Source organism: Nyctereutes procyonoides, unplaced genomic scaffold (assembly GCF_905146905.1).
Source record: "Nyctereutes procyonoides isolate TBG_1078 unplaced genomic scaffold, NYPRO_anot_genome, whole genome shotgun sequence".
Lineage (NCBI taxonomy): Eukaryota > Metazoa > Chordata > Mammalia > Carnivora > Canidae > Nyctereutes > Nyctereutes procyonoides.
The window spans coordinates 7,372,215-7,480,261 of NW_026575139.1; the positions used below are offsets into that span (position 1 = coordinate 7,372,215).

Sequence of the window (108,047 nt, forward strand, 5' to 3'; positions counted from 1 at the left end):
AGAGCACATGATGTGCTTTTTAGAGCCTTTCCAACTTTCCATTAGAGAAAATGAATATTCTTGTAGTGTATCTTCTGCTGAATCTTTTCTCCATGCTAGATTGCTAGGATATTACCAGTACAGAAGTTACAAGCTTTGTAAAGGCTCTATTACTAATATTTTCTGGAAATGTTTCATTGAATGCCCCTCACTAAATCCTTATTGATATCATTACATTTAAATAATGGAGATTATTAAGTTATTAGGTTAAATACAGAGCTAAACTCTTTTCCTTTCTTGAATTACTGGTCAGGTTGATATCTTTCAAGTGGTTACTGGACATCCATACATTTTTTTTTCAAGTTGTTTGATCATATTACATGCCCACTGTTCTTTTCTTCTCTTTTCTTTCTTTCTTTTTCTTCTTTCTTTCTTTTTTTTTAAGCTTTATCTATTTATTCATTCAGAGAGAGCGAGAGAGAGGCAGAGACACAGGCAGAGGGAGAAGCAGGCTCCATGCAGGGAGCCCGATGTGGGACTCGATCCCGGGTCTCCAGGATCACACCCTGGGCTGCAGGCGGCGCTAAACCGCTGCACCACCAGGGCTACCCCTGTTCTTGTTTTCTTATTGACTTGTAAGAGTTACTTATTTAGAGGCTTTTTCTTTTTTTCCCCTTTTGGAAGTGACATCAAGGATTAATTTATCTGATTAAATTCTTTAAACAAGCTAGATGAAATGGAAGTTTCAGTATCTGTATAGTTTTATTAATGTCTTTTCACTCTGTTCCTCTTTCATAACGATAAAAAGAGCAAACCACTTCACAGCAAAATGTAACCATACAGAATTCAAAAATGGACATGGAAGCTCCTGGAACCAGTCATTTATCACAAAATGAACAAAGTCAATTTTTGAATGTACAATCACTTTTCTTCATACTTAACTCGAAATGAGTAAACAGAATTTTATTCGAACTTTACAAATATCCTTTACATTTATTTAGCCTGAGATTAAGCGTGAGAAAATCTGACCTGCAGTTAGATATCACTGCCCAGTTAGCATCTGAAAATAAAGCTGCAAATGGACATGCATTTACCAAACACAAATAAATCATCCTGATGGACTCTGACAATGAATACTGACCCAAACCGAACTTTAATGTGGTTCTACATGATCTTCGGAGCCCAAAAGTGTTTATTACTAAATAATGATTAAAAAAAAAAAGTCTGCAAATGACAAATTATGAAGGTGTGTCCCAATGCAGAATTTTACTTCAACATTTCTACAGCTGCTGCTTTAGTAGTACTACTAAAAAATCGACTCCCCAATCCTTAGTATTCAATATGTACTTGAAAACATGTAGCAACATGGTACGATTCATTTTTATAAATATTAGTACCTGTAATAAAATATAAAAAGAGAGTCTACCTTTTTCAAATATCAAGTCTCTGAATGCTTCATTCATCCTTTGGTTTCAAACCCATACAATGCAGGCATATTACATTGTAGATTTAGCTTTGAGAAAGAATACTGTGCATCTGTTGGGGAGGGAGGGGTGCTAGGGAATACCAAAGCACTACAGTATAGAAAGGAAACATTGAAGCAAAAATACTTTCTGAATATATACTGTACATCATGTAAACAAACATTCATAATAAGAATCAACACAGGCCAAAATATTGTTTTCTGGGAATTCAGAATCTTCTTCCTTTTGAATCACACACACACTGAAGATGATTTTTGTTAAGAAAAATGGAGCCTGTTCCTATATTTGCTTATGTGCTTAAATATCTTGGAAACAATTATTACATTCATTTGCTAACGGTTTGTCCTCTTAGTTGGCTGGCTGTTGCAAACAAGGAATACAGAACTATTATTTCAGTACCTGTTTTCCATTTAATACTAGCTAAGTAATATATATAATTAATTCATCTTTATCAGTCCATATTAGTAATATAAATAGATTAAGTGAAGCAGTGAATTTCAAAATTTGTGCAGGGGAAACTAGTTGATAATTTGTTTCCAATAAGGCTAGTAGCAAAATAATTACTACAAAGTCAGTCCAAGCTAGTAGTAAACCCCTGATTTAGCAAGCTGAATCCATGTTTGAAGTTAGGTCATTTTAATTCCTGTATATTACTGTGCAAATCTAGAATTTCCTATGTAAAAGAGAGTGCTGGTAGCATCAAAATCCTGTAATAACAGAATGAAATACTGATTAGGTTTTGAAATGCAGAGCTACTATATGAAGAAATCTGAATGTCTTAATGACAGTATCACAGCAATGGCCTCAGGATTCCCTTAAGGAATCCAAAACTAAGAAAGACAATTCATTAGACAGTAATGTTCTGAGGCAGAAGCCTAAATTTGAAGCAAGGAATGGACATAAAACCAAAAATGCGTTTTCTACTATGACCATATGCAAGTATTTCAAGCTTTATGTCAACATTTTGTACCAGCAGCAGCCCCCTCTAGAAGGAAAAAGCTTGGTCACGACTATCCATCCCTCTTCAAAGCTTCCAGTCTTTGAAGGAGTGCGTTTCCAAATGCTTCCCGGTAGGCAGGGCTGAGTGTATCCAGCAACGAGTAGACAGTTTCATGATAGGGAGTGTGTAAGTGATCATCCACTTGGTCAAAAGCATAACCTACCACCTACAAGAGAAATGCAACAGTGGATCAAATAACTAGATTTAACTTGGTACAGAAAGCAAAAATGTGTTTACTGGGGCCATTCTTCAATGACTCAATTTCTCAATCAATAGAATATGCATATTTCTTTTTTTTTAAAGATTTATTTATTTATTTGATAGAGAGAAAGAGAGATATCACAAGCAGGGGGAGTGGCAGAGGGAGAGGCAGGTCCCCATCTGAGCAGGAAGCCTGATCATGACCTGAGCCAAAGGCAGATGCTCAACCCACTGAGCCACCCAGGCACCCTAAGTGTATTTCTAAGCAGTCTGAAACTTAAAGGAACATCACAAACAAAATGCCCTCTTTATCATCTTTTTCTCAAAATGTAAAAGGTTTAATTTACCTATTCCTGAACCTAAAAAGGGATGTCAGAAGAAATGTCAGAAGGAATGTAAAAGCCTACACAGAACAGGTATTTCATTTTCATAGACTGAAACGTGCTTCTATTTATTCCCACACCTACCGAGGATCAACCATACAAAGGCACCAGAACAGATGCTGTATTATCAGTCCATATTTTTATTATTTATTTAAACTCTTTTATAGAGTCCTAAAAACTGCTTATAGTTTCAATCCTGCTTTACAATTAGTTACATTACTAATTCAACATTACTAACACATAACTTATCTGACAGGGAAACAAATGCTCAACTCTGTGAGATCAAAGGGAATGCTATTCTGTGTGTGTGTTTTCTCTGAACACCGTGAAAGCTTTTGTCCCCAACAAGATCTATCTTGGTTCACCAGCAGTGTTGGGCAAAATCAACTTAGCTTTTGTTGACTAAAGCTGGTGAATTCCCTATATAAACTAATTTTTTAAGACATCTATCCAAGAAGACTCACCTTTAAGTTACAAGTGGCTTTGTTGTTGTTTTAAATGAAAGCAGAGGCAGATGTGTCAGGATGATGAATCACAGCTCTTTGGAACCATGCTGTGTTGTAGCACTTTCTACACCACATACCACTGTTTGCCCCTCCTTTCCCTGCTAGCCTACAGTCTATTTCTAATTTCCAACACAGGATAGTTGCTCAGTAAAAGCTAACTGAGTAAGACTGCAAAGACAAATATTCGAATATCTACGTGCCAGGTTTCTAAGGGCTCTAGACCTTTCTGCAAACTATTCATATAAGCATCCTTCAAATCCTTTTTAGTTTTTTTTCCTGATCTCTAGGCTACAGATAAAGAAGCAGGGTGCAGACAGGTTGAATGACTCACCCAAGATCCCTCAAATTCACATGTTCGGCTTCTGACTCTGATCAGAATCCTTCCTACCTTCCACAGTCACCTCAGAACTAATCAGTGTAAGACTGAATTAATATACACAGGATGATTGATCTCTACTTTGGATTTGCCTATTTCTATTTAAGATGCACCCACTTCTAAAACTACCTGCTTTTAGCACAAGGTCAGGGATTTAGGAGGGAGAGCACAAAGACTGGTTAATCTAGGTACTACTCCCAAAGCAAAGGAGCTACCGGTGCGGCAGTTATGAGGAACTGGAAGTAGTGAAGATGCCAGATTGGCAATTTATTTCAGTGGAGGTGACTGTCAGTCAATGGATACATAGAACATATAGTTTGAGCAAACTGAATCTAGTGAAATAAAAAGATATTTGTGTGCTTAACACTGTCTGACATTCTTACCTACTCAGGCCTTGCCCTGTACCTTAGGATACTCTGCAACTTTGCAGGACTACCCTTAGGTATACTAACAAAAGTCAGAGATCTTTTGGCTAAGGTTGACAATTATTAAAGTCAAACTAAATTTTGGAATTTCTAATATCTATTCCTTTGTTCAGGTCAGAAATTTTCCTAACAGCGAGTTTTGGGTTGTTTGTTTGTATTTATTTATTATTTTTGAAGGATTTTATTCTCAAGCAATCACTGTACCCAATGTGGGGCTCCAACCTACAACCAGGAGATCAAGGTGCCCCAGTGAGTTTTGTTGTTTTAAATGATAAGTTGCTCTTGGCCAGGGATTTCTACTCTTCTAAATTCAAGATTCTGTTTCAAAGGTTGCAGAGGTGTCACTCTGTCTAGAAAAGCTCACACACAGGAAAAGACACTCTTGCCAATCTGGAGGCAGATATTCTGCTGTGACTTAATTCTGACCTAACAGCTGGAGGACAGAGCAATCAGGTATGTTATTTTAGTAGAAGAGACATTTTATAAAAAGTGGGAAAATATCCTCTCAACATGATGATTGCAAAGCTCACCTAAGCACAGAATGCCTACTTTTGGTGGATATATTTAGCTATAGGCAAGAAATAAATTAAATTGGGGGGTTATGTTCAAAACAAAGTAACACTGTAAATCAAATGTTTTTCTTTTTCAAAAAACCCAAAGACTTTATAATTAATAAGAATAACTAGAGAAAAAGAGCTTTTCTTACAAAGATCTTGGACCTGAGGCACTTGGGTGGTGCAGTTGGTTGAGGGCCTCCTTCTTGGTTTTGGCTCAGGTTGTGATCTCAGAGTTGTGAGATGGAGCTCCCCTTCCGGGTTCCAGGCTCAGCAGGGAGCCTCCTTGAGATGCTCTCTCTCTCCCTCTCCCCCGCCCAAACCTCTGCTCTCTTTAAAAATAAATAAATAAATCTTAAAAGACTTTTTTGGATGTTGTGTTCTCAGTTAACAATCTTCTTGCCCCCCGGTCCCTGCCCCCTAAAGTGGTAAAAATAACAATAAGAAGGTTTTTTTTTTTTCTATAAAGAAAAGCAACTTACCCTTAGCCCTGCTTCAGTGAGCTCGAGGCAGTATCTGTTCCTCTCTCTTGTTTCCACATTGATATAGGCAACATCATCAGCACAGCGCAGGTTTTTGGAGACAAACATGTTATTAACAGCAAAGAGAACGTCATTTACAACTGCTTCAGCTTCTAGCTTCATGTCTTTCATATCAGCTTCTTCAAAACCATTAAGCTCCGCATCTTCTTCAAACCCGGACATGCTGCTCAGCTCCATGGGATTACAGTCTGTTTCCATTCTGCAAAGGAGTAGATATAAAACATGTTTATAGAGAGACATTCCAAATACTGTTGTTTGATTAAGAGGAGCTATGCCTTAATAGAAAACATTAACTAGCTAACAACTTTTAAGGAAAATACTGTCTAAAACCATTTCCAGGGGGATCCCTGGGTGGCTCAGCAGTTTGGCGCCTGCCTTTGGCCCAGGGCGCGATCCTGGAGTCCTGGGATCGGGTCCCACACCGGGCTCCTGGCATGGAGCCTGCTTATCCCTCTGCCTGTGTCTCTGCCTCTCTCTCTCTGTCTATCATAAATTAAAAAACAAAAAAAAACCAAAACCATTTCCAAGTTGTTTTTCACAGACATGTATAGATTTTCAAAAAAAGAGGTTTTCTACTCTTCCCCTAAAGGTTAATTCCCATAGTGATATAATTCAGAATATTAGCTTTCACTTTTTTCCAATAATGCGTCAGTAAAAATCCTGGTACATAACTCTTTTTAATGTGTAATTATTTTTCTAGGATATTTAAAATTGGAATTGCTGAGTCAAAATGTATGCTCATTTTAACTTTCAACAGATACTGCTGATTCACCTTCAAAAAAAGGGCTGTACTGATTTATCCTCCACAAATAGAATATGAGAGACTATATTCTTTTTCATTACCCTCTTTACAATCTTTGTTAATATTTGTCAATCTGAGAGGCAAAGAATGATGCCTCATTGTCTGAATATGTATTTCTTTGATTAAACATCTTTTTGATATTTATAGGATATTCTTAGTTCCAAGATCATACAGCTGTAAAAAGCAGAAATGGAAATGAACTCAGATTGTTAAATCAGAATTGAAATCTTCACCTACTATAGTGCATGACTTCTCAATGGCTCTTTTTAGGACTTCTGGATTTGAGGTTTTGCATACAAGGGTCTTTTCCACCCCATGATTACATTTTAAAAACCTCTTAGGTTGTCTTCTGAGTTCCCATTCTCTACATGGATGGTTAACTTTCTGATCCATCTAGAATTTATTTTGTATAGCTTTGTTTTTGAAATGGATGGCTTACTGTCCCAACGCCATTTATTAAATGACTCATGTTTTCACCACTTCTTTGAACTGATCCAAATACTATAATTGGAAAAATATCATTTCTCAGGCTAACTCAATCCAACGTTACTGCCAGGTTGCTATGGAGTTCTAGCTTCTCTTCTGTGATGTGGTAGCAGTGAGTATTGTTAAAATTCAAAATGTATGAATGAGAAAAGTTAATGAATGTCAAAATGCACTGGAATGCAGGAATTTTCAGAAGAAAACAAGCTTTCTTTTTAGCTGCAGGCTTTAAAAGTAAATTCAGATTTCATTTCTCTGAACTGGATTAAGCATTCATTGTCCTGAATGTAGTAGGACTCTTCAACTTGTTATGAGCATTTATATAATTTTTTTAGTACCTTAAAAATTCCATCTCTTTTTCTATAGTACTGACTTGTGCCCTATTTGTAATTTTCAAAATCCTCTAAGTTAGTGGTTTTTACCATGGCCACTGACCCCACCTCAGAGAAACTGAATAAAAATCTCTGGGAGATTTTTCTGCATATTTTTTAGAGTTTAGAGATTCTACTGTATGGCCACTGCTCTAAAATTATTCGCACAAATCTTAAGGAGTTAAAGAGTTTCTGTAGCTGTACATCGTTTGCCATCATAAAAGGCAAACTAGTTGCTAAAGGCAGTTTATGACAAACTATGTCTAACCACTTAAAAAACTGCATAGCAAATGTACTAGTAATATATTCTTCCAATCCTGTTCCAACTAATGATGTTTATGGTTCCTTTACCTTGAGTCCTATAGCACTCTACAGAATTAGTCCCTCATTCCTAGCAAGTTAATTTTATCAATTATTGCTGGGGCAATTTGTCAGATAACTGGAATCTAGTATTGACTTCTATCTATGAAAGTGAAAACATTTGTTTTTCTTTTTTTTTTTTAAAGATTTTATTTATTTATTCATTGACACAGAGAGAAAGAGGCAGAGACACAGGCAGAGGGAGAAGCAGGCTCCATGCAGGGAGCCTGATGTGGGACTCGATCCTGGGTCCCCAGGATCACACCCCAGGCTGCAGGGGGCGCCAAACCGCTGCGCCACCGGGGCTGCCCAACATTTGTTTTTCTAAAACTTTCTACCTTATCCTAAAAGTAATCATTCTACTCATTATAATAATTGGTTTCATGTGTAAGAAAATAATCCATTTTATTGTTTTACAGAGTCAGTGTTGAAGATTTTGAAATGGAACTGTCCATTATTGTCTCTTACTATCATGAATACCAAATATCTTTGTTTTGCTTAAGTGATCAAGTACCTCAATTATGGATGTCAGGAATAATAATCACTACATTAAAGAGATGATGAGAAAGCTTGACAAGCTTTTAAAGCAAGAGTCTAATTCACTGCAATTAGGACCTTAATGATGGAGAAAGATGAAGAATCCAACATCAAAATGGAAGAAACCCTTACAGGTCCATGAATTATGTCATCAAGTTGCTGCTGTGTAATAATTAGCACCAACGGGCATAAAAGAGAGACAACTTTCCTAACTGCAAAGTTTTAGAAGATTTTTTCTAAAATGTCTTGGGGCACCCTGGATGGCACAGTTAGTTGAGCGTCTGACTTTAGATTTTATGATCTCAGGGTCATAAAATTGAGCACTGTGTCAGGTTCTATGCTGGGCATGGGAGCTGCTTGGGATTCTCTCTCTCCTCCTCCCTCTTTACCCCCTCCTGCCCGCTGCCATGCTCACTCGCTTGCTCTCTCTCTCTCAAATAAATGACTTTACATGATGCATATAAAAGACACATTCAGAACTTCAGTTAATGATACATACACATGAAAATGATACATTTTAGTACTGAAGCATTATGTAAGCTAATATTTTACACTAGTATTACTTCAAGATACTATAATTTATCTTTTATGCATTGTAACAGGCTCCTGATTATTACCAATATCCTTTTCCATTCCTAATAGCATCCTGATTTTCTTAGGGGAATCATAACACCCTCTTGCCTTACTGAGTAAAGCAACCAAGCAACGTGAGGGAGATTGACTCCAATCCTGGCTAAAGACTACGTTGATAATCACCACATGAATTCCTCCCAGTTGCTCCAATCCAGAGCAGCTTCAGTACACAGCCCCAGTTATTCCTGGCAGCCATTCCAGATGGGGAAACTAGCCCAAGGATGCAGCTAACGGTGGGAAAGAAGAGAGCCAAGAGATTCACAGGGAAATGGAGCCACGGTCTTGAAATCTGACAGTCTTCACATTTTTCAGTTACTGAATCCAACAAATTCCCATTCTTTTACTGGCAACGAAAAGCATCCTAATTGATTCAGAAGTCTACTCAAAATGAAAAGCAGTGATTGATCTAGTTCTTCAACAGCTTTATAAAAGTAAAGAGATTTTAAAAAATGGAACTCTGATTATATTTTTGTGCCAGTCATTCAGAAAATGCTTAATAAAAGCTCTGTAGAATGTGAATAATTATCAGTATGTGTCTGTATTAGTTTCCTCTTGCTGCTGTAACAAATTACCACAAACCTGTGGCTTAAAACAACACAAGTTAATTTTCTTTTAATTCTAGAGGCGAGAAATCTAAAATCCAGGTAGCAGCAGGGATGTATTACTTCTGGAGCCTTCAGTGGAGAATGTTTCCTTGCCTTTTCTGCTTCTAGACACTGACTGCATTTCTTGGCTCATGGTCCCCTCCTCCACCTTCAAAACACATCACTACATCCTCTGGATCGGTGGTAACACCTCCTTCTTCTGACTCTTGACATGGGCACCCCTTTTACAAGGAGTCTCATGCTTACATTGGGATATGTCCCTGTCTGAGGTCCTAAAGTCAATCAATAGGCAAAGTTCCTTTTATCATATAAGGTAATGCATTCAGTTTCTGGAATTAAAATACAGACATCTTTGGGGGCCCTCTTCTGTCTACCACAGTGTCTGTAGCCTATTAGCAGATAAGGAATACAAAGGTAGTCAAAGAGACGTCATTTTCTGACCTTACTTTTAGGAAGCTGTAGTTTATTTTTAATAAACACATTGCACGGGTAAAGTACTAGACAGCTTACAGTGCTTTCTTAAAAGAAGGCCCAGAGTACTTGCCAAGTTTAGTGCCTTCTTTGCAAAGATTCCTTGACAATAGTTTCATGCTTTGTATTCTGTAACTCCAGTACCATGATCACCACAAAATGTACTCAGGGTAGCATTTCAATTAAAGGTAGCATCTCAAGGCTGACAAGGGGTTTATTAAGGATCCTGAATTAAGAGCTCTCTCCAGCTACTTGATTCTAGATGGTGACCGGCCTATCCAATTAGATCCTCTCTTGAGGAGACTGAACACAGAGCCATGAAGGTCCCACCAAACATGAAGGCAGTTGGTGGTGATGCTGCTAGAACTACGGCAGTCAGGGTGGCTTGATCAACGGGACACTAAAGAAGTGGCATCTACATTTCTGATTATGCATCTCATTAACTAAAAATACTTTAAACAGATACCTTGTTATATGTATGTGTATTTACATACACATTCTACTATAATTAAAATATTAAAAACACATAAATATGAATTTAAACAGAAGCTAAAATATGAACTATAAACTTATTTCCTCTTACTTCTCAATGGATTATCTCATGTACTTGAGTGTGGAGGCCAGCACCACAGAGGAGGAGATGGGTGCCCATTTCAGGGAAGAGAAATTACTAGAATTACTACTCACACATTAGAGCTGCTGTCTGGTTACTGGAATGACTTTCTCATCAGTAGGAATCTGGTAAAAATCCTTGATTTCTCTCTTTCTGCAGGCAAAACAATTTATCATTGTACAAGAAATTCTAGACCAACAGAACTTTGTGCAATGAAAGAAACATTCTTTATCAGCGCTTCAAAGACAGTAGCTACAGCTACTGGTTAAAGTGACTGAGGAACTCAATCTCAAATTTCAGTAAATTTTCATTCATCTAAGTTTAAATAGGTAATGGCTCTTGTATCAGAGTGGGTATAGACTTTTGGGAATACTTTTGGATACACGGTAACCAACTCCATTTACATTACAGTTGGAAAAAAATCAGTAGATATAAAGGAACTAAATTAAACTTATTTTATATATGAGTAGCAAGGTTTGGAAATACATGTTAAAAAAAATTCTGAATCTCAGTACTCTATGGAGAGGAATTAACCATCTTGTTTCAAATGGCAAAAGGTAATGAATTACTTGTTTTGTGATCTTGTCAATTTAGACTCTAAGTTTATTATCATATATTGTAATTATTAAATATAATCCACTGTATCTACATATCCAGCATTTCTCTAAGCATCAGAATACTAATTAAAGGGGTCTACTGGTGGGGCGCCTGGGTGGCTCAGTTGGTTGGACGTCCAACTCTTGATTTCAGCTCAAGTCATTATCTTGGGAGCCTGAGACTGAGTCCTGAGTTGGGTTCTGCACCCAGTGGGGAGTCTGCTTGAGATGCTCTCTTTCTCTCCCCCACTCTTGGTGGCACTCTAATATAAATGAATCTTAAAAAACAAAAAAAAGGTGTCTATTGGTATTATAGCTTAATTTGGGAAGTAAGACAAGCTCATGAAATATGTACATAAATATTAACACTACACACATGCACCATAATCATAACCTAAGAAGTGTACTTAATTGTGAGTGACAGGTAGTTAGAGAAAGCAATGGGTATGTTTGGTCTTATTACAAACTTACCACTAAAGTTGTATGAGCCTGGGCTGGCCAGGTAACCTCACTGGACTCATGATTTTCTCAGCTATGAAATAAGGGGAACAGACAAGAAACTCTTTACTGTTCTTGAGAGCTCTGATATTCTGTGATCTATGACATAATTGTTAGTTATGATGGGGCTTGACTTTGACTCATGGAAGAGGTCAGTCAAAACTGGTCTTGAATGAGCACAGGTGAAATTATGGATGAAGCAGAAAGGACTTGAGAGTTGTAAAGAATTCTTCACAGGGAACAAAGCATAAGCAATAACCTGCATGGGGTGTGGCAGGAATTCTAAGGAGACTAGCCTAACTAGTCTAATGCAAGGACAATGTTAGGAGAGTAATCGAGGGGTGCCTGGGTGGCTCAGTGGTTGAGTGCCTGCTTTCAACTCAGGTTGCGATTGGGATTGGGTCCCTTATCAGGCTCCCTGTGGGGAGCCTGCTTCTCCCTCTGCTTCTGTCTCTGTGTCTCTCATGAATTAATAATTTTTTTTTTTTTTTTTAAAGAGAGTAATAGCCCAATTTGAAGTGTGCTGATACCCAGAGAGGAGAATTTGATTTTGGTATAATAGCCTCTTTTAAACTCTTTGAGAATGGTAACAGCAACAGTCTATATTTCAAGTGGGTTTCTTTCAGGCAGCATATGGTTTGGTCCTGCTTTTATATGCAATCTGGCAATTTCTACCTTTTAATTGTAGTGTTTAGGCCTTTTATATTTAACATGACTGCTATAATTACTGATGTGGTTACTATCTATTTTGCTATTATCTATTTGTACCATCTGTATTCTCTTCGCTTTTCCTTATTTTTCTGCCTACTTTTTGACTGATCACTTTTTAGGATTCTATTTTACAACCTTTGGTGGCTTATGAACTCTGTTTTTAGTGGTTAGTTTACACGATACATCTGTAATTACACTATACATCTGTAATTATCACAGTCTACCTTTAACCTTGAAGTGATATGCTACTTCATGTAGAGCATAAGAACTTTACAAGAGTATACTATATTGCCTTTTTAATATTTTTGTCATATTTTACTTCTACGTGCTACAAACTTCATAATACATACATTACTTTTGTTTTAAACAGTATAATTTTTCAGCAATTTAGATAAGAAAGAAGTATTTTATATTCAACCACATAATTACTATTTCTGGTGCTCTGTGTTCCTTTGTGTTTACTTATACTCCCATCTACGATCTGTATCACATCCTCTGCCTGATGGATTTCCTATTAACATTTCCTGTAGTGCAAACCTGCTGTTAATGAATTCTTTCAGCTTTATTTATGAGAGAGAGAATGCACGTGCGCATGAGGAGGTGGAGGGAGAGGGAGAGGGAGAAGCAGGCTCCTTCCTGAGCAGGGAGCCTGATGCGGGACCTGTGTCAAAGGCAGATGCTTAACAACTGAGCCACTCAGGTGTCTCTTTTGGCTTCTGTATATCTAAACAAGTCTTCTTTTCACCTTCAGTTTGAAAGATATTTTTGCTGGGTATAGAATCCTGGGTTGACAGTCTCCCCACTCTAAGATTTTAAAGCTCTCTCTCTACTATTATTTTACTTACATTATTTCCCGTGAAAAATCTAATGTCATTGCTGTCTTTGTTCCTCGGGGTGTAGTTTTCCTGATTTCTTTTGCTTGGGGCTTTTCAAACATTAATTTGTCCCTCCTCTTTTTGGGGACTCCAATTTCATGAATATTAGGTTTAAGTGAAGTTGTCCTACTCTTCTTTTTTCATGTTCTTAGTTTCTTCTCTCTGTTTCACTTTGAATAGCTTCTATTGCTGTCTTTGAATTCACTAATCTTTTCTTCTGCAGTGTCTTATCTCTACTTGTCTTTTTAAAAAACATTTTCCACGTCTCTACTTAATTTGCTCAGTTTTTCCCTCTAGCTTTTTAAACATATGGGGTTTTAATGTCCTTGTCTACTAATTTCACTGTTATTTATGGGTAAATTTCAAATTACAGATTTTTCTTACTATGGGTTGTATACTGCTGCTTTGTATGCATGGTAATTTTTAATTGGATGCCAAACAATGTGTATTTTACCTTATACAGTCCTATTTTAATATGCCTATAAATATTATTGAGCATTCTTTTGGGATATAGTTATTGGAAATAGCTTGATCTTTTTGGTTTATTTATTTTTTAAAGATTTTATTTATTTACTTACTTACTTACTTACTTATTTATTTATTTATGAGAGACACACAGAGAGAGGCAGAGACATATGCAGGGGGAAAAACAGGCTCACTGTGGGAAGAAGCCTGATACAGGACTTGATCCCAGGACCCCAGGATCAGGACCCGAGCTGAAGGCAAATGGTCAACCACTGGGCCACCTAGGCACCCTACCTGATCCTTTTTGAGTTTTGCTTTTAGACTTTTTAAGGCAGTATCAAACCTACATTTTGTTTCTGGTTAATTCTGACCCACTATGGAGTCAATAACCTTTCTGAATATTCTGATATCCAATGGATTATGAGGATTTTCCACTTTTGGTGATAGGAACAGGAACATCCCTGGTCCTGTAATTTTTTTGGGTAGTTTCTTCACACCTATGTGTTGATCAGTATTTATTCAGCTGCAGGCTGGAGGGGGATCCTCTGTACATTTCCACAGCTCTTGCTTTCTGTGAAGCTCTCTAATTTCTAGTACTCTGTCCTAGTTGACTTGGCCTTTCTGAACTTGAAGCTCCATATCCTTAATTCAGGGAGACTACTGGGCTCTACCTGGGTTTCTTTTCCAGTGTCATGCCTAGAAATTCTCTCCAGGCAATAAACTGGGGCAATGGGCTCACCTCCTTTGTATATCACAGCATTAGACAATGAAGGATGCTGATCCTTCAATGTCCCAGTGATCAGCATCCTTCATTGTCTAATCCCCAACATCTTAAAAGCCTTTTCTCCCCAGATGTTTTTGCTCACTTTCTTATTGTTTCAGGTGGAAAGGTAATCTGGGCCCTGTCCCTCTGTCTTTGCCAGGAATGCACAACCGAATGCATTCCAGTTTTGAGCAAACCTTGTGATCTTATTTCATAAATTTTTCTTTCAGTAATTTTGGTCTCTCTCATATTACCTCTTTTTTTTAAGATTTTATTTTTAAGTAATCTCTACGCCCAACATGGGGCTCAAATTCACAATCCTGAGATCAAGAGTCACACATTCCACTGGCCAAGCCAGCCAGGGTGCCCCTCTCCCCTATTTGGAAAAACTTTACCACCTTGCCAATTCCTTCATTAATGGGTTAAATACGTTTCTTAAAAAGTTGAGTATAGTCAACACACAAAATTTAATTAGTTTCAGGTGTACAGATTAGTGATTTGACAAGTTCATACACTAGGTTGTTTTTACCACAAGTGTAGCTACCATCTATCCTGTTACATCACTAAAACAATACCATTAACTGCATTCCTTAGGCTCTGCCTTTTATTCTCATGACTTATTCATTCCATAGAGTTAAATACATTTTTTACACATGCTTACTATGTTTGTTTAAGACCTATGTTTCTAACTTAAAAAAAAAATTGTACTTTGACATTACAGGTGACCCTTGAACAACATGGGTTTGAACTGCATGGTTCCATTTATATGTAGATTTTTTGTTTTTAAGATTTTATTTATTCATGAGAGACACAGAGAAAGAGAGTCAGAGACACAAGCAGAGGGAGAAGCAGGCTCCTCATGGGGAGCCCAATGCGGGACTCGATCCTAGGACACGGGGATCACGACCTGAGCCGAAGGCAGATGTTCAACCACTGAGCCACCTAGCTATCCCTATATGTAGATTTTTTTCAATACATACAGTATTGTACTGTAAATGTATTTTCTCTTCTTTATGATTCTCTTAAAAAAAAAAAAGATTTATCTTAGAGACAGCATAGACAGGGGAAGGGAGGAGAGGCAGAGTCTTAAGTAGAGCCTGAGTGCAGAGCCCCACATAGCTCCCAATCCCATAAACCCAGAGATCACACCCTGAGCTGAAACCAAGAGCAGGAGGCTTAACTGACTGTGACACCCTGGCGCCCCTCCTCCTTGTAATTTTCTGAATAATATCTTCTTTTCTTTATTGTTAAGAATACAGTACATAATGCAATATAATATACACAATATCTGTTAATTAGCTGTTTATATAATTGGTAAGACAGTAGGCTATTAGTTAAGAGTTTGGGGAATCAAAAGTTATACTTGGATTTTCAACTACATGGGAGTTGGTGACTGGAATGTCCAAAGCTCAGCTGTATTTTAGACTTTCAGTTCTTCAAAATTCAGCTCGACAAATTTATTTCAGGATTTGGTATCTGATCTCAAGAAAGAGTTAATCACTACATCCTTCTTCTTTTGCATTAGTATTGCTGTAGATTTTCATACTTCTTTGGAAATCAGGACCTGTGATGTCTACATCACCAGCACAGGGTCCCACCTAAGGCAGGTCTTCACTGAATATATGTTTTAAAGTTTATTTGTTTATAATCTATACATCCAACGTGGAGCTAGAACTCCACTACGAGATCAAGAGTCGCATGAGCTCTACCGACTGAGCCAGCCAGGTGCTCCTTCACCAAATACTTTCTGAATGAATAAATCAAAGAAAAAATTCTAACTCACTGCTTCTCAAGCTGTGATACTTGGCCCTGTGACAATGGGCATACAACTGGATAAATAAGAATATACACTGTAGACATTCTCCCCCAAATACACATCACTGTTTTTTTTTTTGACATCACTGTTATAGTAACAATATTATGAAGTGTGATATAAAATTGCCTAGAACTTTTTAAAAACAAATAGAGGTCTTTAGCTATGCCTTCTTCAGGTTATGCCTCTACACTCCTAGGATTTCCTTTGCCTCCGATAAAAAATTTGAGTGAGAAGTAAAAAGAGTACTGCACTTACCTAAGAAATTAACTCAGAAAGCTTAAAATTCTAGGCATTGGGCCTGGGGGTATGAGGTTAATGAGCAGAGGTGGAAGCTAGTAGAAGTGCAGCAGATTCATACTGAGTTAGACTAAGTCTTTATACTTCTTCCCACTTCAGTTAGGGTATTGTTTTTTGTAAAAAGTTAAGGAAATTCAATAGCTCTTATTCCATCTGTTGGTATGATTTAGCAGCTGTGGTAAGTGTTTTTGGAAGATTCATGAAACTGGTTATCAAGATATTGATTACTAAGTCCTTTATTCCTTGTCTCTATTTTTTAATCTTCTAATTTTTCTATGGCAAAAAGAAAATGTATTGTTTGCAGTAAAACAAAAGTCTTTTGAAAATGTGATATATTAGAAAGTACGAGGGATAGAAGCAGAAACGTTCTTCTAAAAGAAGCCAAGTTATTGAGATAGTTAAAATAACTGGTAGCTTCAGTTCCAAGTGGAATGAGAGGTTTGAATTTATCTGCATTTCAAACAAGAGTTTTGAAAGTAAAGATGAATCAAGTTGATTAATTATAATTAGCAACATTTAGAAATTATCCAAAGCTAAAGCTAGTTTAATCTTTATTTGCTGTTAACACGTAACACTTAATGTTTTCAATAGCTCTACGAAGTATGAATTTTGAAATTAAAAAAAAATTTTAAAAAAGACTTTATTTATTTGAGAGAGAGAGAGAAGAGAGGGAGAGCATGAGCTGGGGTGGGGAGAGGCAGAGGCAGAGGGAGAAGCAGGCTCCCTGCCGAGCAGGGAGTCTGACTCTGGGTTCCATCCCAAGGCCTTGAGATTATTACCTGAGCCAAAGGCAGATGCTTAACCAACTGAGTCACCCAGCTGCCCCCCAAATTTTAAAATTTAAAATCAGAATCATCATATATTACAGTATTTGTAATTCAAATAAAATTGCATACTTTTCCCATTTATACACTGATGTATAAAATTATTCTGCACCCTACTTGCAATGACAGAGACACATATAGATGACTAACAACAAATCAATTATAGGGGGAGCTAACAGTGAGGAAATATACAGATAGTGTTAATTTGACAAGCCTTGTAAACTGTAAATAAGCAGCAACACCACATCCCTGTAAACACCCTTTCCTTCAAAACCAGAAACTGTAAATGAGATTTTAAGAAAAGACTCAAAATTTGAATGCTTAAAAAAAAACATCCAGGCATTAATTTTTTGTTTCCAAGTAATCCTCTAGGTTACACAGAGGATTGGGTACTATGTTTAATATAAAGTACATTACGAGCAAAATAAGACAAATCAATATCTGAAGAATACAAAATAGAAAACCTCTCTGCTTTCCATTTTGATTCTAAATTGGCTCCCTACCAGGTTCTGAGGAATATTCCGTTGCCAGTACATTCAAAAACTGGAATACCTTACGGGTGCTATTAGTTATTCTGGTCAGATGACTGTGTCATCTGGTAGAAAGTTTCCAAAATGATTCCTTATAACATCATACATCAATTATTTAGGAACCAGCTCTAACTTCATCTGTGGGTATAATTTTTGTGCTATGTTAGTGTTCTGGAGTCTTGATAAACTGGTTATCAAGGAATTTATCACTAAGTTCTTTATTCTCTACTTAATTTAATGGACTTTGTTGAGTTTCATCACAGATTTACAGCATCAAAGAGCTGAAAAAAGACTGTAGATTTGTCCTTAATGACAACAGTCATATACATATATAGCATGACAAAATAATAGAAGCAGAGTGGCTCAGTGGTTAAGTGTCTGCCTTTGGCTCAGGTCATGATCTCAGGGTTCTGGGTTGAGCCCCCATCCAGCTTCCTGCTCAGCGCGGAGTCTGCTTCTTCCTCTTTCTCTGCTTCCCCCTGCCCGTACTCTCTCTCAAATACATAAAATCTTAAAAAAAATAATAGAGGCAGAATGATTTCAAGAGCAGTATACAGATTTCCAATTTTCACTTTGAGAATCTGACAAGTGACATCCCAACAGTCAGCAGAGGGCTAGAATACGGTATCTTAATCAGGATGACTTCTTATTTGTATCATATCTCATAGCCTGAAAAATCCTCTCAATATGAACAAGTGGCCAGTAGGCTGCAGTGGTTAAAGGGTCTTGAACACAGCAAGAATCTCTGCTCTACCTATTCTGGGACTTGGGGCAGGATACTTGAATCTCTCTGGTCACACATTCCTCCTCTTTAAAATGAAGCTAACCATAGCATCACGTAAAGGGATACCACAAGTACATATGGAAAGTGCTCAGCACGGTGCTAAGCTCAAAAAATAGTATGTTTATTGTTATATACTGAAAAGATGGTTAAGGAAGAGCTGACCCTGAAACTCAAGCCATTTAACTTCGAGTTTGGTGCTTTTAACATCACGTGAAGTGCTGTGGCTGCTGCTGTCTTTTACAGCTCCCAGAATCATGAGATACGGGAGCCCTAAGGGAGCCCTAACATCATATTCCGGTTACGAGTGCAAGTCTTAAAAAGCCAAAAGTATGTCACGCACTTTTCTTTTGTTTCACACATTAACACGGATTTCTTTGAAGGATGTATACAGCTCTGCTATGTAGCTTCTAACCCGTCACTTCAAAGCCTTTTACGGAATTCTTAAAAAGTTGACAATGTTTCTTCACCTTCCTCATTTAATTAACACTAGGTGTTAACATTTTGTGATAGTACTCTGTCTTTGATAAAACATAAAAATAGCACTGTGAGTTAAAATGAGTATCATACTCTAATCGAGCTCCAGGTATAAAAATGCTAGGTCCCAAGCCTGAACATGCACGCTGACTTTCTCCTCGAAAGCATAACACATACGAGGCAACATGCGAAGGGAGCATGCCTGTTATCACAGTAAAATCTTTTTGATTTTTATTTTCCTTTCCCGATGGTTGAAATTTCAGGCATTTCGTGGACAGCCTGTATGCAATTCTCTATTCCAAAGGAAATCACTTAACATTTGGCCTTGAAAGAAGTCGACTGTATCCATTTGTCAAAAGTCCAGTTGGAACCTTCCAAGGCCTATGCTAATTCCCTGCCCAGATGAAATTCCACTTTTTCGTCGCTTTGTTTATATTCCTTTTATTGATAAATGTAATCACTATTCACAAACATGTCTTACTTATATCTTCAAAATATATCCAGAACCTAACCTAACTGCTTCGTACCTCCTCGACCACGACTACTCTAAGTTCAAGCTACTGCCTTCTGCCGCCTGGATTCCTACAATAATCTCTAACTGTTCTGGCTTTTTCTCCTTTGGTCCTCCCACCTCCACACCGCAGTTAGCATGATTCTGTAGAAACTCAGGCCAGATTATGTCACTCCTCTCCTCGAACCCATTCACCTACCCAAGTAAGAGCCCAAAGTCCTCGCAGGGCCCTACAGGGCCTGTGCCCCCAGGCCCCCAGCTTCTCCTCCTCCTTCCTTCACTCTCTGCTCGTGTTCCTTGAACTCATCAATCCTGCCCTTGCTGTTCCCCTGCCACGGAAGTCAACATGCCTTACTCCCTGGCTTTCTCCAAGACTCTGCTAAAACATCACCTTATTGAATAAGAGAGGCCTTCTCTTACCCCTCTGTATACAAGTGGCAAATAACTTCCCTCTCCATTCGCTTTATATCACTTTACTTTTTTTCAACAGCACGTACCAGCCCACGGCCTGTGATATATTTAATTACTGTTGGTTTCCCTTCCCTTCAACAAGATGTAAGCTCCATGGGGCCAGAAACTTAACTCTGCTCACTGCTGTATCCCCAGCACACCAGCAGGCAACAGCACAAACGCTTACTGAATAAAGGAACAGCCCTTTCACCATAGAACATAAACTCCCTGAGTTCTTTTCTACCTTTTCCACCTCCCCAACCGCGGAGACTTTCCTTTAACCGGCCCTTAACGACTATTTCTGAATGAGCGAAGAGCACGGGAACTGAGGTTACCGACGATGCTTCGGACAAGTCTACAAAGAACGGGGGCGGGCGGGGGGGGCGGGGGGGGCGGAGGACACAAAGTCCAAGCGACTACACACACACACACACACACACACACACACGCGAGAGAGAGAGCACACTGGCTCTCAAAAGAGTGTGGCTGTGGAAAGGGGACCCGGAGCCTTCCTGGGTCAACATTTCCGGGCGGTCTTGGTGCGAGTTACCAACCTGCCAATAACCCGCCGTCTTCACTGCGTATCCCTGGATGCAACCGTCTGTGCTCGGGGCTCGGTTTGGGTTCGTCCCCTGCTGCAGCTCGGCAAGTCTCGGGGCGCCCAAGCCCGGCTCGCAGGCCTCTCAGGGCCGGCGGAGCTAGCGGGCGGCTCGGCCTCCGCCGGAGATGCACCCCGCCCCCCCCCCCCCCCCTTAAAAGGCAGAACTAGGATCGCGCAGCTTCCCGGAGCGGCACGAGCGCTTGGCTCAGGTTTCCGCGGGGTCCGGAGCCTCTGGCGTTGAGTACAGAAAGCAGTTCTGCCCGCAGATGCCTCCAAGACTCAAGTTTCCCGGAGCCGGGGGGGTGGGGTGGGGTGGGGGGGGGAGGCAGCACGCCCGCCCCGCACCAAGAACGCGCTCTGCAAACTGCCAAGCCGCTGGGCAAACCCGAGCTTCGGAAACAATACCTCCGAGAGGCGGGGAGGGGGCCAGCAACTTGCCGACAATGGGCGCCGGCCGCTGCCGGGGACCGGGTGGAGGGTGGAGGGGGGCGCGGTGGCGGGAAGGGCCAGGCGCTGCTGCAGCCCCCCCCCCTCCCCCCCGCGGCAGGCGCGCTCCGAGAGCCCGTTTCCGGGGTCGGGGTCCCAGGTGACCGCACGGCCCAGGCCAGCCGCGCCCCCGACCCCTGTCGGCCCGGGCCCCGGGCCCCTCCCGCCGTCGCCCGCCGCGTCCGGGTCGCAGCCCCCCCTCCCTCCGCCCCCCGGGCAGCCCCCGCCGGCTCACCTGCGCGCGCCCGGCGTCCTCCGCTTCCCCCCTCGGGAGGCGTCTGGAGCCGACCCGCGGCGCCGTCCCGCCTCCCGCGCTCGCCCCGCCCCCTCGGAGCCGGAACCGCGCGCTTCCGGGCGCTTCTCCCCGCCCCCCTCGGCCCCTAGTGTGGCGTCACTTCCGCCAGCGCCCAGCCGCGCGCCGCGAGCGTGGGCGTCGCGCACGCGCCGTGAGCGCCCCAGAGCCGGGAGCGCGCCCCGCGGATGACAACAAATACGTCGCGCGGCGGCGGCTGCTGCGGCGGCGGCGGTGGAGGAGTCCGCCTCGGTAGCTGCCGCGGGCCGTGCCGCGTGCGCCCCTGCATCCTGCCTGCGTGACGACTGGGGCCCTCGCGGAGGCCTCCCCACGCCCTCACACCCCCCCCCCGGGCCTGGGGCGACGGGTCCCCGCCGGGCCTAGCGCGAGCCGCGCGGCGCGGGCCATGGGGTCGCCCTGAGGGACGCCCGGCGCCCAGCGGGCATGGAGGGGCCGTCCCGGGCTTAGGCCCCGCCGCCGGGACTCGAGCCGCCGCCTGCCGCCGGCCGCCGCCGCCGCGGCCTGGAGCCGGAGCCGGAGCCGGAGCCTGGGCCCCAGGGCCGGAGTCGCCGCCTGCAGCCCCCGCGGGCCCCGTGGCCGGCGCTCACCATGCCGTGGCCGTTCTCGGAGTCCATCAAGAAGAGGGCATGTCGGTACCTCCTGCAGAGATACCTGGGCCACTTCCTGCAGGAGAAGCTGAGCCTGGAGCAGCTCAGCCTGGACCTGTACCAGGGCACCGGCTCCCTCGCCCAAGTCCCCTTGGACAAATGGGTAAGAGCCGCCGGCGGCCGGCCGGGAGGGTCTCGCTCCCCCTCCTCGGGGATCGGCGAGCGGGTGTCCCGCGTCACCCGCGCTCCGTGACGTCCACCCCCTCCCCTCCCCTCCCCTCCCCCTCCCGCTCCCGCTCCCCGGGGATTGTTTGGATCCCAGCGTGGCAGGGCTCACGGAAACGTGTTCTAGTGTTTATAGTCTGTTCCTAGCAAGTTGCGCCCCCCCCCCCAATCACGTGCTTCGGAAACTTAACGGAGGGGATGGAGTCTACACTGCGGGGAGCGGTTGCGTCGGGGGTTGGGGGGGCCTGCGAGGAGGTGACCGGGCTGCCCCTTGGGTAGCGAGGGTCGCGGGGTTCCGCGGCCAACACCTCCTGTTTCATGACGTGACGGTCCGGGCAGATTAAGGGTGAGGGAGGACGCTTGGGGATGTCAGGCTTCCTCGTCATCCCTTCACTTGGTTTGGGAGGGCTGCCTGGGCAGCGCCTGCCATCTGGAAGGAAGGAGGCGAAGGCCGCCGGCCGCTCTGCCTGTTTTGGCTTCAGGATACGCCTACGAGGCCGACCTGCGAGGGCCTGTGTGTGGCCCTGGTAGGGCGCTTCGGCTTCGCTTGGGTTTTGCTGGGTCACGTGGCCGAGCGTGAACGCAGGTGTTGCAAAAGCCCTGAAGCTGCGGCCTTTGAGAACCTGCTTTCTACTTGTCAGCGGGAGGCTGGGCGCGGCCTCGGTGTGTCTTACAGGTACGGTTGTGCCTGCGTTTGTAGGTGCGACGCGGAGCGCTTCACTTGAACTGTATTCAGCCGGGAGTTGAACAAGAACAGACCGGCTTTTTTTTTTTTTTTTTTGGCATCTCCTTTTTTTTTTTTATTTTTTAAGATTTTATTTATTCATGAGAGACACAGAGAGAGGCAGAGGCACAGGCAGAGGGAGAAGCAGGCTCCATGCGGGGAGCCTGACGTGGGACTCGATCCCCGGGTCTCCAGGGCCACATCCTGGGCTGCAGGCGGCGCTAAACCGCTGGGCCACTCAGGGATCCCCCCGACCAGCTTTTCTCCTGCCCCCAACCCTTCATTTTTTGCGCTGGAGTTTGCTGCTGGCAGTTTGGATTGGTTTGTGGCATTTTAGAGTTTTACTATCCTAAATGCATTCGTACACAGGTTACATTTAGGACGTTATAAACATAGTGACTTTCCCGGTAGTGATAGTTGAGCAGAACAAAAGGAAACCTCCCCACGCACCATGGGGAGGTGCTGTGTGAAAAGCTAAACTATTTTTTTTTCTATATATATATATATATAAAAGTGTTTGTTAACAGAGTAATGACTTCTTAGCCACAGAAACCTGGAAAATTCAAATTATGGTAACATCTTATTATGACCCTTCAATTAATTGCACTTGTATGAATAAACATTTTTTTTTAAATATGTAGATGACTTAACTAGGGAGAGTACACATAGTGGAAAGAGCTGTAGTTTGAGTAGATCCAGTCCCACATGAGGCTAGATCACACTAGCCCAGGCTGCCAGTTAGCTAAGTGACAGTGGGCAGGCATAGTAATTCACCTGAGATTAATGAACCTTAATGGAGTATACATTCCACGCCAGGCACTGTGTCAGGACAGTGTCGCTTAATTCTTCGCTGAAGGTAAGGATTCTGATGGATATTTTTCAGTTCAGTGACCCATGAGTCTATACTTTTAGTATAGGTATGAAAAAGCGATCTTGGAGGAGGATTGGAGACCTATTCATTGTCTTTTGTGGGTTGAATGATCTTATGCATTATTTCTTTTTTTTTTAAAGTTTTTTTTTAAATTTTTATTTATTTATGATAGTCACACACACACACACAGAGAGAGAGAGAGAGAGAGAGAGAGAGAGGCAGAGACATAGGCAGAGGGAGAAGCAGGCTCCATGCACCGGGAGCCCGACGTGGGATTCGATCCCGGGTCTCCAGGATCACACCCTGGGCCAAAGGCAGGCACCAAACCGCTGCGCCACCCAGGGATCCCTTATGCATTATTTCTAAATGACTTTTCACATTAACCCTGTAACGCAGGTACTATTATTTCTATTTTAAAGTTGGAGTTAAATAATGTGCCCCAAGTCACACAGCTAGCAAATGGTACTGTGAGAAATCAGACCTAATTTTTAAGCCCCTTGTTTCTTCACTAATCACATGGCTGCAAGCCAGGGAAATGGTTGTTACTGTTTATTGGGCATCTATTTCAGGTACTGTGCACACTAGGCATTCTTATTTGTGTTTTTAATTTAATCTTCATGGGAAATCAGGCAGCGGGTTTTTTTTTTTAATGTTCTGTTTTGTTTTCCCATTTATTTATTTATTTTTTTTTTAGAGAGAGCGTGAGCGCGTGCGTATGCACACATGTGTGTGCAGGAGAGGGGAAGGGCAGAGGGAGACGGGGAAAGAGAAACTTAAGCGAACTCCACACAGCACAGAGCCTAATGTGGAGCCCGACCTCCATCTCAGGACCCTGAGATCATAACTTGAGCCGAAATCCAGAGTCAGGTGCCTGACTGAGCCATGTAGGTGCCTCAGGTGGTGGTGATTGAATTTACAACTTCAGGATTGTTAAGAAAACAATTTATGGTTAGACCTAATCTGAAGATTATGGTTCTGTTCCTCAAAGGCAAAGAATATGGCCAAATGTTAAAGCATTCAGTAAATATTTGCTGTTGCTGATTATCTATTATAGTGTGCTATGTTTGAACTAGTCTAAATTTTGATGTGACACTTAGCTATAACTCTTCAAAGCTCTGATTCCAAATTCAGTTGCTTTTGACTCTTGATTTTAATGATTTTCATGAGTGGGGGAAAAAAGATACCTCAAGAAGATTCATAGGTCCAAATGGAAGAATCACATCATTGGCGACGTTAGTAACGGTTCAATTCTCAGCAATTCTCTATGCACAAGACTGTGTTGAAATTCCATTCTTCCTTGATCTCATTCAGTTTTCTTGCTATTTAATTAGAAGTTGTTGCATTTTTATATATTAAAAATTAACTTAAAAACCTTTTTTAAAAAACTAAGACTTTTAGATTCACTTGGATAATCTTTTCATGTTTTCAGATCTTTTATAATGTATGTAGATGACTTTAAAAAATAGACAATATTTTTAACATATGTTTCAGTAACAAAATCATGTATGAATGGAAACATTTCCAAATATAATTTTCCAAAATGTCTACTCTATAATGCAAATATCCTTTAGAAAACAGTTTTTCCTTTTTTTTTTTTTAAGATTTTAAAGTATTTTCTACACCCAACATGGAGTTCAAACTCAGAACCCTGAGATCAAAAGTCAGATGCTCTGCCGATTGAGTCAGCCAGGTGCCCTGAAAAGCAGTTATTTTCTCATTATTAAAGTGATATCTTTAACTACCCCCCCCCTTTTTTTTTTTTAGGTCAGGGGAGGGCAAAGGGAAAAGGAGAGGGACCATCTCAGGGAGACTCCATGCTGAGCGTAGAGTCCAACAAAGGGCTCAATCTCATGACCCTGAGATCAGGACCTGATATCAAGAGTCAGATATTTAACCAGCTGAGCCACCCAGGCGCCCCTAAAGTGATATCTTTACTTTAGAAAAGTGAAATGTTTTGTTTTTTGGACTCTCCCTGCTAGGTAGCATATGCTACTGATAGCCATGGATCATCACATAAATCATTAGTATATTTGGAACTCTGTGTGTAGAAGAAAAATGTTTATCTTTAAATTCAACTCTTAAATATTTGGCCATAAGAAAACCAGGAAATCAGGAAGTTATTGTCACATTCTGTCTCTTTACAAAGGTTCTACTGTTTAAAGGTCTATTTTTATTATAATCTGTGCTCAAATAAGTTTCAGTATTCTGGGGATCCCTGGGTGGCGCAGCGGTTTAGCGCCTGCCTTTGGCCCAGGGCGCGATCCTGGAGACCCGGGATTGAATCCCACATCGGGCTCCCGGTGCATGGAGCCTGCTTCTCCCTCTGCCTATGTCTCTGCCTCTCTCTCTCTCTCTCTCTCTCTCTCTCTGTGACTATCATAAATAAATAAAAAAATTTAAAAAAATAAAATAAACATCACAGTACTTTAAAACAATACTTTAAAAAAAAAAGTTTCAGTATTCTGAAATGGAATATCCGAGTATATTTAACTCTTAACATTTCCCCAACGTGGAACTACTGTTCTTCCCTTTGTTCTAATCTGATGCATGGCCTGAGTGACCGTGCCAATGCCCATTTGTCTTCTAAATGTTAGTAGAACTTTTAAAGCTAAAAGTGTGAAAAATTGAATATAGAATGTCTAACTTCTCACATACCTATAGATCATCTGCTAACGCTCTCTGGGATGCATACACCTCACTTTGGCAATTACTACCTTGAAGGGCTTGAAGTGGGAGGGAGGAATAGAATCAAGGGGCCTGAAACTATTCCACAACTCTAGTGGGTTCATACATTCATGAATTCTTTTCCCAAGGAAATGTTTGAACATGCAAAATGTTGAAAGAAGGAAATTATACTGGGTATGAGGTTGCATTTGATGACTTACCTTTTCTAGCTTTCTAAGACTATGACTTTATTCTTATTTTTTTTAATTGAAGTTTTTTCATCAGTTGGGTTTGTTACATTTATTGAGTTCTTAGCATGTGCCACTATGAGGGGCTGGGGGGATATAGCAATAGGTGAAGACCCTTTCTTCACAGAGGTTCAGTATGTCCAGGAGGATAGACATTAAGACATTGAAGCCTTTTAATTTTTACTTAATAATCTTTCTACTGCTTTCTTGCTTACTGGTATATATAGTAAAAATCTTCAGTTTAAGGAATATTGATTACTAATTCTTTGCCAGATGGTGTATTAGACTAGAGTTACCTTTTTCTATGTATATGTGAAACTCATTGATAACTGAAAGCAAAATGGCCTTCAACAGGGTATCTGTTTAGCCAAGTAGGCTGAGATTTTGTCCTATTCATATACTGGCTGTAGTAGATCTTGGGATTTCTCAGAATGAGGGAATTTCTAAATACTTAATGATACTGGATTTAGGGAATTTTACCCAAGTGCATATAGGACTATATGTAAGTATGACCTGTTTAAACATCTTATATAGAGCCATTATTTTGTACCTTAGTGGCACAGTGTAAATTCTCGAACTGTTGATTCTCTCCAGAACTATTTCCTTAACATTACCATATTATTTCTTTTATTGTATTAGTTCTTTTAATACTGTTCTTCAATGCCATAATAAAACTTTCTGAACTGTTACAGGTTTAAGGTAGCCACAAAATTGAGACAAATGAAAAGTTGATATTTATTGAGAAGGGAATTTTATCAAATCCATTTTCCTAGATAGTTGTCTAATATTGACAATCCCCTTGGTACAGAAGCTGTCATTGCCTATATACAGTTTAAAACTTTGGTATGTTTTAGTTACTTTTATTATATGATTAACATACTCATTGCAAAAATTTCAAATGGTAAAGAGGAAACACAATACACACACACAAACACATAAAAAGAAATGTATTGAATATGAAGTAATAGCCCTTAATCCCTTCTCTTCCAAAGATATCAATATGGTACAAAAATTTAAGAAATAACCCATGAAATAAACTGTTCTGAACTTTTTTCCCCTCTTATATGATGCATCCTTTTTAAGAGTCAAACATTTTAAATTTTTCCTTTGAAATTGACTTGAAAATATGAAAAACAGGAGTAGAGGGATGAATCTTGAATGACTGTAGCTTACTGCACTTGTTCTAGTTAGTTGGTTTAGTATGAAATACTAGAAATGGAGAAGGTTGTATTTGTTGTTTCCCTCCCCATCCCTCTAGGAGAGGAAAGGAGGAGATTGAGAATGGGGGTGGAGTGGGGGGCTTAAGTTTCAACATGGATTTTTTTTTTTTTTTAAGGGGACTTTGGAACTTCCAGACAGAGACGCTCAGGAGGCAGTGAGAGCTGTATATTGTCAACCTTAAAAATAAAACTGTCGGTTGCTTTCCTAGCAAAAATTGGTTTATTTGGGAATAGCAGAGAATTGCAATCTGGGACAAGTAAGCTACAGCAAAACCTGTAGAACAAAGAAGTAAGCTCTTTTATAGAGGAAAGGGAGAAGTTGGAAGGGCTGTTAGAGACAAAAAGTCCATTGGAGTAAACTGGGAGTTTGCAGTAGTGTGGCTCTTCATTGGCTGAGCTGTTACTGTCTTTCCCCCTCTGGGTGGTTGTGGGGGCCAGGGTGGGGGGAGATGCGGAGGAAACTTTCCTCCCTCTTGCTGGGATAGGAAGATAGTAGCTGAAGTAGGATGGACTTGCAAGTTAGGTATCTCCTTGTTAGGTCTGCAATCGACCGCCAGTGGTAGGGTCTGAGGTCTCTCCCTGCTGTCTTCCTGACTCCATTTTGTTTTATTTTTTTTATTTTTTATTTTTAAATATTTATTCATGATAGAGGCAGAGACACAGGCAGAAGCAGAAGCAGGCTCCATGCAGGCAGCCTGACGCGGGACTCGATCTCGGGACTCCAGGTTCGCCCCCTGGGCCAAAGGCAGGTGCTAAACCACTGAGCCACCCAGGGATCCCCTGTTTTATTTTTTAACATTTATTTTTTATTTACTTAAGAGAGTGAGAGAGTGCCTGAGCCCACTAGTGAGAATGCCTGTGGGAGGAGGGGCAGAGGGCGATAGATGGAATCCCAGCTGACTCCCTGATGAGTGTGGAGTCCTATCTCATGACGTAAAGAGCACAACCTGAGCCTAAATCAGGATTCAGATGCTCAATCAGCTAAGCCACCATTACCCACCCCCACTCCCATTATAGGTGAGGTTTCCTTTTATTATTTCTCACAACATATGTAGTATGGGAGTTGAGGAAGAGCTGAAGATAAAATTTGGAAGTTATCAGTGTCAGTACTGACTGAAACCAGAACCGCACAAAGTTCATGGGTAGCATGTGCATGGGGCTGAGGTGAATACCACCATTTAAGTGGTAAAGGACCGGAAGGGAGAGTGAGAGCATGAAGAGTGTTATGGAAGCCGAAGGAAGTTAGAATTTCAGACAGGGAAGCTGCCATAGGAATTAGAGATGAAAATTCAAGGAAGGTGAGGACTGAACATTGTTCTTTGCGTTTGGTAGTTCTTTTTGGAAGTCAAGAGGAATGTCTTAGGAGCTGCAGTTAGAAGGCAGGTAGTAGTTGGTAGTTCCAGTGAATCTCTGCCTTGGCTATGAGAGAAGAGGTTGATGACTTGAGGGGACACAGAGTCAAGGTAAGGGATTTTAGTTTGCTTTTGAGCATAATAGCATCTTTTTTTTTTACTTTTTTATTTTTTAAAAATTATTTATTTGTTTATTTGTTTATTTATTTATTTATTTATTTATTTATTTATTTATTTATTTATTTATTTATTTATTTATTTATTTATGATAGTCACACAGAGAGAGAGAGAGAGAGGGGCAGAGACACAGGCAGAGGGAGAAGCAGGCTCCATGCACTGGGAGCCCGACGTGGGACTCGATCCCGGGTCTCCAGGATCGCGCCCTGGGCCAAAGGCAGGCGCCAAACCACTGCGCCACCCAGCGATCCCAGCATCTTTTTTTTAAGCATGTTCCATCTCTGTATACTGTACTGGGTGCTTTTATATACATTCTCTTGCTCCAAGTTGGGTGCTACATTTCCATTTTATGAGATTAAGTAACTTACTCAGGCTTAATATTAGCAGTACAGCAAGATTTTATACCTAAGTCTTTCTAACTCCTATGTTCTTTTTGTACCTCACACTGGCTCAAAAGAGTTAAGAAACCTGAGCTACTAAAACACTAGAAGTACTGGGTTCACCTAGGAAGTTTGCTAGCATGCAGACTTCTAGCCCCTTCCCTATAGATTTATGTTCTAAAGACTCAAGAATCTGAATTTTTAGGAAGTATTCTAGGAGAGTCATGCGTATTGTCCTTGGTTGCATTTTGGAAAACAGTAGTACGAAGGGACTGAGAATTTTTCTGTCCTAGAAAGCTTGTTCGATAAGCCAGCTCCTAAGCCGAAATCTTGCATTTTAGAGACTTACTGATGTTAGCACATGATTTTGATGAGCCTCTGCAAAATTTTCCATTGTGAAAATATATATTTCTCTTTCATATAGTTTTGTTTCTGCAGTGATGAACTGAGGAGCTTTTGAAAGTACTTAACTCTTCTGATCTCAGTTACCTTATCTGTAAAATGGGCACAAAAATACCTAGTTCAGAGGGCTATTGTGATGATTTAGTGTAGTAACATAGGTTTAAATAGTGTAGTGCAGTGTCCTGTATGTATTAAGTGCTAATGAAATGTTAATTGGTTTAAGTTTGGTCTTGCTAATTTTTATGCTGTGTTTTAGCTCTTTTTGAATTCTGATGCCTTGGTTTAAACTAATACGCTGTATTTTCCTAGTTACTCTTATGGTACATATTAAAGAGAAACATAACTTCATGTTTTTCTTCATAATGTCGGACACACCTTGAATTCCTAATAGTGCTCATCATTGCACTAGGTAGGCACTGTGCAAGATAAAGAACAATAGTCAGCATTTATAAAGTGCATCCTTTGTATCAGGATCTATGTTAGCATCTTTACATGTTTTTATCTCATTTACGCTCACAATAACCCTATGAAATAGATACTGTCCTATTTTATGGATGAGGAAATTGGGACTCAAGAACTTGGCCAAAGCCACTCAGCTAATAAAGTGACTGAGCTAGGACCTGACATGATATTTTAAAGGATTGTTCTTCAAACATGTTTGCCCAATCTTAAAATGTTTAAAAAATTACTGCATTCTTTGTGTATTTTAAAATTAAAAATTTTTCGTAATAAAATTTTGTTAAAAAAATTCACCCAAGAGCATTTGAAAATCTAATTGGCTGAATTGGGTAGCGTCCACCTAGCAGGTAGAGGGGAGCTCCAAAGTTGTGCAAAAGGGAAGGTTTTTATTGGAAGGAGGGAGAGTAGGGCAAAAAGTTATTAGTGAAAGAAAAGATTATTTCAGCCCTGGACTTCTTTCCTTAGGGGGAAGAACATGGAGTCATAGGTGGATTACCTCATCTTTTCTTTGGGGGAGAGACCCCAGGTTACCTTGTTGGTGCCAACCAGAAAATCCAGTTTGTTTGGCTTAAAATTTCACTCCTGGAGAGGTTGAGACTGCAATTAAATCTTGATTTGCTGTCCTGGGGGACAAGTGACTCTACCTTGGCCTTTAGTTTTCTTTTTAACAGTTTAAATAATTGTAAAGAATAATTCTTACTGTGTTGTAAATATTGATATAAAAAATATATGCTTTCACCCAGTAGGATCTAAATACCCACTATTATAATTTAAAAATGCTTGAACAAGCTCTTCATCAGTAGTTGGAGACAACATTGTATCTTTTCGCGTTGAACTCCTATGTCCATCTTTCTTTGCAGAACTTTATCTTAATTTATATATTTTATGCTTAAGACTTCTATTGATCATGCTATGATTTCTCTTCAATAAAAACATGTAACTAAGTTGAAATCGATCATATTTAAAAATTTACTGTTAGTGTCCAGCTTTATTTTGTATTTAAGTAAATATTTCCTTTTAATTCCCTTTTAAAATTTAATTCCTTTTAATTCTCATTTTAATTCCTTTAATGATTTCTTCACTTGATGTCTTTTAAGTTTTTTAAGTAATTTCCTTAATTCCTTTGAGGGCTTACCATATTGATCTTATCAGTGTTTCCTTCAGATAATCATTAGGCTTTAAGTGTTAACATTTTTTCTCTGGATTGTGTTGTAACAAGTGTGCCGTTGATCAAAACCATATAAATATATGTTTGAAAAATTGAACATAAAAACTTCTATTGGAAATACATTTTTTAAATGATGTAGGTAGGTGGTTTCTGCCTTTTCCTGATTAGTTCGTGTGCCCATAAGTGAATATACTTACTAGAATATGATAGGGCTTACCATAAATTTCATTCTAAATTTTTTAAATAACTATAAGCTTGAGGCATAAATAAGTAGATGAGAATTGAAGGGATTTTGTAGTAGCAACTTCAGTTAGTTCTTTGACTTGTAGTGTTCTGACCAAAATACATTCTATAGCAAACATATTGCTTGTGCTGCCTGGAGATTTTCATACTTAGGCAGTGCACAAAGGAGGATTTGGGAAGGGAAATGATAGGTCTTGTTGGATAAGTAGAAGATGGGAAATTGTACAAGGGAATATGGGAATGGAGATCCAACATAGTGCCATTGTTAAATACTCTTCTCAGGAAGGTCAGTTGTAGAACAGAATATATTTTTGGATTGAGGATCTGGATGTGTTTACCTTAAAACCACCCATGCCCGTGTGCTTTGCAGAAAGTGTAGGATTACACAAACACCAGCATGAAGAGAGCCTTTTAAAGTAGTAACTTCCAGTGATAAAATGTGAGTTGGTTTAATGTCAACATTCAACATTAAGTTGTAGGCCAAGAATTATGACACTGCTATTCATCATAGTATGCAGGAGGTACCTTACATATAAACTGTCATTTAATAAACATTTGTTATTTAATTTTAAAAAGTACCTTGTCTGGGACACCTGGGTGGCTCGGCGGTTGAGCGTCTGCCTTTGGCTCAGGGTGTGATCCTGGAGTCCCAGGATTAAGTCCCACATCGGGCTCCTTGCATGGAGCCTGCATCTCCTCCCTCTGCCTGTGTCTCTGCCTCTTTTTCTGTGTCTCTCATGAATAAATAAAATTAAAAAAAAATACATTGTCAAGAAATATATTTATTCTATTAACTATATTTACATCCATTCTGTCTTCTGCTGTAGTCTGGTTTGCCTTACCATGCCATGGAAACTGCTCTCAGTGGGATCACCCATACCCTAAATATCACAAAATCCAGTGGACATTTAAAATCTTTGGCCTCTTGTTACCTTTTATTGCACTGAACTCTTTTTATAATTGTCTTTCCATGATTTTCTGGGATGTAAGACTTTCTTGATTTTCCTTCTTGCTCTCCATTTGCTTTTTTCTAGTTTATTTCGCAGGTTCCTCAAGCAGGCTCTACCCCCAACCTGATCATGACCCGAGCTGAAATAGAGAGTCAGATGACCAACCGACTCTTAATTCTAAAAACGTTGTCTCTCCTCATCCTAGGGCTTCATTGACCCCCTGGATTCATAATGCCCTTCCATATCATCAACCCAGATGACTCTCCTGACATCTAGATCAGAATATCTGGCTGCCTTATGGACATCTCCGCCCAAATGTCTCCTCACATGTACTCTTTGGAACTGAGCTCTTGAGCTTCCCCTAACCTGCTTCTCCAGGTTTTTTCCTCAGTAAATGGCACTACTAGTTAACCTGTTGTCTAAGCCTCCAACCCAGAAGTCGTTCTTCATTCCTCCTTTATTTCTCATGACGCCAATTAATTCTACTTCCTAATATTCTACAAAAATCTGTGCACTTCTGACTATCCTCAGTGTCACTGTCCTCACCCAACCAATTTTCCTGGCTTCCCTGGCTCAGAACGGTTTTGTGCCTGAGTTTTGCTTTCTTCCCATGCATGCAACTCAGTGTGTTCGCAGAAGTGGTTCACCAAAAGTTCTAATCTCATCATGGTGCCCTTGCTTAAAATCTTTCAGTGGCTTCACTTTGCTCTTGAGGTAAATGTCAGACTTCTTAACATGAATTATAAGGCCATTTGGATTTCATTGTCCCTTATCTATGTAGTCTTACCTCTGGCTCATCACCATGACACTAGCACACTGCTAGAGCCTAATTTCCCTCTCAAAAAGTTTTGTGTTTCAAATATGTGGGCTTGCACTCTCTGACCTCTGCTTTCTTTGAATCCTCCACATGTTATTATCTCTGTGTGGACTCCTTTGCTTGGTTAACTCCTCAGCCTTCTCTGGTCTCACCTTTAAATAGCACTTCCTCAATGTGGCCTATCTTGGATCTCTAGATTAGGTTCTTTTACATGCTCAAATAGTACTGTATTTCCTTTTTCATGTAGCTTCATCACACCTTGATGCATGTGTCTGTCACAGTAAAACTATTTTCTAAACTTCATAAGGATGGGGAGTCTTTACTATGGACTCTGCTTTCCTTATCCCTAGTGTCTGACTTACATATGAGCATATTCAGCATCTTTGAATAAGTTAACAATTTTGAGTTCTTGTTTCTGTGATTTCAAAATGCACTTGGTTTTTCTCTTTAGTGTCTCAATGAGATCCTGGAGTCGGCAGATGCACCTTTAGAAGTCACTGAAGGATTCATACAGTCAATTTCTCTGTCAGTTCCATGGGGCTCCTTGCTGCAGGATAATTGTGCACTGGAAGTGAAAGGGCTAGAAATGGTCTTCCGGCCTAGACCCCGCCTAGGTAGGTGTGTTATGTGTTTCTGTTCTGTTTGTTTCTATTTGTATTCTTCACAGATTGGGAAAGTAACCTAATTGCATTAAACCCGGTATTACTTAACATTATATTGGTGAGATTTTCAGCAGATAAAATATTAGGACTTGGGGGTGTGTGATTTTATATTTAGAGTTACTTCTTGCCTTACTTACCCATGGTAACTTTAGTATACTGATGATTTGGTTTAATTATTTGTTACCGATCATATAAAGTGACTGTGTTGTAAAATTTTAAAGTATTATGCCAGAAACAAGGGAAATGCTTAAAGATTAATGGAGAAATGTTAAAAGGACTGAGGATTGGGCTTATAGGTGCTCTTGTTGGCCAAATCTGGAATAATGACAATAAGTGGATTATAAATTAAAAAAACAACCCTAAGTCCATATTGTTACAAATAAGTAATCCGTATGTAAGGGAGGCAGGAAGAAGGGAAAGCTCTGTATGCAGTAGAATATCTACTTACTAGAGTAGACAAATTGATAGATCATTACCATGTTTTGGCCACCATGGTAAAAAAAAATTGGTACAGGTGGTAATCATCAATGAATGGTAATCTCATTTGGTGAAAAGTTGTTGAGGAACTTGATATTGAGATATATCAACATACTTCATTGATTATGTGTTATTTACAGAGAGAAAAATGTTTCTTTGATGGTGGAGGAAATTGATAGTCCCCACAACAACCTAGTGATCAAACTTAATCTCATCAGTAGTGGGCCAAACTGCCATGATGTATGTCCTGATGTGATGGCTGAAAAGGACACATCATATTATATACTGTTCTTGCTAAAAGTGCTTAAGCTGAATCAAATCATAAGACTTCAAGCAAATCCAAAATAAGGGAAATTCTCTAGATTAACTGGATGATACTCTTTAGAAGTTTCAGTTCATGAAAGACAAGAAAATAGAGTAATTGTGCCAGATTAAAGAAGAGTAAGACATGAGAAAGTGCAGTAGATAATCCTGTGTTTTTGTTATGAAGGATGTTATTGGGGCAGCTGGAAATTCGGATGTGGAATGTATAGAAAATAGTATTTTGTCAGTGCTAGGTTTGTTGGGTGTGTTCATGTAATTGAGCATTTGTAGGGGAATGTTCATATTCCTAGGAGTTACCTGCTGAAGTATTTAGGAGTGAGTGAGTGGGTGTTAGGATGCCTGCAGTTTGCCTTCAGATAGTTCAGCAAAAGAATGAGAATGGATGTGTGTACAGTTTTGACGAATCTAAGTGAAAGCTATGCAGGTGTTCATTATACTGTTTTTTCACCTCTTCCTTAGGATTGAAAACATTTAAAAGGACAGTTTAGGAGGGAAAAGCTTTAAAGTAGTAGCAAGTCATTATTTATAGGTATATCCATGTGGTAGCTTTACTCACATATATGCTGTTTTCTGACTTACCAAACACATATATGCATGCCAGATGCTGTTGTGAGTGCTCTGCCAATATTATTTTACCGTAGCTCTTTGAAATAGATACTATTCTCTCCATTTTATGGAGCCAGACATTGAAGCACGGGTAGATTCAGTAACTTGTCCACAGTCATTGCTCATTAAGTGGAAATTTGGTATCTCAACCCAGGCAGTCTAGTTCTGGAGTCCCTTCTTAACCACTGTGCCCTGTTGTAGTTCAGATTTTCTACATTGGAGTGTGTGTGTGTGTGTGTGTGTGTATATATATGTATGTGTGTTTTATAAGCCAGTAAGAGTCATGATGTAAATCATCTTAACTTCTGAATTTTTCAAGATTCTTTGAGTGGCAAGTGAAATTGGTCAAGACATACTTGAGGAATTATAATCCTAAGTGTTGTCTGAAACACCAGAGTTTAAATTATGCTTACTCGAATTAATAGCCCCTGTACTTTGAAAATTGGTAGTCTGTGCGTGAAAATCCTCCTTGATAATGGCATTTAATTAACAAGATTATTTTATTATTTTTAACCATGATGAGTAGAAAGAATAATACTTTCTTATGGAAAATCAAATATTCTCCTTTACTTGAAAAATACTCTGTGAAAAGGAAGGGGTTTTAAATTGCATTTTGGAAGACAGTAATTCTAACAATCTCAGTTTGTTTTGAATAATGTAAGGAAGTAAGTTCAATTCTCTGATGAGGGAATATCTGGAAAGGATTTTTCCCAGTTCACGTATCCCTCCCAGGATGTTCTTCTGTTTTATCTACATTTATACTGACCTTCTACAGCCTAGGTCAGATGCCACCTTAACCAGATTTCCTGTTAACTTCAGTTCGTGGGAAGAATTAACCTCCTAATTTAGCTGCCAGTATTTTCTGTTGACATTGCATAGTTGTTTACTAATCCTTCTTAAACATCTCCTTTCTTTCACTATATTGTAGGCTCTCAGAGGGCAGAATTAATGATTTTTCTGTCCCTACAGCAGGGTCAGCTAACAATGGTCTGCAGGCCAACTTTGATCTGACATTTTTTGTAAATAAATTTGTATTGGAACACTACCATACTCATTCATTTCCTTGTTCTCTCTGCCTGCTTTTGCACTAGAGAGAGTAGTCAGAGTAGACTGTAGGAACCATGGGGTCTAAACTGTTGACCATCTGATGCTCGCCAAAAAATCTGTTGACCCCATTCTAAAGTATTTTGAATAGTACCATGCATGCATTAAATACTTCTTGAATGAATTCATGAATTAATATTAGACATACATATCATTTAATGAGAGCACATGTCTCTGTACTTATTTCTGTGATTTTTCATTATTTCTTCTCAGTTATTATAAGGTGATATTTAAATCTCAAGAGTAATTTTTAGAGTATTGTATGCCTAGGTAATACTGTGATGTTAAATGTCTCTTGGAGGGTTAAGAGTTTATTTCAAATGTGGCATTTTAAGAAATCACTTTGTTGTAACTATGAGAAGTTATCTAGGATTAATCTATATTTTCTGCAGCAACTGGTTCTGAGCCTATGTATTGGTCAAGTTTCATGACCAGCAGTATGCAATTGGCAAAAGAATGTCTTAGCCAGAAATTAACAGATGAACAAGGAGAAGGATCTCAGCCTTTTGAAGGACTTGAAAAGTTTGCTGAAACCATTGAAACAGGTTTGGCATTATTGAGTATTTTCAAAAATTTTAGGGTGTGTGTGTGTGTGTGTGTAGGTGTGTGCACGTGTGTGTGTGAATTAGTACTGTTATTTAATAAGCCTTGTATAAGGAAAATCCATTGGAGTGATTTTTTTTTTTTAAGAAGTTACTGTTCTCCAGAACTTTGAGATTGAGGTTATTTTAAATATATCCAATTTAATTTCATGTTCTTTCGTTCCTTAGTTTCTACTGTTTATTTTACTTGTGTAAAGAAGGGTTTAGATTTCAGCAGAGTGTTAGGCCTTGCCAAGGTGTCTGTTGAGGTGTGTTGGCGTGGGTGCTCAGTAAGACACAATGTTTTTTACCAAACTTAAGATTTTGGAATTTTGAAGGAAAAAAATACAACTTTTGTATTTTCTAAGTTCTGTGTAAGGTAGCATTTATTCCTTTCATTAGAAGTTTTTATTGAGTATATGTGCGGTGTCATGTTGACAGTTACCTGTTTGTTCTAGTACTAAGAAGAGTAACAGTCACTTTTATAGACACAGTCTTGAGAATTGAACACGTGCCAGACAATTCCAAAACTGGAACTGCACTTGAGATTCGAATAGAAAGGTAAGATTTCTTATATCTGAGAATAAGTGGCCCTATTTCCTTTTATAAATAGTAAGATCTGACTTTCCTCAGATGCTTTTAGAGATTAGAAATGATGCTATTCAGTTACCATGTTGTGTGGTTTCTGGGTAAAGCGCGGCTTTCCAAGATACATTTTAATCCTATAATTGAAAACTTAAGGTACCAGTTGGGGTATAAGTATATAATACTGTGTGGAATTCAGAGCATATGATTCTCTTTTAGTAATATCAAGTAAAAATCATGAATATATGAGCACTGCTAAATTTAAGGCACTTCTGTTGGAGTTTTTTCATATGAGTGACACCCTGTTTCGGCATGTCTCATTACCTCGAAGGGCTTCTTTGCTTTCCTGTGCTTGATTTAAGTGCTGCTTACATGAGAAAGGCTGACTGGTTTTCTTTGAGAGGATTCTATGAGAGTATCTTAAGGTCAATATGTGTGATAGTGATTTACTTAAAAAGAAACCAGCACTTAGTTTTCTGTGTATGCTCACTTGGAACCCTATATTATCTACAAAACAGAGATTGATTCACATACATACTCCTGAGTGTCAATCTGAGGTAGTCACTGTTTTTTTTTTTTTCATTTTTGGTGGGCCCAAAGCAAAGTTTATTTAGAGTATGGTAACATACAGATAGTACGAAGTACGCAGAGTGGGAGGGGAACCCAAGAGGGTTGCCCTTGAGGCAGTCAGTGTTCATCTGTGTCTTAATGTGATATGAATGCCAACAGAAATGCATGGAATGAAGTGTGTGTACTGAGCACTAAAGACACTCTGTATAGGGAGCTGTTGGGGGCTTTTACCAAATTTTAAACAGATATGCTATGGTTTCTGTCTTTCTATCATCATAAAATTACCTATTAGTGAAATGGTTATTATTAACAGATTTTAAAAATTAGGTTGCATTCCCTGAAATGGTATATTAAAAAGTAAATAAAATTTCTTGTAGAACTACATTCTGTTTTTTGTTGAAACTGAAGTGTAGTCGTAAAAACTCAGAGTGGTCATAAGAATTCAAGAAATGTCATTCATGTCAGACTTAATGACTTAAAGCCAAATGCTGTCTCACTTTACCAGGAGATATTCATAAGGGAGCACAGGAATTGTTTTCCTTGAGGCTAACTTTAGGAAGTTATTAATTTTTTCCCCCAATAGGAGCCCCATAAAATTATCCTTCTTGAGGGTGAGGTCTCTTGGTCAAAACATTTCCTGTAGTAAAGCACAGTGATGCTGACCACATTCTAGACATTTTATAAGGAGTGCCAACGCTTGAAAAAACCTTTACTTTAAAAGTTACGTGTTTCTTTATATTTGCAAGTAGATTTTCTTAAGAGTTTATGGGATGCCTGGATGGCTCAGCGAGCTCTGCTTTCGGCTCAGGGTGTGATCCTGGAGTTCAGGGATCGAGTCCCACATCAGGTCCCTGAGGGGAGCCTGCTTCTCCTTCTCCTTCTCCCTCTGCCTAGGTCTCTGTCCGTCCCCCCCCCCCCCCCCCGTCATGAATAAATAAATAAAATCTTAAAAAAAAAAAGTTTTATGCCAGTGCTTTTTTGTCTTGAACTTTTAGAACTGTCTACTGTGATGAAGCTGCTGACGAGTCCTCAGGAATTAATGTGCATCAGCCCACAGCCTTTGCTCACAAGTTACTTCAGCTCTCCGGAGTATCTCTCTTCTGGGAGGAGTTTTCTGCGTCAGCAAAATCTTCCCCAGTGTGTTCAACTGCACCAGTGGTGAGAAAAACAAAAACACCAAACACTAAATGATAAATCTTTAAAATTAGGGGTCTTTGGGTGGCTCAGTCAGTTGAGCATCTGACTTGATTTTGGCTTAGGTCATGATCTCAGGGTTGTGAGATCAAGCCCATTACAGGCTCTGCACTGAGAATGGAGCCTGCTTAAGAGTCTATTTCTCCCTCTTCAAAAAACAAAGAAAACAAAGTAAATAAATAAATGTTTAAAGGAGGACTATTAAATTGTGCTAGGATATAAACTATGTGTTAGTGAGTTTCCAGCTGATCTGAAGTTAAAATATTCAGTAGTGGAGACCCACATTTCAGAGTTTTTAAAATACTCATATTTATGATCAGTGCCTTTCCTACCAGTGCTGGGTATAACATTGGGTACTGTGTCTTGAGGGGAAATGGTATATTAACAACTAATACTCTTTTATTATAAAAACGAAAGCAATGTTCATATTTACCTTACAGAATGAATTATTGAAAACTTATAAATCATATCTTAAAATTTTGTAATTAAGGAACTTTTTATTCATCCTTTCTAAGAGTAGAGAGTCCTTTTATAAATCAGTCCTTCCATAATTTATCTTTTACATTATTTCGGATTTTCATTATTATAGAATGTTGTTTTCTTATTGTTGTAATTTGAATAGATATTGTGCTTTTTTTCATAAAATCTTTTTCCGTGATTTTCCTTTATTACTACTGTGTTCCATGCTAGCTATAAGACACTGGTTTATTCATTGTCACATAATAAAATTTTTCATGTCCTATATTTTACTCTTCTTGACATTTGTATTTTGCATTTCAGTATATTTACACTAAGGTGTTTTAAAGAATTGCTTTATTCTTACTGCCTCATTGTAGGAAACTGAGCCAAAGCTGTCACCTAGCTGGAATCCCAAAATTGTTTATGAACCACACCCACAACTAACTAGAAATTTACCAGAGGTAGCACCCTCTGACCCAGTGCAGATTGGAGGGCTAATTGGTAGGCTGGAGTTGAGTCTCACATTGAAACAGAATGAAGTACTTCCTGGAGCTAAGGTCAGTATTTGTTTTATTTTCTAGTTAAAAACAAAAGAAAAGTATAAGTATTCTGTAATGTGTGCAGTGACCCACGGATTGACTACTGTGTGTTGTCCTGTAACTATGGCACCCTCTGTCCTGGAGTCTGTGTTCTTACTCTCTGCTGTCTCTGACCTTAGGTCTTAGGACCTCATGTGAGGACTATCTCTCATACTTCTGCTTAGGCTCAGGTGTTATTAGCACTGTGTCCTGCACTCACTTTCCCCCATGCTAGCAGTTCAGAAACATTTGTGAGTTAATAAGGAATTTATTAAAGACTCTTTCATAACATTCAGTTTAAAGGAGAAGAGATTTGGAAAGTAAGAAGTTGACCATAGAAGGTGTTTAATTTGTATGCATGTAAAAATGCCCACCTAGATGGGTTTTGAGCAGAATGGCCGTTTTTATAGTTGTATAATATTTATGAAAAGAGATTTATTATTTTTTCATGTTTCATGGCTTTTTGAAGTCACTGTAAAGACAACTGCACTTATTTCTCACAGAAAAGTATTGAATAGTCTGCTGGAGAATCAGGAAGCCTATATTTAGTCTGTTAAAACTGTGTTTGTGAAGTGTTATTTTCACACTTTGAAAACTAATTTTTTATATAATCTCTGTAAAATGTAGTTTAAATTAAGAAAATATCAGGATTTCATTTGTTTACCCACTGGGCTAACTAGCTGTAGGTGTTTGAGGGACTACTGTATGCCAGGCTCTGATATAGAGAAGAGTGGAATACTATCTTTACCTTAATACAATGTATAGTAAGGGGTATAGAAATTGCTGTGGGGACCTGGAAGAGGGAGCAGCTGAGTACAGAGGATTGAGGATCTCCAGCAATCCGTCCTTGGATTGGCATGCCTGGCTATAGTTGGAGTCAGAGGATGGTGGTGATCAGAATGCCAACCTTCCTCTTGCTGAGGACTCCCTCTCCTTTGTTTACTGCTGTCTCCTACCTCAGGCAGTATGAAATCCTTTCACCAGGTCTTAAGCCTGTTCATTGGATAACATGAAAGCCATATAAGTATGTTTAAACACTACAGGGAATCCCGTGATGGGCTAATAACATCCTTCGGAACCTAACACACCCATGTCTCTGGGGAATGCATTAGCTATTTCTCTAAGAAGGAAGAACCACAATAGTCACTTTTATAGTTCTGTTTTAAATTTTGTATGTTTGATCTTTGTACAAACCTGAACTTTTGCACATTATATGTTGGTTTGTATAAGTACCTTTTAGATGTTACTTTTGGACATATGTGTATTAGGTGACAAATGAACATCTGGAATTCTAGCATGGCATTTTTTGCCGGCTAGTATTTGATATTCAGAGATTGTACTCTCCTTGCCTACATGGTAACATTTGTATAGTAACTTGAGTTTGAGTACCTTTTGTTCTTATTTAAGGAAAATGAAGGCTAAATAGAAAAATAAAAGTTCTAGATACTAGCTTTGAGAAATGTAAATCACATAAATACTGTGTAGTTAAAGGTGGCATTGGTTAGGGATGCTCAGGTGTTAGATCTTTAGTCTCTCTGGGGTTCATTAGATCCACAGATCTTAACTGTGGGATCAAAATGTTATGAAAGATTTGGGGAGTGGCTCCTGGGTGACTGAGTCAGTTAAGCGTTGGACTCTTGATCTCGGCCCAGGTCATGATCTCAGGGTCATGAGATCCAGCCCCGGGTCAGGCTCCACACTTGGCATTCAGTCTGCTTGAGATTCTCTCCCTCTCCCTCCCCACCCCTTGCATGTGTGTGCACATGTACTCTCTTTCCTTCTTAAATAAATCAATCTTTAAAAAAATTTTTTTTTTTTAGTTCTCTGAGATGGTACCTATCCCAAATGATGTGTCAGCCTGATGGTTCACATGTTCAGTTTTAGCATATACTTTCAGGAATGCATCATGTAAGAAAATAGAGGAACTGTATGGACTGAATTTATAGACCTCTTGTTTAGTTACTGTGTCATATTGAATTTGAAATTCATTTTTTTAGTTATGTCCTATCTTTTCTATTTCCAGAGGAAAGTAATAGGTACTTTGTTCTTTGTATGCCAAACTTAGTATTGAAAACATAATCTCTGACCTTTATTAGGATGAATGATCAAGAGTTTCACTTCTAATGTTCATGAATATTATTTGCACATTCTAAGAAATGAAAAATCAAATTTTAAATTTGGCATTTAAGGGATGCCTGGGTGGCTCAGTGGTTGAGCTTAATAGGGCTCAGGTCATAATTCCGGGCTCCTGGGTTTGAGTCCCACATCATGCTCCCTGTGGGGAGCCTGCTTCTCCCTCTGCCTGTGTCTCTGCCTCTCTGTCTTTCATGAATAGATAAATAAAATCTTAAAAAAAAAAATTTGGTGTGTTAATCAGAAAGAGATTTTCCCACTGTCCTCAGACTAAACTCTTTGCTAATTCATGGTCTGGGATGGCAGCCGTCAGTAAGGAGCCCCATAAAAGAAATCTCCCATGGGCAGCTAGATAGCCATACCCTGAGAGGATGAGGACTTCCCATCTGGGTCAACCGAGGTTAAAATTCTGGCTCTGGGTCTGTAGATGGCCTTGTGTTGTAAATCTTTGTGAGCCTGTGTCCTTGTCTATAGAACAGGAACTTTATTAGAACAAATGGAAATGTAATAAAAACATAGTGCCCCAACACTCAGAAAAAGGTGATAGTGATGATTATTACTGGAGAATGTATTATATTCTCAGGTCAAGGAAGCTTCTTGGCATTATCATGTAATATTTTGGTTTTACAATCAGAAGAAATCCCCCTCCCCCCACCAGGAAGATACCATTTTCCAAATATAAATTTATTAATTCTTTCTAAATTGCAAAATAGCATAAGGATAACAGGAGTGTTAGCATTAGAACTAAGAGGAGGAGAGTGAAAAGTAAGGTAAGCATACTCAACTTGTTAGAATGTGGTGTAGAAAATAGAGTAATTGTTCTGTCAGAATATATACTCCATAGGAATAGATACGAGACTTGCTGGAGCTTTTATTTCTAGGAGGATAAGTGAACAACGATTTGGAAATGAGCAAGGAAGTCCACATGGCGCTCATTTCGTGGGCATCTCTGCTGTGGCCTGCACTGTCCTGCCCAGCAGAGAGTAGGCTTTGTGGGACACTGGGCATGTGCAAGGGCACACTGTTGGTAGGGGAGGGCCTCACATGTTCTGCTAGGGAGTTTTATCCATGGGCAGACTTGGGAAAGCCAACTTTATTTGCTCTGGTTTGAATCCCACTTTGAGGATTATGAGTTGAGTCTTGAGATCCTGATGGGAATGTATTCTGTGCTACTATCTTTAGTGTCTTCCACTGACTGTGACACAGGGCCTCCTCAAATACCTGACATACTCAGAAAACTCAGACAAAAAGTAAGACATTGGACTTGCCAACGTGGAATTTCTCAGGAGGATTTTCCATCTTAGAATAACAGTTTGGTGACCTTCAAGTCTTTTCATTTAGATTGAATTAATGGAGGGAATCTTAGGTGAAGGAATCCGAGACTAATCAGTATTCATCTCAGTACATTAAAGTATACTGGGATTTGTGGTGATGAGGTTTTAAAGAGTGTTATCCTGAATGGCTTTTTTTTTTTTTTTTGAAGTTGGATATTGATGGACAGATAGACTCTATTCATCTATTCCTGTCACCAAGGCAGGTGCACTTGCTTTTGGATATGTTAGCAGCTATTGCTGGACCAGGCAAGTATGGCAATAGGCAACTCTGTTGTTATTGTTTTTAATTATTTAAAACTTTTTAGATTCTGTGATTCCTAGCTAGCTGCTTAAAGCTACTGCATAGCCCTTATTAATATTAAATAATGGTAGTTCTGCGTTAACTGTGGCACGAAGTTGCTGTTGGTATGGACAAGTGGGTTTTGGGAGAGAGATGATTAAGTAACTCCAAATTTAATTACTGTTTTGCTTTCCTTTCTATACTTGTAGAAAATTCTAGCAAAATAGGGTTAGCTAATAAAGATAGAAAAAACCGACCCATGCAGCAGGAAGATGAATATCGAATTCAGATGGAATTAAACCGGTATTATTTGAGAAAAGATTCCCTTTCGGTGGGTGTGTCTTCAGAGCAAAGTTTTTATGAGACAGAATCTGCTCGTACACCTTCTAGCCGTGGTAAGTAACTAAAACAATTGACACTGGATTTCTACAGTGTCATCCTAGAGCAAAGTAAACTTAATTTGGCTGTTGCGAAATGGAGTTTAGTAATGAAAGAACAAGTTCCATGCTCTAAGAAGAACATTTCTAAGTTCATTTCTAAGTTCTAACCACAGCATTACAGGGAGGCACTGGCACAAATATCTTTCTGATTATGTATCTCATGTCTTGTAAATCAGGATTTTAAAAAAAAATTTTGTTCTAAGGACAATTTACAAAAATGCAGATTTACACAAAAGATAAATAGGGATAATTATTCATTTTTGTCAAATTCTTACATGCTTGTATAATGTATGGTTAGATGCCATTAAATATAAATCTTCTGTCAATTGTATACAGTCTTTACCCAGTTTACTTTGCATTTATAGGTGTTTCAGACTGTTTAAGCACTAATACCTTAAATAATAATGAAGTACAGAATGTTGAACTCGATAAATTAAGAACTAAAAAATTAAAGTCTATAAGAAATTTTGGCCATAATAAACCTCATTTGCTTGAGGGTAAAACAACCTCCAGAAATAAGTGAAATGTAAATAGAATTCGAAATAATATATTCAGGTTTTTTTTTTTTAAAGAAAGCATTGTATCCATATGAAACCAGAGATTACAAGTTCTTTATACTATTTTAAAGTTGGATTTTAACTTCTAAATTGTCATATGACACTAAAAAATACACCATGTAGTCCTGCAAATCCTATATCTAAGGAAAAAAAAAAAACAAATTCACCAATAGGATAGTATAACCTTTTTTGTTAACTTGTATTTGGTTGAGTTTTTACTATGTCTTTTATATCTTGGATCCTCACAGATTACCCCGTCAGAAGTAATGTAAAATTTAGGGCATCACTCTACTTCAGATAATTTGAAGGAAGTATATTAATGTATGTTAACTTACATAGATGTGGAAAAAAAAGAGTGAATTATACAATTGACAAGGTTAATTCTCTCTAGAAGAAGAAGTTTTCTTCTCCATGGCTGATATGGACATGTCTCATAGTCTCTCTTCTCTTCCACCTCTGGGAGACCCTCCAAATATGGACCTTGAGTTATCATTAACTAGTACATACACAAATACTCCAGCAGGATCTCCATTAAGTGCTACTGTGGTAAAGTATTATTTAAGTTTTGTTTGATTCTTGAAAGTGGCTTCTGAAATTCTACACTTTATTCATGTGATTTAAAAAAATTGTTTTACAGCTTCAGCCAACGTGGGGAGATTTCCTTGATCATCATAAAGAACAACCAGTAAGAGGGTCCACCTTGCCATCCAACCTAGTTCACCCACCAAATTTACAGAAGACTTGTAAGTAGTGTAAGACATTTTTTGATAGTTTCCCATTGGAATTTTAAGAAAATAAAAAAACAAATGGTTTCTAGAAAATGCCATTGTACTGCTGCTTTTCTCTCCATATTTTTTTTGATCTGGGCCATTTAACAAAAGTTTAGGAAGAAAATGTGAAGCAAGGTTTAACAGCTCACTGAAGTAATTTAAAATAGTTGCCGATTTGTTGTAATCTTTACATATTTAAATAATTTTAGTAAAAAGTACACTGTAAGTTTCATATTATTGCAGTTTGTCCCATTGTTTACACTTTACTTGGAAGAGAACCTCCAGTCTCTTCCCTGCAAAATTTAATTGAAATAGACACAAGGTTTAGAGGAAAATGTGGTGAGCAGCTTTTGGTTAATCTGCTACTTTTCCAATATAGTTTCATTAATGCAAAACTTTTGTTCATATGTTTCTTTTTGATGCTTCAAGTATCAAGGATCCTGGATGTCAGATGTAGAAAGATAACAGTTTATCTTACTTGTCTAATATCAAATATCCTTCAAATTATTGTGTGATTGATCACCTGCTTTTTAAAACTAATGTACGAGTAAATGTCATAATTTTGATATAATGGATTGTTTTTAAATATCAAATTATATGCATAATTTTAACCCTTGTGTTTCAGCTCTCCCATCTAGATCTGTTTCAGTGGATGAATCCAGGCCTGAACTTATTTTTAGACTAGCTGTGGGAACCTTGTCCATCTCTGTGCTTCACATAGATCCTTTATCACCACCTGAAACATCACTCAACCTCAATCCATTGACACCTTTGGCGATAGCTTTCTTTACCTGCATAGAAAATATTGACCCAGCAAGATTTTCAGCAGATGATTTTAAGTCTCTCCGAGCAGTATTTGCGGAAGCTTGCAAACACGATCACCTTCGGTAAATTCTCTCATGTTTATTAATGATGCTTGAAAAAGAATCAGATGTGGACTTTTGTATCTACCTATCTCTGGTTTTCTGATTCACATTTTATTTGTAAATGAGGAAATGAACAAGGTTTTCTTGCAATGCTACAGAAATGCTTACCATTTCGAATTTAGGTTAGTTGGCACGTGAAACTAGGACACTGAGATAATCAGGAGTTTTCTCTGCTCATGACAAGTGTTTTTGACCACATCTTGCCATTTAAAATATTGACACTGTTACAATCATAAAAATAGTTCTTACTATCTAAAAATAGTTCTTACTATCACTACTCGCTCAGCAGAGATGACAGTGGTGCGGGGAGAGTGGAGTGAGCTAATGAGAGGGGCCGCGGACACAACATGAACCCTGTGACATGGTCTTTGAGGTGGGGAACGGCACCAAGGCTGATCCTAATCATGGATGCTGTACTTTCAACTTCTGCTTTAAAAAAGTAAAGCTGTCCGGGGGCACCTGGGTGGCTCAGTCCATTAAGTGTCCAACCCTTGATCTCAGTTCAGGTCTTGCTCTCGCTGTTGTGAGTGAATTAACAACAACAACAAAACTTTATTAAAAAAAGTTAAGTCGTCCAAATAGCCAAAGACTTTTTCATGAGTTGAGTCCCGGTAGGTGAGGAGATAATTAAATTTGAAGGTATAATATTGTTAATAAGTAGGGACGCTTGGGTGGCTCGGTGGTTGAGCATCTGCCTTTAGCTCAGGGCATGATCCTGGAATTCTGGGGTCAAGTCCCACATCAGGCTCCCTGCAGGGAGCCTGCTTCTCCTCTGCCTATGTGTCTGCTTTCTCTGTGTGTCTCTCATGAATTAACAATATTTTTTTAAGATTTTTTTTTAATAAACATTGCTCATTTTAACATGAAAGTGATCTTTTGATCATATTTTATACAGTGGTTTAGGCATATATATAAAATAAAAATAAATTAATATTTTGATAAAACAGTTTTGGCCTTTTATTGTTTTTTTGAAGTATTAAAATTAGTATACAGGGTAGTTTTTATATGTAGCTAAAGAAACTGTACAAGTTAGGATCATAGTATTTACTTTATTAAAAATTTTTTTCTTTTAAAGATTTTATTTGACCCAGAGAGAGAGAGAACACAAGCAGGGGGAGTGGTAGGCAGAAGTAGAGGGAGGAGAGGGTATCTGCTGAGCAAACAGCCTAATGTGGTTGGTGCTCAATCCCAGGACCCTGGGATCATGACCTGAACCAAAGGCAGATGCTTAACGGACTGAGCCACCTAGGCGTCCTGTGGACTGTAGTATGTATGTATGTATGTATGTATTTATTTATTTATTTACTTTTAATTTTTATTTATTTATGATAGTCACAGAGAGAGAGAGAGGCAGAGACACAGGCAGAGGGAGAAGCAGGCTCCATGCACCAGGAGCCTGATGTGGGATTCGATCCCGGGTCTCCAGGATCGGGCCCTGGGCCAAAGGCAGGCGCCAAACCACTGTGCCACCCAGGGATCCCTGACTGTAGTATTTATAATTAAACTGTAAAAACATTTTTGACAAGGTTTCAAATGTCTGCTAGTAGAAAATATAACAAAAACAGCAAAAACAGGAGGACAACTTCACTTGGGATCCAATGATTGAAGGTTTTAAAATGTTAAGAATGTATTACATATATTTTACAGATTTGAAAGATTTTTGTCCACTGCAGTGTAAATTTTAAAATGTCAAGGGATTTTTGTCCACTGCAGTGTAAATTTTAAAATGTCAAGTGTTGGGAAATAAATGTAATATATCCTGGATAATTTCTTATCAACAGAGCTGCTGTCTTATGTCAGGGAATGGGAAATTTGAAGCAGTCTTTCTGGTTAATACTCTTTGGAATATTAGTTATTACTAACAACTTGAACTTGTCAGAATAGGTGGACAATTGTGCTTTATTAACACTTGTGTACTATTCTTTGACATTGGTTAACCTAGAAGAAATGAGTACTCTTAAATGCTTCATTTTTTTGTAATAGATTTATAGGTACTGGCATCAAAGTGTCCTATGAACAAAGACAAAGATCAGCTTCCCGATATTTTAGTACTGACATGTCCATCGGGCAAATGGAACTTTTGGAGTGCCTATTTCCCACGGATTTTCATTCTGTTCCTCCTCACTACACAGAGGTAAATTATACTAGATATTTTTCCTTTAGGATTTTTCTTTAAATTGGCTTTGCTTTTAAAGAGTTGTATTAACAGCAGTGATTTTCTTTAAAAAAAAAAAAAAAAAAGAAAAAGAAGTCACAGGAAATGTGTGTGTGCGCACACTCACATGCGTGCACACACATTTGTATTTTGTTGAAACATTTTTTTTTTTTTTTGGTTGAAACATTTTAAAGTGGCATTCAAGGTCATTCTAAGAGTCTGGTAGAATTATTAGAGTTGACTTGTTTTAGAGTGGCAGACAGGTTATGGAATAGATGACTTCATTTCACTGATTTTCCAAGCACTATTAATTTTAGAAGAAGTCTGTTAAATACTGAATGCCCACAGTGTGCTTAAAAAGCACTGTTTAAGACAAGCAAAAAATGTCTTTTGTTCATTTATTAGTCTAATTTTTATTTTTTTTTTTCCAATTCTAAAAGTGTGTGCTAGAGAAACTTTCCGAAGTTATCAAGATAACCTATATTGCTGTTACTTTGCCCTTGTTCATTATTTTATTTTCAAAGTACTTTCTTGGGCATTAATTTACTTGAATTCTCATGTACATTCTGCAGATGAGATACTAAGTATCACAGAAATTAACTTAAGATTGACATGGTTTGTAAGTGACCAAAATGAAATGTAAAATCAGCTTTCCTGGCTTTGAAAAGGTCTTTCGACTATTAGTTCCTCTATTAATTCATGTGATGAGTTATAGTTTAATATCTTACATTTAATTTATTTTTGTCTTTGTAAGCTTTTAATGTTCCATTCCAAAGAAAGAACTGATTCCCATCCACCTGTGTGTCTTCAGCTTCATTATAAGCATTCTGAGAATAAAGGACCCCAGGTAAGAAGCCATATTGTGTGATTACCACCTGTAAATTTTCATTTGATATGTATTTTTGTCATAGTTATACAGTTTTTATTTAGTCATATTCCTAGTTTTCACTTAATTTTGTAGTACTCTTAGTGATCATGTTAATGTTTTCCTTTTTTTTTTTTTTTTTGCTTTTAAAGGGCAATCAAGCAAGACTTAGTTCTGTTCCTCAGAAGGCAGAATTACAAATTAAGTTGAATCCTGTGTTTTGTGAGGTGGATATCAGTATTGTGGACAGGTTAAATTCCTTGCTCCAACCACAAAAGCTTACCACAGTAGAGATGATGGCATCTCACATGTATACTTCATACAATAAACATATTAGTCTGGTACGTATTCAGAATGTTACAAATACTAATCCTAATTATAGCTAACTAATGGGCTTATTGGAATCATTTCTGAGCTTAAGTGTTCTTAATAGATTATGGAGAAACTTATGTCTAGATCATAGACCAGCTGAATAAGTTTTGCTAATATATCAAGTGAAATTTTATGTGGCCATTTTGAATGATAGTTATAAAAATGGTGAAGCAACATGAAGAAAGCTAATGAAAGAGTATTAAGAGAAAAAGTGAAACCTACTACTCTAAATTTTTATCACAGCTGTGTAAATAAAATTGAGGTACAGGGGCACCTGGGTGGTTCAGTTGGTTAAGTGCATACCTTTGGCTCAGGTCATGATCCCAGGGTCCTGGGTTGGAGCCTCACATTGGGTTCCCTGCTTAGTGGGAAGTCTGCCTTTCCCTCTCCATCTGCTCCCCTCCCCTCCCCCCCCACCCCCATGCTCGCTCTGTCTTTCTCTCTGTTTCTCCCTCCCTTCCTCCCTCTCCCTCTCTTAAACAATAAAAATCTTAAAAAGAAATTGAAGTATTGAAAAAGAATGGATAGAAATACACCAGTTGGTAGCTTTGATTATGTTAAAGTGTAGAATTAGATTTCCTTTCCCTCTCTGTGTTTTCTGAATTTTATAAACTGCGATTGTAATATCTGCCCAAAATTTATTCACACATTTAGTAAACAACCTGATCTGCCTATAAAATGTAGCCCAGATAATGTAAGGTACACTTTTGAAAGTGGGAACATAATTTATGGCATTGTTACCAAGCATCACATTAGGTGACATATACTTGGTTTTGTCTGGTGCATGGTGTTTTTTTTTCTAAGCATTTCAAATAAGTCAGATTTGCAAGAAATCTGTTAGAAATTTTGGGCTGGAATTTGGGGGCTCTTTGACCCCTTCGGTTAAAAAGAAAAGGGAGATTCACTGTTTTTCTACTTACTTGTTTGTTCCTTAATTAGTGGTGGATATTTATGTTAAATCAGCATTCTTTATTTTTTGTTGCCACCAATTACTAGTTATTTCAAGTTCTCTGGGACTAGTATGCATATTTGCTATTAGCCATTGATGTACTGGGATCATGGTTTAATCTCTTCGGTTATTTTTGCTGAGGTAGGGGTTAGTATTACAGAGTCCAATAGGGGAGAAAAAGAATAGTGCTAAAAATCTCAGTCTAGGGGAAGAAGGGAACTCCTAAATCCAGGAGGTTAGACGCTGATTCATAAAGTGGAGGAGTGTTAATACCTGCAATGTTCTCTGGGCTAAAGCCTTATAAGTAAGCTTCAGCTTACTTACTTTCAGCTTACATTTTAGGGAAAAACAAAGCATAAATGACTTTTATCTGAAGGGCATGTTCTTTTGAGCAGAGGGTGCATATGTGTCTTGGTTTTTAAGAGCCATTTGATGGGCTCATAACCCTTGGGAGCTCAGAGTGAGTCATTTGGTGAATATTTAGAACTTATGCTATGCCAGGCTCTAGGCTTAGTCCTGGAAATACAAAGTTAAGTCAGAGATGGACCTTGCATTTGACATAATCTTATTTTACACCAAGTCTTTAAAGTAGCATATTGGTAGATAAATCCTTCAAATTGAATGTTGAATTGATTTTTAACTCTATTGGATTTACTGATAACCTAATGTACACGCTATTGTCTTTTAGTCTATAGTAATATGTTTATACATCTCTAGCACCTGTGTCTTCATTTTGGTTCAGTGTTTGTTTTGATTGATTTTGATTTATTTGGTTTAACTTTTGCCAGTTATTTGAAGTTTTGTCAGTAGCTGCTACTGCATTATAAAATTTCATTACACTAAATTAATATGGTAGTAGTTAATTTGAATTGTATTTTAGTACATTATACTGAATGAGGAAATAGTGATTATATATATTGTAATGTTCAATACTAATATCATTTATGTTTCTTTGATATTCTGGCATATTTTTGATTTGTGTTTTAGCACAAGGCTTTCACTGAAGTATTTCTGGATGATTCACATAATCCTGCAAATTGTCGGATATCCGTACAAGTTGCCACACCAGCTTTAAACCTTTCTGTTCGCTTCCCAATACCTGATCTTCGGTCAGATCAAGAAAGAGGACCATGGTTTAAGAAGTCACTTCAGAAGGAGATGCTTCATTTAGCATTTACAGACCTAGAATTTAAGACTGAATTTATAGGAGGATCAACCCCAGAGCAAATTAAATTGGAACTTACCTTTAGAGAACTAGTTGGTAAGATTGAATATGCCTATAAGGGATCCCTGGGTGGCGCAGCGGTTTGGCGCCTGCCTTTGGCCCAGGGCACGATCCTGGAGACCCGGGATCGAGTCCCACATCGGGCTCCCGGTGCATGGAGCCTGCTTCTCCCTCTGCCTGTTTCTCTGCCCCCCCCTCTCTCTCTCTCTCTGTGACTATCATAAAAAAAAAAAAAAAAAAAAATGAATATGCCTATAAGAGCTAGACCAGAAACCACCAACTACTACTCAAGCAAACATCATGAAAAAGCATATGGCAGTCCCCAATATACTAACATTAGACGCTGTTAGAAAACAAGAGTAATGGCCTTTTTCCAGTATTGTATAGGAATATGTGATTATAATTAACTTTTAAAAAATTACTAAGCATGATTATTCACTTTCTTAAAATACTTCTTTTCTACAGGGTAATATAGTACTCTAGCTTACGTTTTTAATGCCATATGACTGACTTGTATAGCTAAAAGTAACCGGAATTTTTTGAGTGCCAATCTGTTAGGTACTGTACTGAGCACTTCTCCTATGTTACTGGTTTCCTTTCATCATCATGGTTATAGTAGGCTTATTATTTCCAATTCTTTTTATCATTTATAATTTATAAGTGAGGAATCCATAGACTTAAGAAGAGGTACCTTCTAAGACCATGTAAATGACAGAATCAGATTCAAACCTAAGTCTCACACTTGAACTGTCACTCATCAGACTAATCTCTGGTGACTTTTCTTTGTAAAACCTGTTTAACAGTTTTTCTGTATTTGCTTTTGTCATCTAACAGAATATATATTCATGTAGGGTGAACCAAGTCTATGAGGAACTCTAGAAGATTCTGATGCTTTATTCTGTGGTTCCTAAATGACCTACCTCTGCCACCACACCTCCTCTAACCACACCTCCCCCTGTCACCATATCCTGCTCCTCCATCTCAGGAAATAGGCTGCACATTTTTTTTTTCCTTTGTTCTGAGTTTTACACATCTTTAGAGATATTTACAATGGACTTGCTGATTAGGACTTCATGAAAGAGCCTATAGGGGTTCTGATCTTATCTATAGTGGGGAAAAAACTATTATTCTGGAGGAAAGTCATTCTTTGTAAAATGGACTGAAAAAGCATGCATTCAATTTTTGTGAATGGAAGTAATTTTTACAGTGCTTGGTACAAAACATTTAAGAAATAGTTATTATCTGTGTGTTCCTAGATTAACTGCATAAACTTCTATGTAGAATAACTATTCAGTGGCAGCAAGTGGCAACTGCTCTATTTACATTATGATGATGTACCTTATAGATTAAACTTGGTACCTAAGAATTTGAGTTTGAACAGAAAACATCATCTTTATATGCTGTCTCCCCGTATGTACCCAAGAAATAGGAACAAAGGAATAAGTGCTATAGTATTACACTGTGTCCCAGCTGTAGAAGATCTTTGCTTATTATGTAAGGAGGAAACTATCTTTTCTTTCAGCACTTGAGAAGAAATGTAGTTTAGTTAACCAGTCTTGTTTTATTAGGATCATTCCAGGAAGATAGAGGAGAACCATCTGTTAAGTTTTTCCATGTGTCTAGTGGAGTAGATGGAGATACAGCATCATCCGATGACTTTGACTGGCCACGGTGAGTAAGCAGGTATTCATGATAGATTTTAATGAGATTATCCTTGCAAAAATAAATTGCTCTGGTACTTTATTATTTTTTTTATTAATTTTGAGAGAGAACGTGTGGGTGGGAGGAGGCACAGAGGGAGACGGGGAGAGCAATCTTAAGCAGACTCTGAGCTGAGTGTGGAGCCCCACATGGGGCTCCATCTCAGGACCCTGAGGTCATGACCTGAGCCAAAACCAAGAGTAGGATGCTTAACCGATTGTACCACCCAGGTGCCCCTGCTGTAGTACTTTTAATTGACATTTTGGCTATTAATTTAAACTAAAAATATTCAGCCCTGATGAGAGAAGGCAGAGAAAGATGGACAAATTAAATTCAAAAATCCATATTAAGTGTACTAACATATGAAAGATGTCTGTCTATATTGTGAGAGATGAAAGTATAAAATGTATTCCCTGGTCCAAAGTTACCCTGTTTAATTAGAGGGACAAAAGGATCATTAACCATTTATTTATTTATTTATTTATTTATTTATTTATTTATTTATTTATTTATTTATTTGAATTTTTTTTTTATTTATTTACGATAGTCATACAGAGAGAGAGAGAGAGGCAGAGACACAGGCAGAGGGAGAAGCAGGCTCCATGCACCGGGAGCCCGATGTGGGACTCAATCCCGGGTCTCCAGGATCGTGCCCTGGGCCAAAGGCAGGCGCCAAACCGCTGCACCACCCAGGGATCCCTCATTAACCATTTAAAAAAGAAAATAGTTCAGTGCTACAATGGAAGAGTTATATGGCACCATTTGATTAGTTGTTAAATGAATTTTATAGTCTGTGATTGCTTTAGGACACTTTTTCAGACGTGGGGAGCTTTTACAAAATTGACTCACTGGCCCCACCCTGAGATTTTGGGATAGAGTCTGGGCATCAGGATAGTCTAAAAATTACACCAGGTGATCTGATGTGTAGGTGGATGTTAAGAACCACTGCTTCAGGATTTCTTAGAATTAATAAAGTAATTATTCATTATAGATTATTGTTCATTAACATACTTAATTACTCATTATTGTATATTGAAACATTAATTAAACTAATAGCCTGATCGTAGGCTTGGATATATTTAAAAGGACTTTGTTTACTTGAAATAATGATTTTTTTTTTTGTACATTGAAAACTGAATATTTGACAACTGAGAATTAAAGTGACTTTTTTGGGGGGGGGGTGCTATTTTCCCTCTGGCCTTTTTTACATCCACCCCTGTGTATCAGACCTAGCAGGCTCTTAGGTGTGACCAGTACATGCCTGATAATGAGCGGTTTAGTACATGGGTTTTCATCATAAGAAATGGATCTACTGGAGTTAATTTTGTAGCACAGTTTGCATTAGGGTGTCCATAAATCAGGAAACAGTCATGATCGTTCAAAATGGTAACCATTATGTACCATCTACTTAGGGGAATAACCCGTTACAGATGCCTCACAGCTGTTTGGTTTGAGGGCACCAGGCTTCTCACAATAGTGTTGGGAAGGAGACAGCAAAGCCTTTGCTCCTGACGTGCGGGGAGTAGTAGGAAAGCAGGGGCCCAGAATTCCTTTACTTGTGGTTTGTAGCTTCAATGCACCAACAAGCCTTTTGTTACTGAAATTCCTGAAGGAAAGTGCTACTTTGTTGTTGCAGTTCTAAGTTAATCTCTTATCTGTCTGTCTTTTCTACTTGAACAATTTCTATGATACAAGGTCTCTTAGGCGTGCACATCTTCTTTAATAGCAGTTTGGTTTCATGAAAACAAATAGAATTCTTAGGCAAAATTTGCCAGCTGTTAAAGATAACCTTTTGTCCTTTTGTCACAAGATCAGATTTTCAGTTAGCCAAGTATGCAGTGGTGATGCCCTTCCTTTATTTGTTTCATCCATTCAACATTTTCAAGTTTGGAGTACACTCAGAAGTGGTTACATGAGACATAACTAGATTTTGTGGAGAAGCTGAATCCTATCATCAGTGGTCTTTGTAGTAGAGTGCGGAAAAGTTACAGCTGTGCTGGTTGCACTGAGACCTTGATTTTTTTTTTTTAATAAATTAATTTTTATTGGTGTTCAATTTACCAACATACAGAATAACACCCAGTGCTCATCCCGTCAAGTGTCCCCCTCAGTGCCCGTCACCCACACACCCCCACCCCCCGCCCTCCTCCCCCTCCACCACCCCTAGTTCATTTCCCAGAGTTAGAAGTCTTTATGTTCTGTCTCCCTTTCTGATATTTCCCACACATTTCTTCTCCCTTCCCTTATATTCCCTTTCACTATTATTCATATTCCCCAAATGAATGAGAACATACACTGTTTGTCCTTCTCTGACTGACTTACTTCACTCAGCATAATACCCTCTAGTTCCATCCACTAGAGGGTCCCTCTAGTTCCATTGAAGCAAATGGTGGGTATTTGTCGTTTCTAATTGCTGAGGAATATTCCATTGTATACATAAACCACATCTTCTTTATCCATTCATCTTTCGATGGACACCGAGGCTCCTTCCACAGTTTGGCTATTGTGGACATGGCTGCTAGAAACATCGGGGTGCAGGTGTCCCGGCGTTTCATTGCATCTGAATCTTTGGGGTAAATCCCTAACAGTGCAATTGCTGGGTCGTAGGGCAGGTCTATTTTTAATTCTTTGAGGAACCTCCACACAGTTTTCCAGAGTGGCTGCACCAGTTCACATTCCCACCAATAGTGTAAGAGGGTTCCCTTTTCTCCGCATCCTCTCCAACATTTGTTGTTTCCTGCCTTGTTAATTTTCCCCATTCTCACTGGTGTGAGGTGGTATCTCATTGTGGTTTTGATTTGTATTTCCCTGATGGCAAGTGATGCAGAGCATTTTCTCATGTGCATGTTGGCCATGTCTGTGTCTTCCTCTGTGAGATTTCTCTTCATGTCTTTTGCCCATTTCATGATTGGATTGTTTGTTTCTTTGCTGTTGAGTTTAAGAAGTTCTTTATAGATTTTGGAAACTAGCCCTTTATCTGATATGTCATTTGCGAACACCTTCTCCCATTCTGTAGGTTGTCTTTGAGTTTTGTTGACTGTATCCTTTGCTGTGCAAAAGCTTCTTATCTTGATGAAGTCCCAATAGTTCATTTTTGCTTTTGTTTCTTTTGCTTTCGTGGATGTATCTTGCAAGAAGTTACTGTGGCCAAGTTCAAAAAGGGTGTTGCCTGTGTTCTCCTCTAGGATTTTGATGGAATCTTGTCTCACATTTAGATCTTTCATCCATTTTGAGTTTATCTTTGCGTATGGTGCAAGAGAGTGGTCTAGTTTCATTCTTCTGCATGTGGATGTCCAATTTTCCCAGCACCATTTATTGAAGAGACTGTCTTTCTTCCAGTGGATCGTCTTTCCTCCTTTATCGAATATTAGTTGACCATAAAGTTCAGGGTCCATTTCTGGGTTCTCTATTCTGTTCCATTGGTCTATGTGTCTGTTTTTGTGCCAGTACCACACTGTCTTGATGACCACAGCTTTGTAGTACAACCTGAAATCTGGCATTGTGATGCCCCCAGATATGGTTTTCTTTTTTAAAATTCCCCTGGCTGTTCGGGGTCTTTTCTGATTCCACACAAATCTTAAAATAATTTGTTCTAAGTCTCTGAAGAAAGTCCATGGTATTTTGATAGGGATTGCATTGAACGTGTAAATTGCCCTGGGTAACATTGACATTTTCACAATATTAATTCTGCCAATCCATGAGCATGGAATATTTTTCCATCTCTTTGTGTCTTCCTCAATTTCTTTCAGAAGTGTTCTATAGTTTTTAGGGTATAGATCCTTTACCTCTTTGGTTAGGTTTATTCCTAGGTATCTTATGCTTTTGGGTGCAATTGTAAATGGGATTGACTCCTTAATTTCTCTTTCTTCAGTCTCATTGTTAGTGTATAGGAATGCCATTGATTTCTGGGCATTGATTTTGTATCCTGCCACGCTACCAAATTGCTGTATGAGTTCAAGCAATCTTGGGGTGGAGGCTTTTGGGTTTTCTATGTAGAGTATCATGTCATCGGCAAAGAGGGAGAGTTTGACTTCTTTGCCAATTTGAATGCCTTTAATGAGACCTTGATTTTTTAAATTGTCTTTGCTGTCAGAATTGTACTCAAATTAAATCCGCCAGCTGTGCATTCCATTTTGGAGCGGATAGCTGCGGAGGAAGAAGAGAGTGATGGCCGCTACCAGGAAGAGGAGGAAGGGGGTGCTCACTCCCTGAAGGATGTTTGTGATTTGCGAAGACCGGCCCCATCTCCCTTCTCCTCTCGGAGAGTCATGTTTGAAAATGAGCAGGTAAAATGCCAGCGTGCAACCAAAGAATTACCTGTTCCATACAACAGTTGTTTTCATTCTTTGTTTTTGAAGTACTTTGCTGTTTTTGTTAGGCATTTAGCTCTAAGACTGAATAGTATTTTTCTTTCTTTAAAAGTTACACTCTTCTCTGTTTACAATATCGAGTCCATGGATAAGGCAGAAGGTGCTACTATTATTTTAAACATGAAATGGTTATTTGGTGCCTTTTTTTTTCCCCCCCCACTAAACTATTCTATTTTAGATGGTGATGCCTGGAGACCCTGTAGAAATGACAGAGTTTCAGGATAAAGCAATCAGCAATTCTCACTATGTGCTGGAACTTACGTTACCCAACATTCATATAACACTACCTAATAAAAGCTTTTATGAGAAGCTTTATAATAGGTGAGTTTAAGCACATTTAGTTGAGTTTTTGGAATTGGAGTTTTCTGCCTAACTGCTTCCCTGTTTCCCCACTTCCCCTTTTTCTGTCCTTGCTTTAATAGTATCTACAACCTCTGGGTACTTTGTGTGGTGTTGATTACAAAACCGTTAACTGTTATGTGGGGCTGTTGTCATAGCGGAATTTCCTAATCAGTGTGTCTGGTAACTGGGTTACTTGTACGTGAGATGTTTATTCCATCCACCTTTGTTGGCTGGTTGCTCTCCATCACATTTCCATAGAGTACTGAGCAAATATGTCTCCTGTGTGTGCAGCGACATGAAGAGTTGAGAGACGCCTGTATGGAGGGCCAGCAGGTGCTGCGGGGGGTGGTGGTGGTGGTGGTTCAGTTGTCTTGATGAGATTTACGGGATAGTCCATTGAGGTGTAGGAAGAAAATGTTCTTCTATTTAACTTTTTGAAAAGTCTTATTTATTTTTTGAAGACTTATTTATTTTTGCATATTTTTTTTGGAGTTCCAATTTGCCAACATCTAGCATAACACCCAGTGCTCATCCCATCAAGTGCTCCCCTCTGTGCCCATCACCCAGTCACCCCATCCCCCTGCCCACCTCCCCTTCCACTAGCACCCCTTGTTCATTTCCCAGAGTTAGGAGTCTCTCATGTTTTGTCACCCTGTCTGATTTTTCTCTCCTTTTTTCTACAATCTTCAGTTTCTGAAAAAAGTGTTTTTTTTTTTTTTTTTTTAAAGATTTTATTTATTCACTCATGAAAGACAGAGGCAGAGACAGGGGCAGAGGGAGAAGCAGGCTCCATGCAGGGAGCCCGATATGGGACTCGATCCCAGGACTGTGGATTCATGCCTGAGCCAAAGGCAGATGCCCAACCGCTGAGCCACCCAGGTGTCCGTGAAAAAATAGTTTCAAAGGAATTTGAGTGCAAAATCTTCGATTTTTTAAGGTTTTTCCACTTCAGTATATATATGTGTATATATATATTTTATTATTTATATATATTATTAAATATTTTTTCAGTCTATATATTTTAAAGTCACCTATTAGTACAATTTAGAACTGAAACTCTACTTAAAACAATAGAGATGAGCATAGTAGAGGCCAAATACAATTGGCATTTGGTGAATATACAGAACATAGAGCTCACACTATGGGAGCTGACTTCTTAGGTGTGCTAGAGAGTCCCAAGGAGCCAGCGGTTAGCACATAGGGAGAGCACATGGGGAGGTCAGTTGGGATGACTGGTGGGGCTGTTGATTGCTCAGAGGAGGGAACAGGAGAGTGTTCTTTTGGGGAGTTGGTTACATAGTGGTTGCTGGAAAGCGTTACTGTTCTATTCTACTCTGCTCGTATCTCCGGCTCTCAGGTAACTACACTTACATAAAAGCTGAAGTTCTCCTTCACACTGTGGATCTTATAAATGATGTATCTAAGTTCTTGGTGTCAATTCTTGGCCCCTTATTTGGCTTTGAATATGTATTTATTATGAAGTTAATATTTTTTAAAGTATTTGAATATTCTCAAACTTAGAGAAGTTGCAAGTATAGCGCAAAGTGCTTTTCTTTTTTCCAAACCCTGAACCATTTGAGAGTGAGCTGCTGACCTAATGCCCTTCCCTGAGTACTTGAGTGTGTATTTCCCATAGACATTCTTCTACATAATCATAATTCAGCCCTCAAAATGAGAAAATTAATATTGTTACCTAATCATCACACCCTATTTGAGTTTTGCTAAATGTTTTAGTGTTGCCTCTTTATCCATATAATTTTTATTTATTTTTATTTTCATACATTAAAGAAAGGAACTTTCTGAGCAGGGTTATAACCACTCTGCCTTAACTTCATATACTTTAAGATCTTGGTTTATTCCTTTAGTGCCTTGGTCAACTGGCTCTTTTTAGATGGTCTTAGGTACAGGAGAACTTTTTTCTATTTCAAAATTTCTTTAGAATATAAAAGAATTTTTACTAGCTTTGTTAAATGAGGTATTTATTACCTGTTATATTTCAGGCTCATAACCACAGAATCATGGTGATACGTCCTTAAATATCTTCTTTTAAAAGATATTTTAGAGAGAGCAAGAGCAGGGGAAGGGGCAAATAGAGAGGGAGAGCAAGAATCCTCAAGCAGACTCCCTGCTGAGTGAGGAGCCTGACACAGGACTCACTTCCATGATCCTGACCTGAGCCGAAATCAGGAGTTGGCCGCTTAATTGATTGAGCCATCCAGGCACCCACTCTGTCCTTAAATATCTTAAATGTTTTCTTGGTATTAGAAACATCATCTAATATTTTACAGTATTAATGATATCAAGACCATGTTTAGATCAAAATGTAAATAAGGAAAATGCAAAGTCATATGAAACATACTTATAGGTCAGATTTTACATAAAGTAGTAGTTTCTCTTTAACCTGTGAAGTTAAGAAAATGGTTATAGGGAATAACGTATAGGAAGGGCATTTCCAGAAAGTTCATTTTTATATCTTCATTATTTATTTACAAAGGAGTTTAGAGTAAGATCTGGGCTTAGACTCTTGTTTCTTTGTCCTGTGAGCAGTATACCCAAGAAGCAGTGACCTAATAAGTATCACACAGTTTGGGGGCATAGTTGTCATTGGTTCTGAGAGGAGACTTGTTTCTGCCCTGTATCTCTGGTATTCTTCACCTACTGATAGTTCCAAATGGAGAGCTTTTGGAGTGGGGATTTCAGTCTACTGAGAGTCATGGCACTCAGTCCTGGTTTATACTTTCTAGGGCTTCAGAAGCTTAGGAATTGGCCCAGGAAGTTCCTAGACAAGTGGCTTCTCACAGGAAGGGCCAGCCTGCCTCATTGCTTGGCACCTTGATTGGTATTCACACTAGGCTTTACAACGAGGCTGTGCCTTTGGCAGTCCTGCCATGTGAGTCATCCACTGGTTGTCTCATCATCAAATGTCTGCTTAATGACAGCCACTGTGCTAGGCACATATAAATATGACCAAGACCTAAGGCCCTCTCTCTGAGAGGCTATGGTCTAGGAAGGGGAAGCGAGAAAATACTGTTACAGGCGCGTGATTGAGTTAGGTATGTGAAGGATTCACTGTGGGTCCAAATCTAACAGCACGCTTCAGAGAGGACATTGTAAAGTCTGAATTTCTATGAAAATGTGGAGCAGAGGTAATTACAGTGGGGAAGATAGGAGCAGCAAGACATCTGAGTCATGACAGAGTAGGATGTGCTAGAAACCTAGATTGATGTGTATCACCCATTAATCACCAGTATTGACTTGGTTGTGCAGCCAGTTGGAGGATTTCCTGCCTTTATTCCCTGTTTCTTATGCATTCTTCTCCCATGCACATTTCCCAGGGAAGCTGTGCTTTCTGTGGGAGAGAGACAAAAAGCAGTTATCCCTAGGAACAGTGAGTAATGAGGAGAGCTGAACTGGGAGCTGGACAAGATCTGGGCTATGGTCTGGTCCTCCCCCAAATTAGCTCTGTGACTTTGGGCAGGGCACTTAACCTTTATGAGGCAGTTTCTCCCAGGTGTGAAGTGAGAGTAATGATTCTTCCATGGGCTGCCCCATGGGTGGGTGGGTGGATCAAATGAGGGTGCATGGTGTGTTCCAGTTTACAGAGAGCTCTCCTATGTGAACAGTGTTTCCTTTTTTTTTTTTTTTAATAAGTTTTTAACTTCCTCCTTTAAGGTGCATTTAGGTGTATGTAATTGATGCACACAGCACAGCTAAAACTAGGCTGATAGCTCATTAAGTAACTAATTGTACAGATTCCTTTCTCATTGCCCTGTAGTTGAGCCGTATCAGTACTTTTCCTATTGAAAGAATGTATTTGATGCTTTAAAAAAAAAAACTCCTTTGTAGGATCTAATTTCTGTTTTCCATTTAGAAAAACTTATTCATGTGACTTCTTAAAGGTTATGTTCTTGAGATTACTTTTAGCTGAAGTAGGAGTTACGTATTTTTCAACTTCTGTCTTCTGTAGGATCTTTAATGACTTGCTGCTGTGGGAACCAACAGCTCCTTCACCAGTGGAGACATTTGAAAATCTTTCTTATGGTCTTGGTCTTTCTGTAGCCAGTCAGCTGATTAACACCTTCAACAAAGAGAGTTTTAGTCCATTTAAATCCACAGTTCACTATGGTAATGTATTTAACTTTGTTTTGACTTTAAAATGCCGGGTTTATCAATAAACAGAGTAGTAACCTTTTCAATCGATAGATTTTAAAATGTTTCTTGGGTATTTCCCCTGGTAACTATATTTTATAATGTCTTCTAATAACAGTGTTTCCCCCCTTTTATATACACATTGAATATTGTCAATTATATATGTTATCTTTATAGTGGTAGTATATATATATTAAGTTCAGTGGGGAGGAGAAAATAAATAGAAAGTACATTTTTATTGTCATGCCGGATTCTTGGTAAAAAAAAAAAAAGGTTGTAAAATATTTTTTTAAAATTTTTTTGTAAAATATTTTTGTGATATTGTTTTAGTTGCTATTTTATTTCCATAGCTGTCAGCACCATATTTCCTGTGACCTTTGTTTCCCACAGATGAGGAAAGTGGATCTGAGGAGGAGACATTGCAGTATTTTTCTACAGTGGATCCCAACTATCGTTCCCGTAGGAAAAAAAAATTAGACTCTCAGAACAAGAACTCACAGAGTTTTCTTTCTGTTCTTCTGAGTATCAATCATGGATTAATGGCAGTGTTTACAGATGTCAGGGTAAGGATTTGCAAAGCCAAAGTATTGTTTCAGGTATATTTTATTTTAAATGTGCCATGATTTACACATGCTGTCATTGAGGTAGTGGGAGGTTGTTTCACTGCCTGAGGAAGGTCTGCAGTGACAGCAGCTTCCGAGAGCGTTTCACTGCGGATCAGAAGACAAACCTAGTATGGACCTTCTTTTGGCAAATGTACTGGTTCTGCTGCTGAGGTGATCACTAGCAATTTACGTATTATAAAGGAGAGTGAAGTGCAGGGGTTCATTCAGCAGAGGAGACCCTACACAGCATTTCATGCCACCTCATGTTGGGTGGTTTGAGAATCAGAGTGCTTTGCTGCCACATGGGCGAGTCCTGTTGGCTGAATCAGGAAGGAGCAATTCAAGAGGCATTTTGACTTTTCTGCATTTAAGTAATGACTTCTGCGTTTTTCTGGTCTTTTTATTAGCAAGATAATGGAGAGCTGTTGGAAAATAAGCATGGCGAGTTCTGGTTAGAGTTCAACAGTGGTTCCTTGTTTTGTGTGACCAAGTATGAAGGCTGTGATGACAAGCACTACATCTGCCTTCATGCCAGCAGTCTCAGTCTATACCACAAAGGTAGGACACATGTTGAATGTGTGTTCTGTTCACCTCTGTTTAGACCCATTTAAATTTTAATAAAGTTTTTAAAAAGATTATTCATTTATTTGAGAGAGAGTAAGAAAGAGAGCTCACAAGTGTAGAGAGCGGCAGAGGGAGAGAAAGAAGACTCCCCGCTGAGCAGGGAGCCTGATGTGGGGCTTGATCTCAGAACTCCGGGATCAGGGGATCCCTGGATGGCTCAGTGGTTTGGTGCCTGCCTTTGGCCTGGGGCGCGATCCTGGAGTCCCGGGATCGAGTCCCATGTTGGGCTCCTGGCATGGAGCCTGCTTCTCCCTCTGCCTGTGTCTCTGCCCCCCCCCTCTCTCTTTCTCTCTCTCTCTCTCTCACTCTGTGTCTATCATAAATAAATAAATCTTAAAAAAACAAAACTCCGAGATCATGACCTGAGCTGAAGACACTTAACTATAACTGCCCCCTAATAAGGAAAATCTATTTTGAGAACAAAACTCTGATAATAGAAATTATTTTCTGTGGGTTGTTCTGATTCACTGGCAAAATAATACTGTAAATTAGGAGTAGACTTTATGGTTTTTCTGGGCAATAACTTCTATACTTTGAGATATAGTAGTTCGTATTCCATATAATTCACCCATTCAAACTATACATTTCACTGGTTTTCAAAATTTTACAGAATTGGAACCATCATCACAACATTAGAACCTTTCTATCACCCCTAGAAGAAGCTATGTACCCTTTTAGGTGCAACGCTGCCATGGCCTTCCACCTCCCACCCTCCAGCACTAAATAACCTCTAATCTACTTTGCCTCTGTGGATTGTGTATTCTGGATGTTTATGGAATCATATGATATATGGTCTTTTGTGACTGGCATCTTTCGTTTGGCATGATGTTTTCAAGGGTCATCCAAGTGTAATAGTATTTTATTCCTTTTATTGCCAGATAATATTCCATTTTATGGATGTACTGTATCTTATTATCCTCTGATGAATTCATAGGACTTTACATTTCCTTTTGGTAACAAAAAACAGAATTTACCATCTTTTGAGCACATTCCCTATTATCTTGTGAATGGAAGATACACGTTCTTTTTTTCCCCCCCAAAGTCTAGAAAACAATACTTGCACAGTCTTAGTATTTCAGAGTTTTCTATTTAATTTCCTAGCGTTTCATATCTTAATTTTTTTTAGGTAGGGTATGGTCAGTTGTACCAACATTAGCAGAGAGGGTACAGATTAATAACGTCAAGCTGGTTTTTGATCATTTTGCCTCCAGAATTATATTCAGTGGAAGCCTATGGATTTTTGTTTTGAGTTGTCAAAATCTGTGAACTAATTATCATTTTGTTATATTGTCACCTCCTTGTCAATGTAGGTATAGTAGATGGAGTGATTCTTCCTACAGAAACACGACTGCCCAGTTCAACCCGCCCACACTGGTTGGAACCTACTATTTATTCCTCTGAAGAAGATGGCCTCAGTAGAGCTTCTTCAGATGGTGTTGGAGGAGAAACTTTGAATATGCTCTCTGTTGCAGTTAAAATACTTTCTGATAAATCAGAGTCCAATACAAAGGTTTGTGTTTTACACTTTTATACCATTAAATACTTGCCATTCATTTGATTACTAGCTAAACGTGATTGCGTAAAAGGCAGCACATTTATTTTCTTAGGAAATCTTTTCAGGTTTTCACCTAGTGATATACCGGTGATCAATGTAACTTTTTGTGTTATTCTGTATAGGAATTTCTCATTGCTGTGGGGTTGAAAGGAGCCACACTCCAGCACAGAATACTTCCTTCTGGGCTTAGCTGGCACGAGCAGGTAAGAGAGTTGTTAGGTATATATTGATTTTATTTTTTACTTTATACAGATATGTAATACTGTAAAGTCACAAATCATAAATAATCAGTGTGCATTGAATTATCATTGAAGTAAACACTCCTGTATAACTAGCCACCTCTTAGGTTAGTAAATAGAATGTTATCACCACTCCAGAATGAAATTGATTTTTTTTACCTTTAAGTTTCGACCCTGAACATCTCAAAACAGTTATCTTTTATGTCATTTAAGGGAAGGGATTCTATTGAGTCCCTGGTGTAGAGGAACAATAAATGATGTATTGACTTGTACTTACTCTTGTAGGTGCCAGAATTTCAGAGTTATTCCCTAGGCCAGTAACATGCTTTGAGACATTTCTAAGGATTAATGAAATGCAGTTGGTTTTTGATTAATGAAGTGCAGTTGGTTAATTCTTTTCTATTGAGAGTGAAAATTAATGCACTGTGATTCTTGTTTATTTTCCTTAGAGGAACTTTTTCTTTGTGTTGAGAAAATAATATTTTATACCTTAAAGTTTTCTTTTTTTTTTTTAAACTTTTTTTTTTTAATTTTTATTTATTTATGATAGTCACACACACACAGAGAGAGAGAGAGAGAGAGAGAGGCAGAGACACAGGCAGAGGGAGAAGCAGGCTCCATGCACCGGGAGCCCGACGTGGGATTCGATCCCGGGTCTCCAGGATCGCGCCCTGGGCCAAAGGCAGGCGCCAAACCGCTGCGCCACCCAGGGATCCCTACCTTAAAGTTTTCAGAGAGCTTTCATAAAAGCATTTAGGAAACCTGAGAAGACCTAGATCTGTGTAGTGAGGGTTGGGAGATGGTTGGTGCGAACCCTGAGCTCTGCTGTAAAGGGGAGATTTAGTCTAACCTCATAGAGATAGAAATAGAGAAGAGTGGATGTTGGTAAGAGGATCTGGTTTTAGACTGAGCTAGGTATAGTTTAAGGAAAAGTAACTTTTCCCAAAAGTGGATTACATAGAAAAGCAGATGGAGTAGAAGGAATTTATAATGATTTTCATATAAATCGTATCTTTGAGAAGATAGGATTTTTCTAAGACTTCTGTAACACTGTAATTGTCAGATGGGGCTCTCTCTTCATTTCAGAAATACTTCAAAAGTAGTTTTGCAAATACTTTTTTTTTTTAAAAACATTTTTTTAAAAGATTTTCATTTATTAATGAGAGACATAGAGGCAGAGACACAGGCAGAGGGAGAGGCAGGCTCCATGCAGGGAGCCCGGCGTGGGACTCGATCCCGGGTCTCCAGGATCATGCCCGGGGCTGAAGGTGGCACTAAACCACTGAGCCACCGGGGCTGCCCAGTTTTGCAAATACTTTTTGAGATGAATTGCTTCAAAATGATATTTTTTCTTTTAGCATTAATTTTGTCAATAAAGGGATCCCTGGGTGGCGCAGCGGTTTGGAGCCTGCCTTTGGCCCGGGGCGCGATCCTGGAGACCCGGGATCGAATCCCACATCGGGCTCCTGGTGCATGGAGCCTGCTTCTCCCTCTGCCTGTGTCTCTGCCTCATCTCACAGAAAAAGCAACCGTTTATTGACAAAAAATTTTTTTTTGTCACGCATTTTTTTTTTTTTTTACAGTCCTTTCCTTTATTGGATTTCCAAATTTTAACAAGTGAAAGTAAAGCAATCATTAAGTGGTTCAGATAAAAGTATCTTTACCTGAGTTACCCATCAGGCCTCTTCTGACCTGCCTAGCTCCTCCCAGAACAAGGTTCCGGGCATCTAAGCAACTGTTTACATACTGACTCCATTAAAAATCATCTCTACCATATGGGTCAACTATTACCTATCATTATGTACACAGTCCACAATGAGATCTCTCATTGGCGCAAAATTCTGTGCAGAGTACGTTCTTTGGGACCTGATAAGGTAGGAGTTTCTAGCAAGGCTTTTTTCAGACTCAAAGGAGGGTTCTTCCCTTATGGGAGTTCCCTGGTGTACCACAAGAGCTGCTCACTGACAGGAGTTTTTCTTACTCAGAGACTTTGTAAGGTCTTTCCTCAGATTGGGTTTCTTTGGTGCAAACCCAAGAAGGCTCTCAGCTAATGTTTTTGCCACATTCAAGACAAATACACGCATTTTCACCAGTATGGCTTCTCTGAAAAGTAAGAAAGTCATAGTTCTGTTAGAAGCTTTTTACGCACTTGCTGGGTTTCTCCCCACGATGGGCTTTCTGACATCCAATTCGACGTACATGCTGTTTGAAGCTCTATTGACAATGAGGGCATTTAAAAAGTCCTCTGGAGCGAATTCTCTTGGGATGAGGCGGGGTGAATGCTGCTAGAGAGCTCTCTTACACTCACTGCATTTGTAAAGTTTCCCACCTGTAGAAATCCCCTTGCAGGTGATCAGATATGAGCCTGGACTAACGGTTTGTCCAAACTCAAGGCATTTGTATGGTTTCTCATTGGAGTGGCTGATTAAGTGTTCTGTTAGGGTAGTTCTCTGGGCAAACCATTTCTCAACTTCCCACAGTTGCATTCTCTGGTCCCCACTGAAGTCTGAGCTCTGAGGAAAGTGTGAGATTTGCCTAGAGTTCTTTAATGAGTTCTCTCACAGGTAAATACATTTTTTATGGTATTGTAACTTCTTGTCTGATCAAGACATTTGTGAGGCTTCTGACGCATGGGGAGGGCTGAGCTCAAGACCTTTCTCGCCCATATTACAGATGTATGGTTTCTCACCGATATGGATTGTCTGATGTTGAAGAAGAGCTGAAAAAAATTTTTTTTGTCAATAAACGGTTGCTTTTTCTGTGAGATGTTTTATGTTGGTATTAGGGATATCATATCAAAACTTTTTTTTTCCTTCTAAAGCAGGGTATTTTATATTTTTGTGATTATAGATTTTATACTTCTTGAATATTGCTGATGAACCTGTTCTGGGATATAATCCTCCAACTTCGTTTACAACTTTTCATGTTCATCTCTGGAGCTGCGCACTTGATTATAGGTCAGTTCATGGAGCAAAATAAAGCTTTATTTGAAGTATATATACTAAGTTTTGAAAAAATACATAATTCAAATTTTAGGGTTAAGGTTCAAAATGATCTTTTAAGGGGGTTTCTGTTGTTGCAGCAGACTGATATTCTTTGTTTCCTTTTGATATCAGGCCTCTTTATTTGCCGATCCGATCTCTTCTCACTGTGGAAACCTTCAGCGTTTCAAGTAGCGTGGCCTTGGACAAATCCTCGTCTACTCTCAGGTGCCTGGGTAAACTTTAATGTCTGCTAAATGCAGCTGTTCTAAACATGCTAACTGATATTTAGCTGAAGTCTTTGACTAAAGTCCCAAGCTTTTGTTAAAATCAGCATTCTTTTTTTTTTTTTTTAAGATTATTTATGAGAGACAGAGAGGCAGAGAGAGAAATAGGCTCCCTGTGGGATCGTGCCCTAAGCTGAAGGCAGATGCTCAACTGCTGAGCCGCCCAGGCATTGCTAAAATCAGCATTCTTTTACTTGTAGTCATGTCCCTTTATCCAGGTTTTCAATTTTTCATTTGAACAAATGGGATTTGTCTCATTTCTTCCATTTATCACTGCTTCTCACTTTTAGGGAGGAAATGAATTATTAAGATTGATAGTTTACTTTTAAAAACAGAAATCTAAACTTCCCATACTACCTGATAACACTTTATTTTCATAATTTAGATTTATGAATGTGGGCATCTATTAAAAAATGCTGAAAATTTGAAATTAATTTAGCAAATAATTCAGTCTCATTCTTAACACCATTTAAATATTTCTAGCACTCAGAAATCATGAGTTTTAGGGATGTTAGATGCCACTTGTAAGAAACCACCAGTGACTTTCATAGCTTGTAAATCAGAAGAATGATACAACTAAAGATGTTGTGGTCACATGTCATGTATTCAAAGTTAATATTTTGGATATTGTTTTTATATTGTTTCCTCAGGATAATCTTGGATGAAGCTGCTTTACATCTGTCTGACAAGTGTAATACTGTCACTATTAATTTGAGTAGAGGTAAGAGTTAAAAAACAAAGTCTGGGATGGATGAATGCTCTTTATTTTTTTATGTGACTATTTTAAAGTGTTTGAACTCTGGAATAATGCCATTGAACTAAGAATCTTATTAAATACCAGTTTGAAATTGTAATGTCCTTAGAACATTAGTTAAGTGCAGTCAAGTTACATATACTTTATTTAATATAAGATTAATTTTGTTCCTAAATAAAAGGAATTATAGGACTTTCATAAGGTGAAGCTGTATTTCTGTTGCATTCTAAATATTTGTACCACTAACTGCCATGAATTTTAAAGAGATGCTAGTTATATTACATGTTGGTTGGATAAGTATTTTGTGGAACCTTTTACTCAGATTATTTTGTTAATTAAAAAAATTCTAGATTACGTTCGTGTGATGGATATGGGGCTTTTGGAATTAACCATAACTGCAATGAAATCTGATTCTGATGGAGAGCAAGTAAGCTATTAAAATAAATGGAAATTTTTATGTAACTCCTGTTGTTTATAGGAGCGACTACAGAATTTACTGTAAAATTATTTTGGTTAAAAGTAGATAAAATGTTTTAAGATTTAGTTATAAATATACATTTCCTGTGGCAAGTAAAATTCTATTTTATTTAATGTAAACCTATGCAAAACAGGACATTTTTATCTCTTGTTTGGAAAACCTGTTTATTCCTTTTCCCTTGTGTCCATCCAGACTGAGCCACACTTTGAGCTACACTGTTCTAGTGACATTGTCCATATCCGAACGTGCTCAGACTCTTGTGCTGCGTTAATGAACCTCATTCAATACATTGCAAGCTATGGGGACTTACATGCAGCGAGCAAGGTAGAGATGAAGCCTGGAGCCCCTCACCGAAAGATGAAGGTAGAGCCGGCAGCATCGTTCATTAGAACTAACTCACCCCTGACACCTTGCAGCCACATGAGTGATGTGTGTGTGCCAGTGAGGTCCTCATGACAGTCATGAGGTAGAAAAGAAACTTTGAGAAAACTCCTAGTTGTTATTTACCTTCAGAGTGATAGGGTCCGGAAAGGTGACTCCGTGGGCCTTTTTGGAAAACCATTCTACTGTTTGATATTCTTTGTTTTGGAACATTCGTCCTCTGGGCCAATGCAGTACTTTCTTCCAGACTTGAGTTATTTTCATCTTCCCTCTGGAAGAAAGAAAACACTTAGCAAGAGCTTATTCTCTGCTAGTCATTTATGTAAAAATGCTTCTGAGAAGATAGATATAAGGGTTGGTATTATTACCAGACGACTAATGCTACCTTTTGTTACATATGGTTCTGTTCGATTTTCAGTATATTTTCTCGTTTCTGATTTTCTTTAGCTCTGTGTGATAGGTTAAAGAGGATCACTTCTGTTTTACAGATGAATAAGTTAAAACTCAGAGAATTAGGTGATTTGCTCAAATTAGCAAAAACAGCAACAAAACTCAGATACTTTGATTTCTGGGTCAGTGCTTTCTTATACTCTCATGTGCTTTCCTACGTATAGATTGAGCAATGTCTGGTTTGCTTAGCATTTTTAACTTGTTAGTGCTGCTTCATTGTCTTTCATGGCCTGCTCCGTGAACAGGATTCAGTCTCTGAGGTAACAGAGCCTCTAGTATGGGTCTGACTGGTCATACATTGTCTCTGGTTTAGATGCTCTGACACTTCATTCGTGTTATGCTTCAGGTTTGGACTTCTTGCTCCCATTGTCTTCTCACTGTTAAGGTGATTTATGAGACTCCCTCTCTCTACTGTTTATTCTCTTTTAAAAAACATTCTCCGGTTTATTAAAAGTTATTTTGAATTATTCCTTTCAAATTGGATCTTTCCATGTTAGAGTCATGCTACCATTTAAAAAGCATGGTCTGGATTTCATGAATGCACAGTTCACTAACCAAAATGATTAAGCACCAGTGCTGGAGTTGAACCCCATGAATCTTCACTTAGTAGATTTCCCCTGCTGTGTATGCCCCCTGATGTCCTGGGGTGTCTATTCACTCCAAGCCACAAGGCTCTGACCTCCAGCTGCTTTGTGCCATGGAGTGGTTGGTGTAGCTGCCAGATTTGAGCAGTTCCTACTCTGCAGAGAAAGACTGCCTCTCCCCAGGCCTCACTTTAGTGTTCTTAGTTTTGAATCTTCTAGGGTGCTTTCTCTCCACCATCCCAGCTTACCATCCTGGCTTTGAGGTGATGGCATGTTTATTTGTTTGCCAGTAGTTGTTGGGGTGGTGATGATGCTAATAGCTTAAAATGTAATAGCTTCCAGGCAGAAGGTAGAACAACAGCTGTGTTCTGTTTCTGCTGTAAACTGTAGTGTGTTTCTAGGACAAAATCATGCTAAGTAGTTTACTTCTTAGAGCATTTTCAGTTATTTTTAATTAGGTGTTTTGGCTGTAGGTAGATTCCAGTGGTCGCTCATCCTCACGAGGTCCAGTCCTTCCTGAAGCCGACCAGCAGATGTTACGTGATTTGATGAGTGACGCTATGGAAGAGGTTGATCTGCAGCAGGCTGCCGCGTCTACGCAAGCCCAGGCTAACGGTAGGACAGGCCAGGTCTTCCTCCCTGGGAGCACTGGGGCCACACTTGAAGCTTACGTTATTTGTCTGCTTATAAATTCTGCAGTGAGCAACTTATTAAAGAAAAGACAAGTCCAAGTTTTGGTAGATACTAGTCAATCCACTTGTGTGATCAAGCGACTAGTAGATAAATAACCACTGGCTAGGGTGTTGTGGGGGATACAGATTAAATGAAAGACAAAGCTTATCTTTTCTGTTAGCTTAGAGTTTCGTAAAACAGATTGGCACCAAGCCAGACTGATGCTTTTACTTAGAATGATTGAGAAATGACATGAGAAAGTGCTTGGGAGTGGGTAACGTTCTCAACTATTGGAATTGTCTCATTAGATTTCAGTAAAAGTGAGAGGAGTTGGCTTTTAAAGAGTGGTATGTGGGGGAAAAAAAAAAGTGGTATGTGGAGTGGGGAGAGAAGGTAGTCTTGGCAAGGTCATGAATGTTGAAAGAGGCGCAGAAGCCTTATCTTACAGCTTTGGCTCTTACTGGAACAACAACTCCCTTCTCATTGGAAAGAATTGGCCAGCAAAGGGAGGGACCAGCCAGTGGGAGAGCCTTCAAAACCAACTGGAAGCATCTAAGTACTTTGAAGCATCTATCTAAAAATATTTCTTTTCTAATTGGATGAACAAAGTCATTTCTATATGTTACGAAATCTTAATTTTTAAAAATTATCTCCTGGTATCATAAAATTTATGGTTAAATTGTTGATTTCATTCTAATTTAGCATAAATTAGAACTCAGGACCAAATAGGAACTTTTAGCAGCTAACCTACTTCTGTGGGAAAGAATATTTCATGAATATTTACTGAGCAGCTTCAGTTCAGGTGCACTGGACACTTATTTTTTTTTTTTAAGATTTTATTTGTTTATTCATGAGAGAGAGAGGTAGAGGTAGAGGTCGAGATACAGGCAGAGGGAGAAGCAGGCTTCATGCAGGGATCCTGATGTGGGACTTGATCCCAGGACTCCAGGATCACACTCTGGGCCAAAGGCAAGTGCTAAACCACTGAGCCACCCAGGGATCCCCCAGCACTGGGCACTTATAAAGGATGAGTAACTCCAAGGTGCTGCCATAGAAGAATTTAAAATCTGATCTATGAGCCTCTTGAGGCTAAGATGTCACTTTATTCATGTTCACATTCCGAGTCCATATTACAGTGGTTTGGAATGACCAAATGGAGAAAGAATTAGTGGATCTAATATGTAATAAAAATGTATATTCACATTCCAGATTTTGGCACATGTGCAGTCTTTTGTGAACCACATAAAGAGCTCCCTGAGAACAGGTAGCCTGTTTGGGTATTGAGTGCCCTGTTGAGTAGTCTGTTTATTGTAGGGCACCACTCCCTGGCCAAGGACCCACTTGGACATTGTTTCTGCCACCTCCCCTCTATAAGCAGAGATTTCCTATAGTTTTAGGGGAGGCTCTGCCAAATGTAACCAGGTGTTCCTCCCCTTGGGGTGTTGTTCCAGAAGCTTCCAGATCTCTGCCCACAGGACAGAGTTGTCAGTATGCAATTCTGGTTTAAACAAAACTCTAATCAACACTAACCAGCTGCTGCTCAATTTCTGAGCTGCTCTAGTGCGAAATAACAAAGAGGAGACTTGCTATGACTTTGAGACTGTCATTTACTGTTCTCATAGAGAACTTCAAACTTATCACTCTTTTTATTAGTAGTCAGAAGATTATGTAAGAAATGAGATGTAGGTGAGAACTGTATCTGACATGTAGTTACAATGTTTAAGTGTTATTGTTGATGTTTCAGAATGTGCCAAGTTGAGTGTTGTATTCTTTTTTACCTAGGTGTTTTGGATGAAAAATCTCAAATTCAGGAGCCTTGTTGTTCAGACCTCTTCCTGTTTCCAGATGAGAGTGGGAATGTGTCCCAGGAGCCTGGCCCTCCTTATACCTCATTCACACCCCACTTGATTAGTGATGCAATGGCAGGTGTGCCTACTGAGAATGACGACTTTTGCATTCTTTTTGCACCAAGAGCAAACAGTCAGGTAATAAATGGATAATACAATTGAGGCCTTTAGGTAGTGTTACAAATTGAATTGACCAAAGGGTACCTGAGAAGGAGTCTCTAGATTTTTTTTTTTTTTTTTTAGAATTCTTGGCACTTTACAGTGACTTCATTTTGTAACTTATTATTGAGGCTTTGCAAATGTTTGCTGTACTTCACTATTTATTTCTGTGACACATTACTCCAAAACTCAAAGATGCTCTATATTTGCAAAATTTAAAAAAAAACTTATTTAAAAATTATTTTAGATTTAAATTCAAGTTAGTTAACATATAGTGTATTAGTTTGAGGGCAAAATTTTCTACATAGATTATTAAACTACAGATGTTGGATGTAGTAAGATAGCTTTTAGGGCAAGGAAATGGCGAAAGGAGTGCTATCCAGAGTTGCTAGTCCAAGAATTGGGAAAGGTAAGACGCGGTTTGTGTGAAGACTGATGGATGGTTGATGAGTGTAATTGCCATGTGAGAGTCATGCTCACATTTAAAAAGTATGATCTAGATGTAATGAATACACAGTTCAACTAGAATAGTTAAGCATTAATGCTGGAGTTGAACTTCATGAGTCACCATTTAGTCTATATACATATTAAACTGCTTACTAATAACTTGGTGAATGTATTTGTTTATTACTTCATCCTAGGAAATTAAAAACATAAAAAGCAATTAAACATGGTAATTTGGTCAGTATATTGAAGTATGTTCAATTTGGAATGTAGTACTGATTTTGAATTAAAGAACTATACACACAGACACACATCCACAACAATACACACCCACTATATTTGTGCCTTTTTATTATCAAATAGTAAAGGCCAAATTGAATATGAAGACTCCTTGTGGAGTGATTTACATAGAACAGTAAGTCCATTCGATGCTGAATAATGCAGGGTATGCAGTGTGGTATTAATGTCAGTACTGGCCCAATTCATATATTGATATTAGAAAGAATGCAGAATCAAGAAATTTGAGTTATGCAGTATAATAATCAGTAATTTCTACTGAGACAAGACTGTGTGTTCCATGTTTATTTTAGGAGAAGGAAGAAGAGCCCGTTGTAAAAGTAATGGTTGATGATGCAATTGTAATAAGAGAGAATTACTTTAGTCAGCCTGTTAAGAAGACTGATACGAGCAAAGCCCCATTGCATTTTCCGGTCCCTGTCGTCCGCTATGTTGTTAAAGAAGTCTCTCTTGTTTGGCATCTTTATGGAGGAAAGGATTTTGGAACCGCCCCTCCTACTTCTCCAGCTAAAAGTTACATGTAAGTTGAATTCTACATAAGCTTATTTATTTATTTTTTTACCGCCACTATATTCTTTTCACAGAGAAATACATAGAATTTGTCATTTTAAGAATTAAGGGGCCCCTGGGTGGCTTCATTGGTTAAGCATCTGCCTCTGGCTCAGGTCATGATCTCAGGGTCCTGGGATGGATCCCTGCATTGGGCTCTCTGCTCAACAGGGAGTCTGCTGTTCCCTCTGCTCATGAGCGCTCTCTCTCTCAAATAAAATCTTTAAAAAACTTTTTAACAAAGTAGTATTGAAAACTATGTAATTTAGGGGCACCCTGGTGGCTCAGTGATTGAGCTTCTGCCTTTGGCTTAGGTTGTGGTCCTGGGGTCCTGGGATCGAGTCCCACATGTGGGGAGCCTGCTTCTCCCTCTGCCTGTGTCTCTGCCTCTCTCTCATGAATAAATAAATAAAATCTTTACAAAGAAAGAAAACTAATTTAAATGTTACTCTTTTAATGTAAAAGCTTTTCATTTCTAAACATCGTTGCATTGTTTGTATATTTACTAAAACGTGACTTAAGTGATTGCCATTCAGCAAAATATTTTGGATATTTACCAAGTGCCAGAGTTTGTGTTAGAGGCACATTCACTAAAATGAGTAAGACTCAGAATCTGCCCTCTGTTCAAAAGTACCATTATGTAAGCAGATGAGGGCAATGAAGTGAAGTGTATGCCTCAAGAGGCAGGGACCATGCCTGGCCCTGAATCTCCTGCGTCCAGTAGACTGCCAGGCAAGAGGCGATGCTCCTGAAGTACTTGTTAAATGAGTGCATTGTTCGGTGGGTCTAGAAGAGGTCTACAGAGACTAGGTGCAGTGGGGTGAACATTCTTATCAGGGTGGGAGGATCAGAGAAGGCTTCAGGGAATGATAACCTCTGGCACAACAGTATATAGACTTTCTATTTAAAAGTGATTTTTAAGAACTTACAACTTCAATTCTCTTCTGTATTGATTGGGATATTTAGGATTTGTACTCTGACTGTAAGAAGTTTCTGATGTACTAAAGAATTTCTCAAGAGTTCTCATTTTTACATGTCCTGTTATATGAATGCCAAGACCATAGTTAGTTTTTCCAGAGTCGTAAATATTTAGCAGGCAGATGATTGCCACAACAGCAGTAATAAAATTCACGTTCTCAGTGTCTCTAAAGCATAAAGATGTAGATTTAATATAGGGAAATACAGTTTGTGGCCATGTGTTGATAGTTCTATAATCTTATTTTCTCTTTTTATCTTGCTGTTTTTCCTGAGGTTATTCATTACCTTTCTTTAAATATTTCCTTTAACAAAAGGTTTATTTATTCTTATTTTTTATTTTTATTTTTCCATTTATAGCAGTCCTCACAGCTCACCTTCTCACACACCCACAAGGCATGGACGCAACATGGTATGTGGGGGAAAAGGAAGAAACCATGACTTTTTAATGGAAATACAATTAAGCAAGGTAAGGTGGCATTTTGAAAGGAAAAAGCCACTGAAGTAAGAGCATTAATAGCGGTTCTTTGGTTACTCCCCAACCTTGTGGTCTTGAGTCCTAAGTCCCAGCCCTTTGGATTGGAAAAGTGCAGGGGGTTTGTAGAACTTTTACTTTTTCTTTCTCAGGTGTTCTGAGAAGTTTGAGGGGTTTTGTTTCATTTTTGTTTTCCCAGGCTGTCCCTAGAGGAGTGTCTTTCAGAGTTGAGCAAGCATCAGAATCCTCTTGAGGGCTTATTAAAACAAGTTGCTGGGCCCCAGAATTTCTGAATCAGTAGGTCTGAGGTGGGGCTCATGAATTTGCATTTTTAATGAGTTCCCAGGTGATTCTGATAATACCCTTTCCCAGGACTACACTTGGGAAACCACTGCCCTGGGATATGTCTGGAAGGGCCTGCTATTGGATAAGACCTGTGTGATCATATCCTTCATGAATGTGTAGAGACCAGTATGTTCAGGTCACCAATGACATTATATGCATTCAATTCTTCCAGCTTATCTGGGATTGTGCCAAGTGTCATATATATATTAGGGTACTTAACATGGAGATATTGTAGTGATGCAGATTCCATGCATTTGCTTGTATCCTTGCCCCCCTTTGGAACTTGAGCCCTGCCTCCACTGGTTCTTTCTCAAGTGGTTTCATAGGTATGCAAGATGATAATTTTGTGTATTTTTTTTTTTTTAATTTTTATTTATTTATGATAGTCACACAGAGAGAGAGAGGCAGAGACATAGGCAGAGGGAGAAGCAGGCTCCATGCACCGGGAGCCCGATGTGGGATTTGATCCCGGGTCTCCAGGATCACGCCCTGGGCCAAAGGCAGGCGCTAAACTGCTGTGCCACCCAGGGATCCCCCTAATTTTGTGTATTATTCCTATGGAGGGTTTTGCTTGAAAAGGATAAGGATTTTGCCAAGATTGAATAAGAAATGTCATTTGAGCTTATCCTTGTGTGGTGGGGCATACGTAGATCAATATAGTGAACAAATGAAGGGATGTTCTGTTCTCTGAAAGTGGAGTGGAAGCTGAGAATTCAAAGAAAATGATGGGTGATACTTTGCATTTTAAAGAGGAAAACTAATTTAAATAAAAGGTAAAAATTGTTGTGTGTGGTTTTTTTGTCTGTGAAGGTGAAGTTTCAGCACGAGGTCTACCCGCCTTGCAAGCCAGAGTGTGATTCTGGCCTCCTAGAGCACCCAGTCTCCCGGCAGGTGTTCATTGTGCAGGATCTTGAAATTCGAGATCGTCTGGCAACATCACAAATGAATAAGTTTTTGTACCTGTATTGTAGTAAAGAAATGCCTCGAAAAGCTCATTCCAACATGGTAAGATTTAAGACCTCATGTTTTCTGTTGTGTATTTTTCAAAAAGTATGTTTATTGTATCTAACTGCAGAAGATTTAGATTGGAGAAAATTGAAGGTTTTTTTTTTTTCATGCTAATATGAAAATCCCTTTTAAATATGCCACTTAACGTTTTATTTAAAAATTATTTTACATGTCACTTTTAGGGCCCATTAATTATTATTGCTGACGATACATGAGGAAAACCGGAAGTCCATAGTGATCTACACAAAATGTTTAGTATTGCTGGAAGTTTTCCAGATTTCTAACACTTTCTGAATTTTAGTGGAATAGGAATGATTCAGGATTGCTGGAAGAAAATGTCCTAGAAAGCCATCTTTGGAGGGTGGCTCTATAGGTTCGCTTCAGGGGCCCAGCGGGCTCCCAGGACACTGTGTACAGCACTGTCATTTGCATCTTTCCCACTAAAGAGAATCCATCTCTCTCATGAGGTTTTTCAGGGAGTGTGTGACCCAGAAAAGTGTGATTCAGGCTTTTAAGGAAAAGGGAGGAAACCATTCCACTTTTAGTTCTCCTCTAAGGAGTAACATTGGGATTTTTTGTTTGATTCTTTTCTTTTTTTTTTTTTTTTAAAAAAAAGAAAACAAGTTTGTAATTTCATTGGGGAAAAAATATTCTTCTTATCTTGTAGCTAACAGTGAAAGCATTACATGTGCGACCGGAGTCTGGCAGGTCACCACAAGAATGCTGCTTGAGAGTATCCCTAATGCCACTTCGCCTCAATATTGACCAGGTTTGTATTGCATGCATCGTCTATGAAGTTACGCTTATATGTCCCAGATTCAGAAGGAGAGGTGTAATTTCATTGAATTAAAATGTTCATTGTTACTTAACTGTTAGGAAAGTTACATAATTAAAGCGGAGTTCTGCTGGTAAGGAACAGGGCCAATTCATCAGGCATTTGGGATCTGAACTGCTGGAGAGTAAACATTAGTAGGTGTTGTGCTCCGGTCTTCTCATTTTCTACGTGACCTAGCACTCACTACATGCTTCCCATTTTCCCATGCTCACATATGCACACTCGTGAAGGTACTCAGGTATTTTCAGAGAGTAGGAAATGACTCCCTGACATCTGTGATGGAAAGATCAGAGGGTTTGTCTCTCTCTCTCTCTCTCTCTCTTTTTTTTTTTTTTTTTAAGATTTTATTTATTTATTCATGAGAAACACACAGAGAGAGAGGCAAAACACAGGCAGAGGGAGAAGCAGGCTCCATGCAGGGAGCCCGACGTGGGACTCCATCCCAGGTCTCCAAGATCACACCCTGGGCTGAAGGCGGCACTAAACCGCCGAGCCACCAGGGCTGTCCTTCTGCCCTGGGCAAGATGACAAATGAGTAAATTTGGTACTTAAACAGGTCACAACAGAGATTTGTGGAAAGGCATAAATCCACTTTGCCATGTTCTAGCAAATATTCCATCAAATTATTCTGGGTTTTGCTTTGACTCAGCTGCTTAAAACCTAGTTGGTGCCTCTTATGCAGACATGACTTAGGGTGTATGAACACGTGATGCTCTGCTGTCGTGCACTATAGCAGTGAGGCGTATGGGCTGGGGAGTCAGACTGGGGTTTATACCTGCTGTTGTCTTTCCCTAGTTAGGTGGCTTTGGGGAAGTTACTTCTCTAAGCCTTACTTTCTTCACTGACAAAATCAAAGTAATAGCAGTAGATACAGCTTCATTTTTTTTAAAAAAAAATGAGGATCGAATGAGACTAGCATTTATTAAATATTTAGCTTGGTGCCTGGCACACAGTGTTAAAGATCAGAAGTTGTTAGCTGTTGTTCTTATTAGCTGAAGCACGTCACAACTGACGAAAATCAATGGAAAATAGCCTGCTTTTGAAATAACAGAATTGCCCTGTTGCACCTTATGTTGGTGTGAAAAGTAGAGTATATATGGGATAGCACTCTTTGCTTAAGTGGTGTAGATTCATAATGTTGACTTGTTATTTAAATAAGAAATGGAGCGATTTTCATCTAGGGAAGGGCAAGTAGATGATGAAGGTCATGTAACTGGGCAGTTTGAGATCTGAACTGTGAAGAGGCCAGTTTTCTGACTCTTCTAGTCTGGTATCTATTTCAGTGTTGTATTGTCTGGAAATATGTGTAGGGAAGATACGCTTGTTAATCCCAAATGATTTGTGGAATGCCAGCCTCTTTCCAGGTCCTATAGTAGGATGCTGAGGATACAAAGATAAGTGAACATCCCCATCCTAAAAGATCTATGTACGGAGTAGATACTGACATAAAACAGATTACTTTAACACCCTGTGGTGAGGATCAGTGATAAAGATAGACATAATCTATAGTCTATAGTATGTCCCAGTAGAGGGGGCTCCAAAGCCAGGCAGGGAATTCAGAAGAATAAGGGGTAATCAGGAAGGGCTTTCTGAAGGAGATGACACTCGAAGTGAGTCTTAAAGGAATGTAGGGTCTTATGGAATGTGGTGGAGTTAGTTGCATTAAGATTTTTGTACAGGCACTGAGGCCTAATTCAGGTTGTGAGAAGAGATGTGAAGCTGTTCTGGTAAGTTATGTGCTTGGCTATGGCTGGAGATGGTGAATACATAGCAGTACTAGTTTGCACATTTGTGGGGTTTTTTTAGCATCATTACTTGATTGCCTCAATATGGCATTTTAATTATTTTAACACTTTAAGTCTTACTGTACTGTTAGTATCTTCTATCATAGGACCTTAAATAAACTAGAAATAGCTATAGTTGAAGTTTGTAAAAATAAACCAAATTTTTTAAAGTTTTAAGAAGAAGTTGATTGTATGGAGGTGTAATTTGCATATAATAAAGTGCCAGGATTTTCGGTGTAAGGTTTGAGCTTGACAGGTACGCGCACTTAAGTAACCACTGCATCAGTTGAAATAGAGAGCATCTTCTGGTCCCCTCAGAGTCATCCCCTCCCCCTCCATTGTGGTTGGTCTCCACACCCCCTAAAGCCACCATTGACCTTCCTATCGCCATAGGTTAGCTAAATGGAAATGTATTTGGCTTCCTGTGCCAGGAGCTTCATCTTTGTGTGATCATCTGAGGCTAATCTCTTCATTTCTTTCAGTCTGTTCATTGTGCTGAGTACACATTTCATTGTATGACTGTGCCCCAATTTGTATATCCATTTGGGTGGTTCTCTTGTTTGGGGCTGTTACAAATAAAGCTGTTATGAAGTTTGTATACCAGTTTTTTATGGACCTATGTTTTCAGTATTATAAACAGTTTCCAGGCCATAAGGTAGATAGGTGTTTGAGCATTGTAAGAAACTGCCAGTTTCCCACCATGGTCATACCCTTGTGGATTCTCCCCATGAGAGGTGCTGCTACTTCACATTCTCACCAAACCTGATATTTTTAATTTTAATGATTTTATTTGGTGTTCATTGTGGTTTTAATTTGGATTTCCTTGATGACTAGTGATGCTATAAGCATCTTTTTATATGCTTGACAATTGTATACCCTTCTGTAAAGTGTCTGTGTCTTGCTAGTTTTAAAATTAGATTGTTTTATTGAGTTGTAAAGAGTTTAGCAGAAATACCAGATCAAAACTTCTGAGAGCATATTGAAACGCTGATGATTAGTATCTCCTCTTCTCTTGTTTTGTGCATTTGTAGTGAAAGTGCGCATGCACACACACACACACACACACACACACACACACAAAGCCACTGTCTCTGTAGTCTTCCTTTTTTTCAAGAGCAATTTATACTTGGAATTTTCTTCTGGGTTTAAAAAAAATTTTTTTTGAAGGCAGTTATAGAGTCAAAGCATTTATTGCATTAAAATATCACCATCTAGTGGTCAAAGAGTAACATTTTAGGTACTAACCTTGTAAACATCTAATATTTGATATAAATATATATCAAATGTGTAGGTATATGTACACACATGTATCTATATAGTAATATGTGTGTAATGTGAATAGCAAAATATATACATATATAAATGTAAAGCATAATGTAATGAGCAATTCTGTGAACTCACTGCCTTACTGTAGAACCAAAATATTTTTGGTACTGTTGAAACTACTTGCTTGTTTTTCAGTTTCATCCCTCAGGCTCCCATATGCCATGGTGGCTAGAAAAATACCTTTCTGATTTTCATCATTTATGCTTCTGACCAATGTGATTGATAGTTGATCAGATCCTTTGGAATTACCAAACTTATGGCATACTGTGAAATAACATGACCCTGTAATTCCCCACCACACTGCATTATGGTACAATATTAATGTTTTGTATTAATTGAGAATTTTTTTAAATGAAAGGGAAATATAAGAAGAGGCTCAGGTATTTAATTTTTGTATTTTCCAAGAGGGATTTGTTAGTATGAATGAGGTAGGTAAAATGAAGCTGCTAGTATTGGGACAATGTGGCTTGCTTGGACAACATTAAGACAAGTCCATGCAGTTTTGTCCTTATATAATTTCAAAAGAGACCACATACTGGGTGATTTTTACTGATTTTAATTTTGAATATCACATCCAATGAAGAAAATGTATTAACGCAATATAACAGTGGTAAAGGTGGAAATAAGATAGATCTTGCAAGGTACACGCAAGTATCTAGTCTGCCAGTTGCTATTACTTGTGTTGGTAATATCCCCACCACCAGTTCAAGTGAGAAGTGATGTTAAAGAATAAGAACATTGTATTTCTAAGAAAACTGAAGTGTACTTTGATTTAGAAATAGCTATGTAATTTTTAATTTCTCTGTGTCTTAATTTCACATCTATAATTTTCTCAGAGTTGTGAGAATTAACAAGGAAGTGTGTGTGTGAGTGAGTGAGCAAGTGAGCGAGCGATGGGACTAGGAACAGTGCCTCACACAGAGTAAGAACTCAACAAATTATAGTGCTGGATGAATAATGAGTAAAATATGGGACCTTAAGATACTTTGTAGTTTTAGAAATGTCTCCCCTCTCCACCTCTGCCTTTTGCTTATAATTACATCTTTTCATTTTAGGATGCCTTGTTCTTCCTGAAGGATTTCTTCACAAGTCTTTCCACGGAAGTAGAGCTTCTAATGGCTCCAGATCCAGAAGGTATTAAATGTGTATAGTTTGATAAAGTCTGTAACAAGTACTTGGATTGATTTTGATTGTTATGAGGCCTTTTTGAGAGTGTACTTATAGTCTTTATTCTCATTTATATAAATGTGTTTTGTATTTTTTTAAATATTTTACAAATGCAGTTTATGTCAGAGTAATAATTTAAAAGGCAGAAGTCAATTTTCTCTGTACCAGTAATTATGTTTATTAAATGAAATGTAGCAAAACAAGTTAAATCCACATTAATTTTAAATGGTTGCTCTGTAGAAGGGTTCCTCATTTTTCAAATGTGCATATTACTTTTTTAGTTAAAAAGTCTCCTGGAGCTGATGTTACCTGCAGTTTGCCAAGGCACTTAAGCGCCTCCAAGGAGCCAAATCTAGTTCTGTCTTTCCCTGGGCCAAAGCAGCCTTCCCAAGATGATAGTGCCAATTCAGCGGAAGTGGTTAATGGGGAAGAAGAGAAGGACTTCTCAGCTGAAGAAACATCATTTAGTGATCAGCCCGTGTTTTTTAGGTAAGTCACTTGATTTTGATAACAAATGGAGTATTTTAGAGCTTTGTAGTTGGTTATTTAATGTGTTAGTGTACCACTAATCATGAGGTTACAACAGGTTTTCTTTGTGCTCTCAAACAGTAACTGGTATCTACGTGTGGGCTCCATGCATCATGCACCCCTTGATGCACATAGTAACCCTGGTTCAGGAGTCCTTTCTCTTGATTCTGGAGCAGAAATATTCTTTTCCTCTTGCTGCTTCATTTTCCCTCCTGTCCCTCTTCCCAGTTGCTGTTACAGCTTATTTGTACCTCCTGATGTCCTTTCCTCTTTTCCTTTACACACCTGGGCTTCCCTGTGCTCCCCTTCTCCCGTGTGGGAATTTTCTGTCTGGTTTTCCATCTGTTCTTCCCCATCACTGTTGTCTTTCCTGACCCTTCAGTCTCTGGCTCAGTGAGCACTCTTAGGAGAGACAGGTCTGCTGTGCTGGTGCTGTGTGCTCTCACTATTGCCCCACAACTCAGCTAGCTGCTTGCATGCTGGCATTTACTCTCATTCCCAGACCCATTCACGTTTCCCATCTTCATTCTTTCCTGGCCTTTCATGGGGGGCATGGAGTCTTGGCTCTGTTGGAAGGAGTAAGGAGGAAGACCCATGCCACCAGTATTGTGAGGGGCAGTTAGTTACTTCCCCTCATTTCCTGTACTCTCCATGGGCCCCAAATTCTGTCTTTTCAAGCCGACTTTAGGTTAGACATTAGGTATGGCCCAAAGCTCAATTTGACTATTTAAAGTGCATTCATGTTTATATGTCTTGTATGCTGTAGAAAAGAGAAAAAAAGAACTATGAGAATTGGAAAGATCCTGGGATAGAGGGTCTCTGGCAGTTCTAAACCTTTTACCAGGAAAGAAGAATCTCTTTTATTACTTTCCCACATTGATCTTTAAAAGTTTTTTTGCTACCAAAAAATTGTGTATCAGAAGTAGGAATTTGAATTCTCATTTTATATTAATCACACCTGAACTCTTAGTTTGGTTTTTGTGAACACTGGATAACCAGTCCAAAGGAAATTGAATTGTTAACAGTTGGGGCCTGAAAGCAAAGAATTTGACACTTTTTTGTCAGTTTGTGTAGTCTTAGGTAAATGTTGTGGGTTTTTTTTTTTCATTAGACTATTTAAAATAGCTTATGGATTTGTTTCTACTCTTGAAAGCTCCTAGAAGGCCTAGGATGCAGGAGTGGCAGTCAGTGGTATAATCCAGATTACTCACTTCACAGACAAGGAACTTTAATCTCCAGAGAAGTAAGTTGACTTGCTCAAGACCACACAGCTAGTGGCCGAGTCAGGACCAAAACATTGATCGTAATCCCCAGTCTAGTGCATTTTCTAAGTGATGGTCCAACCATTCCACAAATATTCATTGAGCTCTTCTTACTCTGTGTATGCCAGGTTTTGGCACAGTGAACAAAATCAAGAAAAATCCCTATGTTATTGAGCTTACAAATAATTATCTGATCTGTCATATTATGTACCATGAAGAAAACAAAGAATAAGAAAGGAAGAGAACCAAAATGCCCAGAGAACCAAATGGAGATGGGTATTTGGAAGGTGAATTACCTGGGGTCTCAGGCTTCTTTAGTGACTAATGTGTAAATACAGCATTTCCATTTTACTGTGGGCTAAATTAGACTTCTGTGGAATGGCTTAGGATATAAATGCAAAAAAAAAAAAAAAAGGATATAAATGCAGACGTTAATTCTGTAGAAAAATTGTGTTTGAGTCTAATTTAACAGTCCAGTTTTGGGAAGCCAGCTCCTTTTGTTTGTTGTATACTATTGGTATATAATTATGATTTCATTCTCACAGAATTCCCAGTGTTTGTGTGTCAAACATTAATTTCAAGAATGCTCACTAAAATTTACCAGCATAGGTGGCATATTAAAGATTTACTAAGATGTGTGGTAGGCTCAGAGTTTAAGTTCTTTCTCATGGTACATCACATATACCTCACAAAACTGAGATTTGTGGCTGGCTTTTCTAGCCACTTTCTGCTTCGTGATGGAGCTGAAATAAATCCCCCCCCCCCCCTTTTTTAAACTTCTTGGTAATGATTATATTATTTGGTTTAATCTTGAAGGTTGCTTTTCTTATTTCTCCATATAAATTGAGAATATCTGCCAGAATAAATTCTTCTAGGGTAAACATCTAGTAAGCTAGATGTTTTTTGTGAAGATTTAAATAAAATAAATACAACGTATAAGATGATTAACATTAGTTTAGTAATACTACTTTAAGAAAAAGTAGAGCTAAAAGACATTGCCCTTTGTTTAGGCTTTGAGATCTTCACATTATTAATCTTGTGGCTTTGTTTTTATTATCCATTTGAACAAATTATATCTAATCTCAACTATTAGTACTTTTGAATATAAATAACTCTCCTCCTTTTTTTTATCTTCAGAGAATTTAGATTCACATCAGAAGTTCCTATTCGACTTGATTATCATGGCAAACACGTATCAATGGATCAGGTTTGGAAACTTTATATAAATATACTCTATAAGATTATCTCCCTTGTTTTCTCTAATGGAGTTAATTTTTAAACTTTTCTGTCACGGTTTATATGTTTGAAATGACATGCAAGATTTTAAAATTTAACTCTTTTTAAAGTAAACATAATTTACTTTAACCTGTGAGTAATGGGTTATATATATTATTATGTTTTTTTTTTTGCTGTAAATATTTTGTTTTAGCTGCATTAGTGAATGACTATTACTTTGACTTGCCCAAATAACTATTTTAAATGTTAGCTCTTAATTACACATTAATCTGGCTTTTTAAAATTTTTAAGGGTACACTAGCTGGGATTCTGATTGGTCTGGCCCAGTTAAACTGCTCAGAACTGAAGCTAAAGAGGCTTTTCTACCGGCATGGGTAGGTCAGTTTAAATCCTATAAGGCTTTACGGTATAGTGACTGCAATTAGTTTACAACAGATCAAACACTGATTTTTCTTAGCAAACATAGATAATTATTTTACAGTATTGTGTGCAGAGAGCTCGTTTTCAGAGGAGGCTTACTGATTAGGAGCTACTAATAACAGAGTAGTATTTTTCAAAAATAGCTATAGTTATTTTTTAATAATAAATTTGATAATTTCATAAAAATTCATTCATTTAGTGAAAAGGCTGGAAGTTCACAATATAATGACTGTTAATAGCTGAGAACCATGTAGCAATTTGTAGACATTGAGTTAATCCTGTGCTAGAGCTTTAAAGATTTTATTGTTTTGAGAGAGTGAGCGTGCACACGTGCGTACATGCAAGTGGGGGGAAGGGCGGAGGAGGGGAGGAAGGAAGACCGAGAATCTCAAGCAGACTTTGCACTGAGTATGGAGCCTGACATGGGGCTCGATCTTACGACTCTGGGATCATGACCTGAGCTGAAACTGAGTCTGCTGCTCAACCGACTGAGCCACCCAAGTGCCCCCTATGCTAAAGCTTTAGATGTTCAAGAAATAGGAACTGTGGAAGAACACATTTATACATGTTACTGAAGCCTTGTAGAAATTACTAACATTAAGCTGGATTATGTATATGTGTACATATGTGTGTGTGTGTATGTGTGTGTGTGTGTGTATATATATATATATATATATATATATATATTTAGGTCAAACATCTATAATATTTTATCTTTGTAACTGGTAAATTTTCTTTTATCTTAAGTTAAAAAATCCCCCCAACATATTATTTTTTTCTCCCAACATATTATTATGCTAAGTGAAATAAGTCAGTGAGAGAGACAAATACTGTATGATTTCACTCATGTGATGAAGATGAACATACGGGAACAGTAGGAAAAATAAAATAACAGAGAGGGAGACAAACCATAAGAGACTCCACTCCAGGAAACAAACTAAGGGTCTCTGGAGGGGAGGTGGGGGCTGGGGGGGTGGAGAATGGGATAACTGGATGATGGGCATTAAGGAGGGCACATGATAGAAGGAGCACTGGGTGTTACATGCCAGTGATGAATCACTAAATTCTACCCCTAAAACTTAAAAAAAACAAAAAACCCCAACTTACCTGAAACTACAAATTTCTTTCTTTTTTCTGTATACTAATAGTCATTTGCTCTAGCTTGCTAGGTGTTGACAAATTGTTTTCATATGCAATCACCGAATGGCTTACTGACATTAAGAAGAATCAGCTACCAGGAATCTTGGGAGGTGTGGGGCCTATGCATTCACTAGTACAATTAGGTGAGTTTTCTTTTTTAATCAAAAGATGATTTATTGCCTGATCTGTGATTCTTAACCCATTTGGAGTTATGAGTGCCTTTGGGACAGTCTCTGTGAGGACATGTGTGCATGACCACACATGTAAGAGCACTTGGCATCCCATTTGAGGTTAAAAACCCCAGGGTTAAAATGATGGCAGGGTTCTGATCTCCAGCACTCCTGCTGATCTCTCTGTATTGACTGTTGTTCTAGTGCAAGGCCTAAAGGACTTGGTCTGGTTACCGATAGAGCAATACCGGAAGGACGGTCGTATTGTCAGAGGGTTCCAGAGAGGCGCTGCCTCCTTTGGCACCTCAACAGCGATGGCTGCTCTCGAGCTCACAAACAGAATGGTTCAGACTATACAGGTATTCTCCACAGACTGCCTTACTTACTGTACAGAGAGGAATAGCTACTGTAAAATGATTGTTTTTTTGTTTATAAAAAGATATTTTGATTTAAAAAGTATTTTTAAATATACAAATGTTGAGAATAGAGGTTTTATTTATGATTTGATGTTTTTGTTTTGTTTTTGTTTTATTGCTCAGCTGTTCAGTGTTAAGTAATTAGTAGAATACAGCAGTGGAATACGATGTCAGATTTGTGTATTTCACTTAAATTGTAATCATTAAGTTAGTCGAGGATTTATCTTGCCTCATTTATATGAATAGATCATAGCCAAATGTGAAGAAAGCATTACAGATCAAACAGTAGACGAATTAAGGTTTGTTATGTTAAGTATGAGGCTCTGGTTGACCTTATCCAGTTGTTCACAGACAGGGCATTCTGATTCACCTGGTAACATGGAGAGTGTTCTCAGAAGGACAGAGGAGCGACTGAGAAAGTCCCCTCAATCCATGTACTAGTTCTCAGCATGCACTTCTATATTCTTGTTCTAAAAGTGCTAAGTTTTTATTGTGAACAACTCCTGATACTGCAGAAGTGCCTGCGTTAGGGCCTGCAAGTCCCTCTGTTCTTCCTCACTCCCGATGAGAAGTGCATTATTGAAGCATAACTCTGCAGACTTCCTTCTGATTCGTTTCTTACTTTATGATAAAATGATCCAGGCAGCAGCAGAGACTGCTTATGACATGGTATCTCCTGGGACCCTTTCTATTGAGCCCAAGAAGATCAAAAGGTTTCCTCATCACCGCTTAGCCCACCAGCCAGTGGACCTGCGAGAAGGTGTGGCCAAGGCCTACAGTGTTGTGAAAGAGGTGAGTGCTTACCTGAGTGGGCGGGCCAGAGCCAGATGGCCTGCTTCCTGGCGTTTAGCACTTTAAAGTTAGCACAATACCTGCCTGATTTAATCTACATTCATTTGAAAAAAATATTTATGCACTTACTTTGTGCCAGCAAAGTAACAGCAACTGTTAAAGGTAGGTGGTGTTCCTCACTTGCCCATGAGGACACCAGCTCAGCAGAAATGGCTCCCCAGTGTAGTCGGGTGAATCGCTCTTGGGCCACGATTGGACCCTGGGAAATCGGATCTGCCATGTGGTTCTTTCTCTAAAACTGTCAATGTGAAGAATGGGGTGAGAACGGAAGGTGAGAACAGTGAGCGGGATTGAGATAGTAGGGTGTGCTTGATTAGATGGAATCTGACTTCTGTGTTAAAAACTTTTTAAAATAGAGGCTTCCTACATGGTGATAATTTGTCTTTTCCCTTCTAGAGGTTAGTAATTCAGAAGATTGAGAAAAAACATTCCAGATGTTTCACAGATACGCTCGTCCTTTAGACCTGGGCGCTCGGCACACCAATAGATTATATGTCACATCTGGCCCAGACTTGTTTTTGTGTGGCCCTGTTAGCTCAGAATTATCTTAACAATTTTAAAGGATTGTAAAAAAAGAAAGAAAAAGCATATACGATAGAAACTGTATGCCCACAAATATTTGCCATCCTTTCCAGAGAAAGTTGGCTGATCCCTGCTTTACATCATTCCCCTTGGTGGCAGACAGGTAGCTGTGGTGAGGGTGGCAGTGGTCCAGGCATGCTTCCCGAGCACTACATGCCTGCTGTGCTGTGCAAGTGTCTCTGGCTGCATTGTGTCATTGAAGTCTGACACTTACCACAGAATTTTAATTTCCCATTGAAAGGACTTGACTAACAAAAGAATGAAAGAAAGGACTCTGCTAAGGTAACACACTTAAGTGATGGAGCTGAGATATTAATTCACTTGTGTTGTCTCCAGACTCAGTATGGTACTCACTCTCACTGTATTATAATCAACTAGTACCTGTTTATTATTTGTGGGCTAGGGAGGGGAGCTGAGAGAGGAGGGAGAATGATGATGGGGATGAGTGGATCCCACCATGAGCATTTTCTTTATTGTTTTGGTTTCTCTTATTGTAGATAGTTTTAAAAATAACAGTTGTTTCTTTTTTTTGTTTGTTTGTTTTTAGTTCTGTACTTTTTCTTGGTATTACATATTTTTGCTGCCGTGTCAGGAAGAAATGATACTCTTGTTAGCTTGTCGGAACGATGGCTGGGTTCTGGGTTCAGACAGGGTTCCTCGGTTTCCCTGGAGAGCCCAGAGTTCCTTGTGCCACACTGAAACAGTCACAAAGTCCCTCGTGTACCCTGAGGAATTGAGTTAGACCAATGGGAGATTCAAAAGTCACGTGAAGTTTTACCACTTTGGCTTGATTGACACACTTATATATTCAGCTTTAAAGCATTTTAGCAGTCATGATTATTTTGATGTTACACAGTTATAAGAAAATGAAAAATGCTACAGAAACTTTTTAATTTTTAAACATGTCCCTGCTTTATGTTCTTAGAATTTTTTCTATTTAATTTATTAAGATGTTCTATTTAGCCTTTTATCTTAATTGAATATTCCACAATTATCTTTTCTAGTACATAGCCAGTAATTTAAAAACAATTTTCTGGAGCTTCATAGGATTCGATTTTTCTGTTACAGTTGAATCAAAGGAACTATCACCGTGTTCCTTTTGTGATTATATTTATTCTAGAAGCTTTGTTTGCTAAGTTTAACTAGCTAGAGTGATTAATAGTGCCAGGAAAGCTACTCTTGGATCATTAAATATTTCTTTGCACTTCCCTACATGAACTGGTAGCTTAGCTACATTTTCTACATGCACGTGTCACAACAAAATCCTAAATCATAATAATTGCCTTTTATTTTCCCTTATAATTATAATTTTGTCATAATTTTCCGGGGTTATCTCAAAAGCACAGTGGGTTTTTTTTTTTTTTTTTTGTCTTGTTACAAGCATAATGTTGATGAACTCTGCTAAAGTTGTATGCAATAGGATAATTTAGAGATTTTTCTGACCTTCTTTCCTCTACCCCCTTTAGGGACTTACAGACACAGCTCAGACGATTTACGAAACTGCAGCACGAGAACATGAGAGCAGAGGGGTCACTGGTGCTGTGGGCGAGGTCCTGCGCCAGATTCCTCCTGCAGTGGTGAAACCTCTGATTGTGGCCACAGAAGCGACATCAAATGTATTAGGTGGCATGAGAAACCAGATTAGACCAGATGTTCGGCAAGACGAGTCACAGAAATGGCGCCATGGGGAAGACTGATATTTCCGACACAATTCTTTATGAAGATATTATGAGGGTGGAAATAAGGAGTGGTGTCCCATTGGCAGCTTTAGAGGTTATTCATTTAACTTTATTGTGCTCATCTCAGGAACAAAAGCATTTCTTAGCTAAATAATTTAATATCAAAGCAACATGCAACCAAAAACTTGTGACATTTTAGGGCTAGTTTGGTACTTGCCTAGAGGAATGTTTGGTGGCTAGTGTCAAAAGTCCTTCAGTGTTTGCTGCCAAGTGAGTGGAATCCTTTTATTAAAATGGCTGTACTTCTCCTTGGTATAGATAAGAGATCATTGGAAGCCTGTTACAGTACAGAGTGCTCAGAAACATTTGCGTACTTTGAAAGCACTATTTATGTTGCCCTGAGGAGTTGATTTATTTCTCAAGGTTTAAAAAAGAATCACAGCTTCAAAACTCTCATTGAGAATGAGAGACAGAAGCCACAGGGAAAGCACAGCAAATAGGATTTTAATATAAATATCACTGAGGAATAAATAACTTAGTCTGCTGGATTTAGTGTCCGTGCACTTGAGAACATTATTTCCATTCCCTCAAAAAAGCTTTCTGTGGGCATTTGAGGACGTGAATGTCGCAGACATGTTCTGTTGTGTTGCACTTTATCGTGTGTGTGTGTGTGTGTGTGCGTGTGTGTGCGCGCGCGCGCGCGTTTAGATTAATACAAGTCGTGATATATTCGTTATGTAATTTACAGATCTTCACAATATAGAGTAAGACTGAATGTTTTTGGCAATGGAAGCTAACTCAAATGTAACTTCCGTTTATTTTAAGTGTAAATGAAAATATGCGTTCTATAATGAACTGGGGCCCATATGATTGTTTATGCGTTCACTTTTGAGCATATAGAGTGCAAGCTTTTTAGGAATGTGTGGAAAGGGAGATTGGAAATGATTTTTACTTTTCTGAAATTAACCAAAAATCCTCCAAATATGCCCTAGTCAGCTATTTCAAAGTACCGTTTTTACTTGGTTAACAATGTACGTTTTGATAACCTGTCAGGAATGAATAAAGTATTTTTATTTAAAGGTAAAATTGTTTTATGCTTCCATGAATATTTTGCTTCTCTTAGAGCATATTCATAGATGCAATACTAGGATCCCTCCCAAGACACTTGGGAATACTTTCTCAGAACTGATTTTGGCTGATATCAAGTAAATCATTTCCTAGGAGCGAGAGGGAAATTGTTAAGAACTCACTTTTTGCTTTAGGTTAATCTAGCAGAAAGAAGTGCAGGGCTTTGTGTTCATCCACTGTTTAAAGTTGAATGATGTGAATTCTCATTTTCTGAAGTGGGGAGAATGCCATCAACATCAGTTTGGATTTCAAAACTACATTTCAGTTTGGGGTTTAAAAAATGATCCAGAATCGATTCCATTCTCTAGATTTTTCTGAACAAGAAAGCAATGTAAAGCAGACATCTGGACATTTAAAATTTATAAAAATTGCGTTAAGCAGCATTTAATTTTTGTTTCCTTTTTACTGCTGAAAAACTTTAAAAAGGGATTGCTCAGGCAATCATGTGTTCAAGTGTCATGGAACCATCTAGTACTCTCTCCAATTAAATGGAACCCATGTAGAATGTGATCCTGAGTAAACAGTAGCCACGCCTGTTCACTATCACGAAGGCTCAGCCTGCTTGGGGGCATGTTTTGACCACCTTGCTCACTGACCCCGTGATTGATTCTCCATGTGTCCTTAAAACAGCATAGTAGGTATGTTATCTCTGATGGTTAATCAAACTGAACAGCCCTTGATCAAACTTAAAGATACAAAATCTCTTTGATTTTTAAATGAATTTTCTATAGTTTTACTAGTTATTTAAGTTCAGTTAGATATAGCATAGGGGGAAAGAGCCCTCCTCATCTTTGCACTTGGAGTTGCAAACAGACCTGTCTTTTGACAGATTCGGTTTATAAATCCTATTTAACATATATCTTCACAATGTAATCTCCACGGTCCTTTTGCTCTCTGTGCACCTGTACCTGCTAGCCACAGAGTCTGGGTTTGGGAACCAGAAACCTGCCTCAGAAAGGCTCAGTATCAAGACTCCGTGTGTTGCCAGTTTAACCGAGATGCTCTTGTTTTGAGGTGTTGATGTAGACTATGTTTGAACACTTCTGCATTATTAAGTATCTTCGGTTTTTTTCTTTTTTAAAAATGTCTTTTCCAACTTTATGTCACAGTGACACAGTAAGAAGAGGGTCAGGGAGGACCCTTAGGCTGCCAGCTCGGCACTCACTCGGTAGATAACTTGGCCAAGACGTTACATTTCTCTAAGCCTCAGGGTCTTCTGTAAACTAAGGGGTTTTGTATGATAAGGCCCAGCAGAGGTTTTTGGATGTTCAGGATGTGTGCGTGTGTGTGTGTGTGTGTGTGTGTGTGAGAGAGAGAGAGAGAGAGAGAGAGAATGATGGTGTGAGATATAGTGTTCAGTAGAGTGTCCCAGACTGGTGACACCTCAGGCGGTGGCGCTGAAGGGGAGCACTGAGGTCACACCACACACGGTTGCCACGGCCCCAAAGAGCTCTTGGATCTCCCAGAGTCTTGCGTGTCTGAGTGGCCACAGTACCTGTGTGGTTGACTTTTGACGTGCTCTTCTGCATGGAGTAGACTGCGTGTGTCCACTTGTCACTGCATGGAGGCCATACAGGTGTCTCCCCCAGGAGTCCAGGTGAAGCGAGGTTTAGAACAGCACAGTGTTACAGAGACTTGTGAAGACCACTTTATAAAGGCAGTGAAGGTCCTGGCAGTCCCTCCTCTTGAATGGCGTGCACCCCCAGTGTCCCTTCCTGTCTGTCCCCAGATCCCTATTATTTACGAGTAGAACATCTTGTAATACTTGCCTTTTAGGATAGACGTAATACATCATTTCTTCTGGGCATAGCAATAAACTTTCATTTTAGTGAAGTTTGGGTCCACTTTGGATTCCCACTTTAAGCACATGTATTTAACATCAATATTTTTATAATGCAAGACTCACTTTAGGAAATCTTGCCAAGTCGCAGTGTGCCTAGAATAGCATAAATACTAAAAACCAGTGTTTCCTGTGTCACTTTTAAATGGTATTAAATATTTCCAGGAGGAATATTTCTGGTTCTCTCATTTAAAAAAGGGTGTTCTGTAGGGTCGGTTCCTTTGTTCAGTTTCAGAACCGCCTAGATCACCGTGTCTGCTCCGGTGCAGGGGCCGCTGGTCCAGAGGTGTCCTGCCTCCCACGGGTGGGTTTGGGATTGGGTTCTGGGCACTGTGTGTACCCGGGCCAGAGCCGACAGGCAGCAGGCAGTGCTGACTTCCAGCAGTTGTAAATGAGCACCCTCCACTACGTGGTTTCAGGGTTAACAACTGTCGTAACATTAAATTCTGTAGATGTGAACAGCATCGTGACTTCAGAGAAATCAGTGGCCTTTGCTTCCATTTTCTTACACCTGCATCGGATCGTATCCCTCAGAGAGAGATGGGGAGGTGTGTGGCAGGGCTGGTGTTCATGGTGAGCAGTTACTCTGTGTCCCCTCACGTCGTCTTGACCTACCTAAGACATTAGGGCCAGTGTCCATAGAGTTCTTTGAGCCTGAGAGTAAGGGACCATCAAAAACAAAGTGATACTCTTTTGTACCTGCAGATGCATCCATTGGTCGTACCAGTTAGTGTCAAGTAGAATAGATCAATTAGAAATTTGTGACTCTTAGGTTTAACTAGGAAGGTTATTCGTATAGCGTATAGTTCACGTAGGGGGGGAAATCTTTTATCAAGCAATCTTCTCTTTACTGGAAGGTATAGTCAGTCTTTCCAGAGAAGCCTAGTTGAGTGCTTTAATGCCAATTTATTTTTATCTCCATATTTCCAGGACCTCGTAGGCCCACCACCCCCTTTAATAGACCTCGTAAAGCAGAGCTGCCGTAAGTCCCCACCTTCCGTGGGGAGTACACCTTCCTTAGATCCTGTTACTGTATGTCAGACACAGAAAAGGTGTTCTAACGCACTGTCAGGACGGGCTGCTTTGGGGATGGGAAATTTGGGTTTCAACAATTCACACTTTGAGATGTCGGTGGTTTTCAAAAAAACACGGTGTTAGGGATTTTTGCCTCCTGTACCAACCATGGGCACTGTGGTCCCAAGCGGGTGACTTTGTAGCAAGTGCCAGAGTGCTCGCTGCTGTGTGTCGCGAGGTGGCAGATGTGCCGTCCTCGGGCCCTGTGACCCCTCTAGTGCTGCGGGCGGTGGAAATAGCGGCCCCTCCTTTAAGAAATATGTTTACTTTGCCGTTTCACATGTATTCCGTATGTATGACATATGGCAGCTTCCAGTTGGATTGGTCTTACATTGTAGAAGTCGCCGGTCACATGGGACTGGTTGCTCTTTCACTGTGGAATTTGGGACGGGCCCCGAGTTCGGCTCTTCTGCGAATCCATCCTGAGTTACTTTAGAGACTGAACTTAACCTCACCACGGTGTTGTATCCTCGTTGCTAAGTTTCCTAATTTCCCTGCTTAAGATAATTTTGGATGTGAGAATTTAAGAATACTGCTGCTGTACGAGTATTTTTGTGGAAATGTAACCTGTCAGTGTGACTATTGGAAATATTATGAAATGAGTACCTTGGAAGAAAATTAAAATATTTACTCTTTGGAGTTCGGTTTACACACTATTGTCTTTCGCCAAGAACTGTTCCCAGAGCCTGTGTGAAACACTTCTCGGGGCGGGACGTAGGTCTGTGTCAGATCCTGTTACTGAGAAACTGTTCCTACGACCCCGGTGCTTGTGATGGCAAATCATGTGTCCTGCTGCCCGTTTCTGCGATATCTAGGGCATGTGGTGTTAAAGTTCGCCACCCCACGCCACGTATTAATCACTCTGTTATCTCAGCCCTACAGGGTGGACGTGGGGCAGACGTACCTTGTAGTGTTGATCTGAGGGACCTAGATAAATACTTGATTAATCCATTCTATATGGGGGAATGTTTTTACTTGTAAAAGAGAAATTTTAAATACTTACAAAGGCAGTGCTTTAAAAGGGGTTTTGATAGGACAGGTGTCACTATGTAAAACCGCTCTGAGCTATCAGGGAAACGCCACTTCACACGTGGCTCCTGAAGGAGGGATGGGAACCTCTGTGGGTGTTGTGCGCGGGCTCCTTCCGTAACCTCAGGGCCCCTCTGAGGGGCAGTTGGTGTAATCACTGTTTTCCAGAGGAGGAGGCTGGTTCAGAGAGGTCAGGAGCCTTGCTGTGGTCACGTTGTGTGACCCCCAAACCCCACGCTCCTCCTAGGACTTCATTTAAGGGGAGCCTGCACAGTTGTCTGAATTAGTGAAAACTCCTCACTAATTAGGAAACTGAGAAAGGAATTTTGCTAGAAGATTAAGATTCACGATTCCTAGAACACTCGAGCCAAAGGCAACAACAAACTTGTTTCTCCATCTCTCACCTGCATCTCCAGCCCTGCTCCCCTCTCCTGGCTTGGACCAGCTGCTCTAGTTGCTGGTTCTGCCCACATTCCTGTATGAAGGGGTTAGAGCCACTTGGAGGTTTTTTCTTTCTTTTCTTTTTCTTTTTTCTCTTTCTTCCTTTTCTCTCTCTCTTCTCAGGCCCCACTCAGCATCAGTTAAATAAAAATCTACAGACAGGGCTAAGTCATGGTCTCTCCACCTTAGCAATCCTGACGTTTGGGGCTGGATAATCCTCCATCAGGGAGGGGGGACATGTTGTGCACTGCAGGATGTCTAGGTGCACCCTTGGCCTTACCCAGTAGATGCAAGTAGCACCTCTCCCCAACTGTGAAAACCAGAATGTCCACGGATAGGGCCAAACGTTCCCTGGGTGCAAAATCCACCTGGAGCAACCACTGGGCTCACAGTGCCTCCTCTGGGGGGAATAATGTGCCTCCTGGAGCTAGAACCGTGCCTGAGAGCCTTCCCAACATTCCTTTCTAAAATGCTCCCTCTGCCTGCTTCCTCGTCCTTTTCAGACAGGGCCAGCCACCCTACCTCTTTATTCTCCATTGTAGCACATGTTCCTTTAAACATAACAAACCTTTGTGGCCCTCCTTTCATCAGTCCACACTGACTTGCCTCAGGGTTTATTGTCTGACACCCTCCGTGAGGGCAGGGCACACACACCTGGCACAGGGCCTTGCCCAGAATCAAGGCTTCGGGGCCTAGTGACTGAATGAAGGAACGAATGAACTTAGCAGTCCTGTAGTCCTGCACGGTCACTTTGCAGTCGAGGATGAAGTCCAGAGAGGCAAAGTTATGTGCCCAAGATCACATGGTTAGTGCTCGAAGATGCCTTCTATTCAGTGCAGTTTTACTGTTCCTTGGCTTTAGCAATGAGAAGTCATACAAATACACATAGACGAAGTAGGTGACGACTCTGCGTGTGTTCAGTATTTACTCTGTGACTGATGTGCTCAGCATCCATCCGTGTGGCCTGCACACTCTGCGTCAACAAGGGCCTTGCAGACGGCCACACGGACAACTATAGGGAGGCCGTAAGGGACTGGCTGGCCTAGCATAGGTGGACATGGCCCCTGGGAGCCTCTTTGACTCTCAGCTCAGGGTCTGTCCTGGGCCTCAGCCAGGAGTCCGTGGTGATTTCTCTCCCCCCGAGAAGCAAGTGAAGCAACACTAAAGCCTCCTGGCAGGCTGGAAGGGAGAAAGTGCAAGACTCCAGAACCTGCAGCTGAAGGAGGGGCTGTCTGGTGGCAACGATGACCTTGCATGCAGGGAAGTAACCAGAGGGGCCAGAGGAATAAATGCCACCTGCAGGCTCCTACCCTCCCATCTGCCCCTGGAGCCTCGGGAGCAGCAGATCAGAGCCTCCCAGCACTCGGGCATCACCTTGTTGCTGCGCTATTCATCCCGCAAGTGACCTGCTCAAAGCCACACAGTCTACCAGCCAAGGAACCCTCGTCGCTAACGACAGAGGAACCCCCCAATCCCAGCCGCGTTTCATTCACGTAAAGTCCAGCTGCTGCTCCTGAGTATCTGGTAGCTCTCCTCAGGTGGTGATGGGGGAGCCCAGGCTCCCCCTTCCTTGTGGCTCTGCCTCCCCCGGAATAGGATGGGGGGCTGGGGAGAGGAAGAGGGCAGCTCCGAGCTAGAGATGTCTGCCCGCGTATTGTTGGTCAGAATCCTGGCACGTCATGGCACCCAGCATGAAGGGAACCTGGCAGCGGGGTCCCGTTGGTCTAGGAAGGAAGGAAATTGGGGTTGACGAGCACCTGGCCTGACTGCTAACATGTAGCTTGTAATTGAAAATTTGAGTCCGGGGATGTCTGACTGCAGCCCCACACTTAGCAGTACCCTACTGGAATTATAAGTAGTTGCACTCGTAGATCATTTGCCACTATTGGAGTTGGATTTTTTTTTTTCCTCCTGGACTTGTTTATATTCCTGAAAGCAGTTCCACATGGAACAAATTAAATTCAGCAAACAAATCTGCTGAGTCGTGAGGCAGGGTAGTACAATGCAGTAGTCCTCACAACTTGTCTGCATATTGGAGACGCTGGGCGATCTCTTAACAGTTCCAAAATTCAGGTCACACCCAAGATCAATTAAATCATAATACCTGGGACTTATTTTTAGAGGTCCCCCAAGTGATTTGTGCACAGGCAGCTTTGGGTACTACTGGTATAATGGCTAAAAATACAGATTTTAGAGACTGTCTAGGGCTGAACCCAGGCTTCAGTACTTGTTAGCTGTGTGGCCTTGGGGAAGGTGCTTAAACTCTCTGTGCTTCAGTTTCTTCTATGAAACAGAGATAATACGATTGGCATGAGGATCCTGTGACTTAATACATGCAAAGTGCTTAGAATAGGGTCTCCTACGCTTGAAGTATCATGTGAGCATTAGAGTTACTGTTTGCTGAATGCCTACTATGTGCCATGTCCCAGAGTTGAAAGGTGCCCCCTTGCTCTTGGGGAGCTCAGAACCCAGTGGGAGGACATCAGTTAGACCCAGCTAATCATTCCAGCCATTTGTCCCTTATAAAATGGAAATGAGAAAGCAAGTGATAATTTGCAAAGCCGAGACAGAAACCACACAGGGGCGCTGTAGACTTGGAATTCCTGCTTCTAAGACACCACCTGGTCTCCCTTTTTCCCCAGCCATTCAGATGTCTTGCTTCCCTGGCATTAAACACAGATCTGGGGAAGCCTTGGGGTTGTGGGGGGAACCGGCTCCCTTTCAGCCTGATGTCCAGGATTCCCTGGTTACAGGGAAATTTGACATGGAGGGTCCATCTGGGGTAGCATTTGGAAATGAAGGTCAAAGAAGGTGCTGGTGGCACAGTCGTTTGGGTTCAGGGGCGGCTGAGAAAAGCCAACCCTGCCATGTCCTTACCGTAACAATTTCTAGACTATCTGCAGAGGGCAAACCAATCTGTTAGATTCAGATTCCACTGAGGAATAAAGGAAAGCATGGCTGCTTGGTGCAAGGTACTAATTCCGCTTCCAAAACCCTAATGTGAGCATTTGTCCACCCAGATGGGGCCCAGTTATTTTTAGGCTCTACCTCCAAAATGCGTTTAACGCTTAGCAAAAGTTAAGTGCAGCCCCTCTCCCTGCTCCACTCTGCTTTTAACATCAGTATCGATGTCACAGTTCCATACGATCCCTCCCCCCCCCTTTCATCTATGACGGACACTCCTCTAACGCCAAATCAACACCTCTCTTCTCCATCTCAGCTTGAAGTTTTATTTTAAAAATTTTCCCCTTCATAATACACTATTGTCTTCAAAACCCTTTTAAGGATCTCTGCGTGGCTCAGTGGTTGGACATCTGCCTTCGGCCCAGGGTGTGATCCCGGGGTACTGGGATCGAGTCCTGCATCGGGCTCCCTGCATGGAGCCTATTTCTCCCTCTGCCTGTGTCTCTGCCTCTCTCTCTCTCTCTGTCTCTATAAATAAATAAATAAATAAAATCTTTAAAAAAATGCTTTTTGGTTCTAAAGGCTTTTCTTAGCCTTTTATGCCCCATTTTGGAGTTTTAGCCACTCTCCATCCCAAAGACTGAGTAAGTCACTTTCCTTTGCTGCATCCCGGTTTCCCCGTGATTCACCTGCCCGATAGATCCTGCCCAGGGGAAACACCGGGTCTGTCATACACCCGCTTAGATGTGCGAGTCTGTTGACCGTTTTGCTCTTGCACAAGTGGTACCTACTAACAACCCCCCCCAAACAAAAACCAATCATTCAAACATTTTATTTTGAAGAGCTCTTTAAACAACTGTGTTCCAGAGAAATCGTTGCCTTTTCCCATTTCTATGTCCCAAGAAGCTCTGGAACCGGGTGGTTGGGCACCTACCCGGGCCCTGGGAACGTGTGCAGCGTCCGAGGGGAACCCGGCTGTGCCCCGGCCGTGCCCTCGAGGTCGGCAGCTCTGCTCGAATTGCAGAGAATTGCAGAGATGTCGTTGAGCTTCACGACTGACCTTGCCCCACAGAGTCCCCTGGGGGGTGTCGCTGCAGGCTAGGGGGCAGGTTGGGGCTTCAGGTCATGGAAGTGCACTTTATATTCAGAGGAAGGCTGGGGGGGCGCTTTTTCCTGCAGGGGGCGCTGAAGGTGAGCCTGAGCCCGAGCCTGCAGCAGGTGCAGGCCGACCCGACGCCCCCCAGGGCAGGAGGGTGCAGGAGGGTGCAGGGCGGGGGAGGGGCCCTCGGGGCCCACTGCCCAGCACATCTGCAATCAAGATTAGCATTGATTTAACCCCATATCAATACACAAACATCCACGATGCACAGAACGTCGCATTTCATTTTTTGCTTTTGTTTTTAGAAATTTTATCCATTTATTTGCCAGAGAATGAGCAGGGGAGGGACAGAGGGAGAGGGAGGAGGGGACTCCCCGCTGAGCGAGGGTGGGGGTGGGGGGCTCCATCCCGGGACGCTGGGGTCATGACCTGACCCCAAGGGAGTCACTCAACCCACTTGGCCACCTAAGGCACCCCTATTTTTATTTTTATTTTTTTAAAAATAGGTAATGCCTTAATTTTTTTACAATAAGCTCCGGCCCAATATGGGCAGTAACCGTGAGACCAAGAGCTGCATCCTCCACTGACAGAGCCACTCAAGCATCCAAAACAGTAGCGTTTTATTTATTATTTATTGATTTATAAAAAAAAAAAAGATTCATTTGCAAGAGAGAAAGAGAGAGAAAGCATGGTGGGGGGGGAAGGGAGAGGGAGAGAGAGCATCTGCAGCAGACCCAGGCACCAAAAAAATCAGCATTTTTTAAAAAAGATTTTCTTTATTTATTTGAGAGAGAGATAACAAGAGAGAGCACATGTGGGAGGGAGGAGCAGACTCCCCGCTGGGCAGGGAGCCCCATGTGGGGCTCGACTTCAGGACCCCGGGTCATGACCTGAGCGGATGGCAGGCGCCTCCCGACGGAGCCCCAAACCTCAGCATTGTGAGTAAAGACCTGAGCCTGCCCCCCAGCTCCTAACACCTCACCGCTGGCCGCCCGTTGGGCCCTGCCTTGACTTACAAGGGCACACCTGGCCGTTGGGACCGAGTCTCGTCCTTCCCTCCCTTCGCCCCAGCTTCCCGCGCCTCACCCCCTCCGCCCGCCCCAGGGTTGGCAACAGGATGATGGAGGGAATGTAACTGGGAGAAGGCACAGCCGCTGACGGGAGCAATTTCTTGTTAAAGGCCAGGGAATGACGCCAAAATCAATAGTGACGAGTTGCTGCAAACACTGTCACTATTTGGGCTGGGCGCGAGGACGGCGGTAGTGACAGCAGCAAACATTAGCTGCGCGGTGTGGGCCGCAGGCGGTTCTGCGCGCTTCCCTGTTTGGCCACCCGGTCCTGGGTCCTGCCGACCGGCCTTCGTGCAGACTTGCCGCTCTGCTGCCACCCCCGGGGGTGCCCGCCTCCATGTCCCCCTCTGTCCTGCCGTCCTGGCACCGTGGCTTCTCCGCGGCCCTTCAGTCCTTCGATTGCTGATGACCCGCCACCTCCAAGAAGTCCCCCCGGACCACCAGCCTCTCCCAGAGGCCGTGGCTGGATAACTAGGTCACATGAGCTGAAATGTGGTTCTCACTTGGGGGTGGAGGGTGATCTTGCTTCCGGAGGATGGAGGACGTTTGGGTTGTCGTGCTGGGGGTGGGGGGACTTCTGGAATCTAGTGGCAGCGGGGAGGGGTCTGAGATGCTGCTGGACATCCTACAATGGATGCCCCAGACAGCCCCCCATGCCACAGAGCCGTGTGGCCCAAAGCGTCCCCAGTGCCAAGAAACCTGGAATCCAAACTGGCTAAGGTATTACTGTGGGTTTTGAGAAAGGTCTCTCGGGAATCAGGTTTGCGTTTCACCACTGGGCTTTCGTGTTTTTGCCCATGAGTGACGGACGTTTGGATTGTGAGTCCCTTGGAGTCAGAGATGGGCAAGATAATAGGAGCTGGGGTTCGAGGACACGATTTGCCTGCCTGAGTTTGGAACTAAGGGAGGCAGACAGGGGTCAGCAACTGGGGGCCACGATGTCACCTTCATGACAAAGGAGGGCTTGGCTGGGTGATGTCACTTAGATGTGTGGCATCAAACAGCCTCTTAACTCTGAACCGCAGAGGCAGGCCCACTTACCCAGGAGGCCCTGGCAGTGCCGGCAACTTCCCCCACTGAGGCAGAGCCTCTAGCGCTAAGTTCACCTCAAGACTGAGAGAAGACCAGTCTGCAGGCAGACACTTCCCAAAGAGGGAGAATGGGGGAAAGGCAGTGAGCGCTATAGGCTCAGTTCTTGTTTTGAGACCTGTCAGAGAGAGAAGCAAGGGGTGGGCAAGGGGTGTAGGGAGTAGGGAGCTATCCCTCCCCAGCGAAGCCTGGTGGATCAGTCAGGATGGAAGGGGTTCTGCTGTGTAACAAACATCCCCCAATGCTCTGCAGCGCTGAAACCTCCAGGGTTGATTTCCTGCTCATACTGCATACTTAATGCAGCTGGGGTCAGAGGTCTGCTCTTCTACTAACTGAGGGGCCCAGGCTCTTGGGTCTCCACATCTTAGTGACACCACCGTCTCGATACAAGCCTTTGGGGTTTGCTACAGCAGAGGAAGAGAGGATCGCTTCTGCCTAGAAGTGAATCCAGATCCTCTTGCATTGGCCAAAGGAGTTGAGAAAACTGCTCTTGGCCTCCACAGCATGAGGAAGTTCAATCCCTGCTTCCCAGAAGGACGGGAGGACTGGAACTGTCACTGGACAGCAGAAACATCTCTTACAGGAGACCAAGGATGAGAATGGCCCACCCCTGCCCTCACCTGGTCAGCACCGGGCAAAGGTACTTCCGTTTGAAAGACCTGGTGTTTGAAGCCCCCGGGGGCTCAGTCACTTAAGTGTCAGACTCTTGGTTTCAGCTCAGGTTGTGATCTTAGAGTCATGAGATCAAGCCCTGAGTTGGGCTCTGTGCTTAGCAGGGAGTCTGCTTGAGACTCTCTCTCTCTCTCCCTCAAATAAATAAATAAATCTTTTTTAAAAAAGACAAAAGACAAGGTGATCTTAGGAAGCATTTTCTGGGGAGCCACTATACAGGGGGAGAGGGCTGGACAGGGTAGGAGAGCTGGTGCCTCACCCAGACTTCACATCAGTGGTGTCATTTCGTGACGGGGCAAAGCATTTAGGGCCTCAGGTTTTCCATCTGTAAACTGGGCAGCCGGCATGAGGTGATCTCTTCCACGCCCTGTGAGCTCTCCGAGAGGACGGGGCCTCACTGTCCTCTGCATCTGAGCCTCACACCATCCCTGTCCTGTATCAAACACGCAATAAGTGCAGTCAAAGCTGTGGACGATTCAGTTGCTCGGATTCTGTCTTAGATCGGGGAAATCAGAATTGGGGTGCTCCCCGGCCTACACCTAATCTACAGTGATTCTTAAATTATCTGAGGCTCGCTCTGTGCCTGCTGCTCCCTCCCGCTCAACCCCCAGGAGCAGAGCTGGCTGGGTGGCTGCTGATCACAGATGCTTCTGTGAATGCAGACAAGACCAGCAGAAGAACCATCAGCAGAACCCAGCCCACGTGGTCGACTACGGAACTGTGAGCTCGGGTGGTCCTACACCTGTAGGTTTGGGGGGAGTGGTTTGTTATGCAGCAATACATGCTTATACAACCCGCAGGCCATCATCCATACCCACGTGTTCTAGTGGCGTGATTGCTCTGAAGTGTGGTCTAACCGTGATGCCCCCCTTTAGAGTCTCTGTGGACTCTTGTGATCTCTGAGCCTTGTCATAATTCTTCCAGCCCTTGGTCTCACGGGCTGACATCCTGGGCGAGGCAAAGGCTGGTCCTACTTAACTTCAAGACCCTTCACCTCCTGTCACCCCCCCCCCCACTTGTTTCTGGAATTCCTTCCAGACGGACTCTATCGCCCCGGGATTATAGATCTCATCCTGAGAAACGACTTTTTTTTTTTTTTCCTATCCCTGCTCGCAGTGAGCTCCTGGAGGGTGGGTGTGCCTTGGGAACAGGGAACCCACCCCTAGCCAGGTTCTATCATGGGACAGCTCTGCCTATCAGAAAACTCTTTCCTCAAAATATGCCAGAATGTGTTTCTCAGGATTTGCTTCTCTTTGGTCCTGCTGGGGTCACACTACATACATTTGTTCCCCTTTCTCCACAGGTCTTTGCTTCTTTAAAAAAAGCCCCCTCAGGCTCTTGCTGTGTTATGATATTGAGTCCCTTTGCCAGTCTGATCCCTTTCTTCTGAATGATCCAGGAGCTGGACACAACACTCTTCATGTACTCTGTCCAATGCTAAGCTAAATGGACTATCACCTCCCACATATTAGATGCTATACTCCTATTAAGATAGCCCAAGAGCTGGCAGCTATATCAGCAGCCACTAAGCTCCCTGTCAAGGAAAACTCTGAAGTATCTTCCCCTCATACTTGCTGAGCCCCAACTGACCCTTCTAATACCTTGTTGTCTCCTGAAGCTCCTGAAAAGTGGGCCTGTCTTCCTGCTCATGGTCCTAAATCCAGCGCCAGGCACAGGCGGTCTGCCACCAGGAAAGCAGAGATCCCCAGAACTCAGGCCCGTTTCTGACCTCACAGTCTGGCAGGCATCCCTGGGGTGGTCAGAGCCTTCCCCAGGAGTCCAGCTCACCGGGTAACCTTGGGAAAGCCTCTGCCTACGTCTGGGCCTCAGCTTCCTTACCTGTGAAATGGAAGGGTTCAACGTGCTGATACACATATTTTTAAACTTTCTGCTAGATTCACAGAGAGGTCCCTTGTACTCTTTGCTCAGTTTCCCCCACGGTGACGCCATGTGTCAGCACGGTACAATGTCAGAGGCAGGAAAATGTCCAGACTTTATCCAGATTGTACCAGTTTGACATGCACTCATTTTTAATTTAATTTAAAGCCTTTTCTGGCATGCAGGGGAAAACTTCCTGCTTGCTCCTCATCAAGCTCATGACTCATCTCCGGAGGACAAGAGCCTGCTTGAGTCCATTGCAACACCCGGGAGTCTCCCCAGGCTGGGCTTCGGGAGTGCTTAGTGCTGTCCAGTGCCCATGATGGACGGGGTGATGGACGGGTGCGGGGTTGGCTGTGGACCTGCATGACAGGCCTCCCGCTGGGGGCGGACAAAGCTCTGCGTCTGTCCTCGGCCCTTCTCGCACCCCCAGCGGGGGCCCACCTGGCTGCCGGAGCCAGGGACGCTAGGAGCCCATGTGCTCACTCATCCCTCCTTGCCAGGTGTTAGCCCTACAAGGGGAGGCTTGGGGCTGGACCCACGTGGGAAACCTTCCAGGGGAGCACAGCGACCGGACCTGTGCAAATCCAAAAATACTAATTTCTCCCACAGCACCGATCCTTTTTTTTTTTTTTTAATTTATTTTTTATTTTTTCAGCACTGATCCTTTTAACCAAGGCAGGGATTCCTCCCTCTGCAGATAAACGCTTGGCCTTTCCAACAACGAAAGGGCCGCAGAGTCCTCACTGTGGGGCTGCCGGTGTCTGGGCCTGCGGGGCTGTGGCCCGGGCTTCAGGGAATGATACAAACATTCCAGAAGTCAGGTGTCTGACTCATCAGGGACCCTGCCGGGAGTCTACTGCTGAACCTGGGCCTGCAAGCAACGTCCTGATGTCACAAGCCAGCACGCTCTTCTGGGCTGTGCGGTTGCTTCGACAAGCCCTAGAGAACATTCTGAGAAGCCACGACTTTAATGCAGGCGCCGAGAAACCTGCATTAGTCACCCAAAGTGACTCGGGTCACTTTGCTCAGAGCAGAGGAGAGACCGGGGCGTTATCTTTCCTTTCCAGCTCTCTAACTTCTGCCTAATATTCCCATTCTGGCCACTTTACACAGGACCTCTGCTCCCGTGACTCCTGCCGGGGGCCCACACATGGTGCTGGTGCTGGCAAGCACCCTGGTGACTCCCGCCTCTGCTCTGGG

General features: G+C 40.4%; 2 protein-coding genes across 8 annotated transcripts; one reads left to right on the forward strand and one right to left on the reverse strand.

The window, feature by feature from the left end:
• Window positions 1-722: 722 nt before the first annotated feature.
• Window positions 723-21,313, reverse strand: GSKIP (GSK3B interacting protein). Of its 4 annotated transcripts, none has more exons than XM_055304546.1 (4): window positions 21,242-21,306; window positions 10,400-10,478; window positions 5,391-5,649; window positions 723-2,629 (listed from the first exon to the last, which is right to left on the reverse strand). In XM_055304546.1, exons 3-4 carry the CDS (start codon window positions 5,646-5,648, stop codon window positions 2,474-2,476), a joined length of 414 nt encoding a protein of 137 aa, XP_055160521.1. In that variant the 5' UTR covers window position 5,649; window positions 10,400-10,478; window positions 21,242-21,306; the 3' UTR covers window positions 723-2,473. The 4 variants fall into 4 exon arrangements, with proteins under 4 accessions (XP_055160521.1, XP_055160522.1, XP_055160523.1 ...); XM_055304547.1 differs by lacking the exon at window positions 21,242-21,306 and adding an exon at window positions 20,474-20,626; XM_055304548.1 differs by lacking the exon at window positions 10,400-10,478 and having other exon boundaries at window positions 21,242-21,313.
• Window positions 21,314-21,811: 498 nt separating this feature from the next.
• ATG2B (autophagy related 2B) lies at window positions 21,812-97,301 on the forward strand. Of its 4 annotated transcripts, none has more exons than XM_055304224.1 (42): window positions 21,812-22,069; window positions 34,258-34,420; window positions 37,372-37,524; window positions 38,019-38,121; window positions 39,711-39,873; window positions 40,746-40,925; window positions 44,563-44,659; window positions 44,903-45,088; window positions 46,082-46,236; window positions 46,328-46,433; window positions 47,086-47,347; window positions 49,370-49,520; window positions 50,296-50,388; window positions 50,559-50,747; window positions 52,715-52,988; window positions 54,521-54,623; window positions 58,747-58,939; window positions 59,202-59,344; window positions 63,333-63,490; window positions 63,905-64,077; window positions 64,527-64,677; window positions 66,054-66,253; window positions 66,421-66,501; window positions 69,388-69,494; window positions 69,654-69,746; window positions 70,456-70,526; window positions 70,910-70,986; window positions 71,230-71,400; window positions 72,926-73,067; window positions 74,907-75,109; window positions 76,165-76,391; window positions 77,756-77,864; window positions 79,026-79,220; window positions 79,891-79,992; window positions 84,224-84,302; window positions 84,617-84,824; window positions 87,263-87,332; window positions 87,653-87,735; window positions 88,943-89,064; window positions 89,296-89,450; window positions 90,150-90,299; window positions 92,408-97,301. In XM_055304224.1, the coding sequence occupies exons 1-42, from the start codon at window positions 21,908-21,910 to the stop codon at window positions 92,636-92,638; spliced, it is 6,234 nt and encodes a 2,077-aa protein (XP_055160199.1). In that variant the 5' UTR covers window positions 21,812-21,907; the 3' UTR covers window positions 92,639-97,301. The 4 variants fall into 4 exon arrangements, with proteins under 4 accessions (XP_055160199.1, XP_055160200.1, XP_055160201.1 ...); XM_055304225.1 differs by having other exon boundaries at window positions 46,085-46,236; XM_055304226.1 differs by lacking the exons at window positions 89,296-89,450; window positions 90,150-90,299; window positions 92,408-97,301 and having other exon boundaries at window positions 88,930-89,023.
• The last annotated feature ends 10,746 nt before the right edge of the window (window positions 97,302-108,047 follow it).

Excerpts from the sequence above, each read along its gene's own strand:
- ATG2B (XM_055304224.1), top strand. The coding sequence starts at position 21,908 with ATGCCGTGGCCGTTCTCGGAGTCCATCAAGAAGAGGGCATGTCGGTAC. Across the intron at positions 46,434-47,085 it reads ACCAAATTTACAGAAGACTT|CTCTCCCATCTAGATCTGTT; the intron begins GTAAGTAGTGTA and ends CTTGTGTTTCAG. Across the intron at positions 63,491-63,904 it reads TAAATCCACAGTTCACTATG|ATGAGGAAAGTGGATCTGAG; the intron begins GTAATGTATTTA and ends TGTTTCCCACAG.
- GSKIP (XM_055304548.1), bottom strand. The coding sequence starts at position 5,648 with ATGGAAACAGACTGTAATCCCATGGAGCTGAGCAGCATGTCCGGGTTT. Across the intron at positions 2,630-5,390 it reads TCACTGAAGCAGGGCTAAGG|GTGGTAGGTTATGCTTTTGA; the intron begins GTAAGTTGCTTT and ends TTTCTCTTGTAG.